The sequence below is a fragment of the Peromyscus californicus genome, unplaced genomic scaffold, assembly GCF_007827085.1.
Source record: "Peromyscus californicus insignis strain IS unplaced genomic scaffold, ASM782708v3 Scaffold_15__1_contigs__length_86483966, whole genome shotgun sequence".
In the NCBI taxonomy this organism is placed as follows: domain Eukaryota; kingdom Metazoa; phylum Chordata; class Mammalia; order Rodentia; family Cricetidae; genus Peromyscus; species Peromyscus californicus.
This window is the reverse complement of record NW_026294447.1, coordinates 82,138,469-82,260,364: the sequence shown is the minus strand read 5'-3', so window position 1 is coordinate 82,260,364 and position 121,896 is coordinate 82,138,469. Positions and strand designations below refer to the sequence as shown.

General features: G+C 43.7%; 2 protein-coding genes across 3 annotated transcripts; one reads left to right on the top strand and one right to left on the bottom strand.

Annotated features, from left to right (window-relative positions):
- Nucleotides 1–635: 635 nt before the first annotated feature.
- Trmt5 (tRNA methyltransferase 5) lies at nucleotides 636–9,055 on the bottom strand. The gene is made up of 5 exons (XM_052739597.1): nucleotides 8,802–9,055; nucleotides 6,761–7,413; nucleotides 4,560–4,684; nucleotides 2,399–3,050; nucleotides 636–2,023 (listed from the first exon to the last, which is right to left on the bottom strand). Exons 1-5 carry the CDS (start codon nucleotides 9,053–9,055, stop codon nucleotides 1,944–1,946), a joined length of 1,764 nt encoding a protein of 587 aa, XP_052595557.1. The 3' UTR covers nucleotides 636–1,943.
- Nucleotides 9,054–93,387, top strand: Slc38a6 (solute carrier family 38 member 6). 2 transcript variants are annotated; one of them, XM_052739598.1, is made up of 16 exons: nucleotides 9,054–9,161; nucleotides 10,617–10,747; nucleotides 15,314–15,387; nucleotides 36,948–37,000; nucleotides 41,166–41,205; nucleotides 52,273–52,351; nucleotides 59,725–59,807; nucleotides 60,211–60,269; nucleotides 64,932–64,997; nucleotides 65,227–65,280; nucleotides 67,320–67,399; nucleotides 67,701–67,801; nucleotides 73,048–73,172; nucleotides 74,298–74,442; nucleotides 74,612–74,703; nucleotides 91,503–93,387. In XM_052739598.1, exons 1-16 carry the CDS (start codon nucleotides 9,054–9,056, stop codon nucleotides 91,611–91,613), a joined length of 1,401 nt encoding a protein of 466 aa, XP_052595558.1. In that variant the 3' UTR covers nucleotides 91,614–93,387. The 2 variants fall into 2 exon arrangements, with proteins under 2 accessions (XP_052595558.1, XP_052595559.1); XM_052739599.1 differs by lacking the exon at nucleotides 91,503–93,387 and adding an exon at nucleotides 74,998–76,390.
- Nucleotides 93,388–121,896: the final 28,509 nt, after the last annotated feature.

The window sequence follows — 121,896 nt, the reverse complement described above, 5'->3', positions numbered from 1 at the left end:
CACACGAGAGACTACAACCTTTTCAAAAGGTACTTGCTAAATAACACAGTGAACAGGTATAAGCTTTAAACTGCTAACATTTTCACAAGCTTTATAAACGGGTCCAACTAAGCCCTCCGCTCCACATGCTTTCTAAAAAGTCATTGATGAGAGACTTAGCAAATTCTACTTTGGTTGTACATTATAGTGTTTTCAAAGCTCCTTTTTCATTCATAGTTCCACGTAGAGAGCAGTCACCGAGGCTAATCTTTAGTTATTTCAAGCCTGGTCACAAAGCTTCAAAGAACTGAGCAGTATTAGCAACATCTGTCAGCCCCTTAAAAGCCAGGGCAGAATCCTTTACCTTCTCAGCTGCCTACTGACACTGGTCCCACTGTTCTTAACCGACAACTGTTCTTGCCAAAGGCCAATCCTCTTACACATGTTTATTTTCTCTGGATACAGTTCTTCAGTTGCTACATTCAAACACAATTAACTCAGCAACAGTAAATGGCTTTTTTAATTGGCTAAAAGTCATTTGGGGACTTAGAAGTTATAACCTAATTTTTGTTTTATTTGCTATCCTGGCTTTTGAACTTTTCTGAATTATTTAAAAGCTGAGACAAGTACTTGGTGCAGTAATATAATGCATACTGTTATTTCTTTTTCTTTTTTTTTTTTTTGGACAAGGGTATACATGCTTTGTCATCTGATATAAAAATAATCCACACCCCACTGAAACTTCAAAGCATAATATATCCAAGGTCCATTTCTCCTGATATAATGGGTAGGCACTACTCACAAAAGAATGAAATTTGTGAAGCTGGGCATGGTGACTCACCTGTCATCCTAGCATCTAGGAGGCTGAGGCAGGAGGGTTGCTGTAAGTTCAAGCCCAACCTGGGCTGCATAGTAAATTCTGGGTCAGAGTGAGCTAGAGTGTGAGACTCTTGTCCCCAAACAACAATGTGTATTGTGGTTATGTGCACAGCATTCAAAATGCTGTCTCCTGAGTTCTAACCATGTCCGCGGGATGTGTAGCACGCCAAGCTGCAGTATGGCCATGAGGGTCACCTCGAGGTCTGTGCTGTAATTGCTCCACTCTGCTGTCTATCGTGGCAGCAGCTGTAGACAGTATGAAAACTGACAGGTGCCAATCAAAGTTCATGCACACCAAAACCCCAAAACTCAAATTCATGTAAGTTCCATGTCACAAAATGTTATTATTTTTCAATAAAGCAAATCCTCCTGTCATAGGCCATTATGCCAGATGTGGCCTGGAAGGTGTGGGTTTCCTATTCCTCATCTAAATAATTTAACTTTGTGTTACTTTTATACTGCTAATTGGTAGTAGAGAAGTTACATAAAATAATCACGTTTTTCCACTAATAACTACAATGTAGTTAAATGCTTTCCTAGTTAAGCAGAATATAGTCGCTCAGTTTTTAAAAACTGTCTCTCTGAGGGACAGACACTATTAAAAAACCATTTATCTAATAAAAATAACTTGATTGTAAAATGGTTATATAATTTAGATTTTTAATTTATTAATTTGTTCATTTATTTTGCACCTGTGTATGCATGAGTGCCTTGGTGCACACATGAGGTGAGAAGAAAACTTCCAGGAGTGTCTCCTTTGACCATGTTGGTCCCAGGGATCAAACTCAGGTCCTCAGGCTTGGCAGCAAGCACCTCTACTCACTGAGCCTTCTTACTGGCCCATCCCAATTCTACTTTAAAACTGTGCTGGATAATGGTGGTTCATGCCTGAAATTCCAACAATAAAACTGTCTACAATACAAGTTCAGCTTATTTCAGTTAAATTTTACTTTGGTAATGTTCCATTTATAGGAGCAAAATATAAGGGCTCAATTACAAATACCTGATAGTCAAAGTTTATCAAATCATACAAATTGTACTTCTTTACAAAAAATTTACTGGAGAGATGGAGAAAGCATTTCCAACTAAGAATCTGATGTAATTTGTGGTTCTGAGACAGAATCATCTGTCCTCTGCCGTTTAAGAGATGGCTCTTCGGGATTCTCTGTAACAAATTAAGAAAACTCATTTTAGAGGATTTTTAACAGTTGAATACAACTTTTTTTAAAGAAGATATTCTTAAGATTTTTTTCATTCAGTCACCTTAAAGAACATTGCTGTAGATTTATTATTTTAACAAGCCGATTAGACTAAACCACATACCATGCTAAAACTTGAAGAAACATTCTAAGCTAAGTGGCAAGGTATCACAAACAAAATGACTGGAACTAGTTTAATTTCCCCACTTCCAAACCTTAACACACAACACACACACACACACACACACACACACACACACACACACACACACACACACACACACACACGAGCTATGTTAATGGTATGATACTTCCCACTCCAGTCTCAAGAACTTGCTCACCTACACTGAGGGCCTGGGTCTTGTAGAGTGTAGCAGCAGGAATCTGGAAGGTGATACACAGCATTTCCTTGTTAGGGGCCACGTTTCTCACCAGGTGAACTGAACTACTTGCCTCCAAGGGAACGCCTAACACATCTCCAGCTCGCTGACAGACATCCTGAGCAGGATTGGCGTCTTTGGAGAAACAGTAGCAGTGCACTGTGGGAAGGAGCTCACTGCTGCTCGGCTGCCCGTCTAGGAGTGACCTGAAAACACCGAGAAACTCTATGGCCTTTGCTGGCAAGTTCATGACAATGTGGACAGAGGGTTTTGCTTCGGTTGACAGTCCTAGCTGCCGCATTAACTCTTCTCTGACCGGTCCTTGGAGGAAGTCTCTTCCATCCATGTTGAAGACTTTCACTTTTTGGTCAACTTTATTCAGCTTACAATTGTGCAACAGCCATTTATGGGACTCCGGATTGAGATCATTGGCAAATACTGTGCAGTTTTTCCTTGCTGCGGGTATGGCAAAAGGCCCAACCCCAGCAAAAACATCAAACAAGACATCTCCAGGGCGGAGAAGCTCAGTGATCCGGCCGTGTTCTGTAGAGAGACGAGGATTCCAATAGACTTTGGAGAAATCAAACTCATATGTGTAATTATTTTCTCGAACCTGAAAAGGAAGGGTATCAGGTTTTTAGTTAATCTCATTGGATTTAAAGTCTGCCCACTGAAACTGGATAGGTTGTGTATGTACACATGAGAACATACATGTACATGTTACTGCCATAGGAGCAAATAACTTCACTTAAAAACATTTTCTGGCCGGGCGGTGGTGGCGCACGCCTTTAATCCCAGCACTCGGGAGGCAGAGCCTGGCGGATCTCTGTGAGTTCGAGGCCAGCCTGGTCTAAAGAGCCAGATCCAGGAATGGCACAAAGCTACACAGAGATACCCTGTCTCGAAAAACAAAAACAAAAACATTTTCTGGTTAGACTCCTGGTGTTTATACCATTTCTGTGGCCAGTTAATATCTTGCATTCACCTTTTTCATGTGAAAAGTCAGTTCTCCAAAGCCAAATAGTTGTTCCCATCCTAAAGGGTCATAAAGTTGATTCCAATTCACACAAGGAATGCTGCGCGGAGAGGCCGACTAACTGGCTTATGTTCCCAGATGAAGAAAGAAAACAACAGAATCATCTGAAGCCTTCCTCTTCTAGAACACTTCCACACAGCAAGCAAGCGGCTCTCTATAGCACTCAGGTTGCAAAGGGACATGTTAGAATTTGGGGTATCTCTATGTTTGTGGTGGTATTTTAATTGTGCTGAAATGTGATTTTATTTGTATGTTAATAAATAAAGTTTGCCTGGAGGTCAGAGGTCAGTGAGCCATAAACAGAAGTCAGGCGGTGGTAGCCCACGCCCTTAATCCGATCACATGGCAGGCAGAGTCTGTGTGTGGTCAAGGACACAGCCAAGCATGGTGACACAAGCCTTTAATCCCAGCACCAACCATAGAGACCTGGAGGTCTGTATAGACAGGCAGTGACGAGGAAGTCATGTGGCTAGGCTTAGAGCCAATGAGAAGGCAGAACAGGAAGGTAATAAAAGCGCAGTTTAGACAGGAAGAAGCTCTCTCTGGGCAAGCTACTTCGTGGTGGTAAGCTAAGGCTAGTCATGGCTATTCGCTATTTCTCTGATCTCTTCAGCTATTACCCTGTATTTGGTTCTATGTTTCTTATTTAATAAGACTGTTTAGAAATTCATCTCATATGTTTTTAGACAACAATTACTAAAATTTTACAAATTTCATATCTATAAATTAGACATTTTAAGCTCCTCATTTTATGAACAAAGAATCAAAGACCAGAAAGTCCCTAACTTAGACAAATATGCTATATCTTTCTTCTGTTTCCTGGGGCCCTAATTTCATATTGGTATATTACCTTCCCTCTTGGACCAAACCAAACACTTCTGGCCAGAGCTGGGGGCATTTAAGTGTCTGCCCCCTGAGAGTGCCCAGGAATAACCTGGCAGATGGATGTTTCAAGAACTACTTTTCACACACTGTTCCTCAGCTTGCTCTGTCCCTTAACTGTCCAGAGGCATATTGTGAACATGCTGTCTTGATTCCAAGCATCAGTCTTTCTGTTCACTTTGGGTTGGTATTACAGTGCAGTACCTTGGTTAGCATTTTCTCCTCTCCAGACAGTACCTCCATTTGGAAATTTCGGTATGTATTATCAATATTGCTGGTTTTATTTACTGCCGAGGTGAGTCCTGGGTTTTTGTCAATCATAACTTGGCCTAAAAGGTGAAAATTCATTATAAATACTGCTTGTTGTTTGTGAAATTATAATTAAAATACTTAACAGAAATGAACTACATTTTCTTTTGGTTTACAAATAAAAGCTGTACTTAGTGTGTGTAATTCTACCTACAATTCTAAAAAAAAAAAATCAAAGAGATAAGCTAATGACTTACAGCCTATATAGAATTTATGGGTACCTTAAAAAGTTTTTTTGGGGGGACTTGTGGTCTATCGTTTTCCACATTTTTGCTAAACACAGTCAAATAAACGCAAATATGAAACTGGCAAAGGATGGAACAAGAGGCTGTGAAGACCCTGAACAACAAATGGTCCCTGAAATGCCAGCAAAGACGTGCTCGTTTTTGCTGGCCTCACACCAAAGGTTTCTTTTACTCTGGGTTTGAAACAAATGCCTCCGGTTTGGAAATGTATTTCAGCCAGCAATGTTTACAACCAAGGAGACTGGGGTTCCTCAGAGTCGGACAGAAACTAAAAGTGTTCTTTTACTCGAATATTTATCATAGCTGAGAAGCTACAAAGACAAAAATATACATCAAAAATGACTTACTGTTGCTCTTTAATTAAGTCTGTATCTTTTTGCCAGCATTAAAATTTTATAAAGATCTATATGCTCTCATTTCATAAGGAAAGAACTTCATCTGTGAGTTAGTAAAATGTACTGAATATAAATTAGCTGAAATGCAATGAAATGCAATTTCAGAATTCAGAATACAATAAAAATAATGCATCAATGGCTCACTTACTGTGTTCTGCTTCAAATATCTGAACTCAATTAAAAAATTTTTTTTGAGAATTTCTGCAATGAGTTTGAGGCTGTTAACTCCCTTCCCCAACTCCTCCCGGATCCATCCCATCCCCCCTCCCTACCCACCCAATTTTGTGTCTTTTTTTCCCCACCAATCAAGTCCGGTTTGTGTGGCCCACATATTCAGAGCTGTATTGCCTTCCACCAATTTTCAAGATATAAAAGTTAATTTTAAATGAAATGTTAAGACATTAAAAGCAATTCTACAACTCCATAGCAAAAACTTAGAGCTTTGCACTTGTTTGGTAAGTCCACTGAGCGGTATCGCCAGCCAGAAGTGTTTTATTTTTAACCCTTGAGCATTTTATGAAAAATTAAAAACCAAGCATGACCAAGGGATGTTTTGAGTTAGGGTAGGCAGGCACTGACATGTGGGTAGGTAGCCCACATCTGACATTGCACCTAATCCCCACTCTCAGGGTCACTACTGTGCAGGATCAGTGTCTTTGTTAATAAAAACAGAGAAGCGGAGGGGTTGGGGATTTAGCTCAGTAGTAGAGCACGTGCCTAGCAAGCGCAAGGCCCTGGGTTCGGTCCTCAGCTCTAAAAAACAAAACAAAACAAAACAAAACAGAGAAGCAGAATGGCATTATCAAGTCCCAGCCGTGCAAAACACTGACTACTGCATCTTAAAGCTGTGAGTAATTCCCACAAATTTTGAAAATTATTGTATTAAAAAAGGCAGTAATCCACAGACTGCATGGATGCCGAGTATTTATATAAAATGATTTTGACTGGTCTTCCATCTAAAGAGTAAAGGCCTTGGGTCTCCGTGGAGCTACAATAGTGGGGTGTTCATTACAGTTTCTAAACAGCTAGGAACACTTAAAATGTCTTAAAGTGCTTAACTTAAAGAAGAGGCATAATTAGCTAAATCAATAAATGAACAGCATTGTATATCTGACTTTAATTAAAACACTGCCATTTTTGAAACTTAGTACTAAACATTGTCCCAGAGGCCTAATGGTTTTTTGGACTGAAAGAATTATGTTCAATATAGAGCACAGCTTTTGTGTGTGTGTGTGTGTTGGGAGACCCAAAGTCTATGCCAATCCTGTGACTAGAGAGAAGATATTCCAAAAGGCTCGTCATAAACAGGGATGGTGCTTATGATTTGGCTTCAGATTAAAACTAAACTACCCTGCTTCTCTAAGTTAGAATTTTAAAGTAAAAATTGAAGCACTAACATTAGAATCAGTCTTTTTTTTTTTTTTCTAGAACATGAATCTGACTATAATACACCTACCAATTAAATGCTTGAACGGCAGCTGATGGTCTCGGAGATTCAGGTGTGCGATGTGCCCAACCCTGCTGAACCCTGAGGTCACGTCTTGACCTTCCGGAAGCACAGCTCTCAAAATTTCTTCTGACTTAAAGTTTTCATAAGTTAGTTCCAAATTGTATTCGGATAACTGTGGACTGACATCGAGTTCTTCTAAAGCACCAAGTTCTGCCTTCTCAAAGGACTCAACGGAAAGCATTTTGAAGGGATCCAACATGATGAGTCTACTGTCCTCATCTTCGGGATCTTCAACGACACGCTTTATGCCCGGGCGCTGCAGGGCTACTCTCTTGAGGGCACGCATCAATCTGTTGACGACGTCTTTCCTCGCTTTGAGCACTGGGATGGACACTGTCTTTTTAAAAGCTGTCCTATCCAGTTCTGTCATTCCTCGAACACCAGAGGGTGGTGAAAATAACTCAGGATCTCTCATACTTGCTTCTGTTTCTGGCATGGTTGGGAATCCTTGTCTCTGACCCAACCAAAAAACACTAGGTGCTTTCCTAAGCCTTGGTACCAATGTCCTTGTGATTGTGGACAAAGATACAGATTCACTGGGGCGACACCATTCTACTTGCAGAAGTCTTCTTGAGAATCCCAATGGCTTCCATAAGATTCTAGGAAAAAGATTCAAAAACACCATCAAACTACATAGGAGTCCATTCACAACGGCTTGAGAATGAAAACAAACTCTTTTAAATCACCTGCTAAGTGCTGACTGAAAGTCTGAAAGGCATAGAGGGACAGTAGTCTCTCTTGCAGGACAGTACAATTTTTGTCACTGGTTAAACAATAAATTTGCGTCTTCAGTCTGCTTGCCCTTCTAACAGAAGGATTAACAGTCCAGCTGCCTCCCCATATTCAATGACCTCTGCTCACAATTTTCTACAGAACACACAGAGAATTGGAAGTGTGAAATCTGAGTTAAGGGGGATCTCTAAATGAAATGGTTACTATATTGGATGCCACCAATGGACATATTTCCTAGGATATTCTTACAGGCGTTTGTATCAGAAGCTTTATTATGAACTTTGTAAGCTAAGGAGTAAGTTAATCACCCAAAGTTGTGTGGCTGGTAAGTGGTTCAGCAAGGCCTAAAAGGTAGCTCGTCTAGCATGCATGAAGCCTTGGGGGTCTATCCCCAGCATCACTTATACCAGCCACAGTGGTGCCTGTCTGTAATCTCAGCAATAGGGAGACAGGAGGGTTAAAAGTTCAAGGCCAGCCTGGGACGCATTTGAGACCAATCTCAGAAGACAAAAACCTTGGTTAAGAATGACCTTAAGGGCTGGAGATATAGCTCAGCCGGAAGAGTGCTTTGCCTGGCATGCACGCACAAATCCATGGGCTTTCAGCACTGCATAATGGGTACAGCGGTGCAGGTCTCTGAGTCCAACACTCCACTCAGAAGAGCAGGCAAGGCAGGAGAATCAGAAATTCATCCTCCAGGCCAGCCTAGGTAAACGAGATCCTCTCCCCTCCCACGTGGCCTTAGTATATTGCTAGGATGCCATTCACACTGTAGTGTCATGGGCCTTGCCTGAAGTGCCTTGGCTTCGGTATTTTGATGGACAAGGCTTGACTGTGTGTTTGAAGCACAGTATTAGCTGTTCATTCCATCTTTTAAAACACGAAGTAAGTGGTAAAGGGTCCTGTCAGAGGCCACTATACTATAAAGCAATGAAGTTTAGAGTTATACTAGTATTTAATGAACCATACTGAAACTCAGTAATTCTAGGTGTCCATTTATTATTTGTAAAATGTGGATTAAAAACCATGAAAAGATTTTCGTGGTACTGGCAATCTAATCCTGGGCAATACTCATGCTCGGCAATCGTTCAAGCCACCGAGCTACATACACCCCAACCCTCCCCAGGCGTTTAACTGGAGCACGGCTGCTGCCGCCGGACCGTCAGATCTCTCTCATCACCCGGGACCCTTGCAACCCCTTCACCAGGCGCCCCTTCCCAAGTCCCGGAGGGCGGGCGAAGACCAGAACCCTCACCTCATGCTCTGGTGCAGCTCGGCAATGTCTCTTCTGCGGGTGGGCGTGGCCTCGGCGACGTCATCACTGTTGGCCGCAGAGGGAGCGTAGAGAGTCAGCTCTGGCGGACTCGCTCCGCTCTTCCTGGCCGCGGGAAGGTACGGGAACCCGGAAGGGCCAGGCCCGTAACTCCGCCCCTGACGCGGCTCCACAGGGCGCGTGGGGCCGGACCAGAGGCTCGCCGATGGACTTGGTAGTCGGCCGCGGAGCAGCATGCAGGCGTCGCAGGGCAGCAACCAAGCCGAGCCGGGCTGGTACGTCTCTGCCCAGCAGCCGGAGGAGGCGGCGGCTGCGGAAGAGTGGAGCCCGTTGCTAAGCAACGTAAGTGGGCTCCGCTAACAGCGCGGGGCTGCTGCCCTGCAGCATCCTCCAAGCGCTTGCTAGAAGAGTTCTGGACGTGAGGGGACGGACCCCGGGGTGGGACTCGAACCACTGACCCCAGCCGGGTTTGGAATGTGGCAGTCGCTTGGCGCGCTCAGTCCAGAGTGGGGCTTGGGACACCGGCCCGGCGGGATGAGCCAGGGTTTTGTGACTCACAGTTGTTTTGTATCTTTGTCGCCTTTCAATTTCCTCTAGTCTTGTGAGGTCTTTGCAAGAATCATGAGATGATTTTTTTTTTGGACTTAATCGTGGGGCGAAGGGAAAGGTGAGCTCTAGGCACTTTAATTCAGATGTCCCTGTAAGTGAGGACGAGGAGAGGGATCTGTACGCACACAGCTTGTCCTTAACCTAAAGCCGGGGTAGTAGGCTGTGTGAGCCCCAGGACCCCCGCCCCCTCTTCGGTGCCGAAGATCCGGCCCAGGACCTTGGGCATGCTAGACAAGCGCCCTAACCCAGTACTGCTTTCCAGTCCTGGGACTCCACTTTAACTGAAATCCATATACGGTTAACAGTGGATAGTTTTGCTTCTGTTGTCCCTGTAAGATATTCCTGATCGTCCTTGCTGGGCAGACTTAATTCATTAGGTATATAAATAAAAGGTTAGTTTTGCAGCCCTAGTACTTGGGGAGGAACAGTTATGGACAGCAGTTCCATGCTGACACAGGGATTCATCAGGAATCACGTGAGCTGAGGCCTCTTCCTTCTCTCAGTCTCCACCCTTTGTTTACCTTATCTTGATCCCTTGAAGTCACAAGAAAGGCCATGGCTCCTCCTGAGGCCAGCCTGGGCCCTGTACTGGAGGAGGTCTTTTTCTGAAAGACCAGGTTCCTCGAACTGCACCAAGAGGTCAAAAGGAAAGGAACAAGTGCTGTGTCCGAATTTGCTTTCTGGTGCTGTGATAAAGCCTATGACAAGAAGCAACTTGGGGAGGAAAGGGTTTATTTTATCTTACAGCTATAGTCCATCATGAAGAGAAGTCAGGGCAGGAACCTGGAAGCAGAAACGGAAGCAGAGGCCATGGAGGAACACTGCTTTTTGGCTTGCCCCTTCTGGCTTGCTCAGCTTGCTTTCTTTCAGGCGGGCCTGCCCAGGGATGGCACCACCCAAAGTGGGCTGTGCCCTTCCATGTCAGTCAGGAAAATGCCCACCCCCCCCCACAGGCTTGCCTGCAGGCTAGTCTGATGAGGGTATTCTCTCAGCTGAGGTTTCCTCTTCTCAGATGACTCTAGCTTGTATTATATGGACAGAAGACCTAACCCTGTCCTGGTTATGTAGTTAGTGTTGCACACAAATTCTCAGGTTTGTAGATCGCCTGCCTAATTTGACAGTGATGTTTGGACAGATTTTTAAATTCCTCATTCGGACGTTTAAAGTGGCTAAACCGTGTGTTTACAGGAACCTCACAGACAGCGATCTCCGGGTGTTTCATTTGGTTTCTCAGTCTTTAATGTGATGAACGCCATCATGGGAAGCGGCATCCTTGGATTAGCTTATGTGATGGCTAATACCGGTATCCTTGGATTTAGGTGAGGCCTGTTTTCGTATTTTATCATCACTTTTTCATTTTGATAAAGAATTCCGGTTCCAGAAGTTACTGGTCTACAATTTCTAGGTGGGTGATTGCTGAGGTTTTGGCATTGTTTTGTCACGCTTATGCCTCACTAATCTGTGGTTTGGAGGAATGCTGCATACCACCATCAGGCACTGCTTGAGGGATGTGTGCTCTTGTAAGAACATCAAGACGGAAATCAGTGACTCTTCAGACAGCATGGGCTTTAGTTGGAAAAGGACCTGCAGAGGGGGGACCTCTGGTGTAAGAACCTGAGCCTGTTGCCTTACAGGCTGGGGTAGTTAGTTACAGGGCACAAAAAGGGAAGGAGGAAGGCCACTGTAATGTTTCCCTTTTTGGCAGGTGGTTGCTAGAGGTAGCTAGGGGAGTGAGGTGAGTGGTGAGGATGTTACGTGATAGGTAAGCATCTTTTCCTGGTCACTCATTACTAGGGTCCATAGGGCACAGAGGGTGAGAATCTAGAAAAACAAGTTACTTTAGTCACTAAGGCCCGAATGACTTTAGTTTGGGAATTGTCATTGCTAAACCAAATGGAGCAGCCATGGCTAACGGTTCTGAAGCGCAGCGCTAGCCTGATTCATTGTTGGGTGATCCGTATAGAGTGTACTCAAATGTAGGTGGCGAGGCTGCTCACACATCTACGCTATATGGTGCAGCCTGTTGCTCCTAGGCTAAAGATCATGTAGTATAATGCATTCTGTTGTTAGTGCAGTAAAGCCATTGTAGCATAATGGTCTTTGTGCATCTAAACATGCAAGAGATTTAGTGAAAGAAAAGTGATGTTCCTGACTAGGACATGACTGGGAGCAGAGGTTCGAGGAGGGTCTGTCTGTTTGTTTTGTTTTTCTTTGTTTTTTGAGACAGGGTTTCTCTGTGTAGCCCAGCTGTCCTGGAACTTACTTTGCAGACCAGGCTGGCCTCGAACCACAAAGATCTGCCTCCTTCTGCCTCCCAAGTGCTGGGATTAAAGGAGTACACCACCACTGCCTGGCTAGAGGACTAGTTTTACGGGTCTTTTGTTTTGTTTTTAACTTTTTGATTCTTGCTATAACAGCTTAAAGTACAAACATGTCATTTACCATCTAAAACCTTCCTTTATGTCCTAATTCTATAAGGTTTTTAAAAGTTTAATCTGCTTTTATTTTAGTATTTTACTTTTTAAATTTTTTTCTTTAAAACTAAGACACAAACACACTCCCTACCTGAGAGCCAGGATCACCAACATCAGTCTCCATCCTCTTCCCCTGGGAGGTCTTCAGGGCAACACACAGCTGAAGCTATGGTCCAACAGGCCTTTTCTGAAGCTCCTGGAGGATTGGTCAGAGACTGCATTACAGTTAACATCCTCCATAACAAGAAGGAACCTGCTTCACACCTGAAGGATTGGTCAGAGACTGCATTACAGTTAACATCCCTCCATAACAAGAAGGAACCTGCTTCACACCTATAATCCCGGTAGTTGGGAGGTAGAGACAAGAAGATCAGGAATTCAGGGTTTTCTTCAGCCAATAAGTTCAAGACTAGCCTAAGCTACATGAAACCCTGCCTCAAAAAACCAACCAACCAACCAACCAACCAACCAACCAACAGAAATGACAATAAAAGTGTACTCTAAAGTCATGATTTAAAAAACACAGTATATTCTGGGCAGCCCCACGGCCATCACGCCACAGCTTCCCAGCGGGGCCATCCACGGTCTTCTGGGTGGCAGTGATGGCGTGGACTGTGGTCATGAGTCCTTCCACAATGCCAAAGTTGTCATGGATGACCTTGGCCAGGGGGGCTAAGCAGTTGGTGGTGCAGGAAGCATTGCTGATAATCTTGAGTGAGTTGTCGTACTTCTCATGGTTGACACCCATCACAAACATGGGGGCGTCAGCAGAAGGGGCGGAGATGATGACCCTTTTGGCTCCGCCCTTCAAGTGGGCCCCAGCCTTCTCCATGGTGGTGAAGACACCAGTGGACTCCACAACGTACTCGGCACCAGCCTCCACCGGTGCCACCAAGGCTGTGGGCAAGGTCATCCCAGAGCTGAATGGGAAGCTCACGGGCATGGCCTTCCGTGTTCCCACCCCCAATGTGTCCGTTGTGGATCTGACATGCCGCCTGCAGAAACCTGCCAAGTATGACGACATCAAGAAGGTGGTGAAGCAGGCGTCGGAGGGCCCACTAAAGGGCATCCTGGGCTACACTGAGGACCAGGTTGTCTCCTGTGACTTCAACAGTGACCCCCACTCTTCCACCTTCGATGCTGGGGCTGGCATTGCTCTCAATGACAACTTTGTGAAGCTCATCTCCTGGTACGACAATGAATTTGGCTACAGCAACAGGGTGGTGGACCTCATGGCCTACATGGCCTCCAAGGAGTAAGAAGCCCACCCTGGACCACCCACCCCAGCAAGGACAGCAAGAGAGACCCTCAGCTGCTGAGCAGTTCCTGTCCCATCTCAGTCCCCGATACTGAGCATCTCCCTCAGTTTCCATCCCAGACCCCCAGAACAACAGGAGGGGCTTAGGGAGCCCTACTCTCTTGAACACCATCAATAAAGTTCACTGCACCCCAAAAAAAAAAAAAAAAAAAACACAGTATAGTAATATAATAAATACATAAACCAATGATTTGATTATTTATTCTTCGTGAATAATCTATACCAGATGTAAAAGCATGTACTACACTTTGTGTGATTGGCAGTATAGTAGTGTGTTTTCCCCAGCTTCAACATGACCGTGAGTAATATGTTGCGCTATGACACGAAAACAGCCATAGTATCACTAAGACCTCATTGGTAACCCAGACATCATTATACAGTACAAGACTGGTGTTGATTTTTACTAATCTAAAAATGTGGCTAAGATTGTTGTTTTTGTTTTTTTTTTAAAAACTTGATTTACACTCATTTATAATTTTTTTAAAAGCCTCTTATTCAAGTTAATGTATGTCAGGTTGTCCAGTGTGAATCAAAACTTGTCAGTCATGCAAGTTAATATCAGTTCTGTGGCTATTTTCAAGAGTTGATTATGGGCCTGTGTCTTCATACTGTTCTATTGCTGTGACCAGACACTGTGCCCAAGGCAGCTTATAAAAGAAAGCAGTTACTGGGGGCTTGCTCAAAGTGTCCGACGGTTAATCCACCATCACCATGCTGGGGAGTGTGGCTGGCCGCAGGCAGGCAGGCAGGCATGGCACTGGAGCAGTAGCTGAGAGCTTTCACCCTGATCCACAGGCCAGAGGCACGGGACAAGACACACCTCCCAATCCTTCCCGATTTGGTCACCAACTGCTGAGCAAGCACCCAGTGCTGGCCAGGAGCCTCTGGGGGCCATTCTCTTGCCAACCGCCCCAGCCAGTTAGCCCCATGGTTTCTGGCTGTTGGTCACGTAGTGCTTTGTTTAGTCAGATTTTCATTGTCACCTGCTGGTTTGGGTTCTCTGAGTTCATGTCGGCTCTGAGCTGTGCAATCTTCCAGAACCAGACCTCGTACCGAGCACCCAGCACCGGGTTCCTTTGGCTCATTTGTCAGTAGAAACCAACGTCTCATTTCACTTTCCTCCCTTCTCCCCGCCTTTCTTGATAAGCAAAACAGCTTTTAAGTAGCCCGCTTTGGTTTTGTTGTGGGATGCGTTCACACGCGTTGACAATTCCAAAAACTGCATGGGACATGTCAGGCAACCCAGAATCGGAGAGCCTCTTCTTTTAAAGCTCTCTGAGAACTTCCTGTTTTATATCAAGAGTCTTAGATGCAGGTGGACAGCGCTGACAGTGGTCTCACTGTCAAATCAGAGGTCCCTTTGGTGGTTGTCAGATGTTAATTTGTGAGGTCTCCGATGCCAGTTCAGTGACCGCTTGCTGTTTACTAATAAGTATTACATGAGTCACAGAGAGGATTTCTCTTAAGTTCTGTGTGGTACACTGGGGACAGCAGCCTAGCTAGAAGCCTGCCCTGCTGGGATCTTCCTGAGAAGGAGAGGAATCATTTATGCTGTTTATTTCCACAGCGTTGGCACAGGTTTTTAAATTATGTCATTAAAAAGGTGTTAATTGCATTGTTTGGGTTTGAGCTGGTAAGAGGTGTATGTTCCACAGAGCCTAAGAATTGCTGTCGTGTTACTCCAGGTAAAGCTGTGGTTGGTTAATGGGTCCACATCACTGGAAGGGGAGGGAGTTGGGGAGATAGGGCACAAAGAAAACAGTGAGACTTGGACCAGGGAAAATGCGTCATTAAAGGGAACGTGTAGATAGATCACTGAAAGCTGAGCTGGCAGTCAGCAGACAGAGCAAAATGAGGAATTTGTGTTTCAAGTAACGCTTGTTCCTTTTGATTTCTCTTTTAATTTTCAAAGCACTGTATTTTCATTTAACTGCACCTCGGTAAATACAGAGCGGTCGTTTCTTTAATATCTGTAGTTCTACTACTCAGAGCTATTCCCTATGACCGTTTGACTGTGAAGAAATCTGTAATGAGATGTCATGAAAAAGAGCAAGCTTGGGGAAACCTTAACTGTGTGATCTTCTATATTTCAGTTTCCTGCTGCTGTTAGTTGCGTTCCTGGCCTCCTACTCAGTCCACCTCCTGCTGAGCATGTGCATTCAGACAGGTGAGTAACACACCGCGCTCTCACTCCACCCCGTCTCTTGAGTTTGTATGTGCAGAAGAAGTGAGTGTCTCGGATCTGAAGTCTGAGGGCGAAGGTGCAGTGTAGCTGGAGTTTTCCTGCCTGGCCCACAGTCAGGACAAATCTCTCTCACCTGCCAGTCCCACAGCCACTCAGACCCGACCAAGTAAACACAGAGACTTATATTGCTTACAAACTGTATGGCCATGGCAGGCTTCTTGCTAACTGTTCTTACAGCTTAAATTAATCCATTTCTATAAATCTATACCTTGCCACGTGGCTCGTGGCTTACCGGCATCTTCACATGCTTTTTGTCATTGTGGCGGCTGGCAGTGTCTCTCTGACTCAGCCTTCCACTTCCCAGCTTTATTCTCCTACTTGTCCCGCCTACACTTCCTGCCTAGCCAATGGCCAATCAGTGTTTTATTTATTGACTAATTAGCAACACATTTGCCATACAGAACATCCCACAGCAGTGCAGCTCAGTGGTAGCATCTATATTTAGCAAGCACAAACAAGACCCCATTTGGAACTCCAGCATGACACACAACTCGAAGAGTCTAATTTCCAGTGAGCACATGTCATTAAGGTGTGGTGATCGGTTTTGATGTCTTGAGCTGAGGATGAAAGCTGGGGTTTGTATCACCTCTCTCTCTTATCTTTGGATTAGATTCGTGTTGAAGTTCGACACAAGCTTTATCTCTCTCTGCATGGGCAAGCTCGATTTGCTCTCACTGGTCTTGTGGCTTTCAGACTTACAGAAGCAACTACATGTACAAAATAGAGTTTTTAAGTGGAATTATTCTAGGCTCAAACAAATGAGAACCCTAAAGGGAATTTTTGAGAATTTTAAGACTCTTGAACAAAGTTCTAAACCACCATTCTATTTTATTTCCCTTGTTTATACATCAGAAATTCCTATCTTTTTTTTTTTTTTTTTTTTTTGGTTTTTCGAGACAGGGTTTCTCTGTAGCTTTGCGCCTTTCCTGGAACTCACTTTGTAGACCAGGCTGGCCTCGAACTCACAGAGATCCGCCTGGCTCTGCCTCCCGAGTGCTGGGATTAAAGGCGTGCGCCACCACCGCCCGGCCCTATCTTTTTTTTTTAATGAACAGATTTTGTAACATATCAACTAGGTGATTCTTATGCAAAACCACTTAGTATTCACAGCTCAGAGCTGTAACTCTGTACCAGTGGTTGGATGGCTTTGACCATCAGGCTTCCCGATGCATGCCTCTGCCCTCAGGGTGAATGTACAGGCAGATTAAAAAACAACAACAAAAGACGGTGTAAGGTAGCAAGCTGTGATAGCAGCATCCTGAATTCAGGAATAATACCTTCAAGTAGCATTTGTAAATCCTGCCAGGAATATCAATTGCAGCTTTTTTGCATGAAAACAGTTCTTTAAATTAGGATAGTTCTTGTAACATTGTAATACATTCTTTTGATAAGTGCTATTAAAGGATTAAGACTTTAGTCAACTGTGTGTGGCAGTCAGTTTTATTTTAGTTATTTGGGAATAGTATTTAAATTTGTGGAATTTTAAAAAGTGGTATTAATTTTATCCTTTGGACCGTTTAATCTTACATTTCTGACACTTGTTCTTTACCTCTGGGGCACACAGTGAAAATGTCTGTTTCTCTCTCCCTTTCCTTCCCTTTTCCTTTTGTAGCTGGCTTGGGTCCGGGAACTAACCTCTCATGGCTCTCCACTCACGTGCTGCCCCTGTCTCCGCTGATTGATTCCTCAGTCTCTGTAAAGCTCTCAGTCCAGGTAGGCTCCTGCACAATGTACTCACGTAGACTGGAGAGGAACGTGTGCTAATCGCCTCTTAGTTGACTGTCGTAAAGGGTGCTGTGTTCAAGTTGGAGTCACTGGTCAGAAAAGAGTTATTTTAAGTCTTTATAAAAGGTAATGTCTTCCTTTTCTTGTCTAGAGTTGAAAGACAAAGAGGAAATTTTATGTTTATAAAAGGAACGGGTCTTTTCACATGAAACACTCTTACTTGAAATTTTAATCAGGGTTGTGGTCTGTCAGGATTCTCTTGGGACCTGAGGAGACATGTCAAGGTGCCATATGCCCCCAGCCTTAGTGTGTTGACTGTGAAATGGTCTTGGCAACACTTCCTTCCTAGAATAAAACAAAGTCATGAATGTAAGAATGTCAGATCCGTGGTGAATGCTGAGTTCTCACTGGGATGGAATCCCAAAGGACTGTGAGGTCTTACAGATGATGTAATCTCAGAAGCAGGTGGCTGCTGGTCATCCTTTGAAAACATGGTTTATGCTCTGGGGTTAGAACAGTCCCTGTCCCGTCGCCCCAACCCCCAACCCCCCACCCCACCCCGGCCTCCACATCACTATCAGGAGGGAGTGAGTGTTCTGGAGAACTGTACTGCTTCTGGCTCCTCATCCCCACTGTGCACTACATTATCACCATGGTGTGCATTCAGACTCATTGGTTTAATGGTATTATAATACTCATCTCAATGATGTCAGTTATTTCAGGAGTCTCATTTATCTTTCGTTCCCCAGACCCCGTGTGTTCACTGTCTATTTTCTGACCTTGTCTTTTACTGTTCCCCAACTCCAAAAACCCAGATCATCATGGTGGGAAACATGGCAGCAGGAGGCAGGCAGGCGTGGTGCTGGAGCAGTAGCTGATCTGCGGGCAACAGGCAGAAAAAAAGCTAGAATGCGCCTGGTGTGGGCTTTGGTCACCCCTAGTGACCCCCAGTGACACACCTCCTCCAACAAGGCCACACCTCCTAATCTTTTCCAAACAGTTTCACCGACTGGAGACCAAACATTCAAATATATGAGCCTATGGGGACATCATTCTCATTCAGAGCACCCCAGTAACCCTGGCTGGCCTGTAACTTCCTTTTCTTTTTAAGATTAATTTCATTTGTGTAGAAAAGTATGTATATCGGTGCTTTGTTGTGTATGTTGCACACAAGAGGGCATTTGGTCGTGAGCTACCATGCAGTTGATGGGAATTGAACTCAGGACCTCTGGAAGAGCAGCCAGTGCTCCGAAGGGCTGAGCCTTCTCTCCAGACTGGCCTGGAACTTCCTGTGTAGACCAGGCTGACCTTGAATTGACAGAGTTCCACATGCCTCTCCCTCCTAAGTGTTGGCATTCACGGCATGCACCACCATGCCCAGTTCCCTTTACTTTCTTACCTGCCGTGAAAACTCAGGCCTCTTTAAGAACAGCATTTGTTATATTGACTGTGCTCAGCAGTGTCGGAAGAGATTTACATGTGTAATCTTCTGACAACTGCATGAGGTAGATTTTGTCATATGTGCCAAAGACTGGCAAAATGAGACCACAAGAGATGACGTGTTTCCCCAGGGATGTACAGCCAATTGGTTGGTTAGAAGAACTGATCTTGCACTGCACAGTCTGCTGCCATTTCCCACCATGCAAACCTTGAGGCTTGTTTTCTGGAGGAAGTAAAAGAGAATCCTGCACTTGACCCTGAGTCATCTTTCTGAAGGCAGAATGTAAGTGAAAGTCGGCAAGCCAAGGACGAGTCCCGCTCACAGTTCTAGAATGCTGGCGCGGGCATCTGCTCTCATCAGGGATTAGAGGAGTACTTCATACAGAATTTCTTCTTCCCCAAATAAAATGCCTCGAGCTGCAAATAACGGGGGCACCTTTCAAGAAAGGCATGGCTTCTTCCTGTGGGACTGTTGTGTGATTATGCCGGTCGCTCAGTAAGCCAGAGCTTCCGTTTACCCTCTCAGTACCTTACAGTGTGTCAAGGGACAGCCAGGTAGTGCAAGACAGTTCAGAGAAAGATTCAGGCTAAAAACAACCACAGAAAGAACACAGAAACAGCAGTGAGATGCCTTCGAAAAGCTACTCAGGTGACAGATCCCGAGCAGTGTCACGACAGATGCTGAGAGGAACAAGAACTGCCTTCCCAGCCACCCTGGAATGCAGCTGCGCAGCTTTGTTGTTGTTGTTATCTGTTCTTACAAAGCTATACTTGTACTACAGGGTCTGCCAGGTTTACCCCTCTTGGCATTTACCCACAGACTTTTGTGTCTACACAAAACTTACATATAGATGTTTATAGCAATTTTATTTATAATTGCCAGGGAGTGACCACAATGCCCTTCAGTTGATGAATGACTAAGCAGACTGTGACATTGAAACAACAGAAAATTATTTTGTACTAATAAAGAGTGAGCTGCCAGGCCCTGAAGTAGCATGGAAAATTCATAAAAGCATGTTATCGGGTGAAAGAAACCATATGCTCCAGAGTTCTGCTTGAGGTATGTGTACATAGAAAATGAAGCCCATACTTTGTGGGGATAACCTATGCTACTTGTTCACTGCAGCATTATTCACAGTCCTGAAATATAGAAATACCCTGTGTGTATAGTTGGAAGTTTTCCTGTGTCCTGCCCAGTCCCGCAGCCACTCCAGCCGAAGTAAACACACAGAGGCTTATATTATTTACAAACTGTATGGCCTATGGCTTTAGCTTCTTGCTAGCTAGCTTTTTCATCTTAAATTAACCCATTCCTATTAATCTATATGTTGCCACATGGCCATGGCATTGTCTGCTGGCATCTTGTTGCTCCTTTGATGCGGGCTGGTGTCTCCTTGACTCTACCCTTTCTCGTCTCCTCTTAGTTTGAATGTACCACCTAACCTTTTCCTGCCCTGCCATAGACCATTGCAGCTTTATTTATTATCCAGTGGGAGCCACACATATCCACAGCATACAGAAAGACATCCCACAGCTTGTGTGTCTTTAGGTAGATGGATAAGCAGTAATCTATATGTGTATTGGAATATCATCCAACCTTTAGAAGCAGGCTCAAAAGGGGAGTCTAGCCAGTGCTGGGAGCATGGGGGAGCCTGGAAGACATTATGATAATGATAAGTGAAATAAGCCAAGCAGAAAGAAAAACTGCATGTTCTCACTTACATGTGGACACTAAAACGGCTTAGTTTCAAAAACAGAATAAAACTGTTTGCCAGGGTCACTGGGGAAGGGAGGGGAAGATGATGAGTTCTTGGTTAAGGGACACAAAGTTAAGCAGGATAAAGAGTCTAGACACCTGATGTACAGGTTGTTGTTAATATCAAGTTTATTGGAAATTTGCCAAGAGACTAGATTTTTAGTTCCTCTTAACCAAGAGGGAGGGAGCAGGGGAGGGATGGTTGAATGGATAGGATTGTTTCCTTGAATATCATAATTTCATGTGTATATCAAAGCATCATGTTGAATACCTTAAATATATACAACTAAGAGAAAAAAACTAACCAGAAAGGATTGTGTATGATTTGGTTCCAGCTATCTGACATGGTGGAAAAGGCAAAACTATGAAGAGTAAAGAAGTCAGTGGTCACCAGGGGTCAGGAGGGAAGGATGAATGAATGGGAAGAGCATAGAGAATATTTAGGACAGAGGAAAGGAGCCGTGTGATAGCATAATGGTGGATATACATTCATCAAGCTCCATAGACTGTCCAGTACCAAAAGGGAACCTTCATGTCTGCTGTGGATTTGTATGATATTGACAGGGCAGAGTTCCATGGTAATAACAGAAATACTGCTCTGTGACAGGAAGGTAGCATTATGTGTCGAGCAGGAGGTATATATTTTCTTAATTTTGCTGAGGCCCTAAAAATATAATCTGTTAAAGAAAAGTAAATGGAGAGTGAGAACAATACAGGAATGAGATGAAAAGTAAAAAATTAATAATAATGCATCCATAAAAGCTCACAAGGCCTCAACCCTACATGAAGAAGAACAGGTAACTAGGGGAGAGAGAGAGAGGGAGAAATGGTCTTCTCCAGGGAAGAACAAACCAATTGATTATTCTATGCCAAATGGTCAGCCCTGAAAACATACATACAAATAACATACAGACTGAGCAGATTATATTTATGTCTTTAAGAATGTAGATGTATATACATATATGGATATAACAACAATTAATGGAAAAAGAGGCTATGAGTTTGAAAGAGGAAGGAGGGATATGTCAGAGGGTTTAGAGGGAGGAAAGGGAAGAGGGAAATGATGTAAAAAAAATACTTTTTCAAAGGATCAGCAAATGAGGATCTCTTCTAGTCTAGAATGAAAACATGGATTCTGAGATTTGAAAAAAAATAATGCATCCTTAAAGAAGAACAAGAAAGTATTAAAAGTGTTCAGAAACCACAAGTGCCATAGGAGAGAGAAACAGAGACAGAGAAGGAAGGAAGGAAGGAAGGAAGGAAGGAAGGAAGGAAGGAAGGAAGGAAGGAAGGAAGGAAGGAAAGAGAAAGTAAAATAAAATTGTTTTTCTAGTTGGATTGGAACACTTAAAGAAATTTCCAAGGATTGTCATAGAAAGGAAAAGGAGCTTGAAAATGGGAGAAAAGTCTACCACTGTAACACCTTGAATGTGCCCAGTCTCGCCTAAAAATGAAAGAGAAAACGTAAGAAAGTTAGAGCAGTCCGGGAAACCAGCATGCAAACCAGAGAACTTCCACAGAAGGAGATAAACGGAATGACAAAGTTATCAACAGAGGAGCTGGTGGAACCAAAGAAAACACGTTTCCATAATAAGGTGTTCCTTCTGTAATAACCATTGTGAAATAATTCACACTGAGTGCATTGTAAATATAGGGAAGCCAGTTTAGAAGGATGGTATCTTAAACGTCTACATAGAAGAAACAAACAAACAAACACTCAGGAGCTCTGGGGAGATAACTTGGTTAGAAGTGCCTGTTATGAAAGCTTGGACATAGCATCCATGTGACAAGCCGGGTGTCCTGCAATGGCTGTGACTGCCACCCTGTCCAAAAAGCCCGAGCTCCGGGTTCAGCAAGAGACTGCCTTCTACATACAGTGTGTGCACCCACATACCAGTGTGAGTATACTACATATACACACCTCATACACGTAACAAGGAGACAAAAACTAAGACCCAGATTAGCTAAAGTCTTCACAGAGCTGAAAAGTGGATTACAGAACAGTCTTTTTGCGATTCTTGGGGTGCAGGGAAATGATTCTAAAACAGAATTCCCTACCCAGACAAACTCGTGGGAATAGGAAGTTTCAGTAATGACACTTCATACGTGCAAGGTCTGAGAAGCAATCCCTCAAGTACACTTCTGGAATAAGCAGTGGAGGGTATGCTGCCAGACTCGGGAGTAACAGGAACGGGGAATCCAGGAGAGAAGGAAAGGAAACTCCCAGGACAGCAGCTGCACAGCAGATCGCCACTGTCACTGTCGCTGTCGCTGTGACTGTTCCTTTCACCAAGGCCCAGCACGGCTGCCAGGCCTTTACTGCACCCAGGATCGTTTGCAGGCTGGCTCGCACTAATTTCCAGGATCAGAACTTGTGGAGATGAGAGGTTAGGTCGGTACAGACGTCTTAAGAATAAATAGGGATGGAATCCAGGCCGCAGGCAGGGGATAAAGAGAAGAGATGGGCTAAACAGAGTCAAAACAGGAGTGTTGTCGGAGTGACAGTGACGAGTGAAGGGAAAGGCTGCTTTGGACCACTTGGTTAGTAGCAAGGTCATTAATGGAGGTGCTAACACAGAAGGCAGAGGTGGCTCAAATTTAAAATAAGTTCATTTGTGATGATGTAGACTTTGAAGTGTGTGTGAGTAGATGGTTCTTAGACTTGAAACCAGATAGAGGTTTGCTCCTTCAGTGTTCTTTTCTCTGTTTGGAAGACAGAAATAATCAGTTCCTTGCCTGAAAAACTCAGTCTAGCATAGTGGTTCTCAGCCTGGGGGTCGTGACCCTTTGGGGATCACATATCAGATCTCCTGCATTGTAGTTGTTTTCTTCTGCTCTTTGGCTTTTTGAGGGGCCCACCATCCAGCTCCCAAATAAGCCTAGCCTTAGCTTGGCTTATTTCTAGCCAGCTTTTCTTAAATTGTTCCATCTGTCTTTTGCCTCTGGGCTTTTACCTTCCTCTGTTTCTGTGTACCTTTCTTTATTTCTTTCTCCATGGCTTGCTGTAGCTGGATGGCTGGTCCCTGGAGTCCTCCTTTTCTTTTCACTCCTTGCTCTCTTTTCCTCCCAGATTTCTTCTCCTGTTTATTCTCTCAGCCTGCCAGCCCCACCTATCCTTTCTCCTGCTTCGCTATTGGCCATCCAGCTTTTTATTAGACCAATCAGGTGTTTTAGACAGGCAAAGTGACACACTTCACAGAGTTAAACAAACACAACATAAAAGAATGCAACCCGCCGGGCGGTGGTGGCGCACGCCTTTAATCCCAGCACTTGGGAGGCAGAGCCAGGCGGATCTCTGTGAGTTCGAGGCCAGCCTGGGCTACCAAGTGAGTTCCAGGAGAGGCGCAAAGCTACACAGAGAAACCCTGTCTCGAAAAACCAAAAAAAAAAAAAAAAAAAAAAAAAAAAAAGAATGCAACCCATCTTTGCATCATTAAACAAATGTTTCACACCATAAACAAATGCAACACATCTTAAAATAATATTCCACAATACTGCATATCAGATATTTACATTATGACTTATAATGGTAGCAAAATTAAAGTTATGAAGTAGCAAGGCAAATAATTTTATCAACGTGAGGAACTGTCTTAAAGGATCTCAGCATTGGGAAGGTTGAGAACTATTGCCCTAGAAGGAGAAAGAAGTACAGGACCAAATGATATCTACTATAGTGTGCTAAGTACAAGGACTCGGTGTGAAGTCTGGGAGAAGTGAGGAGGGAAGAGTGTGCACTGTCTGTTGAGGGGGGATGAGAGTTGGAATATTCTAGAAGACTGAGCTGAAAAGGATTTTAACTAACATGTTCTGTACATTGTGCACAATGTACCCAAAATAGCTTACTACCAGTAGTGAATAATATACAAAGGAGAAAATTCGATGGTAGACGGGTCTCAGATCCTGGAGAATATGAGGATTTTGCCCAAGGAACGAGAGGCCCACTGGCATGGTTGAAAACGTAAAGGTAGATACCAAAATCTACTGCTTGTTCTGTCCAAAGAGAATTTTGGTCCTTCCTAGAGCCCATGACATAGCCTGTAACTCCAGTGAAGACCAAATAGTCCATTCTTCTTCTTCTTTACTGTGAAGTGGTGATGTTTCTGGTTTGTTTCTGGTTTTTTTTTTTTTTTTTATGCCATCAAGTTTGTAGTGATTGGTAACACAGCCATGGTGCACTGAGCTGCTCAGGATAACAAAATGCCACAGCTAGAAAATAACAAAGAAACAAAAACAAAGGACATGTTGCCGGTGTGACTTTTCCTTTAGAAACAAGTTTTTGATAAAGTTCCAGATGCTCTGATAAGAGTGTGTCCTGCGTTTGTGTGGTAATTGTGTTCCTGGAAGGAGAATTTATAACCAAACCACATAGCATCTACCATGCCTGTGACATGAGGACATTCATGAAAGCTGGAGCTAGCTGGTGAGTGGAAGTGTTAGAACTATGGAGACATTGCGTTTCCCTGGTTCAAAAATTAACATGCATGCGCATGCCTGTAATCCCAGACTCAGAAGGCTGAGTCAGGGGGATCCAGAGTTCAAAGTCAGCCTGGTCTACAGACCAAGATCCTGAATGACAACTAAATGACAGATAGTCAAAATGACCTTTGAACTTACCTTATGTGGTTTATGACAGAATATATCTATATGTTAAGCATCCACCCCTGGGATTTTTTTGGTTTCATTCTGCCCAGCATTGGTCTGGGTATCCTGGGAAGATTTTGAATCACTTTCAGGTCATAATAAGTTCCATTTGGGACTATGAGAGACTCAGAACTGAAACTGATGGAGAGGACAACAGGCATAATTCCCAGAGGATAGCTCTCTGCGACCAGTTGTTTATTAGGAAAGGTAGTCAGGTATCCAAACTATTTTTCTCTATTTCTTTTTTGGATTAGTGAGCATAGGTTAATGCACTCAGAATCGATGGAGTGAATCAGTTCACTGGGCCAGCTTCAGTGGATTAGTGTCCTTCTTTTTATTACTGATTCTCGACTGATCTGGCATTGGCGGCAGACATTTCTGGTTATCATGCCCAGGGGTGGGGAGGGTGGGTACAGTGCTATTGGCATCCAATGTGGTTAGGACAGGGATCCTGTTGAACATCCCACAGAACACAGACAGCTCTATCTGACGGAGAACTATGTGCGCCAAATGTGGCCAGGCTGAGCAGCCGTGGGCTAGATTGTGTGTATGTTGTGTGTGCTCCACTTGCCATTTTACCTGATGTTAGGGTTAGGAGTTCCTTGCCAGAAGCTAAACTTTCTGCCTTTGGTTAGGGAAGAATGGGTGCGAGTTCCTGCAACATTCATTTTTATTGTCAGTGTGGATGCATATGTGTGTGTTGAGTGTAGACATGTGTACCACGGTACATGTGTAGAGGTAGGAGACGACTTCATGGAGATGGTTTTCTGCTCCCACCTTTTCATGGATCCCAGGGATGAAATGCTCACTGAACCATCTCACTGGTCCTCATTGTTATCTTCATTAGAAACTACAGACTTGGGATTGGAGAGAGAACTCGGGTTAAGAGCACTGGCTGCTCTTCTAAAGGACCTGGGTTCAATTCCCAGCACACACAGGGTGGCTCACAACAGTCTGCAACTTCAGTCCCAGGGGAATTTGATGCCCTATTCTGTCCTCTGCAGTCACCAGGCACAATCACAGCTCACTGATATACATGCAGGAAAACTCTCTCACACACACAGAGTAAAATTTTGTTGTTTTGAGACAGGGTCTCTCTACATATCCCTGGCTGTCCTGGAACTCACTGTGTAGACCAGCCTAGTCTCTAATTCACAGAAATCCACCTGTCTCTGCCTTCCAAGTGCTGGGATTAAAGATGTGTACCACCACACTCAGCTAAAATAAATTTTTTGCTGACCCAATAATATGTGCTTATAAATGTGGGACAGTGCAGACTTATGAGGTACTTGGAGCATTTCCTGCCTCATTCTTTCCTTACTTCTTTTGGCCATTGCCTTTCCATGTTTAAATTATGATCTCCTGTTTGTTGAGATTTTTGTCAGTCCTTCATTGAGACAGTGAGAACTTAGCTCGGTTGTGCCGTGTACTCCCTCCCCACTACTGAGTTCCACTGCTACTCGGTAGTCCATCACTCAGCATCCTTAAGTCAGTGTTCTCAACCTTCCTGATGCTGTGACCTTTAATACGGTTGTGCTGACCCCCAACCATAATATTACCTTTGTTGCCACTTCACGACTGCAATGTTGCCACTGTTAGGAATCATAATGTAAATATCTTTGAAGATAGAGGTTTAAAGGGTTGAGAACTACTATTTTACATTGTCAGGGTAAATAGCATGTATTTTATGTTTTGTAATGAGTTTTAAACTAGCCATATTATCTATAGATTGAGTTTAATAGTTGAAAACCATGCATCTATTAATAGCCTATGACTATGTAAATTATTTACTGCACAGCTAACTAGTAAATTGGGAATCCAGAACATTTGTACATGTGTAGTATTACAGACTCTGTTGCCAGCTGAAAGAATGCCACTAGTATTCTATCATTCTCTTTTAATGCATAGAAAGGTTGTTAATCATGCCATATTCAGATGGCACAGTGGCATTGAAATGTGTATTAAGAAAGATCAGAAGTCTTAAAATTAGTGAATATTCAAGGACAGAATGCCCTCCATGTACTGTTAGGAAAAAAAAAAGCAAAAAGAAAATGATGGAAAACACAAGAAAGAAAGAATTTCAGAATAGTAAGAGTACTTTCCAAATGGCCAACTTTCTGAGAGTTGAACTGTGTTTGGATAACTTGTGTCCCTCAATCCAAATCCAAAGATAATATTGCTTCTGCTGAAACCTAGACTCGTACTGTAACCAGAGTTTATTAATTGTCCTATTTCATTGAGGAAAAAATGCAAAGCAGACAGAACACTGGAGTAGCTAGCTGGAAATGCTCCACTATTTCATGGGAAGCAGTTTTCCAATGGTTCCTATGGAGGACGGGAGTCTTGGGCCTAATGCTCATTAAGGAAAAACTCCTCATTTACTGATTGATTAAGACTTACAGCCTCTCCATTCTTTCAAAGTGCAGCATTGATTTCTTTTTTTTTTTCCTGTTTTCACTTTTTTAAATTTATTTTTCTATTATCAGCTTGTTACAGTATAAATTCTTATCCTAATGTTTCATTGAGGCTTGCCTAGTAATTGAGTAAAACCAAAACTTACTATAAGCCACAGTCATCCTACGGTTCCCTCTGCTATATAGCCTTCCTGGTTCTGTGGGTTGCAGTCTGATTGTTCTTTGCTTTATATCTAGAATCCACTTATGAATGAGTACATACGTGTTTGTCCTTCTGGGTTTGGGTTACCTCACTCAGGATGATTTTTTCAATTTCCATCCATTTGCCTGCAAATTTTATGCTGTCATTGTTTTTCTCTGCTGAGTAGTACTCCATTGTGTATATGTACCACATTTTCTTAATCCATTCTTCAGTTGACGGGCATCTAGGTTGTTTCCAGGTTCAGGCCATTACAAATAATGCTGCTATGAACATAGTTGAGCATGTTTCTTTGTGGTATGATTGAGCATTCCTTGGGTATATGCCCAAGAGTGGTATGGCTGGGTCTTGAAGTAGATCGATTCCCAATTTTCTGAGAAACCGCCATACTGATTTCCACAGTGGTTGTACAATTTTGCACTCCCACCAACAGTGGAGGAGTGTTCCCTTTGCTCTGCATCCTCTCCAACATTGACTGTTATTGGTGTTTTTGATTCATAGCCATTCTGACAGGTGTAAGGTGGTATCTCAGAGTCATTTTGATTTGTATTTCTCTGATGATTAAGGATGTTGAGCATTTCTTTAAATGTCTTTCAGCCATTTGTGATTCTTTTGAGAATTCTCTGTTTAGCTCTTTAGCCCATTTTTTTAATTGGATTATTCAGTATTTTGACATCTAGTTTCTTGAGTTCTTTATATACTTTGGAGATCAGTCCTCTGTCAGATGTGGGGTTGGTAAAGGTCTTTTCCCATTCTGTATGCTGTCTTTTTGTCTTATTGACCGTGTCTTTTGCCCTACAAAAGCTTCTCAGTTTCAAGAGGTCCCATTTATTAATTGTTGTTCTCAGTGTCTGTGCTACTGGTGTTATATTTAGGAAGTGGTCTCCTGTGCCAATGCGTTCAAGAGTACTTCCTACTTTCTCTTCTATTAAGTTTAGTGTAACTGGATTTATGTTGAGGTTTTTGATTCACTTGGATTTGAGTTTTGTGCATGGTGACAGATATGGATCTATTTGTAATCTTTTACATATTGACATCCAGTTATGCCAGCACCATTTGTTGAAGATGCTTTCTTTTTTCCATTGTATAGTTTTGGCTTCTTTGTCAAAAATCAGGTGTTCATTTGTGTGTGGATTATTGTCAGGGTCTTCAATTCGATTCCATTGGTCCTTATGTCGGTTTTTATACCAGTACCAAGCTGTTTTTATTACTATAGCTCTGTAGTAGAGCTTGATGTCAGGGATGGTGATGACTCCAGAGGTTGCTTTTTTATACAGGATTCTTTTAGCTATCCTGGGTCTTTTGTTTTTCCATATGAAGTTGAGTATTTTTCTTTCCAAGTCTATGAAGAATTGTGTTGGGATTTTGATGGGGATTGCATTGAATCTGTAGATTGCTTTTGGTAAGATTGCCATTTTTACTATGTTAATCCTACCTGTCCATGAACATGGGAGATCCTTCCATTTTCTGATATCTTCTTCAATTTCTTTCTTTAGAGATTTAAAGTTCTTATCAAAAAGGTCCTTCACTTGTTTAGTTAGTGTTATCCCAAGGTATTTGATATTACTTGTGGCTATTGTAAAGGGTGATGTTTCTCTGACTTCTTTCTCAGCCCTTTTATCATCTGTGTATAGGAGAGCTACTGATTTTTTTGAGTTGATCTTGTATCCTGCCACTTTACTGAAGGAGTTTATCAGCTGTAGGAGTTCCCTGGTAGAATTTTTGGGGTCACTTATGTATACTATCATATCATCTGCAAATAGTGAAAGTTTGACTTCTTCCATTCCAATTTGTATCCCTTTGATCTCCTTTTGTTGTCTTATTGCTCTAGCTAGAACTTCAAGTACTATATTGAATAAATATGGGGAGAGTGGACAGCCTTGTCTTGTTCCTGATTTTAGTGGAATCGCTTTGAGTTTCTCTCCGTTTAATTTGATGTTGGCTGTTGGTTTGCTGTAAATTGCCTTTATTGTGTTTAGGAATGTTTCTTGTATTCCTGATCTCTCTAAGATCTTTATCATGAAGGGGTGTTGTATTTTGTCAAAGGCTTTTTCAGCATCTAATGAGATGATCATGTGATTTTTTTTCTTTCTGTTTGTTTATATGGTGTATTACATTGACATATTTTCATATGCTGAACCATCCTTGCATCCCTGGGATGAAACCTACTTGGTCATGGTGGTAACTTTTTTGATGTGTTCTTGGATTCGGTTTGCCAATATTTTGTTGAGTATTTTTGCATCAATGTTCATGAGGGAGATTGGTCTGTAATTCTTTCTTTGTTGCATCTTTGTGTGGTTTGGGTATCAGGGTAATTGTAGCCTCATAAAAAGAGTTTGGTAATGTTCCTTCTGTTTCTATTGTGTGGAACAATTTGAAGAGTATTGGAATTAGTTCTTCTTTGAAAATTAGAATTCTGCACTGAAACCATCTGGTCCTGGGCTTTTTTTTTTTTTTTTTTGGTTGGGAGATTTTTGATGACTGTTTCTATTTCTTTAGGAGTTATTTGTCTATTTAAATAGTTTATCTGGTCTTGATTTAACTTTGGTATGTGGTATTTATCCAGCAAATTATCCATTTCTTCCAGATTTTCCAATTTTGTGGAGTACAGGTTTTCGAAGTATGACCTGATGATTCTCTGGATTTCCTTGTTGTCTGTTGTTATTTCTCCCTTTTCATTTCTGATTTTGTCAATTTGGGTGCTCTCTCTTTGCCTTTTGGTTAATTTGGCTAGGGGTTTGTCTATCTTGTTGATTTTTTCAAAGAACTAACTCTTTGTCTCATTGATTTTTTTTGTATTGTTCTCTTGGTTTCTATTTCATTGATTACAGCCCTCAATTTGATTATTTCCTGGCATCTATTTCTCCTGGGTGAGTTTGTTTCTTTTTGTTCTAGAGCTTTCAGTTGTGCTGTTAAGTCATTGGTATGAGATTTCTCCATCTTCTTTATGTGTGCATTTAGAGCTATAAATTTTCCTCTTAGCACTGCTTTCATATTGTCCCATAAGTTTGGGTATGTTGTACTTTCATTTTCATTGAATTCTAGGAAATCTTTAATTTCTTTCTTTATTTCTTCCTTGACCCATTGGTGTTTCAGGTGGGCATTATTCAGTTTCCATGAGATTGTAGGCTTTCTATAATTCTATAATATCCAAAAATTATTTCTGAAATACATTGCTAGTGATTGCTTCAGCTACTAAAGAGGTTTGCTCCTAGGGCTGCTTGTGGAGGACCGCGTTAGTTACGGAATTCATTCCCTTTCTGTTCAGTAGGAATATGCCACTCCTGTAATTGTTTATCGCCATCTTGTTTTTGTGTCTCTGAAACATCCTTTAAATGTTTATATTGTTGTAATATATAAGAAGGAGCCAAAAAAGAAAGAAAGAAAGAAAAAAGAAAAAATGGAAGAAAGAAAAAGAAAAAGAAAGAAAAGGAAAAAATCCCTTGCTGGTAAATCAAGCAGCAAATTACTTAGCACTAGAAAAAAGTAAAATTTCAGTTTAACTGCAAGCTCTCTGGTTTATAGAAGTGGAGCTATTGAAGTATTGTTTGGTTTTGGGTTTTGAGGCAGCCTGGGGGGTCTTGCTGTGTTGCTCAGCTGCTTTCAAATTCTTGGGCTCAAGTGATCCTCCTGCCTCAGCTTCACAAGCAGCTGGGATTACAGACCTGTGCCAATACACTTGGCAATGTAGTTCTTAAAAATAAAGTTCCGCCTTTGTTGTTCAATCATTGGAACACATTTGAATTCCTCTCCTCAGAAGTACAGAAAGCTGAAGAAGAGTGACTGAAGACTTACTCACCACTTACGTTTTACTCTGTACATTCTATTTGAATCCTGGTTTTTGTTTCACTTAAAATATTGGCATTTTTTTGTTATTATAAATGGGCTTTCGTGGTTGTAGTATTCCATAATGTATGCCTACCATGATTTGTTTAACCACCTTATAGCATTGAGGCCAGCCCTGTTTTTCCAGGGTAAATCATGGCATGATTAAATATCTACTGAGTTCCTAGTTATATTCTTATCTCCTAAGATAAAAGCTCACAGGTTCAAATGTTAAATATTTTAAAGGCTCATTGTTCAGACTGCATTCCAACCATCAATCCAGTTTATAAATTTCAGCATTTGAAGAAACTGCCCAAGCGACAGAAGAGAACTTGAAAACTGTTTCACAAGACTGCCTTGGTTCATATGCCGAGATGTGGAGGAAAGCGCTTGGCTGGCCGTGTCCACGTTTCATCTTAGCAAAGCCAGAAGCCATTATTCATATTCATGATGTCTCAGGCTGGGGAAAGTGCTTCTAATTTTTGCAACATAAAAGAGGTCTGATGACAGTGACAGAGCTGAGCAGGGACCCAGACATGCTGACGGGAAAGCCAGAATTAGGCCGGAGCACTGGACTCGGCTCCATTTAAAAGCCTAATGCTTTGCCTCTCTCAGTGTGGGACTTTGTGGTATGCAGGGAGATTTTTACGAGGCTGAAGAAACAGTGGAACCAGAGGGCAAGTTGGAAATTGCAAAATTGTCAGAAGTTGCAGCTAAAACTGTCTTCATTAAACTGTTAAGTTTGCTGTGTTTTCTGACATAAGCAAGGGTTGAATTTTAACTTTTAAAATTTAGAGTAAATGCTTAGTGTTTAAATTAAAATTGAAATGCCTATTCCCTTTAGAAATTTTTCAATTTTTTTTTCCCGCTAATAGGTATTTGCTTTTCCTGTTTACTAGATATACACTCAATACATTTGTCCACCTATTTAAATATAAAACAAGACTGGACTGTAGCTCAGTGCTAGAGCATGTGTCTAGCATGAGAAGCGCTTGGATCCAATACCCAACACAAAAATGAAGCAAACAACAAAAATTAAAAGTCTAACTTTTTGGTGACTGCCATCTTTGCTTATGTACTGAAAAAAAGATACAAAATAGTAATATGAAAAGCCATATTTCATGTAGTCTCTCTCATGTGTAACACTGGAAACCTCATTGCTTTAAATTCTTGGAAGAAATGCTTTTCTTTCTTAACACCACCTAAATTATAAATTATAATTATTTTCATTTTAAAACATGGTCTGATGTAATTTTCAGTTGCCATATTATATCTGTTCATATTAACGAGTGTATATGTCCTTGACATATAATCTTTGATATTATAAGGGAATTAATGAGATGTTAAACTATTTTATTTATGAGAAGAGAAGAATTTTGGTTCCAAAAGAACTTAGCCCAAGGGAAAGATTAATTATAGCCTAGAAATATGAAAGGAAATTTACATAGAAATATTTTAAAGTAGAGAAAACTTTGAAATAACATACTTCAAATGTGCTTATTATCACGAGACTGCCACAGAGTCATAAAAATGAGCTAGAGTATGAACTATACTACCCATATCACCCTAGTCCCTACCCTGTCAATTGTACTCTTTCTGTCTTTATAAATTTATTTCATTGTATGCATCTCTGTAATTATTCTGATAATTATATTTAATTCAGCTTAAATTTACATAAATGGTAGTGTATGCATATTTCTGGAATGTTGATGAATTAGTGGAATATGGCAGTTTAAACTAACAAGCTATGTCTAATAGAGACATAAATGTGGAAATCACTGAGAATGACAATAAACATGAATGGCATTGCTTATGAGTTACTATTACCTCTGAATAGAAAGTAATTAAAGGAAAAAAGTCCGGGAGAGTTGGGGGAAGATATTTATTATTGGAAAATCAGGAATTTAATTTTCAAATAGTAAGGCATTTAGGTCAGGTAATTTTTATAAAGTGACAGAAAAACCTGACAACATAGAAATGTTTTTCTTAAGCAATAATGGAAGTCTCAAGTAATGGCCCATGCATTCCTGTAATCCTGCCAGCCCAGGGGCTGTCACCCTCAATTTAGTAATGTTTTAGGGACCACACCTCAGGTAAAACTGCATCCTTGACCTCTCCACAGAAAAGAGTTTCTGTACAAGCCAGTATGAATCAGAGTTAGAGATTGTTAAATGGCATTTTTTTTGTTCTGAACAACATTAAACTTCATTAAATAAAAATTGTATAAACACTGTACAATAATGAACAGAAAAGTTAAATATAATTTATCACATGTAAAATGGATTATTATATAATTAGCAATATCAACCCTAAATTCCCACTTCCACAATGGGAATGGGATACAGCAATATTGATCTAATGGATTAAGTAAAAAACATAACTTTAAATTGAATAAAACTTTTCAAATAATTCAATATAGCCCTAGCAAAGCTGAGGTTTGGATTCAATGAGACCTGGGATAAAAATGAATATTTACCATTATAGTTACTTCTAATCAACTTCCAAAAACTAAGGCAAATCTCCTTAATTCTGGGAAAGAATGAGTCTCTAAGTAACCATGATGCTTTTCTTAACAGTCCTGGACAGGCAGTCAGTAGCGTGGCCACAGTTCTGCATCCTATGCAAGTCCAGTAGAGTGTGATGGGTCAGAAAAGCATCAGTCTGTGCAATTCATTGTCCTTTCTTGTACTATTTTCAAGCTTTAGAAAATACATTAAAAACAACAACAACAACAGAAACCTCCTCCATGTACAACTCCGGCATTAGAGATGCTAGTCAACACTTCCTGCCTCCACTTGCTGATGTCCGTCCTGATCTTCAGAAGGGGATGACATTAGCATTCCTTTCAGGAATAAACAGTTCACCCAAGGAATAGAGTTGGTAATTACAGAATATTGGAAAATGACAACATTGAAAACGGAAATACCAGGACAAAGGTGGGACAGAGATCGAGTCTGAAGCTTTGGGACAAGGTAAAAAAAATGAAATGCCTGGATGAGGGTGGAATGGATTTGGAGTTTGAAGAGCCCAGCAAAACTCGGAAGAGGATAGATACCTCAGGAACAGCAAGACCTAGATCTTCAAAGTCAACAGCCAGGCAGGAATCAGCTACGGAAAGTCTAAAACAACCAAAGCCCCTAGAGTGGCCACAGGTCCCCAGGAGCAGGCTGTAACTGGGAGAGAGTCTGCTGATGGTAGCAGGGGTCACGTTGTCAGTAGGATTCGTTGAGAAAAAGACACATCACGACCTTGGTGACAGTCCTGGCACTAACACAAGCCCTGAACTTGCCCCTAGAAAACAGTAGAAGAATTAAGTTGGAGCTGGGGTCACAGATGTGTGGTTTTTCAGTGGGTGCAGGAATCTGAATGCAGTCGCCATATTATACAACGAACACTTTACTGATTATCTCCGGCCCCTGGAGCAGCTCTTCATCTACTTTCAAAAGTACAGAGATACTTTACAAAAGTGTGAGCAAAGTAAATGGCATTTTTACTATAGAGTTTGAACACAAGGGTTGAGAGAAAGGCTCTCATGAAACAAGACATAGCTGAGCATGAGTGTGGGCTTCTGTGAGCCCATGTGACCTTCATATATGGTCTACCCGTAATAATGTCTTCCAAATCCAATACTGAATTGTACATGTGTGCTATGTTTAGCAGAATGTGAATGCATTTTTAAACATAAATATATCACTCAAAAAAAGTATCCAGGTCCCTTGGTGAACTTTGATAATAGATTAAAATGAAGATTTTGTTAATTATTAATACCTTTTTATTATTCAGTATCCCACTGTTTTCTTCCTGGTTCCATAATTACTGTGTGCAAAACTACCTATGATTTTTAAAAAGCTTATTTTTATGTATCTAAATGCCCTTTATTATGAAAATACAAAAAATGATTTTTTTTTTGTTCTCAAATGGCAGTTGAAAGAAAGCCCAAATATGTCTTAAAAGATGTATTAAAACTGGCTTTAAATAATGAGCCACGTCTGTAACGAGCAGAAACCATTGCTGTCCCAAGCCTCGGTGTCTCCCAGCCTGCCTCTCTTCAGTGTCAGTGCTGTGGGCATGTGCACTTCTCAGACTGTAGAGCCTCATAAACAGCAACATCGCTTGCGAAAACGCAAAGCTGTATGGGCTGAGAACATACTGTGGCTCTTTTACAAGCCTTTTAATTTTCATGTGTTCTTAATAACCATACTTCTTGAACATAATAAAATGAGAATGTAATTTAACATTTTTATGATGAAAAAAGAAAGTATGTGCCCCTCCTAATTATAGGATGAAGGTACTCTTTCCATTGTGAACACATTACCGTCACTTTAAGCACTTGGAAAGGCGAATAGTACAGCTATCATACCTCATCTTACTATGTGTCCAATGTTTAGAAAGTCTTGCCAGTGAAAATTTCTGTTTGGATAGTGTGTATGCAAGTACACAAGTCCTGTCCAAGGATGAACAGGGTGTTCTCGAGAAATCAGGCTATTGAATTAACATGGGCTGCATAGCCTGGATTAGCTAATGTCTGTCTATTGTAGGTAGACTCTAGCTTTACAAAGCATGTATCTCTAAAGGTTTCTCCCAAAGCTAGTACTTCTGCTTTAAGTGTAGTCATCTGTCAATGATTGTAAGGTGGGTAGACCAGCTACTAGATCCCAACTGATATTAGATGGTTTGTTGTTGGTTTTGTTTTGCTGCCTTTGGTATTTCAGAATATTTAAGAGAAACACAGATCTATTCTTGATGGCCTCCACAGATAAGAGCTGTCAGATTGGTAGATAAATGTCTGTTAGCTGGTTACCATTTTTAATGTGCTGATATTGGTTATCTTACAGTAATTAGAAACCTAATAAAAATGGAAAATAACCATTAATATGTACATTTGAAAAACAAAATCAAAACATGAGATATACTAGAGGAGCATAATAAAAGGAGTCCCTGGCGAATTTTTTGATCTTTAAAAAAAAGCAACAACTTTATGTGCATGAGTGTTTTGCCTACCTGTGTGTCTGGGCACCCTGTGCCCTCGGAGGCCAGAAGAGGGCATCAGATCCACTGAACCTGGAGTTATAGATAGTTGTGAGCTACCATGTGGGTGCTGGAAATCCAACTTGTGCTTTTAACTACTGAGCCATCTCCACAGCCCCCTTGGTGATTTTTTTTTTAAAGAAAGGAAAAACCCATCACTACTTGCTAAAGAGGCACATTCTACAAAACATCTAAATCTTAAGTGTTGGGTTACATTTGGAGGGGGATTGAGATTTCAGAGAGAAAACTCTCAAAGGTCTTCTGGGAACCACCCAAGTGAGTGCTGCCTCCTTTCCTACCTTTACCTCCATCCCAGGGTGTCAAAAGGGGCTCCATGCCACAGCTGGTCCTGACTGGCTGAAGCTGAGGATGGCACTGTGCCTAGCTTGTGAGAGTAAAATCACCTTCATGAATAGCTTTGTGTAGAAGTAACAATTGTACTTTCTCCTAACAGCGGTGACGTCTTACGAAGATCTTGGACTCTTTGCATTTGGATTAGCTGGAAAGGTAATTTCATTGTCTCGTCCTGGGGCATTTCTCTTCTCCTTCAAGTTAAAAAAGCTGTATAAGTGAGAAAGACCTTAAGAGATGGAGAGGATACAAAAGTAAGAAGAGACGGGACAATGGGATGGGAAAATAAAGAAAAATGTGCGCTCTTCCAAGGCACATCTGTAAGCCAGTTTGGTTTCTAAGTCTTGTCACTGATTCGATGAGCTGCAGGAGTAATGGGACCCTTAGTTTTCCTCATTAGTTTTGATCAGATCCTCTGAGTAAATCTTTAAAGGGAAGAAAACAATATAGAATTAAAATTATAACCTGGCTATTTTCAAAAGCAGTAATTACACAGGCAGTATTATTTAAGAGCTGAACAGTGTTGAAAGATTGCCTGGCTGTCTCCTTGTTTACAGTGTGAAAAAATGAAGGTCCAAAGCTGTTAAAGGACCTCTTCTCAACTGTTACCCAACACCAGTTCCACAGCTGAGGACTGTAGACACTCCATCTGCTGGGTTTCCTTCTTAGAATAATGAAAAATAGAGCAAACTGTTATTGGCACTGAGTTTCGGTGGTTTTCTAACTTTACACTTGTAGATAAACGTTTTTCAAGCAGAGTACCAGGGCTTCAGCAGTGCTTTTAGTGTTACAGTTAAGTTGCTTTTCTGTTTCAGTGTCTGAAGAGCTACCTGTATTTTTGGTTCTAAACAAGAATTCTTCTGATTGTAAATCTTGGTACTTTCTGTTTGCATTTGTTTTAAATTAACAAACAAGTAAGTCATATACATATATGTCATGTACTTGGTACTTTGAAACAGGTACGCATTGTAGAATGGCTAACTGAGCTAATTAACTTATGAGTTGCCTCACACATTTATTCTGTTTTTAATCTAAGTGGATGCCATGCTGTAAATGGCTAAACTGATTTCTAAGGGGTGAGTCTTGGAGGAAGATGCAGCTCTGCCGCAGGAAGAGAAGCTGTATCTGCTTCCAGTTACCTTTACTCTTGAAATGTTGAGGGGGTATGTAAACCTCAGTAACACCAGGGCTTATAGCCTCATCAGGGCTTATAGCCTCATCTTTTAAACCTCAAGCAAATAGACAGCGTGGTGCTTGAGGGTATGGGTTTTGTTAATCGTCCCCAGGAACATTTTCTTCCTGGAGAGCAGAGTGTTTAGTATGTCTGGTTCATTCCCTCCATGTAGTTTAACCAAAGAAGAAATGTATATGACAGAGCCCCAGATAGGGCTAAAAAAAAGCACGTGCTGTGCAAGCATCAGGACCAGAGTTCAGATTCCAGCACCTGTATAAACCAGGGCACGGCAATATATTCCAGTGACCTCGGTGCTGAGGGAGGGGTGCAGAAGCAGGAGGATTCCAGGTTGTGGGGGAAGGGGGCAGAGGAGTTGCTGGCCTGTCAGCCTCACCCAAACAGCCAACTCCAAGTTCACGGAGAAGCTGTGTCTCAAAAAGTGAGGTAGAGACTGGGACAGGGGAGGATTCCTGCAGTCAGCTTTGGCCTTCACCTGCGCACTTCCTAACATACAGGGAACAGCCTATCTAATGCATGGGTGTATGCATATGCATACAGCAGGTAGGTCCACAGCAACCAAAGAAGACAGGAAAGAGGACTCCCTGGTGATTTACTGTGACTGTGGGTGAGAATCCATGCTCATCACTGACACTACCTTCAGCTCGCAGTAGTAGTATCATCCCTGCAGAGCAGCACAGTCTCAAAGAGCGTGGACTGTGGAGTCTCTTTCCTGAATGTGAGCGGCTTCATCTTCAGTGACGTCATTAACATGCACTGGGCAGAATGTATCCAGAGTGAGGGCTTTTTAGATTCTGCTTGTATTTCTTCCCCATCTCTATAACTGGCCTGAAATCTTCCCATTGTCTTGATGTGTGGTTGGATGATATTATTCTGTGAATCAAAGAAATATTTTTGAAAATTTTAAGGAATATTTTATATTATCTTTAAATGTGTATATTTATCAGATAAGCATGTATTGAGCAGTGCTATGGCCATACACTATAGTAGGCATAGAAGATGGACAGACATTCATTCTGGCTTTCTAAACATTAAATACCTAAATTTAGCCAAGGAATGGAAAGGGGGTTAGTGCTTAAATACTGTATTTGCAGTATATTTGTAGAAAATAGAGGTATTTCATGTGTGTGGCCAGGGGCTTTCATTTGCACTGTGGGTGATATACACAAAGTCAGAACAGTCTTCCCACAAATGACTGGATTTCAGGAACTTATATCTAAGCTTACATGCTGTGGGAGTCCAGCTCCAACCTGTTCCCACCTTTCCAAGGGTTCTTGGGTAGAAGAGAGAGGAATTAGGAAATATTAGGTAGAAAGATAGAACTAGACGATGAGGAGAAAGACAGAGACACAGGATAGCATCGGGAGGACCTGGGTCAATACCCCACAGCCCAGCTTTATTCAAAAGGGCTGTTTATAATATGCCAAGGGGAGAGGCAAAAGACCTCCCCCTTATAAGATCAAAGCACACCGTACAGCCAAGTGTAGACCCTTCTAAACACCTGATAAACACTCCCATGGCCACATCATCTCCTATGTAGCCCTGCTGGGGAAAGCAAGCTCAGATTCTCCGACCTGAGTAATTCTGGCCCCCTACAAGATGCAAACTGCCTTCTAGAAAACACCAGAATGGCCATGACCACTGTCTTAGTTACTATTGCTGTGATGAAACACCACAAAAAGGCAAGCTGGGAAGGAAAGGGTTTATGTGACTTACACTTCCAGAGAACAGTCCATCACTGTTGGGGGAAGTCAGTGGGGGAACTCAAACAGGGCAAGACCATGGAAGCAAGAGTTGATGCAGCAGCCGTGGAGAGGTGCTAGTTACTGGCTTGCTCCTCATGGCTTTCTTAGCCAGTTTTCTTATAGAACTCAGGACTGCAGGCCTGGGGATGGCACCACCCACAATGGCTGGGCCCTCCCACATCAATCACTACTTAAGAAAATGCCCTGCAGGCTTGCCTATGGTCCAGTCTTATGGAGGCATTTTCCCAATTGAAGCTCCCTCCTCTCAGATGACTCCATCTTGTATCACGTTGACATAAAACTGTCCAGCACACCTGAATCTCTAGAGACCTTGCCAGATTTCCAGACCATTAGGCTTCCCCTGCATCTGCAAGGACTCCAGGTCCCGATGCTCTGACCAGGAGGAAATCCCCATAGAGGTGAGCCTGCAGTATGACCTGTCCTCAGTCCACAGAGGCCTGAATGATACAGGTAGTTAGTCAGCTCCAAATGTCTGCTGGTGCTTACAGCCCAGGGGTTTGGTGGTCAGGAGGCCTGAGAGAGAATATATATTTAAACATTTCCTTCAAATTCCCCACGAGTCTCATCCCAGACCAGAAACAGACTGAGCATAGTCGTTGGGCATTTTTTGTTTAGTTCAGACCTTTTTATTTTTAGCCAGTTGCCAACTTTTATACTCTTAGGAGTGTGAAATTCAATTTCTGACTTACTAAATACTAGATGATCTGGCTCTATTGGCCCCACTTCCTCACATGCCGTCAACCAGCCAGACTGAGGAGAAAGAGTCTCAGCTTCCTGTTGCCCTCGCCACCACCTGCTCTTTTACACTTAGCTTACTTCACATTTTTAGTTTGAAATACATGGCCTAAATTCTCCAGATCCGGTCATTGTGCAGTAGAGTTTTCTGCTGTAGGCTGTTGAATCTTTGAGACTAGGATGTCCAAATATGGGGGTCTGTGCCAGGCTGCTGGCAGAAGATCATCCATTCCGTCTAGGTAAAGTGGTTGACACAGTCTGTTTTGGGATACCTACTAAAGCAATGTGCTAAAGCCAGGAAGAAAGGGATCAGGACTTCCCAGATTCAATGCCAGTTTATTAATCATTGGTAATCACAGCTTACTAGCTTTATTACCTTTTTTAGGTATTCAAACATGACTGCTAAGAAATATCTTTATAGTAGCTATGGAGGTATTAAGGAAAGACTTTTTATGATATTTATTAATTTTACATAGTACAGAGAGCTGAGAGAATTTATTCTTACCAGTATCTCTTCAGTCATGAGTCATGTATCTGTCTTTGTTGTATTGGTTATTAATTTTAATAAAACCCTCTCCTTTTCTACTGTTTCTCCTTTTATCTTCTGAATGCATGTGTTCTTTTTTAGGTGGTGGTGGCGGGCACCATAATAATTCAGAATATTGGAGGTAAGCATTGAGAATGGATTATATATGCATATAGTAATGGAACTGGTTGTTCCCTGGCCCCTTGCCTTCCTACAGGTCTAGTAGGGACACTAAATCTCTGTAGATGTAGCCATCTTCAGAAGTCCCCTTTTCTTGTCTTCTGATCTTTCTTGGATCTTTTTAGTAGCACTGGTAAATATGCTTCTAACTTCAGCTTTAGCCAAATCTTGATCGCAGTCTTCTTAGGCCTCCATGGCTGTGATGGTGAGAGGGTGCAGTTTAGAAATGCTCCCAAAGTGATTTCTGAACAATTTTCCCTCTGCTTTCACCCCCTTAATCATTCCCACTGACAAAAACTTCTTTAGAGGGAATAGTGCCCCAAGGACTGTGTGAACAGTCAGCTATGCCCAATGTCCCCTTGGAGCTAAGAAATTAAAAATGACCAAGTAGTTTATAATATGTCTAAGGACAAGAGGCATCTTCAAGTTTATCTTTCCCTGGTTCCTACTAAAAATTGATCATACAACCAGAGGTGGAAGTTTTTCTCCTGCCTGCCTGTTCTCCAATACCCAGCAGCTGTTTCCCAAATAATTGACTCGGAGGTTTAATATTACTTATAAACGCTCAGCCAGTAACTCAGGCTTATTACTAGCTAGCTCTTACATTTAAATCAAACCATAATTTTTATCTATGTTTAGCCATGAGGCTCGGTACCTTTTCTCAAAATGGCATTCTCATCTTGCTTCCTCTGCATCTGGCTGGCAACTCCTGACTCTGCCCTTCCTCTTCCCAGCATTCTTACTTTGGTTGCCCCACCTACACTTCCTGCCTGGCTACTGGCCAATCAGTGTCTTATTAAACCAATTCAAGTGACAAATCTTTACAGTGTACAAGAGAATTATGCCACAGCATACAACTGATCCTAATTATGAGAACTATGTAGAAATAAAAATCACTGTTAATTATAGACAGTTGACTGAGTGTATTAAACATTTAACTCCAAAGTATGAGAATTGTATGTACATGTTGTAAAGAGATTGCAGAGAGCTGAGCTGTGTGTTCATTTCTTTTTATCACCAGCTGGAATGCTAAGTAAATACTGTCAGAGTCGTAGAAAACCCATGAGGAAGTGATGTGCACTTTGGATCTTACACAAGATTGTATGCTCACAAGAAATTTTAATCATTCTTTTACATCTAATAATTTAAATAACTGAGAGATGATAAGTTAAGATCTGAGCTATTTCACTCTAAGTATTAATCAACTAAACTGTATCTTTAGTGAGTATTTTGGTGGTGGGGGTTCCAGTCAGTGAGTCTTTTTGGAATCCTGAATGTCCACATTTTAATGCTTTGAATTTTTATGAAACGGTGACTTCATACTTCACTCATGAAACCAGGAACACTAACCTCATCCCTTGGGAATTTTTGCTGTGCAATTGATTTCAAGATTTGTTGCGAAATACTTTTAATTAGCAAACATGTATTGCTTAACTGCTTAGTGATGATTCTTCTGTAGGCCCTCATTAAGACCTATCAGACTTTGTTCAGATGGGATTGAACCATTGTTTAATAATTTATTTTGAATTTTTAGTTTGGGGATTCAAATCCAAGCTTTTTACCTGGCATGATGCCCCCTGTTGTGTTTCCTGTAGTTTCCACCCTGGAAGCTCCTTTTCTCTCTTCTGCGCTCTAAGTTTTTCCACAGCTTATGTCCATTCCTCTTTGTACTCCTAGTCACCAACACAATGTCTGGAACCTTGTTGGATTGAGAGGCACTTAAGTGATTAGTACTCTTATCTAAGTATTTGGGAGCTGGAGAGATGGCTCAGCGCTTAAGAGCACTGGCTGCTCTTTTAGAGGACCTGGGTTCACTTCTCAGCATCTACATGGCAGCTCACAATTGTCTGGAACTCAAGTTCCAGAGGGATTTCATGCCCTCTTCTCGCCTCCAAAAGCACTACATGCACATGGTACACAAACATACATGTCAGCAAAACACCATACAGATTTTTTTTAAGTGAAAATAAGTGGGAAACAGTGGGGCTGGGAAGATAACTCAGTTGGCAAGGTACTTGCTTCACAAACAAGAGGCCCTGAGTGCAGATTCCCAGCACTCATGAGCAGCCGGTGTGAGGATACACACCCTCACCCCAGTGCAGAAGCAGAGTGAAGGAAGATCTCTGGGGCTCTTTGGCCAACAAGTATAGCTGAATCCATGAGCTCCAGGTTCAGTTAGGTACCCTGCCTTAGAAAACTAAGGTAGAGAGCAGTTGAGAAAGTTACCCTCTGTTGACCTGTGGTATGCACACAGACACAGAATGTAGGTCCATCACTAATGTCAAAGCTGACCATGAAAGATAAAGAAACTGGGCTAATCCAGTGTTTTCTTGAGAGAAAAATTGGTTCTGATGTATACAAATTCACAGAAAAGCTAATGTAATTTCTTCATCTAGAATACTCTTGTTTTGTGTTCTGTAGCAAAATATCATTGACTGGGGGATTTGTAATAAAGTTATTATCTTTTGGAGGCTGGAAGTCCGAGATCAAGGAAACCACATCCTGTGAGGGCTTTCTTACCTGATCACATGGCAGAAAGCTGTCACATGGTAACATAGAGCATGCAGTCAAACTCTTAGCCTTGAGCCCTTACAATGGGCTAAACCCACATGTAAAGGTGGATTCTCATGACCTAAATCTTTCCCATCAGATGCACCTCAAACCCTTCTGCATGTTAGGACTGTGTTTCCTATACACATGGTTTGGGGCACACTGTCAGACTTAGCAAATAACCTTGACAATAAGCTGTGTGCTTGAAGTGGAGATCACCCTCACTTCTTAAAAAGTGGTCTTTGTCCCTGAAAGCATTCAAATGAAACTGTTTGGCCAGTTGTCTGGCTTATCTGGAAAAGATCCTTGGATTTGGTGTCACATAAATCATCAAGTCTGCATTCTTAAGGTTGTTGCTTGGCTTGCTTGTTTGAGAACTTTAAAAAAGCAACTCAGATGCTGTCACAGCATTTTAAATGTCCCTTAAGTTCAGTAATGCTTATTTTAGAATGATGTCCTCATTATTTTATTCACATTACTTGAGAGTTTATTTATTGAGAGCCTGTGAGTAATAAGTGAAAGCATATTTGCAAGATTTTCTTTTCTCAGCTAAACATGCATAAAGACCTCCTTCATTGCAGTAGAATGTGAAGCTTACCCTTGAGCAGGGCCCTGCTCCATGGCAGGTGCCTTGTACCGTGACTCTAGTCTTTGGTCAAGCAGGCATGCGCTTCCAGGGACCCTCTCTCCGGTTCTCTTGGCTTTAGTTCTCTTTGTGGAAGAATCCAGTGGGAAATAGAAAGCTCAGGGTCTCCTCTCATCTAGAAATGTGGATTCTGATGTGGCCCTTGGGGAAGGTGTGTTAATCCTCTCGGGCACTCATGAGGCAGAGTCTGTATTTTCAGTTAGGTGCCGTGTCTTAATGCTCTTTAACTCTCTCACTCTTTTTTTTATGGGTGTGACGGGCTCTTACCGTGTCGTCTAGGTGAGCCTGTAACCCTTGGTCCTTCTGCCTTGGCCTCCTGAGCACTGGGATCACAGGTGTGCACCACCACACTCCTGGATTAGCGACTTTTCTTGCTGCTGCAACTAAACACCTGAGGAGGAAGGGTGTGCTCTGGCTTTCCGCCCCAGGGAAAGTGATCACGTGGGAAGGTGCAGCTACAGTACCCCAGGCTGCCGTCAGATTGTGCCCACAGGTGCGAATTCAGTCCAGGACTCCCTCCTATGGAGTTGGTGCCGTCCACAGTTGAGGTGATTCTTCCCACCAGAGTGAAGCTAAGCTAGCTAATACCTCAGAGGCTTGTCTCCTAGGAAGTTCTAGATTCTGTCAAGTTGACAAACGTTGTTAGCCATTACACCCAACTTCTTTCTCTCTCTTTCTTTTTTTTTTAGTTAAAAATTTTTCATATGGGCTGGAGAGATGGCTCAGAGGTTAAGAGCACTGGCTGTTCTTCCAGAGGTCCCGAATTCAATTCCCAGGACCCATATGGTGGCTCGCAACCATCTGTAGTGAGATCTGATACCCTCCTCTAAATAAATAAATAATCTTTTTTTGTGTTTTGTTTGTTTGTTTTTTGAGACAGGGTTTCTCTGTGTAGCTTTGCGCCTTTCCTGGAACTCACTCTGTAGACCAGGCTGGCCTCGAACTCACAGAGATCCGCCTGGCTCTGCCTCCCAAATTCTGGGATTAAAGGCGTGCGCCACCACCACTCGGCATAAATAACCTTAAAAAAGAAAGAAAGAAAGAAAAAACAACAAAACAGGTTTTTTTAAAAAAAAATTTGTTTTCATACAATATATTTCCTCTATATTTTCTCGTAACCCCAGCTTCAGCTCTGCTCTGTGTGATGTTTATACATCTCAGCCTTCTTGTTTCAATCCCCGACACTAAAAGGAAAAACAAGAGACGAAATGATCATAAATTCATAAATTGCTCTTTACTACTTATTCTGTGGGTCTTTTGGTGAAGGCCTGGTTTATTCCCTTACCATAGTCTGTTAACAAAAGTGGGACACTAGTGCTAACCACAGGCACCAGTGTGATCTACCAAAATGATTGCGGTGCAGGCTGTCTTCAAATAACCCCTAAAAGTGCTGCTTACTATAGTTAGGACATTTTGGTTTTGGTTTTTCGAGACAGGGTTTCTCTGTGTAGCTTTGCGCCTTTCCTGGAGCTCGCTCTGTAGCCCAGGCTGGCCTCGAACTCACAGAGATCCGCCTGGCTCTGCCTCCCGAGTGCTGGGATTAAGGGCGTGCGCCACCATCGCCCGGCCAGTTAGGACTCTTGAGGTTTTACAGTTATTGGCCTTTAAAAAGTGGAGAGCCGTACAGAAAATATTACTTGTGACTCCTGCTCTCTCAGCAGTAATGATCAGGAGCCTAAAAGAGGCCATTGCCAGGTGTAGCCCCCTGTGTCCCCCGCCTCAAGGCAGAGCTAGTGCTGGGACAGAGGGAGAAAGGAGACATCTCAGAACTTTAATGTCGAGTGCTGTCGTCGCAGACAAAAGAGTGCTTGCGCAGGCTGTGAACTCAGTCACCTGCCTTCTGCGAGGACTAAGAAGCGTGCTGGGAGGGCTAGCTCATCTCAACTCCTCTATTGCACTGGTCCCACGGGCTGAAAAGTGGCTTGTTTTCTGTTACATTGAACTGTGGCAGACTGCTCTGTAGGCTACACTGTCACTAGGAATCAAACAGCAAACCCCAGCTCATCTTAGTTAAGCCAAGGAAAGTCCTTACCCACTCTTGGAAGTCCACGATTAAAGCAAAGGCCGTTAGGTTCCTAATTCATGTCTTGCTCAACTCAAACCATGGGAAGGCAAGTGGTTCCGAGCAATGTGCCGATTTACTCTGCTTTTATAACATGTGAGTCATCATTACAGATAGCATACTTGTTCTTTCCCTAACTCGCCAGGTCCTCACAGAAGATTAACGATTTAATCACTACACATTGTCAGGAGAGCCCTAGTTTCACTGAAACCTCCTAAAATGGCTAGAGTGACCCAGGCTTTCCTGTCTGGTATCCACAGACGTTAACAGCCTTGATTAACGCCTCAGTTGGGGCTGTGAGGAGTGAGAGAACCTAGCAGCCGTGAACTAGATGATGCAGGGTCTGCGTCTTATAGACGGGAAGATTCAGTGACTACAGAAATCTCAGACTCCCATTATTGGACAAATCCACAATGTGATGTTAGAGAATGTAAATTGTTTTCCTGAAGCAGAGTCTGGATGCAGCGGTCTGTCTTGCCCTTGGGGAAGCTGGGGTTGGGAGTGCTGTTACACCACCGTCTGCTGGTGAGAATAACTGCAGCTTAAAAAAGAAAAAGAAAAACCTCGAATAGTATTATCCCCAAATTCTAGAAAACACTGTAGAAGTATAAGAAATCTGAGAAGCATCTTTTTCCCCAAGCATTTGCCTTGACAAAATTTAGTAGTAACATGTCATTTTAAAGAGTTTGAAAACAATGTATTAGCAAAGATTTCCACTGAAATTTGATAATGAGAGTTTAAAAATAGTGGATATTTTGAGTGTGTGTGTGTGTGAGAGAGAGAGAGAGAGAGAGAGAGAGAGAGAGAGAGAGAGAGAGAGAGAGAGGATTGAACACATGCATGCTAAGCAAGCTCTCCACCACAGTGTTTTCCCCCTAGCTGACCCCCTCCCCGGGTCTCACTAGGCTGTCCAGGCAGGCCTTTTACCCCCATCCTCCCATGTCAGTCCCTTGAGTAGCTCTGTTCAGACCCTGGCTCCTAGGCCTGGCTCTCTGGTCCCTCTTTAGGTTTAGAGTCTTAACAGCTATAAAAGAAAGGCTCTTTTAGGAGAGTGAAGGAACAGTTTCCACCATGGTTTGTTTTTGTTTTTTCCAGTTTTGCAGTTTAGGGAAATTACATTGTTTTACAGAGATTTTGAAAAAAAGATTCTTTTAAAAAAGAGATTGTATACTATTTGAGTGGGGATAGAATTTCTGTGGCATTTAGACATTTAGTGGAAACACCAGGTTAATGAGACATCTTGAATAAACTAGTTATTATCCATGACTAAAGACAAGTTTGAAATAAAACTGAATCTCTTCAATGGAAAGGCAAACCATAGCGCCTCTGTTTGTTTAGGCCACTGACTAATCCTTTGAGAAGTTGCTGGGCTTTCCCCAAGTGCTGAAAACCCAGTTCTATTTTTAAGATTGCTGACGGCCATCCTGTCTTCATGCATGTCCTCTTAAGTGTTTAGCAGTGTAGGGAATTGTCTTTTAGACTAATGATTGTTTAGACCCAAACTCGACTGAGTCTTTTCTTCCTTAAAGTTGTATGGTTGACTAATGACAAACTGAGAAACATTTCTGGATATTGGGGAACACTGTTTCCTAAAGCGTAGAGATCTGGAGGGAGATGGTTGATTTTTCTTATTTTTTTAGGTTTCAGTGATATGTTAAATCTTTGATGTATGTGACTAAGAGACTTCCTCTTTGGAGCTTTGCCTCCACTGACATTCAACTGAATCATGGCAGCAAATACTATGAAGTCCTGGCATGAAGCTATGTGAATTTTGAGCCAATTACTCCAACAACAATTACAATGCCAAGAGAACTCCATGAACAACAATACAATGTGTCCCCAGCTGAAATGGTTAAAACTTTGATCTTCATTTTAGAGATTCTTCTTTTCTTTGAGCCCAGTTGTTAAACTCAGTAGACAAAAGCAATTTGTTGCTTAAGTGCTAATAGAAATAAATAAAAGACTTCATTCTAGAGAGGCCCCTTGGATAGACTTTCTTATTTTTCTTGGCTTTGGTTGGTTGCTTCTCCACCTGCCCAGAGCAGCCTAGCATTTAATAGAGTGAGCTCCTCCAGAGAGACTGACTCTTTCCACCAGCACCCACATAGCAAATCAGTACACAGGGCTCCCATCCCTACGGGTGAAATCATGTCTGCCTGGCAGGTTGGTACGGAAATTAGATGCCCCCAAAACTTCCTATCACTTAGAATATAGCCAAGCATGTAACAGGCATGCCGTGCCCAGAGTGAGCAGCTGTTCTAACTTCCTAGCCTTTCTCCTCTCTGCCTGTTCCCTCTCTGCTTCTGTTCCAGCTCATGTCTACCCATGACCATCAGTCAGTAGTTAATACTTATGTCTCCCCACGACCATCAGTCAGTAGTTAGTACTTATGTCTCCCCACGACCCGTCAGGTAGTACTCATCTCTCCTTGACTGTCAGGCAGTAGTACTCTTGTCCCCCGTGACCATCAGTAGTTAGTACTCTTGTCTCCCATGACCATCAGTACTTAGTACTCTTGTCTCCCATGACCATCAGTAGTTAGTACTCTTGTCTCCCATGACCATCAGTAGTTAGTACTCTTGTCCCCCATGACCATCAGTAGTTAGTACTCTTGTCCCCCATGACCATCAGTAGTTAGTACTCTTGTCTCCCATGACCATCAGTAGTTAGTACTCTTGTCTCCCATGACTATCAGTAGTTAGTACTCATCTCTCCTGTGACCATCAGGCAGTAGTGATTCTTGACTACCTATTGTTGCCTGATCGGATTTCCCTGTTTCAATGCTTTCCTGATTTCCTATTGCTTTTCCACATGGTTTTTAAAGGGTACTTTCTATTTCTATGTCTCGACTAGGTTGACAGATTTTTTTATTTTCTTCCCACGGTAGTTTCATTTAAAATGAAGGGAAAGCATACCTATTCGACTAATATGGTGAAACGAAATGACTTGGAAGGGCTGATAACTGTCATCAAGGTGTACCTTGTAGCACAGATCTTGGCTTTGGTGTTACGGAGGCCCAAACGGTTCAGCTGTAATCATGGGTCTTATGGATGATGCTGGTGCAGCTGTTAATTTAGAAGCATGGTGTGTCTTGTATTTGGATTCTATGCCATGGATAGATACCAGTAAAAATCATTTACAAATTCTTGCTTATGACCTGTCTCTAAAATAAGTCTCAAGTATTTCCTTATGTCATCAATGGAAGACATTGGACAGAAGGTGTGGCAACCAGCTATTCAACCTAGTGACCTTTTGGTTAAAAACAGTAGCTATATGAGCTTTCCTGCTGATAGTATTTTTTTAAAACCTTTCGCAGCTTACTTTATTGACTTGATCTTTTGATGTGGCTGTAAGATGTATTTCTTCGCTTGGTGTAGATCTAGTACTCTTTTGTTCTCGGTATTATGTACTGTATGTTAAGGTGGTAGCACTTACATGGAAATTTATTTGTGGTTAAGAAAAAGTAATTTTAACAGTGGGATTTCTTTGTTTCACTTGCTCAACCAGTGGGATTTTCCCTATGGTAGGCTCTGTGGTTTTGTAGCTCTTAAAACATGCCAGAGTTCTCCAAGGAAGAAGCAGTGTTTTACATGTTTTATGATACTCGTGTATACTGAGAGGCCTTTTTTTAAAACAGAGAAACATATGTTTAGTGAGTTCGTTTTTCTTTAAGTACACATGGCTCTTCAGACTGGAATCTATTGAAACAGGACTCCCATTTGAAAACCAAAGAGCCAAGGCTACAGCACAAAAGTGATCTAGTGATTAGCCAGAGGCTAATAGAAATTCTGGAAAGAATGACAGATTGTATATGAAAAAGAAATATAATCTCCCAGTCATTGTAGCTTTTTTACAATTAAAGATCAAAAAAATAGAAAATTACTGGAAGAGATGAATGTCTGAAACTTTAGAAATGCGTACAGTGTCGGATTATCCCAGCAAAGGGGCCGATGAGCAGATAATAAACGTTCTGAGTCGGAAGTCTGCACTCTTTGTTTTGAATGTGCTCTCATCTTTTTCCCCTCCTCCTCTCAAGATACTACAGTTAAGTAGTTTCTAAGCTGGTTTCAGAAAACTGGAATCTATTTCTTCTGCATCTTATCATGTACATACAGTTCTTTGGGAAACAAAATGATGTGACAGCTCCAGATATTTGAGTGGAAGAGGTTAGCACTGACCCCCCCTCCCTCCTGTGCCCAGCTGCCGGTGTTTTCCCTCTGAGAGAACAGAGCAAGGCAGAAGACGTTTCCACATCCAGTTGCTTGTAGTAGCTGCAGCTAAGGGCTTGTAGGCATGTCTTGGTGGCTCCTGGTGAGCAGCCATGTTTCTTCTGGAGAAAAAGAAATAGTCTGAAATTACAAAATATGGGTACATGTTTTCATTGCAGAAAAGTGATTGTTACTTACCTGTTCTAAATTTAACTTTACCATGGGTACATGTTATTTTACCAAAAAAAAAAAAAATTGACTGTGTTTGTGCATGTGGTAATCGCTCCTTCTGCAAACTAACATGTCTCATTCTTCTCCAAAGTTAAATCATCACAGTGTTTTAACTGCAGAGTTCAGCGGCTTTCCAACAGCTTGACTGAGAAATGCACACTGTTCTTAAACTGTGCGCCTTTTCATCCAACTTCCTCCAGATTCTCATTGTTCAGACCTGGCATTCAGTGGTGTTCTTAGTTTTTATAAGTCCAAGGAGAAAGTGGAATGTTTCCTGAAAGATAAATAAGTAATAAAAGCAGTGTGCACATAGAATACACACTTCATTCTTCAAGGTTCCCCCCCATTGGCTCTCAGAGAGAGAGAGAGAGAGAGAGAGAAAGAGAGAGAGAGAGAGAGAGAATGTGTGTTCTGTCCATCTCTGGGGAAAATACTGTTACACTGAAGATCTGACTCCAAATCAGCTGGGTTTCCGTAGAGCTGAGTATTTGAGCTTCCCCTTCTGTATTTACCTAAATGAGTTCTATATTCCACAACCATATTTACGATGGAAGGCTGGTGGATTATTTGTGTTCGTGTGAGCACAGGGAGGTACCTGTGGAGGACAGGGAGGGGATCAGATCCCCTAGAGCTGGATTTAGGGGCACTTGTGAGCTGCCCAGCAGTGGAGCCAAGCACTGAGCATCTCTCCAGCCCCAGAATGTGCTTTAATAACACGTGAAGAATGGTGTCATTGTTATTACGTGGTACAAAAGCTGGCTATTTCTCATATGCCAGCAGGTGAAATCTGGGCGGCAGTGCTGGCTTTGGTTTCTCTTTTATTGTTGTTTTTTGTTTTGTTTTGTTTTTTTTGTTTTTTTCCAAAACATGGTTTCTCTGTCCTGGAACTCACTTTGTAGACCAGGCTGGCCTCGAACTCACAGAGATCCACCTGCCTCTGCCTCCCGAGTGCTGGGATTAAAGGATTGCGCCAACACTGCCTGGCCCTTAAGTTTTTATGTTTATTACTAAATTAACATTTTGTGCACTGAACAGATGAGACAATGTGAAAGAGTTTTTGCAAAACTTGAAACCAATTTTATAAATAGCCTATTACAAAATCCCTTTTTTCTTTTATACTTGGATTTGCAATATAAACAAAGGTTATGTGATAAACTTACAGTTCTCTGCAGAGTCACTTACCTCCATTTCTGCCATGTGCGTGTTGGAGTTAATTCATTATGGGTTATCTTCTACATGGTGCTCTCGATCCAGCGGACGTCTGTGTTTCTGAACAGATGACTCTTTGAATGGTTAAAGCTCTAACAGGAATTCTTTTTGTTCCTTTTGCAGCTATGTCTTCTTATCTTTTAATTATTAAAACAGAGCTTCCTGCTGCTATTTCAGAATTTTTGCCTGGAGACCACAGTGGGTAAGAAGAAATGTTCCAATCTATCCATTCATCCATCCACCCATTCAGTCATTCATGTATTCATTGTTTTTATTAAACCTTAGTGACAAGGGAAACAAATGTAGTCACGTACAGGTTTTGTGGGTGGAGCAGCAGTGGATCAAACACTGTGTACACGTCCCACGTCCACTGGCAATCGGCTCGGCCAGAGCTCTGGGCTGCCAACCACCGGAGCTCCAGGCCCTTGTGCTCCTGAAAGTAAAGGCAAGGCAAGTCCAGATTAGCTCTCAGAGAAAAGTGAAGAAGCGTCTAAGGACAGGAAAGTGGGGAATGGTGGGGAAGGAAGCCTCTGGATATCTAAATTGAGGGGACAGGGAGTCATCTTTGCTGTCACTTCTCAGCAAGTTGTTGTGACAAATGTTGGTTGCAGCCGCTGTGTGAGACTCGTGTTAGGCAGCTCGAAGAATTATGGACGAGAACCTGTTTCCCTTCGCCTTTTTAATATTATGAATAATACCAGACCACAGCATACTTCCTCTCTCATTTAAAAACACAGGCTCCTACAGAATATATTGACTTAGCTCTTATTATGGAGAAGGGACCCAAGTTAATTATGCTTTTCTTTTTGATATGTAGAGCAAGGAGCCAGACTCCCTTTTTCTCTCTTTTCTCAGAAAAATAAACTTGAAAATAAGAATAAACTTGGGTTAAGCTTCTTAATTCCAGTTACTCTACCCAGCTTTCAAACCACAGCACAGGACTGCCCCGTCTGGGACTGGAGTATTTGGTTGCTTTTCCCCAGTAACCAGACTTCCCTGGAATGCAGAAGAAAACTTGAGAATTTAGTCTTAGCTTAGAGAAGTCGACTTCTCTCAGAGCAGTGGACAGGTGCAGCTGCATGTGTGTAAGGAGCGCGCGGTTACTCTCCATCTCGATAGGAACTGTGAAGGAATGATTAAAGCAAGGGTCGTGAAGTCCGTCACGATCTTCATCCCCAGAAGACGGCCCTCTCACGGCCCGTCATAGCTCATTGGGGGCCCATAGCGTGCTCACCACTGCCTCAACCTCCTGTCAGCTCTACCTGGTTGCATTTTGATTATGTTCTGCCTGAGAGCAAACTACGCTAAGAAGTAGCTGTGTACACTAAAAATACACTTTTTTGTCTTTGCTGTAAAAATAGTAAGAACCACTTTTGCTACTTGAATTCTAAGTGAGGAATTCGCACATGGAGCTAAGAACTCAAGGCAGTTTGATGGAGACTAGAAAGAAAACATGTTCTATTCATTTCATGCTAGTTAGTCTCAAGTATCGAACTCTTGACCTTCTAACTTGTCATGGGCTGTAGGTTTCTTTACCTGGTGCTGTGAGGGTACCAATGAGGGCTGGGAATGTGGCTCCCAGACACAGTGCTCACCTAGCATGCCCAAAGCCCTGGGTTCAATTCTCAGTACCAGAAAAAAGCAAAAACAGACAAGCGTTCTGAAAGGGCTGGAGAGATGGCTCAGTGGTTAAGAGCACTGACTGCTCTTCCAGAGGACCCGGGTCCAATTCCCAGCACCTGCATGGCAGCTCACAACTGTCTGTAACTCCAGTTCCAGAGGAAATACTACCCTCCCATAGACAGACAAAGGCAAAGCAACAATGCATATAAAATAATAAATTAATAAATCATTAAAAAAAGAAAGGAGGGTTCCGGGTGGAGGTAGCTTGCCCCTTTTAATCACTCAGGAGGAAGAGGCAGGCAGATCTCTGTGGGCTGGAAGCCAGCCTGGTCTACAAAGCTGTTACACAGAGAAACCCTGTCTCAAAAAAACAAAACAAAGCAGATGGCACCAATGACTTTCCCTCTGTTTAGGTGCTTCCTTAACAGAGTTAGGATGACCAAATGAGATGGCACACATGTATATGCTTATAAGTAGCTAGTACAGTGTAAATGTGGAGAACAGGAAATTCCAAGAGCAACGATTTTATTAAAGGTAAACTTTCCTTTTTTATGCAGACTGCCAGGAAGCTCGGAGTCAAACACAAATGGACTCTGATAATCCTAATGCTTGTCGTATGTCACCTGAGTTTGTCTTTGTTTTGTCTGTTTATCTTTTGTTTGGTCCCGAATTTGGTGACTTCTAGTAACAGGCTTTCAGTCACTTTAGAAATAGTTACCATGTAGCAGAACGCTAGTAAAACGGAGGTGTTTTGTCTGCTAAAGCATTGCTCACTTAAATCAAGTGCCACGTCTCTTGTTTTAAACAACTGAAATGAACTCCTATTTCAACTGTCTTAGTAAACCTTGTATATAATGTTCTGTTTCTATCACAAATGCATGCTTTAATGCATTCACCAATTTTTTACCCACAATGTGCTACAGTCGCACATTTTTGATAACTCATATTGTTTTACATGTAGTATATTCATTTTTGAAGAGACTATATTAATTGGCTACAGAGCATTAGTCTTTAAAGTCTAACTTTGTAAAGTCAGAAACAAATGTTATAGTGATGAATGTTGCTTTGGGACAGTTTATTTCTCAATGGTGTTGGGTGGCAGTATTTCTTTACTGAGATCACGTGGTGTTGATGTTTTTTTTAGGGTTTAGTTTGCCATAAGTTTCAGTTAAGATTTTGTTTTGTTTTGTTTTGTTTTGTTTTTCGAGACATGGTTTCCTCTGTGTAGTTTTGCGCCTTTCCTGGATCTCGCTCTGTAGACCAGGCTGGCCTCGAACTCACAGAGATATGCATGCCTGCCTCTGCCTCCCGAGTGCTGGGATTAAAGGCATGCACCACCACCGCCCAGCATTCAGTTAAGATCTTTCAAGTGTCTTTGTTTTCTGGGTTATCTGTTAGAATAAGATATCTTTATGAACTATAACCCTTTATGAAGATGCTGTCAAATCACTTTGTGTTCATTATATTCTAATTTCCAAAGTTACTATTAGAAAATGTAGATCAGTAATACTTATACCAAACTCTTATGATACATGTATATTTTTCCTAGACTAACTTACATACTTTTTAAATCTATAGCTGTTAAAAGTTGGGAGCTCTCTGTTAACATTTAATGGTCTTGTCAGGGGACTATGATTGACACAATTAAGTTGTCTTGCATTTGAGTTACATAATTGATATGGGATGTGAGCAAGATCCTAATTGAGAACATACGATACTCTTGTTCCATTCTATTCGAGAATGAAATTAAAGCAACTTATAAATAAATCTGGTTTTCATTTAAAAATGGAAAAAACATCTGCGTGCCAAGCATTTGCAATACAGCTAAGGATTTATACTCTGTGTTTCTTAGTTGGAGCATTTTTATCATATAGGATTAAATCCACAGATCAAACAAGTTTTCTAGGAAGTATAAAACTTTTTACTCTAATTCTTTTGGCTTAAAGAGAATGTATATTTAGGTCACAGTAGGAAAACAGGAGTTTGGTTAGATAATTCTTTTTCCCCTCTTAGAAAAAAATTGAAGTGCAGTAAATTTTCCCAAAATCTTGGTTTATAAAATGATTGTATTTACTGCATACTTTCAGACTGCTTATTGCTGGCTTGTAGTCTCTGGGCTTGGGTTTCATCGCATCTGCTCTTTGGACTATCTCCATTGCCAAACCCGATGCAATTGTCTGGGACATGCATGTGCAGTTCACTCACTCCACTGGGAGTAGCTATTGATAATGAATGATAAAGAAACCGCTGTCTTAACGATTGGTTTTATTAACAGCAGTCAATAAATAGAAACGATTCATAACCAGTCTCCAGACCTAGTGAAACTCGGTTTTCAAACACAGTCCTTTACATATTAAGATTTTAAGTTCAGTCCTAAGGAGAAAATGAAGTGTGACCTTGAAATAGATGAAGGACGTCTGAAAAATGCTGTAAGCTCTGAGTAGTAGCTGGCTCGGAGTGTTTGCATTGCTACTGTCATGAGCCCATGGTCCTTTACGGCTTCTGCAGACACATGAAATGAAGATGGTGAACAGGCTGATCTTTGAGCCCCCTCCAGCCCAAGCATTCCCTAGCTCTGCGAGTCTGATGCCTCACACCCTACAGTCAGGGCTGTGTCGGTCACGCCACTCTAAGATGGGCGCCAATTCCATCTTCAGGTCACACGGAGCAGCCCTACCTCAGGATTTTAGTGTTTCTTTAGTCCTATACAAGGGGCAAGTTGTGGTGCTGTGGCTTAACACACACCCTTTTATACAACTCCACCCTCGTAGTGTTTTGTTTTTCCTCTTTAAAAGTCAGTTTGGGCCAGATGGTGGTGGCACACGCCTTTATTCCCAGCACTTGGGAGGCAGATGTAGGTGGATCTCCAAGTTAGAGGCCAGCCTGGTCTACAGAACAAGTTCCAGGACAGCCAGGGCTACACAGAGAAACCTCATCTCAAAAAAAAAAAAAAAAAAAAAAAAGACAGACAGAAAGAAAGAAAGAAAGAAAGAAAGAAAGAAAGAAAGAAAGAAAGAAAGAAAGAAAGAAAGAAAAAGAAAAAGGAAAAAAAGGAAAGTCAGGTTGGCTTGTGACCATTTTTACTTTATGTTTTCATGATTAGAACACTGATCCTGATCTGTACCCTCTTAACAGATATTCAGTATACAATGCAGCCTTGTTATCCAGCAGGAACAGCAGTGCTAACAGATGAAATCTGCTGGGCTCTTCCCTCGGGGCCTTTTTTCTCCTGGCACTGCAACTGTCTGGGTCTGATACCGGGTCCCAGAAGAGAAAACATTGCAGACAGAGCCCCAGGCTGGCTGCCAGGTTCAGAATTCAGTTGCCAGGTGTTTCTTACGAGGGCTATTTTGAAGTGCCTATTTGGTTTTGTTATTCAAGAGTGACTAGAAGATGAGCATGTTGAGTATCAGTTTGTGTTTGTTACACGGTTGTTTTTGTATCACTTCCTGCACAGCAGCCTCTGAGGGGCTCGTGCAAGTGTGGATAGAGAGCACAGCAGCATCAGACCCTGCAGAGCAGAAATATTTGTGCATTGCTTGTAGCTTCTGACAGCGCATGCACAAAGGGCGGGAGTTTGAGCAAGACCAGGGAAAGTGTGATGGGGTGCTGTTTCTGCTGCTGCTGCTCATCTTGCCCTCCTAAGGAGGATGTTGTCACTGCCCAGCAGGAATGATTGAAGGTGTGTCAGAAAGGATGTCCTCCCAAGCCAGGGTGTAATATGCGCTGAACAGTAAAGGCCAGGCATGCTAGAAGCCAGCTCTTAAACCCAGGCAAAGACACACTCTCTTAATTTGCCAGGGCAGTGGGACGCTGACCACTGTCGAGAGCGAAAGAGGATGGATTATCACAGAGGGAGATTTTGAAATCATCTACCAAACCCGTAATAAAGGAATCCCTATTGACCTTTGAGGTTTCCCAATCCCGTTCTATCCTGGATTTTATTTTCTTAATGTGGTACAACTGTGTTTCTATGTTTTTCTGATTCTCTTAGTTAATAGCCACTGCACTTTCATTGCGTGGTTACATATTGCCATTCTTTTTCCAGAGAGTTCTAATTGGACAATATAGTAATACATATGGGCCAATTACATCACATCCTTGACTGTTTTACTAATTTGATTTCAATAATCTCAGGATACATACACTTAATTAGCAACTGTGATTAGATTTTTTTCTTTCTATATTTTTGCTAGTTATATTTCTTTTATTAATTGTCTTCCACATGTGCATGTATTAAGGTTTTGGAGAATTAACTTTAATATTTAAATTTGTCTATGGATGTATTAAGAAATTAAATCATATATGTGTACCCATGTATTGCTACCGTATAGAAATAGCCATTTTTTGTATTCTAGGTATATCCTTCTGACTTTTTAAATCTATATCTTCAGCGTGTTATTTTTTTCCCTCTCTGTACTGAAATTTGTCTTTCATTCTTCCTATCTGTCTATGAATGAGTATGCGCACACGTATGAATGTGTATGCACACGTATGAAAGTGTATGCACACGTGTGTGGAGGTCAGAGAACAACCTTGAGTGTTGTTTCTTAGGTGCTGTTCACTTCTTTTCTTTTTCTTTTGAAGTAAGACATGGTCTTTCCTTGTCCTTAAACTTGCTTACAAGGCTGATCTGCCTGGCCAGCAAGCCTGCCTCCATACCCCAGCATGCACTGGTGTTGTGCCAAGTGCCCAGCTTTTTTTTTTTTTTTTTTTTTTTTAAGCTGGTTCTATGATTCAAATGCAAGCCCTCGTGCCTTCAAGGCAGACACTTTACAGACCGGCTTCCAGCCTCGTGTTTCTTTTTTATTAACAAACACATGATCATTCTGTTAACTAACCATTCTCATTCAGTATTTTACTATCTTTTAAAGAAAAGTTTAGTGTTTTAAGCTGATAATTCATAACTCCTTCTGAAACTCTGGAGAAATGTAGAAAAGTATGAAGAGAAAGAAAAATGACTATCACCCAGAAACAATGAAGTTCCTGTCCATTTTTAATAATATCTGTATTTTTTCTCAAAATGATGTCAGACTACACACACATATTCATTATATTCATTTTTTTCAAAGTTGTAGTATTAGATATTTGTTTGCCTCAAGTTTTCACTATTTTTTTAGTTTTCATTATTTTAAATGTTCTCAATAAATATTATTTGATAAAAATCTTTGTAACTATTGCTGGTGTTTCTTTGTTTTTAATAGTATTTTGTAAGTGTTCTAGGACATAATTACATGAAGACTCTTAGCATCTTTTGCCAAATTGCTTTTCATGAGGTAATTAATACAGTTTATCTTTTAGCAGTGTTTGGCATACCTCAGTACTTCTCATCAACATGGATTATTATCTCATTTTTAAGTACTTGTTAATTTTGGTAATTGAAAAATAGCATCTCATTGGACATTTTTGTATTTGTCTTGGTTCAGGTGTTATTTTGAGACAAGTTCTCACTATATAGTCCAGACCAGCCTCACACTGTTCATCTTGCCTTTGCCTCCCAAGTCCCGAGATTATTATTTTAATATATTTCCTACATGCATATTCATGATTAACAATAAAAGGTTTTCTTGTGGCGGGGGCTGGGGGTGGGGGGTAGAGAGATGGCTCAGGAGTTAAAGCACTGACTGCTCTTCCAGAGGACCCAGGTTCAATTCCCAGCACCCACATGGCAGCTCACCACTGCTGGTAACTTTACCTCTCGGGGATCTGATACGCTCACACAGGCAAAACACAAATGGACATAAAATTTTAAATAAATAAACAATGAAAGGTTTTCCTAAGAACATTTAACAAAAAAGTGGGTTTTTCCTAATGGATGATTGTATGCCCTTGTGATGCGCTCTCTCTCTCTCTCTCTCTCTCTCTCTCTCTCTCTCTCTCTGTATGTATGTTAGGATAGACATGAATGGGTCCCATGTCCTGTGTCTGACACAGAAAGTTTTTTCCTAATAGGTCTTGGTATCTCGATGGACAGACGCTCCTGCTCATCATCTGTGTTGGCATTGTGTTCCCTCTTTCACTGCTTCCCAAAATAGGTAAGTCCCTGAAGACACACGGGGTGTGTTGGGGAGGGGGAGGCAAGGGAGGAGTGAGCAGAGAGTAAGAGGCTTTTAAGCTTAAGCTTGGCCTGTTTTCAGCTGCTCAGCCCTCAACCCTGCCTAGCTAACTTATTACTTGGCTTGTGGTGGCATTTTGGCTGCCCCACTAAAATGAAGTCGTTACAACAGAACATTAAGGAGCAGCCTGCCCTGCAGTCGGCTGCTAGTGGCAAGCCAGTTCCCGTTCTGCTGTGCAGAGCTGCATAATGACCTGTGACAGACGGGCCCTCGGCCCAGATACCAAGCTGCAATGGAAAACATGCCCAAGATGCATGGCTCTGGTTGTGAGTCAGGATCACTTGCCTTATAAATTGCTTTTTATTTTATTGGTATTTTACAGGCTTTCTTGGCTACACAAGCAGTTTATCATTTTTCTTTATGGTGTTCTTTGCCCTTGTGGTAAGTTTAAAATATAATACATGGCTTATTTCATCACAAAAATGCAACTGTGTTAATGACATCTTTTAACTGTTTTGTGCTGGGCACAGTAGCCCATTTTATATTATTATATTGTTGTTGTTTTTGTTGTTGTTGTTTTGCAAACAATTAATTTCAGTCACAGGATTATTCATTTTGTCCATTTTAAAGAAGCTTAAAACAGCATTTCAAATTTAGTATCTTGTGGTTAGCAGAGAGGTATACACAGTTCTTCTGTTAAGACTCTAAGTGGAATAGACCCCTGGACAGCATAGCACTCTGGAGAAGCAGTAGGGCTGTGCTCTGTACAATCAGTTCAACACAAAACTTCCTGGAGCTTTATTCCATTACTGAAACTACAGGTTCTGAGACTTGATTGAAACGGTCTCAGGAGAACTGGGGTGTGAATGTAATCCTATCCCGTCTGCTTACTCAGCATAAAATGTTCTCAGAAAGATAGTGTTGGGAATAAATATTCTTTTCATATGCAGAAAATGTATTTTTAATTAACTTTTTTTATTATGTATTATATCAGATGACAGTTTAACTTGTTTTATATTTATAAAATAATTTAACATAAGGATAAAAGAGAATTTTAATTTATGGCCTTTTAATTCTTCTTCTTTTTTTTTTTTTTTTGGTTTTCCAAGACAGGGTTTCTCTATGACGCTTTGTGCCTTTCCTAGAACTCGCTTTGTAGCCCAGGCTCGAACTCACAGAGATCCGCCTGCCTTTGCCTCCCAAGTACTGGGATTAAAGGCGTGCACCACCACCATCCGGCAACCTTTTAATTCTTCTAAGACAGATATGTCCTTGTATATAATTTCATAAAAAAAAATTTTCTTTGCAGTTCAGTTTATCCTATAGTAAGGATCTAAATGTCAAACCTTACATAGGATTAAACATTTTTAATTTGCCAAGAATATTTATATTCCAAGTAACCTTTTTCTAAGTGTTTAAGCTTTCCCTTAATTACTGATAATGAATCAAGGGGAAATGTCACCCCTAAGCAGGTTATAGAGCCAAATTCCCGAGCTGTCAAAACAGTCCTCAGACTGGGGAGATAGTTCAGCTGATCGTGTCTGCCCTGCAAGTCTGAGGGCGGGCTTCCAGTTGTTCCCAGAGCCCATGTGAACAATCGGGCATGTAGGTACATGCTTGTAATCCCAGTGCTGGGGGAGACAGAGGTGAGTGGACTTCTGGGCCTCATTGGCCAGCCAACTCAACCTTCTCCTACTCAGCACACTCCAGGCCAATGAGAGATTGTCTCAAAAACCAAGATGAATGGTTCCTGAAGAATGACATCCACCGTTGACTTCTGGCTTCCACATGTGCACACACACATGTGCACACACAGCCACACCATATGCAACCACCAACCACTACACACATGTGCACACAAAGCTACATACAAATACAACCACATGCACACCACATATGCATGCACACACTGCCACACAAACATGCAACCACATACCCACTGTGTATATACACACCAGCCCTGTTTGCATTACATTTATCTTTGGCTAAATCATCTGAGACACAGGATAAAACAACTAAAATACGTGCAAGTAACTCTGATTTCACTGTTCATCATCATTTATGTTATAAGGAATGTTTGTAAGGCTGAACATACTTAACAGTTCTTGATCACTTGTTGAATTTACCTGCATTAAAATTGTCCCTCCACCCACCCCAGTGCCATTCAGATAATGAATTGAGCATGCATTTTTTTAGGTTCCATACTTTAGAGAGAAACAGTAAGTATTTTCATTGTAAGGTAATTGTTGGAAAGCATCTGCATGGTTAGAAGGTAGCCTACATATACATAGGAATGTATGGTTCTTAAATGAGTGTAGATAGCACACTGAATTTTCTCCTCACAGTTAATCAACAAGGCAAGCATTTCATAGGTAGAAGTAATTCAGTTTTCACAGTCAATAGCTTAGCACAGGTGAAATGTATTGATACAATATGTCTATCATAGTTTTGGTTTCTGTCATAGTAGGTACTCTTTAATTCAATGCAGATTTCTGCTCCAGTAGTCATATGGAAATGATTCTCCTATATTTATCGTGATGTTCTACAAATCATCTGCTTGGATTTCTACCTGTGAGAAAAATTGAAATTTGGCCTACAATGAGACTATGAAGATTATGTTTTGTTTTGTTTTGTTTTTTAATGCTGTCTTTTGTTGCCATATGTATTACAGATTCTGTTTCTAATTTTTGTTTGTTGAGGGGTGGGTGGGTGGGTTGGTTGGTTGGTTGGTTGGTTGGTTGGTTGGTTTTGGTGAGACAGGGTTTTGCTATATAACTCTAGCTGGCCATGAACTCACTATCTAGACCAGGCTGGCGTACCGTTCACAGAAATCCATCTGCCCAGGCCTCTGCCTCCTGAGGGCTAGAATTCAGGTGTGCTCCACCATGCTCAACTAACTGACTTTGTAAAAACGTGTGCCAGTGTGTTCACTGATTATTTTTAGAACATGTGTGTATAAGTCTATTACATTTATATTGTTTTATGCAATCAATCTAGAAAACATTTTCTTGGCCGGGCGGTGGTGGCGCACGCCTTTAATCCCAGCACTCGGGAGGCAGAGCCAGGCGGATCTCTGTGAGTTCGAGGCCAGCCTGGGCTACCAAGTGAGTTCCAGGACAGGCACAAAGCTACACAGAGAAACCCTGTCTCGAAAAACCAAAAAAAAAAAGAAAACATTTTCTTAATTATACTCTTCAAGCTTGTAGCTAAAGTAGCTCTACTAGCTGCTCTCCCAGATCCTGATTTTCATTTAGAAATTTAGCATAAATTTTCCCTTGAGCATCTAAATTCAAAAATAAATTTCAATTTTTATCAATGGCTCAAAGTGACATAACAGATGTTTTTATCCTTTTTTTTTTTTTAACTTACCTTTTTGGTCACTTTGAAGCAAGTCGCTGGAGTTGAGGGGAGGGAGGGGTTGCTGCAAGCTCTGTAAAGGGATTTGAAAGACTTAAAGTGAGAGCTGACCTGCGGAGATGGGAGGGCTTGAGAAGGACGGAGGAGGAAGGGCCTTTTGTGCATTAAGTAGTTTTAGTGCTTCAGGTCATTTTTCTTGTCTGTCCATCCCCCAGAATTGCCTTCTAACCTGTAACTCTCTCCTCTCTTGTTGATGGGTCTCGGCCCCCTCCTCACCTCTCTGCATCTCCAGCCACCCCATCCCACCATGCCGGTCTGAGGCTGGGATGGCCGTTTGCACAGGAATTTCCTGTAATAAGGGAATTTATGTTAGCGTCAAAGCCAGTTGCTAATAATTCTTTCTAGTAAGTGAAATAGGTTCTATTGTATCTTGGAGAATTTTTGCAAGGATTTTGACTTGAAGGCTTCTAAAGTCACAGGGGACCAAGCAAGGAAGAGAGGGAGGAGCGCTCACATGACGGTGGCGCTCATGTGGCGGTGACGCTGAAGGCCTGGCGCTGAGCAGTGCTCAGGAGGTGCTGTTGCTGTCCAAGGCCCCAGGAGGACACTGTGTTTGGAGTGTCATCAGCAGGGCACAAGAGAGACCAGCTGCTTTCCCTTCACCCACACACTATCTCTTAAAAAAAAAAGATAGTGAGATTCTTGGTTCTGGTTTTGTTCTTTTCTGTCGATGGTTAAGCTTGGTTTTATATGAAAACTTAACCTGGAAATGCCCAGTTTGTCCTTAGACGCCCCACCCCACCCCCCTTTGGGTGAGATTTTAAATTAAGAGTGACTTGGGTTCACTCATTAACTTAATCCTAAAAGTGTGTGTTTTCTTTAGATTTATCACTGTATAAAATTTTGATTGAATTTGTTAAAACCCCAAACTAGATAAGTTCCAAACAGGAATAGTATTCACTTACTGGTCTCCTGCAAAGACAAATACTTTCTTTCTTCTGTCTGCCCCTTTGTGTGCTGGGATTTAGCCTGAAGCAAATATTTACAGAGTAATTATGTGCCTGCAACAAGGGCTACAAGGGCAGTGTTGACATGGCCGCAACCGTGGCTCTAGGACCAGGATGGCCACAATTAAGAGTCAGTCCTGAAACCTGTTCATTCTGGGAAACACCGTCCCTCTGGCTTTCTTTTGAGGGTTTTTTTTTTTTTTTTTTAAATTTATTTTTGCCAGCTGGAGTTCTCTAGCTCCGTGTTCATATTCTAGCCAGCTCTCTCCACACTGACTAAAATACCACAAACCTGAAAAAGTGAAGAGGCCAGGGTAGGTGTGCATCAGGTCATGTCTGCTGGCTAGTCTAGGCCTGACTGCTGCTGACAGACATCGTCATAGTCTGTGCCACTGTCATTGAAAACATGCTTCCGTTTTGAGTTGCACTTTTAAAACAAACAAACAAACAACAAAAACCAGGGTACTGTTGGATTTTGGAAAATTGACCCAAGAGAGCACACTGAGTCTTTCATGAACAAGATTCCCCGCTGATCAGATGTAAGGCATCCTATGCCTCCCTCTCCACCCAGTGACCATGTTAAAGCGTGACCCCATTCTAGCTGGGGAAAATCGGAGCAGCAAGGATTCATCTGTTAGCCTCCTGTTTGGCATTTTTTAAAATGTTGTCCTGGTTGAGATCAACTTGTGATGAATTTTACTACAGATCATCTGAGTGTCAGTTGTATTTACTTTTACAGATAGTAATTAAAAAATGGTCCGTCCCTTGTCCTCTGACCTTAAATTACATCGATGGAGTGTTCCAGGTGAGAATTTTTAAGTTCTTTTGTTTTAACTTTTCAACTAAAAAAAACAATGGAAGATAAATGATTATTCTAATTAATGAAAAAGTATTGGTTACATTGCATTTTAGAACTTTTCTTTGAAGTGATTTGATGGGAAAGTGTAGTAGTAATAAATTCATCGTATTTGTTGATGTATTCTGACTTTTAATAGCTGTTGGTTTCTCTTTTTCCCCTCAATACTCTTAAACAGATTTCAAATGCTGCAGATGACTGTAAACCAAAGCTCTTTCATTTCTCCAAAGAGGTGTGTAACTTATTAACAGATACTTTCGGTTGATTTTTCACATTTCAAGTTTTAAGAGATTTGTGTAACAGGGTCTCTCAGGTCTTTATACCTGTAACTAATTAATTTTCATGAAAGTGCTAAGTATAGGATTGCCTACCAGAAGAATAATATTATTTAACACAGGGTGGCCCATTATGAAACAGCCACCTTTTTCTTTTCTTTCTTTTGGCATGCCTTTAAATGGAGCCTGTTTTAAATGGGCCTTTGCCTAAAAGAACAGATTTACCAAATGTCTGGTCTGGCCAGTCAGGTCCTCTGTGGATACGGTTTTCCTGTTGAGCTCTGGACTTGTAAAGCTAAATCGCCAATTACATCAAAAAACTCCTCCCCTGTGAGTAGGACTTTGGTCTCTAGCTAAACAGCCTCATCATTGGACCAGCAGTTGAGTACTGCCAATCCTCCTTGTGAACAGCATTCCAAGGGGAAATTTATGATGCTCAGAGCAGAGACCTGAAGACCAAGTCCCTTGCCTGCTCTAAGAGAGCTGTAGGGTCCTGAGAATCCCTGAGAATTTGGAAGAGTCCCTAAGCATGAGCAGAGAAACAGGAACTGCCATCTGCATGGTCCCTGCTTTGTTCGAGTGGGAAAGCCAAGTCTTCCTGTTTCTGGGAGTCTCTTCCTTCTCCTCTTTGTATTTCTGCTGAAATGTTGTTTTATAGGTCCCAGGCACCAGGTCCCTCCACTCACTGCACTCTATTAGTGTAGAATGGTAACGTGGTTAGTCCTCTGTGCAGAACCTTCCTTTGTTTTTAACTAAGAAATGTCTCTCAAGCCTCACAAGGGACATTTTTCACATGGTAAAGACCTCCACGGGCCAGAAAGATCGAGGTAGGGTAATTGACGCTAGGAAATTGAACAATATAAACCAGAGAATCTGTGACATAAGCTCTGGTTCCCCTAATGCAGCTTCAGAGGACACAACTTCCTAGGTGCTATATCCCACAGTAGTTCTTCATCTGGAAGTTCTCTTGGTGAAGAGCCTAATGCTAGCTGAGGAGAAATATTTTTAGACCCGAAAAGAGAAGTCCTTACCATCCATTTGTTAATTTAGAGGGTAACTTTCTGGCTTGCTAGTTTTCTCTGGCTTTTGTTAAGTATTCTAGTAATAATTTTTAAAGAGACTATAGGTATTACATGGGATCCCAAGGAGTTCTTCAGGTCTAGAATTAATGATCTTTGTGTTCATTAAAAAAGATCTTGGTTGAAGATTCTGGCAGTACAAAGATGTGGTTTCTATTTTTAGTACTTACTGGGATTGAGTAAGTAAAAGCAGATTTAAAAGCATTGCCATTATTGCTGCTTGAGGTAATGAGATGTTTTTAAATTGTGCATACCTTAAGAATGACTGGAAATTATAATAAAATATCTTTAAATGTAGCTGTTTATATCTTATCTAAATTGTTTTTATCTTACCCAAATAATATAGAAAGTGGTAATTGCAATAAAGCAACATGATACGAGAGGCCAGCCAGAAACTGTTCAGGTCAGACTAAGCAAGCCACCTAAGCCACCGTAAGCGACAGTGTTTGCTGGCGACTGTAGACCCCCCCCCCACACCCCCCCACACACACCTCTCAAAAGTCTTATAAAGAGATCATTCATAAAGGATGAAATAAATTTGACCAAGTTTTTTTTTTTTTAAAGAACTTTATTGTTGGGCTGGCAAGGTGGCTCGGTTGTCTTGTTGGGCGCCTGGCAAGGTGGCTCGGTTGTCTTGTTGGGCGCCTGGCAAGGTGGCTCGGTTGTCTTGTTGGGCGCCTGCCCCCAAGCTTGTTGACCTGACCCTGCTCACCAGAACTCACATGGTGGAAGGAAGATACTGACTCCCACAAGTTGTCCTCTGACCTCAGCACGTGCTTAGTGGAATGGGGGTGTGGGCACACACACGCACAAGGTTTTTTTTAAAGTGTAATTAAAACAAAAAAAAGAACCAAGTGGGTTACCAAATAAAAATGGAGTAGCATTTAATAATTTTTTTCCTCTAAAATTTTTTTCAGAGTGTTTATGCCATACCAACCATGGCTTTTTCATTTCTCTGCCATACCTCAATATTGCCCATATACTGTGAGCTTCAAAGGTACTGTAGAACGCTGGGAATGTGCACTTCTCTCTGGGGCTTTCGCATTGAATAGCATTCTCATTTATGAATCCTTCTCTGTTGTCCTGAATTCTAAGTGTTAGTTAAAAAACAAGGCAGTCACCAGCTCATTCTGTCCTCGTTGGTAATGTTGCCAGTGACGCCATCTTTGTCTGTGAGTGTCCACTTGTGAATTCTAATGTGTAGTCATTGATGAACTCATGGTTGTCTGAAGAGTCCTGATTGGCCTGCGAGAGGCTTGTTTCTTCAGATATCAATTCCTACCGTGTTTGTGTTTCAGCCCCTCAAAGGAAAGGATGCAGAACGTAAGCAATACAGCCATCGCTCTAAGCTTCCTGGTTTACTTTGTATCTGCACTCTTTGGATACCTCACTTTTTATGGTGAGTATATTCTTAACCAGCGGGAATGAGGGAAGCGCAGATGACCTCACACCCGCCTGTGGTCTTTCTTCCTACCTCTCCCTTGTCAGTTTATCTGGTAGGTCACATGTCAGCACTGTGGTGGCTTTGTGAGCTCCTTTCTCTGACAGAGGTGAGTCAGGCTTGAGAGTAATGACCTCATGGAAAAGTTTTCCCTCGTTTTAGATGTGTGTGTGTATGTGTGTCCGAGTGTGAGTTTGTGCGTGTGAATGGAATACCTGTGGAGGCCAGAAGAGGGCATCAGGTCCCCAGAAGGTGGAATTACCTCGGAAGCAAGTGACTGTGACCCACCCAACTTGAGTGTCAAACTCCTGTTCTCTGTGAGAGTACTATGTGTTCTTAACGGCTAAGCCATCTCTCTAGCCCTTAAAGTTTTTCTTATATTTTTATGTAAATTTTCAAGTATATTGATGTCTCTATAAAATAATGATTTGGGTCTTTTAAATTTGTGTATTCAGAGCCAGGCATGGTGATACACACATTTAATCTCGGCACTCAGGAGACAGAAGCAGGTGGATCTCTATGAGTTCGAGGACAGCCAGGTCTACATAGTGAGTTTGAGGACAGCCAGAGCTACATAGTCTTGAAAAAAGCGAGGGGAAATTACATATTCAGTATGTTAGGCTCCAGATGATAAACTTAGAGGTTAGGAAAGTAAACCATCTCAATAGTTACACAAAGCAGCTCCAGAAAGCGAAAGCTAGTACAGTGCACTCAGCTGTTGGGCGGCCCTGCCTTCCGACTTCGCCTATACAGCATGCGCTTAAGTGCATTCCTGCCCCTGCTGCCCCAGGGCCTGTCTCTTTAAGTTTCTTAAAGACACTTGTAAAATTATAAAGCGTAAGCAAAATTCTCTTTTATTTATTTTGGAAACGTTTCCTGCATAGTTTGTTGGGGTTCTTTTTCTTCTTTGAACAAGCATGTCAAGAACAAAATCAAAGTCTAGAGCAAGAAAGAATGAGCAAAATTCACAAACAATCACATCCTAGCACATGCCACTCAAGCCCAATTTTGAATGTATTCTTCAGCTTAGAAATGTTTTTTATAGTAACTACAAGTGAATGGCTGTTACTACTTGGGGGTGCTTAGCGGTTGGTGACCTGCTTGATGGCTTTGTGCACCTTTTCAAGGTTGAGACTTCTTCGGTCACCAGCTATGGACCTTTATTTATACTTATCTCCCCGTTTCCCCAAGCACCAAGTCTTTAGACAACGTTTTCTTATACCACTATCTTTCCTAGGCCCTTTGAGAAGAATACTGGTTTTGAAATCCAACTAGCTGTCATTCCCTAACTAGCTCTGTGACCTTGAGGGGAGCCTCTACTGTGGAGCATCTTCAGTTCCTAATCTATAGTATGAGTATAACTGCAGAGGGCTATGGTGAGGCAGAAGTGAGTTCTATCTAAAACCCTGCTGTAGTGTTTGGCACATAGTAGTCCTTCTCAACCGAGGGCTGTTTATAGCTGTGTACACTGTGTATACTGTCATCCTGACTGGTGTAATTGTCTCCGTTTTAGGGGTCCTCTTTCAGCATTATGCTTCTAATTACTCTTATGCACCTGTTGTGTGTGTGCACAGGTCCCTGTGTGTGCACAGGTGAGAGCGGCCAGCCGTTAGAGGACAGCCTCAGGTGTCATTCATCAGGAGCCTTCCACCTTGTCATTTTGAGACAGGGTCTGACACTTGGCTGGGAATTTACAAGTAGGCTTTTGGGCTGGCTGGTCAGCAAGCTGCAGGGAGGGACTCCACCTGTCGCTGCCTCCCCAGCACTGGGATCAGCAGCACATGCCACCACACCCAGATGATTTTTTTTTTAAAGATGGATTCTAAGGATTGAACTCAGATCCTCGTAGCAGCAGGGCAACCATTTCTACAGCCGAGCCCTCTCCCCAGCCCCTCTTCTGTGTGACGGCTTTTCAGTGGGTGCTCCCTCGCCTCGGTGTTCCCAGTGTGTGTCCTAGACAGGGATTTGCATAGTCCAACTGTGGGTGTGCCTCTGCCTGGGAGCCCAGATGCTGTGTACTGCAGCTTCGAAGGCACAGCTGATAGGATCCCGCGGTGGTAGGCTGTCCACAGATGGGGGGTAACGCCCTCCCAAAGGTAGAGGACAGGCAGAATAGTCTGTTCCTTGCAGTAGTTCTTCTTTTTCACTGTTAATCAGAATCAAGAAATGCCTTCTGCTGTGGCTTTCAAGTGGTCTAGTCGGAGCTGTCTAATAACAAGAAATTGTTAGTTTGGTAGGCCTAGCCCAAAGTTCAAGCTTATAGTTCATCTTTCCAGGTTAGAAGTTCATCCTAGAGAGGTCAAGTGGACTGCCATGGAATTAAGGCAGCTTTCTGCCTGCAAGTCAGTATTCTTGGTGCTACCTAATGAAAATCTTCCTCGGTGTCTTAAGCAGGCAGCCATGTGATGCCAGCGGTACAAAAAATGACCATCAGGTTCTTTCTGGAATTTGTGAAGCTTCCTCTGAGTCCAAATAAGTGTGTTATAATTGTTCCTTATACATGTTAAGGCTCAATTAAGAGTATGAGGGGTGTGTGTGTGGGGGGGGTGTTGTCTCAGAAGGCTTTCCCCCTAGGAAAGTAGGATTTCTAGTAAATTTAGTTCTTAATACTTGTGGAGCCGATTGGAATCTTTATCCAGGACTCTCAAAGCTTAGTCAATATCGAACTTGTATCAGATTAAAGGGGTCTATAAGTATCAACCTACATGAATAATATTGGTTCTAATCACAGATGTTACAGAGGAAAAGTGTCCCTCTGGTGAGCCAGGCCAGTGCCCAAACACTGGGTAGCCAGCCATTTTAATGTCTGTGAGGTCGTTAAACAAGGAGTGTTAACAGTTCATTTTATGATTCAGAAAATGGAAATAAAATAGTTTGCCATATTTCTCCAAAGACTCCCAAGTATCTCACAGATTTGGAAATAGAATCCAGATTTCTTGGCCCTTCCCAGTCCTCATACCTAGTCCCATCTCTTCATTCTGTAATTTTCATCTGTAGCACTATAGACGATTTTATTTCTCTGCTGTGCCCATGACTAGCCTAGCTCGGAGCCTCATTACTTTAGTGATTATAACAGTGGCTTTCTGTTTCTTTGTTTCTGGTATTTTCCTTCCGCTCTGCACTTGTGTGTAGTTCGAGTCACAGTACACTCCTCTTTCTGTCTTCGTGTCATTCCTCACTGCTGCACCCAACACCTAAGGTCCAAAGCAGCCTGAGGGAGGGACGGTCTGTTGTGGCTCCCAGGTCATCATGGCCGGGAAGGCACAGTGGCGGAAGAATCAGGAGTAGTGAAGTCTTGTCCAGCTTACTTTCTCCTTTTATATAGTCCAGGATCCTGGCCCATGGGATGGTGCCATCCACTACTGAGTCTTCCCACCTCAACTAACCTAATCAGGATAACCACACACACACACACACACACACACACACACACACACACACACACACACACACACACACCAGAGGCACGCCAGAGGTCTGTCTCCTGGGCGATTCTAGATCTCATCAAATTGACAATTGAAATTAGCCAATTCCTAGATGTTTGTACTTTTGGCTTGTCAGATTTCATCTAAACCCGGTGCAGGGCTGTCTTGCTGAGTCTTCGGGTCCTCTCCAGCTCACTCACTCACTCGCTGTCCTCTTGTCCTCTTGCTCAGGATGCCTCCACTGTGGTGCTGACTGGAGCATTCACTTCCTCAAGCACAAGTGCCCTTTGCTACCGCAGGCTTCTGCTGGTTCTGCTTCTCCGTTCTAGAAAGTCTGTTCCACGTCTTTGAATGTCAGCACACATAGCGGCTTATTCCGTGAATTCAGTAACTGTTGAGGTCCATAAATTACTATCATCTGAAGACAGGAAGTTACAGTAGGTAGTGGGATTTGAATGCGCATTGTCGTCTCAGTTTAGAATTACTGTAGCTCTTTGTTTAAGCCTCCTTCTGCCACTTAGATTTGTTCACCTTGTATAAACTTTCCGGTGCATTTTTATGGGGTCCTCTTATCTCTTGAGACCCAGAAAAACAGGCATATTTGCTTTTTGTATTTCCTCTAATTTTTGTACTTCTAAAATTTGATTTTTATATTTAAGTTCAAACTGGTCTTTGTCCATGGTTCCTGAGGTGTGGTGTGAACACCCTTGTTCTTCCTCAGGTGACCTGGGTGAGGGAAACTACCAGGCGGAAAGCAGGGTCGGCATCTCTCAGTCGTCTCTCTCTGTCCTGACTAAACAAGCCATTTTCTTAACGCTTCATTTTCTTTTATGCAAGATGAAAATGGACAAAGCTGATAACATGCACACTATGCAGACTATAGAATTGACCCTGAAAGTATAGTCTTACACAGAGCGCTGTGAAATTTGAGAAAACGCTGGTATAGCGGGAGAGCTAGCACGAAAGTGTGGGGTGCCCTGCTCTGCCCCCCGATACGTGTTCTTAGGCAAACTGACTGGTATTTGTGAGCCTACCTATCTCATATTGCCATGGTGACCAAATTCAGCAGTACACATGCGAGCATTTTACAAACACTTTCCTTAAAATTATGGAAACTTCTAAGGAGTTTTGCTTTCGTTTGTGTTTTGTTTTATTTTGTTGTTTTTATGACTGGGCCTCACTGGCTTGGAACTTGCTAGGTAGACCAGGCTAGCCTCAGACTCACCGAGATCCATCTGCCTCTGCCTCCCCATTGTTTTGATAAAAGCCTTGCGCCACCACACATGGTTAGGGAGATACTTTTAAGTACATTTTTTTTGTCTAAATTGTGGAGATTCTGTGTGTCCTGGTTTAAAGTTTCTTAAAGAACACAAGAGTGGACATGGACTGACAAGATGTCCCAGCAGGTAGAAGCACCTGCCACCAAGCCCAATGACCTAAGTGTGAGTCTCAGGACTCACATGGTAAAAGGAGAGAGCCAACCCCTGCAAGCTGTCCTCTGAACTCCACATATGTGCAACGGTATTGGCATGTCCAAATAAGTCAGTAAGTGTAATATGTTCTAGAAAGAAGTGTACGTCTCAAGAAAATATTAAATATCTTGGTATTTCAGAGCAGAGAGAAAAGGGCCAGAAATGAATTTCAGAATGGGATCCAAGCCTAGTATGATCCAATAAACCAACAGAACATATTTTGCTATTATTGATATAGTGGCACATCGTTTCTAATGCGACCCTGATTGCTGCTGCTGCTGCTGTTGTTGTTTTAATTTATTTACAGACAAAGTGGAGTCAGAATTGCTACAAGGTTATAGTAAATACTTGCCACATGATGTTGTTGTCATGGCTGTGAAGTTATGCATACTGTTCGCTGTGCTTTTGACAGTTCCTCTAATCCACTTCCCTGTAAGTATGCCTAAAGGTTCTGTTGCTCAGTGTCATGACTCCCTAATATGGCAACGCTAATGCTTTGCAGACCAGACCCTTTGAATCACATCTAGTCTTGTGTATCTTATTCATTTGTCAAGTAATTGATCCAAGACCTCATACTAGCATATGGTCCCATGAAAGCACAAAAATAACAGTGAACCTCGAAACTAATTTGTGCTTTCTGAGATTTGGTTTAGCTTTACCTCTCCCTTGGTTTTGTTTCTAATTTAGAGACTATGGTTTTAAGGGGCTTTTTTTTTCTTTTTGAGGGGGGAGGTGTCATTCTGTATTCTGTTTTCAAAAGAATGTGCACAAAGAAGAGACAGTCGAGTCAGCAGGAAGGAGCCCTTCCTGGTCTGTTACAGGTTGCTTCCCCTGGGGAGTTCATGCTTAAGCTTTGAACTTGCTCTAGGATTCAAGAGGCGGATAGATTGCCATCTGTATCCAGTCGCTACACATAAGAATCCTAAAAATTTCTGTGAAAATGAAAACAAGGGCAGTGGGTGGAAATGCTTCTGCCTGGATGTCTTGAACTCATGTGAGTTCCTAAAATCCAGGACCTTCCAGAATGCTTGCCCCTCCCTGTGAGACTGCAGGACCAGAGGTCCAACCAAGGCCAGATAAACTTGTGCGCTGTGGTCACCAGTGGCCTGCCCAAGCAATGGGAGATATGGGAACTGTTTTTTTGTATTTACATGCCATGGAACAGATAACAGAAATAAAACAGAAAATGGCATTTCTTTTCCATACCATGGTTTATTTTTTTCCGCCTGAAAGTTTGTTTGTCTGTTGAATTTAATGAAAATTGTTCTTTGTGATTTCATAACACAGTGTTATTGCTTGTAATTTTTTAAATTACAGAACCTTAAAAAAATGGCCTGTGAAACTTTTGTGTGGAATTTAAGCAAAATCATTTTTATGAAGCTCGCCCAGAAAGGTTTATGTGTATAAAAACACTGCATAATGATAGTTTATGCTGCGTCTGGGGAATAGAAATGATTTGGGGTAAAAATATTCTGGTTACTATACATGTGTTTCTCTAAGCAGACGCCATGCCTTTGATCCTTCCCCTTGCCTGACTCTCTCTTCTCTGCTCTACAGGCCAGAAAAGCTTTAATGATGCTACTTTTCTCAAATTTTCCATTTTCATGGATCCGGCATTCTCTGACCACGTTAGCGCTCAACATCATCATTGTTTTACTTGCAATATATGTTCCTGACATTAGGAATGTGTTTGGTGTAGTTGGTAAGTTTCCATTAAAAAAGAAATCATGCCCTAAAAGGAGCTGGGGAGGGCGCCGCAGTGGTCGAGCTCTTGGATTTGATTTCCAGCTCCGCGGAGAGAAAAGGGGTAATGAACTCGTTGCTCTCACAGCGGAATCCAGTGATGTTTTATTTTCTCCTCTACCTTGTAGGTGCCAGCACATCAACGTGCTTGATTTTTGTGTTCCCAGGGCTGTTTTATCTGAAACTTAGCAGAGAGGATTTTCTTTGGAAAAAGCTTGGGGTAAGTTGTTCCCAACTGTTTCCTTTAAGCCTTCCATCTTAAGAAATAGCTTGTCATTTTATTACTATGTTTATGTCTAAGTCAATATGTATCTTCATATATGAAGTACATTTTGGAGTCGGGTGTGATGCTCATGCCTGTAGTCCCAGCTCTTAGGGGGCTGAGGCAGGAGGATTGCTGAGTGTTTGAGGCTAGCCTGAGCTACAGAGTGAGACCCTGTATTCTGATACTGCGTGAAAGTACACCTCAGAGAAGGACAGAGGCTCACACTCACGGTCTGCTTTGTCTCCACAGGCCTTGCTCCTGCTCGTTACTGGTGCCTTGGTTGGGAGCTTCAGTTTAGCACTCATCATTTTTGACTGGGTCAACAATGAAAAAAAATTTTTTCTATTATAAAGAATAACTTACCTCTGTAAGCAAGAAGGAATCATTCTGGAAGGCATTGGATATGAAAATCACACTCAGGAAAATTATTACCAGAAAAGCAAGACAGAGCAGCAGGAATTTAGTCAATTTATTTTTAACCAAAAATTAGAAATATTCAAAATGTTGTTCTTAAATATGTTGAGTCACTCTTTTTTGTGGGAATTTTATTTTATTTTGTTTTTGAGACAGGATCTCACTGTATTGACGAGGCTGGCCTTGAACTCATAGCATCTGCCTGCTGCCACTTTACAAGTGCTGGCCTTAAAGGTGTGCACCAGCATCCTGGCACATGCCAACCATCACCCTGGCACATACCTGCCATTTGTGACTTTTTTAAAAAAAAATAGCTTTTATTTTTTTAGAGTAGTTTTATGTTTCCAGATATATTGAGTAAATGAACTAAGGGATTCCATATGACTCCCAACAAGGGTAGTCTAACCTCAAGCTTTCCCTGATATGAATGCCTTGTGTCAGTATAGCACGTTATACCCAGGAATGATAAAGGTCCGAGTGAGGGTTTGTTCTTGGCCACCACTGATCTCTTTACCAGAATGCCGTGATTGGGATCATGTAGGACTGTAGCACGAATCTTAAATGGTCTTATTAATAAAATCAAACTTGGAGCCAGGTATTGGGGTGAATGCTGGAAGGTCAGAGAAACAGAACAGGCCACAGCTAACCTCACCTCGCCAGTTCCTCAGCTGATCCTGTTTCCTCAGACTGGAAGCCTCTGTGTCCTCATATCCAAATGGATCTCAGCTGAACTGCTGCTCAAAAGCCTAAAAGCTTAACCAGCTAGTTCCTGGTTTTCACACCTTATATACCTTTCTGCTTTCTGCCATCACTTCCTGGGATTAAAGGCTCACTTCGTGGGATTAAAGGCGTGAATCACCATACCTGGCTGTTTCCAGTGTGACTTTAAACTCACAGAGATCCAGATGGATCTCTGCCTCCAGAAGCCTAGGATTAAAGGCATGTGTGCCACCATTTTCTGGCCTCTATGTCTGTCTAGTGGCTGTTCTGTTCTCTGACCCCAGATAAATTTATTAGGGTGCATGATATGTTTTGGGGAACACAATACCACCACATAGGACCCTGTGGCATTTCCAGACTGACTTTCATGTAATAGCTCATTTCCTTTTAATACTGAATAATATCCCATTGTAGGGATGTATCAAGTTTGTTGATCCACTCACCTCATGGAAGACCTTCCTACTGCTTCCAAGTTTTGCCAACTATCAATAAAGGTGCTAAAAATGTTTGTGTGCAGTTTTTACATGGTCATGTGTTCATTTGGGGAGGGAGGGGGTTTAAATACCAAGGAGCACATGCTGCCTTGTAAACGTATGTTTAGTTTTATAAGAAACTGCCGAGCTCTTCCCAAGCTGCTGTAACATTTTGTATTATTGCCAGCAATGAGTGAGCGTTCTATAATCCCATATCCTCCCCAGCATTTGGTGTTAGTAGTGTGGTGTGCTGAGTTCTCAACAACTGAGTGTGATGTAGTGGCATCTCTGTTCTGAGATTCCCTAATGGAATGATATGGGCATCGCACATGCTTCTGTGACCAGCCGCTGCCTATTTTCTTAGATGAGTGGCTGATTCTTTTGCCCATTTTTAAGTTGGGTTGTACACATAAAACATTACTACACACACACACACACACACACACACACACACACACACACACTGACCCGAAGCAGCAGAAATAAGGGCCCCAAACAGCGAGGTGTTGAGAGTAAGGACCAGGGATGAGAAATAAGTAAGTGAGACAAAAGCAATAGCAGAGACCAAAAGGTCTTGCCTAAGCTAATGGCTTTACGCCAAGCCAAGCTAGTTGATTCAGTAGTACAGCATTGTATATACTGTTTACCAGGGAACTAGGGGAGCAAAGAACTAAGTCAGACATGTTGTCAAAGAGGACATGGAATTCCTCAGACACAGCTGCCTAAGGATGGGTAACCACAGCCCAAGGGGAAGAGCCAGGTCCCAGAACTGTAACCTTGACTCCTGAGACATGGGCTTCAGCCCTGGACAGGCCCTGCCAAGTCCACCCCTGGACAAGGTCACAGGCCTAAAGTTCCCTTTGTCCATTCAGTAGGGCCTCTAAGAAAGTCTTGAGTTGGTGTGCCTCCCTACAATATATAAGGAATCAATTTTGTTTTATTAAGAAGTCAGTGTATTACATTTTTATACAAAATTGATTCTTAGTGTGGAGGTTAACTTTAGTGTCGGTCAGAAACTGAGATTTCTCTACTGGGTATGGCCCTGCCTCCCAGTCTTACCTGGGGTTTTCCTGTTGCTTTGATGAGTTTGAAAGTTCCCCAAACCTTGTCAGGTTGTCACTATAATAGGTAACATTATTCCTGGAAAACAGGCACCTAGTGATGGTCTGTCTCATACGTTGTCTAGAAATTGTAAAACATTGCTTTTGGACCATTGACATGGTTCCCCGTTGGAAACTTGAAGCTGGGACTCCTCTGCCATGAGGGTTCCATGTAAAGGGTGCTGTGTTTGGCGGCCGGCTGCAGGTGACTTGTAAAGTAGGGAGGTTCATGCAAAGCCATAATTTGCATACATGGAAATACACACTTTCGCAGGTGTCCTCTTGCCTCCCACTTAGGAAAGAGGCTGAAAGTGTGGCAACAGAGCTTCTCTTTTGGAAAGATCAAAGAGAGCGCTGGCAACCTGAGAGCGCTGGGTATAACAGGGAAAGGCCAAGCTGTGGGTTCGGAAGAGCAGGATTCAGATCTTAATGAAAGCCATACCACTCTTAACCTCTGAGCCTCTACTTCCAATTCCATGCAAGGGAATTAATACCCATTTTCGTGACTGTTGGGAGGATTAAATGGCCTTTAATAAATTAGATGCAGACCAGCTAGGCTTTCTTACTTGCTGTTTGCCCCTTTGTCTGATCCCTTATCTGGAGCAGTAAAATGAAATGGTTTTTACCCCAGGGCACAGAATGAAGTCTTGGATTTTTCATCTTCTATCTTGCATAACTTTGACCTGAGTCTCTTTGGCCTTCACCCCCCCCCCCCCCCAGGAGCTGGCCCCGGAAGCAGGGGTTAGTGCTTTCCCACAGTTCCACACCAGCTGTGTGCTTCTCCTGCCACGCCGAAGCTGAGCACTTCGCATGCCCCAGCACGGGCAAGCATGGCCTCTCCTTCGGCTTCAGGTCAGAGCTCGTCGACTGAGCTACTCATACCCTATTGTTCTGTTTATGAAATAATGCTCATAGGTGTTCAGCTGCTTAAATAAATCTTAACTCTGGTAATACCAAAATAACCCTAAATCTACAACAGATGCAAGGATGCCCCCAGGGGCAAATGTTAAGTGTGGTGACAGCTGGCCATCAATTAATACGTTTGTCACCTGTTCTGGAGCTGGTGCCCTGGGAGGTTTGGCAGGAGACAAATATCTTTTGTAACACTGCACAAAATGGAGTTACTATCAAGAAAAATAGTTGGTGGAGGTGGTCGCTTTTACTTCAGCATTTTGCCTTGCCTGGTTGCCTGTCTGAGGTCACATTTTCTGTGACTTTGGAGGAAGCCAATGAGAAAGGCTAGCAAGAGCCATGGCCCCTTCATAACCTTGGGCTAGTACCCCCAGCACTTTTTCTGGGAAATTTGGGCCTTCTCCTTATGGGCTTAATGGTCATAATTTATTAGGTAATAACTATTTAAAAATAAAACGAAGAAACGCACAAAATACACACTTTCCTAACATTCGGAGAGTTATTTGCTAAATTAAAAGACAAAATGCCAAGACCGTAAATTACTTTCATATGTTCAGAGTGAATGTTTTAAGTTGTACCTTTTTTTTTCCCTTAACAATGTTTACTCATGAGCTTAGCATTTAAATGGTTAAAACAAGCCTTTGAAGTTAACACTCCATTAAGATGAATGGGGGTAATTCACACCTCTGCTGGGGCTGTATTATTTCAGTCTGGCTGCGGAGAAAACAGGACAGCAGCGGGCTGATTTACTGTGCGAAGGTCCTTTAAACACCCATCGGCTGGAAAGCTTTGTTCCTGGGGTGGTTTCTTCGTCTGTTTGTGTCTGTTTGTTCGTTTTCCTTTTCTACCTAGAAACAGGATCGTGAAGTCGCATCCCGCTTAGGTGTGGAACTGGAGTCTTGAGAGGTGGTAAATTGTCTCCTCTCCAGTGACTGCGTGACATTGAGTGGGTAGTGGGGTACCAGGCCAACGAAAGCCCCGCTGGCTCTGTTCAGTTCTGCCCTGTAATGTAGTCTGTAAAGTCCAGCTTAGTCCCCTGGAAAATTCACCCATGGCGAAGCAGGCGGGTCCATTTTCAGGTTAACTTCGCATATGACTTCAGTGGGTTAAGAATTCATTGGTTTTTCTTGTACGCTTAAAAACTTTGTTTTGGCGAAGTTTTATGTTCTTATTTGCCTGTATCTAAAGATCTACCTCTAAAAAGCCAGGCATGATGGCGCACGCCTTTAATCCCAACAGGCTGAAGCAGGTAGATCTCTGTGAGTTCAAGGCTAGCCTGATCTACATAAAGAGTTCCAGGACAACCAGAGCTACATAATAGAGAGACCTTGTCTCAAAAAGACCAAAAAAAAAAAAAAAAAAAAAAAAATCAACCTTAAGAACTTTTGTATGGCCCTAAAAATGACTCAGGGTTAAGGCCCTTGCCAGGAAAGCCTGTAGTCCAACTCCACAAAGTTGTCCTCTGACAGCCACATACTGTGATACTCACATTCCACACCTCTCTCTCCCTCTCTCTCCCTCCCCCTCCCTCCCTCCCTTCCTCCCTTCCTCCCTCCCTCCACACACACACAAATAATAAATAATAAATAAAACAAAGGCTTTTTTGAAAGAAACGTTTCCATAGTCTTGCGATAGTGAGGTGAGCAGACATCAGCGAGGAAAGAATCCTTTCTCAAAGCATCCTTTGTAGTGAGCAACCCAGTCATTGGAAGTGCTAAAGCCATTTAACCTGAAAGGATTCATTCTAGAGCCTAGGAATAAAGTATTCTTAACACACATAAAATGGCTAACATTGTGTGAAAGGTAGTGAATTTGAAGGACCTCTTTTTAATGTGGGCAGATTTTTCTGCCTCCACCCTCTGCTCTGCATGTTTGCGAGATCGGGTTACTGGGTACCCTGTGGGGAGCTGGATGTGGAGGTTCCTCCTAGCTGTCTGCAATGCTGGTGTTGCCAATGGGATGTGGAGAGACAGAGGAGATAGGAGGAACAAAGGGACCCACCCGAGCTGCTGATTTACCCTGTGACCAGCGCTCTGCAGCTGCATCGGAACGACTCCCGGCTACACATGCAGGTTCTGACGTCACGATGTCTGACCTCAGGGTATCTCCCCATCTTTTACAATACTGAGAAGTTTGTTCTCTAGTTTAAATGAGTGGTTTCTTCACTCCTCTACCTGTACTCACGCAGTCTTTCCACGGTGGGGTAGAGAAATGGAAGAGGAACTTGGGTGGAGGCTGAGCAGATCCTCAGGCATAGTTTCTGCCTGGAGTGAAAGTTCTTTGTCTCCTCTCTCTCGGTGAGCTGTTGTTGTTGTCCGACTCACCACCCTGCCCGTCAAGAACAACTCGGAAGAGCAGGAGACTCATCTTGGCTGTCAGCCAAGTGGACAGGTGGGCGTGAGAGCTCTGTTTACCTGTGGGACACAGTAGATGGGGAGAACGGGAAATTGAGTTGCCTGGGCGGGGGACAGATGGTTGAAAGACATTGTAACGTGGGATACTGTTTTTCGAAGTGACCTTTAGAAAAACGTCTCTCACTTGTTTCAAGGTGTATATGTTTATCTAATGTCCTCAGTGGACTGAGGTGCAAAGCAAAGGCTAGGCGTATAGTCGCCTGATAGAATTGGGAGTTCCGGGGTGTGCCAGTCCTGAAGGAGGAAAGCAAGGAGCTGGTGTCCATCTTGCCTGAGAAGAAGACTTCAGCTACAACTTGAACTTCCCTGGCAACCGTTCAGATTGGTTGGATAATTGAAGCTGCTTAAAAGGAGATTTGTGGCTGGGTATGGTGGTGAACAACTTTAGTCCCAGCACTTGGGAGGCAGAGACAGGCGGATCTCTGTGAGTTCGAGGACAGAGCAGGGCTGTCTTGAAAAACAAAAAAGAGCGAGAGATTTGTGTATACATTTTCATATGCATGTGTGTGTTTGTGGAGGATGTGAGTATGAAACTGAACCCGTGTTCAACTCTTTCTACTTTTGAACAAGTTAGTTTTCTGGTGGTGGTGGTGGTGGTGGTGGTGGGGTGCTGGCCCTGGTTCTGGTGGGATGGTGGTGGTAGTGGTGGTGGTGGTGGAGGTGGTGATGGTGGAGATGGTGTGTATGTGGGGGGAGGGGGGAGGGTGTGTGTGCAGAGTCCAGAAGAGTATTATATCTATCACTCTCTACCTTTGAGGCAGAGTCTCTCTACCACACCTAGCTTGTTACATGGAAGCTGGGATGCAAACTCAGGTCCTCCTGATTGCCCAGCATGCACATGGCTCTTAACCATTGAGCCATCTTTCCAGCCCAGTGAGATGGTCTCACTGTCATAGGCCAGGCTGACCTGGAACTCACTGTGTAGCCAGGCTGGCCTGGAACTCAATGTGTAGCCAGGATGACCTCAAACTCCCGGTTATCCTCCTGCATCAGACTCCTAAGTCTTGGGTGCTGGCATGAGCCACCACACCAACCATGCCTGCCTCTTAACACCAAAGATTTGTGATTCTTGAAAACTGGTTTTCTCTCAACCAGGAGAAATATACTCATTTCTTCAAGTTATGTAGTAGTTGGGGGAAGCCAGAGGAAGCTATTATGACTGACTATATGGACACTTTTATTACTGACTGTTCATCAGATTGTATGGCTCCTAGCCAAGTGTCTCCGTATCCCTTTCCCTGAGTCAGCCACTCAGGCAGCAGAGGATAATGTTTGCCTTTGTTCTCGCCCCTCAAGTCTTCTCCCCCTGAAAAGGCATTTTTATTATATTAACATTGCGATTTCAATAGCATCACACTTTTGGAACATACAGCATGTGGCTAACAAAAGATGTGGGCCTTTTTCAGGTGAATTGCTCTACACCGGAGACCCTTATTTAAACTGTAGATTTCAAGTATTTAAGTATAAAGGAACGTGCATACTGCTAGAGATGAGTGTTAAGTGTCCTCAGCTTGGGGGTGGCAGGAGTTTTAAGAGCAGGGCACACGGGAAGTCCCTCAGTCATCAGACACAGGCCACTGAAGTGGGGGACCCTAGCCCTTCTGTTTTCACTTCCTGGATGCTGTAAAGTGATCAGTTTCCTTCACTGTATCCCATCCCTCTGTGCATTAAAGCAGCGAGACCAAAGGACCCTGGGCTGAAAGCTCTAAAACTGGACCAGAACAAACCTTGACTCTTTCTTCAGTTGATTACCTCGAGTGTTTCCTCTGTGTGTGTTTGTGTGTGTGAGAGAGAGAGATTGGATATGAACCTGTTACATTATGTGTTAGATTTCATCTAGTTACTTTCAGCTAACATTCCAGCAATTGACACCTTTTTAAAATCATGATTCTAGTGCACCGGTCACAGCTCCTGCTTTTTGGACATGTTTTATTATCCTCCGATTCTTCATCTCACTCACAGGTAAAAAGGCTAAGTGACACAGCTGGGTACCACTGCTAGAAACAGCTCTTTTACATCATCACTACGTCATTCCTCTGGTGCTGTGTTGATAGCCTATCGTGTCACCCAGCCTTCAATTTCTCGGCCCCACCTCTTGTTAGGAAGGCACTTTATACACTTGCCTATTTTCTGCATCTCAGGTTGCTCCGAGATCACCTGCTTGATGTCTCACGATCGCCTAGAACTCACCCTGAGTCTGTTCCTCTACATGGCTTGTCTCTGCTCACAGACCACTGTTCTCATCCAACTTCCCAGCTGCTGTCTTGCTCCAGCCCCTGCCACCTGCAACCCCTTGGAACAGCACAGCTAGAGTTGTTGAAAAATGTGTGATGACTTACACCCCTGTTTACCTTCCTCCAGGCCTCCCATCTTACTTAGAACAGAATCTGCGTTGTGGTCAGCAGGGCTCGATTGTGTCCGTGCTCTTAGCAGACCTCTGTGTGTAGTGCCGTATCATATGCACCCAGTGCAGCAGATACCTAGAACTTTCTCAGCTGGCATGACTGAAATTGTATGCCACTGAACAGTTTCTATATCTTCAGCCCTGCAGCCCTGGGCAACTTCTTCGTTTCTGTGAGTGGGAGCCCTCTGTCCCCTCCTGGAGTGGACCATGTAGGGACAGTGTGTAAACCATCACATGGAGAGAAACCTTGTGATGCCTGCCCCTTGGGACCTGATTTGTTTGGCTTAGCATATTCTCCAGTTTCATCCAGACACACACACACGGGATTCTCTTTCTAAAGGCGGGACAGCACTCCACTGTCTGTACACGCCAGGATCTCTTCGTTCATTGACCAAACGGTGGACGTGTAGGCCATTTCCACCTCTTGGCTATTACAGATAATGCTGTGACGAACATGAGAATGTTCAGACCTTTTGTAATGCTGTCTTCCAATTATTTGGGGTGAGTATCTAGAAATGGGTTACAGGCTCATAGGGTAGTTGTACGTTTAATCTGAGTTGTTCTTTAGCTGAAGTACTGCCTTACCCTCTCCCCAACACTGGCTCTGCTCCCCCACACCCTTGGCAGCATTTGCTGTCTGTCTTTTTGCTCACAGCCATTCTTAACGAGTGAGCTGCTGTCTCGGTGAGGTTTTGTTAACTTCAGGTAATTATTCGTGATGTTAAGTATCTTTCCATAGAACTTAGCAATTTGCGTGTCTTCTCTGAAGAAATATATAACCTAGCCTTTTTGTTTTGTTTTAAAATCAAATTATTTGGGGGTTTCTTACCACTTCTGAATTACAATTCCATATATATTACATTAATTTCTTACCAAGTTTATAGCTTATAAATATTTTCTGACAGTCTGAGGCTGCCTTCTTGTTCTGTTGTTTTGATGCGTGTTGGGCCAGTGCTCTAAAGCCCGATGATTAGTTCTTAGAATTGGTTCTCAGGAACTACTTAAGAGCTCTTACCGCATGGTGTATTTAGAGAGCTTTCTTGTGGCTTTTATGAGTGCTCTGTGAGAATTTCCATTTTGTCTGTGTGCTGTTCCCATGAGATAAGGTGTGATTCGTAGGAAAGACGCTGTGTTAGCCTGCTTGCCACAGGCTTGGCCATTTATAACGAACACAAACACGTAGGTCGCAGGGAAGTTCAGTATCTCGATAGCCTTGGACATGGTGTCTGTTGAAGACCTGCCTGGTCTCCTATCCCAAGAGGACACCTGGAACACCACACCCTGTGGAGGGGAGCACTGTTCAGATGAGGAAAAAGCATGAGCCACAAGAGAAATGCATTTCCCTCATTAAGGCATTACCCACCCATGAGGGTGGAGCCTGAAAGGCCCCGTCACCTCCGCAAGGCCCTGCCTTCCCAAACCATTCCCCTGGAGAGTGCATCTCAGAGTGAGCAGTGCAGAGGACAGACAGGCAACCCCAGCAGGCCAGCTGTTATTACTGCTCTTCCTGGATCCCGGGTCATCACTGACTTGGAGGCAGAACAGTGCTTGGGTCTATTGTCAGGTTGTTTAGTGTGAATCATTCGGTCTTAAGGGTTACAGCTGACACCAAACACATCCAATACTCCTCGGATCTGTAACTCAGGAGATAATGCAGGTTTTGCTCTTTACTATAAGTTAAACAGAAAAGTTACCTCATTAGTGTGCTCTGCCTTTTTATTATAAAAAAAACTTCAAACACGAGTGTGAATTGAACTAACCTGCCTACATAGGCCCCATTGAAATTTAACATTTGTTCAAATTTGCTTGTTACCCACATCTGAATAAAATTTATTTTATCATTTACTTATCTGTCTCTGTGTGTCTCTGTGTGTTCCTCTGTGCAGGTGCCCTTGGAAGCCAGAATAACTTGCTGGATGCCCTGGAGCTAGTTACAGGCAGGTGTAAGCTGTCTGGTGCGGGTACTGGGGAACCTCTGAAAGAGCAGCAAGCACTCTTAACTAAGCCGTCTCTCCAGCCCCATACAGTAAATTTCTCTGGAAATATATGTGCAGAATGGTTTTCAAGAAAATGTCCGACAGCTTACTGAGCAGTAAATTTAAAACTCTATTTTGATCATTTCACCAGCTATGATATAATATATAATATAATATAATATAATATAATATAATATAATATAATATAATATAATATAATATAATACAATACAATATAGTACAATACAATACAATACAATATAATATAATATATAGCATAGCTCAGGATGCTATAATACCATAATATAGCATAATATATAGGGAGGGAGCTATGAAAGGACTGCATCGCAAAGAGAAGAAAGGCATGAGGAAGGACAGAGAGGAGCAGCGACAGGGACTGGGGTGGAGGAAAGCGACATCAGGGCAGTGAAGAACGCAAATATCTAACGCTCCATTTAACTTGCCTGCCAACATCCTTCTGGAGCCAGTAAGGTTGGTACTATGTGAAATTGCTTTGTGTGAAGAGAACCCCATGTATAAACTCACAAGGAAACTCAGCTCAGGCAGGTAGAAGCCACCCACAGGCCAGCCTGGGTCTTCAAGACCTGGGTTGGCTGGAGATCTTCACAGGCCTGCCTGGCACCTTGTGGCACTGGGCAGTAGGGTGCCACTATGATGAGCAAATGTGTGGTGGGGAGGTGGAATGGTCCCCGTGCTGTGAACACAGGGAGAATGGAGGAAGTGAAGGCAGTTAAGAGCAGGATGATCTGGGTGGCTTGCTTGCCACCCAAGGCCATGGTGACAGGAAGGGCCAGTGAAGGGCAGGGCCAGCTCAGCCGGGCCCTCATATTTCATCATGCATGGTTCTTATGGCCCCCTGTGGTAACATAGGCTGCAGACATCAACACAGACCCCAGCTGCAGCAGGACCATGGACCTAGACATGGCCCTCAGCAGCAACTCTGGCCCTCAGCAGCTTCACAGACAGGGGCTGCTGCCTAGGGTCATGTCTGGGTCCGTGGTCCTACTGTAGCCAGAGTCCATGGCCCATGTTGCCACCAAGGGCCTCATGGATACCTAGGGGCTGGCCCACCACCTGTGGCCTTGTTGGTGTCTGAGGGCCATGCTGCCACGGGAGCCACGCTGACCTGAATGGCCATGGTGTCATCCAGGCTCAAGCTGCTGCCGAAGTCTATGTCGGGATCTGTGTCCAGACCTGTGTCCAGGGTCTGAGCTGACATCTGTAGTTCCTGTTACCACCAAGGGCTGTGAAAATGCCTGGGGTCTGGTCAGCCACCTGAGACCATGTTGGTATTCAAGAGCCAGGCTACCACTGGAGCCATGCTGGTCTGGGTGACCTGAGCTGCCACAGGAGCCGTGGTGATGTCCAGCCCAAGCTGCTGGTGAGGGCCATGTCTGGGTCTGTGGTCCTGCTGCAGCTGGGGTCTGTGTTGATGTCTGAGGCCTGTGTTACCACAGGGGGCCATAAGAATCATGCATGATGAAATATGAGAGCCAGGCTGACCTGGCCCTGCCCTTCACTGACCCTGCCCCTTGCTGGACACTTCAGCAAGAGAGCTGACCCCAATGTCCTGGGCACAGGAGAGCTGGCCCCCTGCACTCAGAGGAGATGGCCCCACCCCTCACCATGGGCGTGGGAGAGCTGGTCTTGTTGGTATGGGTGTAGGAGAGCTGGCTCTGCACCTTGCCTTAGGGGGCTGGCTCCAGTGACCAGATCTAACCAGCTTAACTACCACCCTGGCCCATATCAGGGCCTTGGGTTGACCCACCCTAACACCTATCCCATTTATGACCTACTGGAGCATGTGAAAGGACTGGTCCTGCAGAACAATACCCACAGGATCTCCGTGACTCCGGGTGGCCTCTATCGGAGAGGAGTTTCGGTGAGGGTCCATTGATGATGGTGTACCAGAAACCAGAGGCCTTGAACCAGACCAATGACTCATTGCAATGAACATTTGCAAGGAAAGCTAATAGGACAAAAGGGTCTACTGTGTGACACACTGAGGCTCCCAATGCCACTAAGATTAATGAAGAGGTGTTGGAGACTCGAGAAAGATGGAGGAGCAAAGTGGTTTGGGTTTTATTTGTTTGTTTGTTTTTGTCTGGTTGGTTGGTTGGTTGGTTTTAATTTTTTTTTAAATTTCTTTTGGGGAGGATGTTGCAAGGGTGAAGGATGGATATGGAGGGACTGGGAAATGAGTGGAATTGGGATGCATGATGTGAAATTCCCAAAGAATCAATAAATTATGTAAAAAATAAAATAAACCCACATGGACACAGCCACATGCTGGCCATGTGATCCAGAAACCCAAGCAATGGCAGGATTCAACACTAGGGATGACCAGGAAACAAAAGAGCGACACACCTGCTTCCTCCGTGGTCATTAGGAAGATCGTGGGACTATTCCTGAGACAGGTGTGTGATTGAACCAACCAGCCCGACTCAGAGTGTAGCAATCGGACACCGTAACGATACAGTGTTACTTCATTGACCTGAGAGTTCCTTCTTTGTTAGTCTTCAAATTGTACTTGTAGAGAAATACCTCTTGCTAGAAAAAGACCAGACTTTTACAGAGGGGCACCTGGGTTAGGGCAGTGCTACACCCCCTCACATCTGTCTCCCTTCAGTAGCAACCCAGCAGGCAGCTCAGGGGCTCCGCTTCCAGGACTTGCCTTATAGCGACTTGGAGTTGGTGTGTGTTTGGGATCCGAATGTCTAGCTCAGCTTCTAGGTAGATGGTAATGGTAGACAGCAAAGAATGGGGTCCCTGGGGGTGGCCCTCCCATAGGAAAAAGAGGATGGATGGCCTAGTCTCCTTGTTCTGGTAGCCAGGCCTCCACTCCATTCAAAGATAGGAAACTTTGGCATTCTCAATAATGGAGGGCCATCAGTCTCGTGAAGCCGTGTGGCAGTAGTGAGCTGTGTGTCTGTGTGGAGACAAGCGCTGTGCCCAGTGCATGACATCATATAACTAGAGGTAGGAATTGTAACCACCCCTTTTAATAGATTAGAAATGAAAGTTTATAGCAATTGTAAGTGATTGGCCTGTCCAAAGTCAGACATCTCAAACATAATCTTAAGTTGAACTGCTGTGTTAACTATCATAGTAATTAGTTAATTAGATCCAACTGTAGTGGTTTTATTTATTATCTTTATAAAAATGTTCTGATCATAGGGGATACACAGTCAATCCCGTGTTGAAAGATGCTCTATTAGTTTCTAATGTGGCATCTAAGTCTGTTCTGTCACATGCTCCAGCGAATACTTGAGCCTGCTATATCCTCTGAATAATGGTTTATTGCCAGAGCACTAACAAAGGAAAGACATATGATACAGGCTTGTACGTAGAACAAGAAAATTCCAAAAGTGGAGTCCCTTGAAAAACAATGTTAGCAGTTCATGTCTATGGCTTTACAAATAGAAATTATTTGTCTAAAAGTTAAAAGAAAGTTTTTTTTATTTATTTTATGTGTTTGTTGTTGTGGAATATTACTTTAAGATGTATTACATTTGTTTATGCTGTGGAACATTTGTTTTAATGATGCAAAGATGTTTTACATTATTTCATGTTGCATTTGTTTAACTCTGTGAAGCTGTGTTACTTTGCCTGTCTAAAACACAGGTCTAATAAAGATTGATTGGTCTAATAAAGAGCTGAACGGCTAATAGTGAGTCAGGAGAAAGGATAGGAGGGGCTGGCAGGCAGAGAGAATAAATAGAAGGAGAAAAAGAGGGATCGGGAGGTAAGAGAGATCAAGGAGCGAGAAAACAAGGGACCAGCCACCCAGCCACACAGCCAGCCAGAGAGTAAGAGTGAAAGTAAGATTACAGAAGTAAGAAAGGAAAAAAGCCCAGAGGCAAACGGTAGATGGGGTAATTTAAATTAAGAAAAACTGGCTAGAAATAAGCCAAGCTAAGGCCGGGAGTTTATAAGTAATAATAAATCTCCATGTGTGATTTATTTGGGAGCTGGATGGTGGGCCCCCAAAGACTTAAAGAGCCAAAGAGTTTATTAAAAAAAAAAAACCCCAAAACTACAGTTTGTATTTTGCCTGCATGTATGTATGTATACCACATGCATGCCTGGTGCCCACCGAAGTCAGAAGAGGACGTTGTACCCCCTGAACCCCTGTAAATGTAGTTACAGGTGGTGGCAAGCTACCATGTGGATTCTGAAAACCGAGCCCTGGTCCTCTGCAAGAGCAACAAATGCTCTTAACCACTGAGCCATCTCACCAGCCCAAATAAAAATTGTTAAGTACATAATAGGCAATCCCAATCCAATTCAGTGTTGTCTACACTTGGTATTGCCTTTGGCTCTTTAGAACCTTCAGAACATATTTGGGGCATTTGTAATGCTGTCAACCTTTTACTTTGTAAGTTGACTGAGGATATTTCCTTCCCATTCAATATGGAAAACCAAAGTAGGGTCCTGTGAAGGAAGCTCTTGGGTTCAACAGGTCTGGATCTGTGGAAAACATGCTATGTAGTCTGATTTTCTCCTCAAGGGCCAATTAAAACCTTACAGAGCAGCATTGGAAAACCAGCAGTTTAAATGACCAGAGTCTAGATTCAGAAATTCAGTTATCATTTCCCCGTGTCTCATACTCAGTGACTTCAGTTATGTTTAGAGGGAATTTATTTATGTTTAAAACAGATCTTGATTATAAAAATGACTTAGTTGGCTTTCTCGCCAATAATTTATGAACCTTGGAAGGGAAAACTATTTAATCAATCCTTGATTTATGAATTTCCAGAATTTTGCCAACATTTCAAATGAATTGGGGGGCAAGCATTGACGGAGCATTCTTACTTTAAAATGTCATCAGCTTATCAAATACATCTCCAGTCAATCAGGAATGATTAAACCAGGATAATGTTTACATTTCATAGAGAAACAAAATTCTTGGAGCTTCTCCACATCTCTGTCTAAAGATTTGTCATTCATTTGCATTCGGATAAATTCTTAGTTTTCAATCATCCAGAATAATTCTCAAGTTATTGATGAGCCAGACTAAATAGTTAGTTGCATTCATGCATCATAATATCAATGTAAAAAAAGGCTTTCCTAATTTTATTTTCAATAAAATCCCCCAAACGATGTCTAATGACTCCCAGGTTCAGTTACTAAACTTTCTACCATGTCACTTCCAGAAGGAGAAATAAACTTGCTTACATCTTGGCCATTTCCTAGAAACCTAGAACTATGCTCTGATCTACCTCTATGGAGCTTTATGAATGAATGACCTTATCTGTCATGGAGGTACATGACTATGCATTGCTAAGTATAGGATTTGTATCTTATTTGGCTGTAATCCAGTGAAGGCAACCTGTATGCAACACTAGGTTAGTTACTATATCCTAAAGGGCAGAGTTTGTCCATTGGATGACCCAGGTAAACGCTAGGTCACTCATGGGTGCTTGTTGAAAAAAAATGAAATAGTTTGGTAGGAAGAACATTCAAAGTTCCACTAGGAAGGTCCACAGGGGTGGGGGCTCCCTGCCTTCTGGCTGAGGAATGAAGATTTTGTGGAGCTGGTAACAGCTGGTAGAAAATTGAAAGATAACCGAAGTGAAACTGGGCTTGAAAGGAAGGGGGTTAGCTTGCAAAGTGAATACTCACAATGCAAAGGAAAATATGGGGTATCGTTTAGAGTGAGAAAAACATTGCTAGGAACAGAGATGTCCAGCAGCCTGAGAAGCAGCACTGGTGGGTGGGAGCCTGCTGTTAGCTGAGTGCTGGAAGCTAGGCTTAGCCTGAACTTCCCATCAAGCAGAAGGCAGGTCTCCTTGAAGACTGTAGAACAGCACATGATAAACATAATGGCAGAGGGGCTGGAGAGATGGCTCAGCAGTTAAGAGCACTGACTGCTCTTCCAGAGGACCTGGGTTCAATTCCCAGCACCCACATGGCAGCTCACAACTGTCTTTAACTCCAGTTCCAGGGGATCTGACACCCTCACAGAAACATACATGCAGACAAAACACCAATGCACGTAAAATAAAAATAAATAATTTTTTTTAAAAAAATAGTGGCAGAAAGCGACAAGCTGCCTCTGTGTTAAACACCACTACCATCTTCCAAAAGCTAAAAAGAAACACTGTTAACCTTCAAGAGCTGGCCATCTAAAAACCCACACTTCACTTTTTTCTCAGGTCTTAGGGCTAGTGGACATGAGGATCGTCTCTGGAGTTTTAGGCAGTCTGCGATGGTCTGAGGTCCTGTTGCGACCTTCGCCTTCCAAAGGGGTTTCCTGTGAATTTTGCCTCCACACTTGCAGGAGTCCTTCATGCTGCCTTTGTCTTTTCTCTTTACAGCTCTTCCTGTCCATCAAACTCAACACTCGCCTCCTCTGGAAGAATCTCCAAGACCGTGACTTACATAGCTGCTTGCTCCGTTACTCTGAAAACCTATCCTGGATGTCTTGATGGCTACAGTTAATTTCTTTATAGAATAGAACGCGTCCTTCAGGAAGGACACGGCATCTGCCCCTCTTTGTCTCCACTGAGGACCTGCTACCCACCCCACTTCATCCGTCACCTAGAGACATCATAGGGCAGCACTATGCCTTCAGGAGAGCTGTCCCTTTAAGCAAGGAGGGATTCTTTGGAGTTGAAATCCTGCAGGATTCATAGGGTGCAGAGTTTCATCGTTCTTTGCCTCCAGCTTTTCATCAGGGTGTACAGAGCCTCTACAGGGTCCCCACCAAGAAAGAATTACTTTGTATCCTGGTTCCTCTCCTTACTGTTCCTGGCTTCTGTGGGCTTGTTAGTGATATCAGGACTCAAGCTGTTAATAGTCTGGGATTGGGCACCATGGACAGGAAACGCTAGGAAAGAAAAAAAAAAACTGCAAAAACCATTTCACATGTTTCAGGCTTACTTTTTAAGAACTGTTTCTCTCCAGCACACTTCCCCCCCTCCCTTCTCCTAGCAATGGCTAACAGTGGTGGGGACATTGCACCCATTTTGCACACCTAATTCAATTCTTCCAGATGTTATTTAATGCTCAGAGCCTTTGAGACACGTGTGTTGTGGGGAGAGGCCCCATCAAGGGAATCTGTGATGCCAGGTGAACAAAGGCACCTTTATCTCCAGGTCCCAACCTGGTAAACACCATGGCATCTGGGGTCTCAGAGCTGACTCCTGTTTGAAAGCAAATTGGGTCTTCCAAAAATATATCCGGAGCTGTGCATACCTGTGAGTGATAGTCTTCCAGGCTCAGAACTAACTGCTGCTTTGGGCTGTGCTTTGGTGAGCCAAGTCCTGCCCTCGGGGATGCAAATGGAACCAGAGCTTGAAGCAAGTCCAGTGGTTTGATTTGCATGGGAAACTTTTGCCTCTAAGTGAAGGCAGCCAAATTCCCCGGGCGCCCCAGCCCTCCGGAAATATGCCTTACAGGGGCTGGGGGCCCTAGGCCCAACCGGGTGGGTGTGATTTGAATGTTCATTGCCACAGCTGCTAGGCTCAGCCCTGGTCATTGCCATTGGTCCCGCTCCATTTTACTGCCTCAGAATCCCCTTGTGCATGTTAGTGGTTAATACAGCAGCCAGGAGACGCCAGACAGCTCTCAGCACCTGGTTCAAATTTAAGGCTCATTTACACATGATGTCACACACGCATTGTCAGCGCGAGGGAGGTCAGGATGGTTCATTTTGGGAAGGTTTGCATTGTTGAGCCTTTACAACACTCACTGCTATTAATGCCTTAACCATCTGACTTGGATTTCGGTTTTCTGGCATGAGGTAATCCCAGGCACTAGATTTATATGCTGAATGGGAAGCCAGCAAGGGTGGCTAATCATGCTGGTTTGCAGATCTGCACCTCTGGAACCTTGGGATGGAATTAGAAGGCCACATGGCATGCAACAAATCATAGGGCTTCAGAGAGGAGGGAAAGAGCCAGCCCTGGAGTCAGGGTGTGGACCCTGGAGTCAGGGTGTGGACGGTTGCTACCTCAGCCAGGATGCTTGGTGGAAGAGTAGAAACCCAAGTACTTGGACAGGGGTCTAGACCAGCCATTCTAGTGGTTGGGGTCATTATGAAACCCATCTTTCTGCTCATTACCCAAAGAAATCCCAAACCATCTTCCCAGGCTCATCCAAGTCTCATGTTCCATGGAGCCCTCCCTGGCCGCCTAGTCCATGGTGATTGCTCTTCTGAATCGCCAAATGCTTCTGCCAATAAAATAAGCAGGGCAACCATTACTGAGTGTATTCTGTTATCAGTTCACTGTCCTCTCACAACAATATAACATGGAAAACATTATTCTTTACAGTTTTTAAGGTAATAGAACAGATTCAGAGAGTTCAAGTCAAGTGTCCAATGTCAGAGCACTGATTCTCAGGGCTGGGTTCTGGACCATCAGGTAGGCTGGGTACTACACGGGTTCCACATCTTCAGTGGTACATGGCAACACAGCAGGACCAGTCTGTGTCCCCAAGGAAATGGCACAAAGGAGTTTATAATAATGCTGCCTGGTGCTTCCTGTCGGTGTGACCATCCCCTCTGCCCTTCCGGTCCCCCTGCCCTTCCTGTTCCCTCTGCTAGCTAGCGTGCATCTAGATCTAGCTAGCAGCGCAGTCTCCTCGGGGTATGCTTAGATGGGAGAATGGAGATCAGCCCCCTTCACCATCGCCAAAGCCAGTTTCCTATGTAAGACGTTGAAGTGTTTGCAATCTTTGGATAACCACCCTGTCACCTGTCACCTGTCATCACTGTACTCGTCATGTGGTAGTTGTGAGAACACCTTGAAGGGCGTCTGAGCAGGTGTGTGGAAGGTTTCTGAGAGGGTAAGCAAGCGTGGGTCAGTGGAAAGGAGAGTGGTGGACACTGCAGATAGAGAAGGCAGCATGGACCTAAAGGTGTGATTGCCCGCATCCGGGAACATTCTTAGACATAGTAAGGCAAAAATGACCTGAGGAGAAGGGTAGAGTCCAGGTCATACCAGACACTTCTCTGTTGTCCCTTTGAGCCGTATGGCAGACTCTCCTGAGTCCAGCCTTTGGAAGAAATTGCTAGTCCATCAGGAGATGTCTCCTCAGCATAAAACTGCAATCTGTGTGTCCTCTCACCTTGGAACATAGTCACAAATCCTTGAAAAACAGGCAATTAGGTGCCCCTCTCATAAAGCATAGTTCATCAGAGCAGAATACAGCGTTCAATTGGGGAATCACGCTCGGCACTTGGCACTGCCCCCACCCCATCCTCCTGCTCTGAGTCTGAGAGACGGACCTAAGTAGACTGTGTCAGTGGATTGGTTTACCTCTGACCCTCCATTGGCTTCCACCAGAGAAGCATTAGTGACAGCTCAGAGTAGAAGAAAAGTAGGGTCGCCTGCTTGTCAGCCTGTGTATTGCCCTGACCCTCACACAGCCCAGTCACTGTTGGCTCAGTGTCCTGCTCAACAGTGCACCGTTTCCACCCGGTAGCTTGCTCTGCCCAGCCATCCTCATCAGGTCTGGCTTCTGGTAAGTCCATGTCTTCTTGCCCTTTGAATCATAGGATGCAATCGGTCCCCACATTGTTATTAACTGTTACAAACAGGCCAGTGTTCCACTTCTCAACTTTAATGTTTTTATTGTTGTTGTTCTTGCTTTTTTTTTTTTTTTTTTAATTTGGAACAGGGTTTTGCTGGGTAGCTCAGGCTGACCTTGAACTCATGGCAATCCTCCTGCCTCAAGCTTCAGGATACTGGGATTATGGGTATTCACCATTATGCCTTCCTCATATGTGTATGTTGAAACCCTGACCCCCATACCTCAGAGCACAGCATGCTTATATGAGACTTTTAGAGAGATCATAAAGTTACAAACAAAAGCCTGTAGCAAGCCTTAATCTAGTGTGGCTGTTGTCCTTATGAGCCGAGGAGACAGGAGGTAGGCACAGAGGAAAGACCATACAAGGGCATGGTGAGATGGTAGCTCTCTGGTGTTCTGTTTATGAACACCCATCTCTACCTCCTAAATGCCCCCACTGTCTCCCAGTAGCATCACAGGCTGCCACCACATAACACATGGGACTTTAGGCATCCAGATTCAGAGGGAAGCAGGTGTTGTCTGTTTCTTATTGGGTCCCAGTGAACAACGAATCTCAAGAAAAACTTCAAACACTACTCTCTTGATCCATCAGAGAGTTGGGTTTACAGGGCAGCCAAGCCCTAAAAATCTTTTAATGGGAGCCTGTGAGGAAGCATGGACAGGTGCTTTCCTGGAACAGGTATGGCCAGTAAAAATTAAAGGGAAATAAGAATAAAAAATAGTGGAAAATCTGTGTGGGTAGTGAGAGAGTCTGGCTCCTAAGGACCACATCTATGGGGGAGGGGGAAGTGTCTCCGTGGGCTGTAGCAGGCACTCACAGGAAGACAAGCCAAGGTCTGCGGCAGTAACTCAACCATAGACTGACTGATCGCCGAGCATGCAGCCCCCAGACCCAGTCCCCAGCACTGGTAGAAAAGAGAAAAAAAAAGATTGGCCAAGTCCTCAAGCAGAGCTCCTTCATCCACATGGCAAGCCAGGAAGAAGCCACTGCAGAGAGATGTGAAGCCACCTGCTGTGGGATGTCTTTCTGTACGCTGTGAATATGTGTTGCTCTGATTGGTTGATAAATAAAGCTGCATTGGCCAGTGGCAGGGCAGGATGGAGCCAGGCGGGAAAATCCAAGAGAGACAGTGAAAGGAGAAAGGAGAGTAAGGGAGATGCCAAGCCACCATCCAGGGAGCAACATGTAATGGGACGCAAGTAAAGCCACGGAACATGTGGCGATACTTAGATTAATAGCTATGGGTTAATTTAATGAAAGAGCTAGCTAGCAAGAAGCCTGAGCCAAGAGGCCATAGAATTTGCAGCTAATATTAAGCCTCTGAGTGATTATTTTATAAGCGGCTGCAGGACTGCTTGGTCAGGTGGGACCAGAGAAACTTCCGGCTACAGCCACCCAGACCCCTCTCCCCATCTCACTTCCGGAACAAACCCCTATCTAAAGAAGAGAGGACAAAACACCTCTCCCCTTGGACTGCAGTGGAGACCTACAGAAAGAGGGGGGCAGGGAAGGGGGCAGAAGGAGCAGCCATGCAGAGACAGAGCCTGGCGAGTCAGTCAGTCGACACGCTACTCCAAGAACCTTCCTTACAGAATTCCTTCAAGCAGATAGAAATGAGACTCTACACAGATAGACAGGGGAAGTAAGATACGGCTGAGATGTATAAGTTATTCTAAAAGACAAGTGACTGTTGAGAGGGAGAGTCAGTATGTGTTTTGTGCATAGGGCACGTGAAATGGAGTATGCCACAGGACAGTCCAAAGCTGTGGGAGAAGAAAGACGGTAGCATCCTTACAAGGCAGCAATGCATAACATGAAAGGAGGTTTTGACCAATGAAAGGCATGTGTGCTAAACCCAGGACATCCACTAAAAAGAATTCAGAGAGATACATGTCAAATAGTGGTGATGAAAGTTAATCATAAAAAAAGTTACATTAGCCCAAGAGAAAGCAGAAATGTAGACAGGCCAGCAGCAACAACAGTCACCATGAGGAAGACGGCACTTTTGTTTGAGGTGTGAGATTTAAACCCGGGGCCTCATTCTAGACAGGCTCCATCCTACTGAGCTGCATTCCAGCTCAATAGAACAGACTTTAATTGAAACATATTAGTAAGCACATTAAATGTGAAGGCTTTAAACACATCTGTTGGAGATTGTCAGGCTGTGTAAATAAAGCAAACCTACTTCCTTTTTCCTTTTTTTTCTTTTCTTTTCTTTTCTTTTTTCTTTTTCTTTTTTTTTTTTTTTTTTGGTTTTTCGAGACAGGGTTTCTCTGTGTAGCTTTGTGCCTTTCCTGGAACTCGCTTTGGAGACCAGGCTGGCCTCAAACTCACAGAGATCCACCTGACTCTGCCTCCCAAGTGCTGGGGATTAAAGGCGTGCGCCACCGCCGCCCGGCACAAACCTACTTTCAATACAAAGGCATGAAATGGCTTTAAAAAATGAACAGAAAATATTCCAGGAAAATAATAGCCCAATGTAAGCTGGGGTGTCCATATTAATATCATTCAAAGTAAACCTCATGATAAGAAATGTTCCAAGGAAAGATACACAATTCAAATGATGTTCGTTCTGTAAGACAATATAACTACCTAGATGGTATATACCTAGCAAGGTTTCAAAATATAATAGCATACCTACTGTTCTCATTGGAGAAATAGTTCTCTCTACAGGAGTGGTAGAATAGACAGACAGAAAATCAACAATGAAACCCCAACTCAAGCTACCAAATTGACACTGTTTATAACTCTGGGCAGCAATAACAAACTATGTATTTTTTGCAATGCATTTGCAATATTCCTCAAGATGGAACATATTTTGAGCCATAAAACAAACTTCAGTAATTTTTAAAAAATTAAAAATTACACAAATATGATATTGGACCACAGTGAGATTTAAGCAGAAATTGTTAATGGAAATATTCCTAGAAAACTTCTAAATTTTTCAATATTAATCAACATGCTTCTAAATAATCCAGGAATCCAGAAAAATGTAAAAAAAAAAAAAAAAGAATCATTTAAGTGTCTTATTGCAGGGGACAAATACAAACAAAAAACCTAGCAAAAGAGAACAAATTAAACTCAATACAAAGGAAATAATAAAAATAAGTAGAAACCAATAATATTGAAGACAGAAAAAAAAAGACAGTGACAGCGAAACCTGGTTCTTTGAAAAGCCCAATAAAATGGCTAAGTCTTTAGCCATATGGACCAACAAAGCAAGAGATGTAGTGATCAACTCCAGGCATGAAGGAGGGGATCACTACGGATCCCACAGACGACAGAAGGATGAAAGATCTCTCTCTCCCTGGCTGTGTACTTGACAACACAGGTGTTGTGTATTGTCTCGGGTGGTAAAACAAACTGGTTCCTTGAAAGACTCAAATTGCCCAAACACTTAACACTTGTCATATACGCATTGATGAAAAATGAATTCTAGTCATAAATCTGAGATAGTTAATAAAAAGCCCACACAATATGACCTTTTATGTTTCTCCTAAAGCTTTGATTGGATGCAAGAACACTCAATGTATAGATCAAAGAAGGTAAATAGGATTTGTTCCTGATAAGGCCCTGCCTCGGGCGCCATTTTGAGTCCACTGAGGCAAGATTCCCACTGGTTCGGTTTCGTTGCTGCTGTGGCACTTGGTACGCTACTGGATTTTGCTTCCATCGCTTTGTGTGAATGGCATGAGTCGAGTGCCAAGGAGTTAGGTTTTTGTTATCAAGGTTCCCTGCACCCTTAAGTTTATACTTCACTGTGTGTCTATGCTGCAAAAGGGTCTTTTCCCATGCTACTGCCTTCCAATTCTGAGGTAAAGTGCTATTATTTATAACGTGGGAATATGGAGTATGCTTGGTCCTAGTTCAGTCTCAGGCAGGCCTGAGTATATATTTGAGTGTCTTAGTTAGGGTTTCTATTGCTCTGCTGTAATGCCATGACCAAAAGCAACCTGGGGTAGAAAGGGTTTATTTCATTTACACTTCCATATCATAGTTCATCATCAGAGGCAGTCAGGGCAGGAACCTGAAGGTAAGAATTGATGTAGAGGTCACACAGGAGTGCTTCTCACTGGCTTGCTCTTCGTGGCTGGCTTAACCTGCTTTCTTATATTATCCAGGATCCCCAGCACAGGGGTGACACTACCCACAGTGGCCAGTGCCCTCTTACATCAATCATCAATCAAGAAAATGCCCTACAGGCTTGCCTACAGGCCAATCTGATGGGGGTCATTCTCCCAATAGAATTTCCCTCTTGCAAAATACCTCTAGCTTGTGTCAAGTTGACATAAAACCAGCTAGCCCTCCGTGTCTCAGGGGTGGACTTTTCTTAGGATTCTTGCACTCTACCTGCCACAGCCAAACTGTACCTTATGTCATCAACAGAAGAAAAATGTTCTGGCTCGGCCTGAAAATCAAGAGCTGTATCTTTTACTGCAGCCTGGCTGCAGTGAGTCTACACCTGACCTTGATCTCACCCAACCCTGATTGCAGCAGCCGCTAAGGCCCTCCCCCAGAATTAAAGGAGAAGGAGGGGGAGCTTTGTGCCTCTAACCCTGGTGCTATCCTTCCTCCAGTCTGAAGGAAGGTGGTCAGTTTTGGCCACAACTGTGCTTTCAATCCTTAGGCAGTGGGTGGAGAAGAGCCAGCAGGGAGAGGGAGGCCTGTGCTCTTGCATTTGAACTCCCAGGTGTCCAATCCTCCCACGGGAGCCACTTTAGGCCTTTGGTAATTTGCTAATTTTTTTGTCATCGTTGTCTAGTCCCTTTTATTTTTCATATGTTCCCTTAGGCTCTCTTCTGTCCCTACTCAACTATCAGCCCTTATTCATATTTGATCTCTGTTGGCTTTCTTTGCTTGGATTCCGGGATTTGGGATTCCCCGTGATATTGGTTTTCTTATGAATCCGAGGAAATACATGGTGATAGAGTTCCCTGGGGAAAGCACAGCATGCTGCGCATTAGGGAAGAGTGTAACTCACCCACCCTCATATCTAATCAAGCCTGCACCTCTCTCTTCGCTTTCCTTTTCAAATGTTTCTTGGCTAGTCTTACGTATCTGTTTCCTTGAAAGCACTTTGTTAGACTCCTCATGTCCCAAATGCTTTAAAACAAAAAACAAAAATCCTTTTAGATTGAAATGGTGTTGAAACATGTAGACTCATTTGGGTCTCAGACATTGAAACCCCATCCCCCAGATCTGAATGTGGCAGCTGGGGCAGGCAGGTGTAAAGGGAAGAGCACCCCAAAGGTCAGCCTGCCTCTAAATCCTACCCACTTGGCTCTGGCGCTTTGAAATTCTAGCAGTTGTGTGAAGAGAGACATTTGTAGGATGTAAGTGGCTGAAGCTGTATGAGGGGCTGGAGAGATGCTCACTGCTATTCCAGAGGACCCAGGTTCGGTTCCCATCACCCATGTCAGGCAGCTCACAGCCACCTGGAACTCAGGCTCCAGGGGATCTAATGCCCTCTTCTGGCCTCAAGCACTTGCAACGTGTAGCATACACTCATACAGACATACCCATTCATATAAATAAAACTAAATACTTTAAACGGATGCTGGCTGGGAGGTTAGCTCAGTGGTATAATACTTGTGTTGCCTGCATGGGTCCCTAAGTTCAGCCCTTGGGACTGTGAAACGAAGGAATGAATCCATGGATGACTAAGAGGAATGTCATTTGCATTGGCATTATGAGCACACACAGCCATCACTCCACTTACAAATTAAGGCCATAGAACTTGATAATTTGGTGGGACTTGAGTGTGTTAAAGCAGAGAGGGAGTTGGTGAAGCACAGAGCTGGGACAGGTATCACTGGCATGGAATTGAGAGCCGTGGGTCGTGGAGAATGAAGACTCAGAATCTCCTGGGGGAGGTCAGGAGAGGAAGGGAAGACCCATAATCCTTCACCCAGAGGAAAGGCGAGCCAGGCCCCAGATAGCTTCTCAGAACTGGGAGTCATCAGGTGGGATCTGGAGTCTTCTTGTCCATTGCTTCTGCAGCTCTGAATTAGATGCGACAGCCACCAGCACGTTCAGAAAGGAGTTCCCAAGAGCAGAAAGAAAACAAAGAAGAGCAAAATAAAAAGGAAAGAAAGGTCCAAACAGCAGCGTGGGAGAACTTGGTATTTTTCATAGACAGATCTAGAAAGAGAAAGAGTGATGGAATTCATTAAAAACTGACGGTCCTCAGTTGACCTGGGACATTTTGCAGGCCAGAGACTGAGGAAGCACAGACACACACTTGCAGACCTGAGTTTTGATTTTTTTTTCTAATGCAGCATTTTTTGTAAATTAATATTTAATTTTCAACCAACTCCAGCACCTCGTTAAGGAGGGGCCTGTTCTTTGCCAAACTCTTCCAGGGAAACCTGCTTGGCTTGAGTGGAGGTGTCGGCAAACATTTCCCAGTGTGTTCTAATGGGGACATATTTATTTTGTAACCCAGAATACAATTAGGTGACATGTTTTTATATGGCCAAGGGGAACTGGGCCGAGATTGTGTATCCATACTGCACCCTAACATTGAGAAACATGCTTTAGGTGTGTTTTCACTTTGGCGTGGTCAGGATGCTTCGTCCAGAAGGGTGGTGCTTCATGGGAAATTCTCTTTTGCCCTGAGGGGGAAAAATAGTTTGGAAACACGTCAGTGTGTGTTTGGTTTGGGAGCTTGAATACTGGACAGTCTTTGAAGGAAGCAAATAGGTATGAGAAATAATCACTTTCCCCTGCGAGTTCATTTCATACTGGCCTACAAAAACACCCAGGCTCCCCTCCAGCCTCTCCACAACTAGTTTTCTAAAACAAGAAAGGTGGTTTTTTTCCACAAGGTCATTTTCTGCTTTTTGTGGGATAACAGTTAGAGCAAGATAGAAAGGCCCTTTGACAGAATAATTAGATTTAAGGCCAAAATCTCAAACACTTTACTTGTAACTGATGATCCCAGTACTGCCCAGGATCTGTGGACACACACCACACACGTTCAGAAATCATGGGAAAACCAGCTGCTCCACCAACCATTTTGGCAGCATTAATCCAAATCACATGTTCTGCAGGGGAAAATGTGATTATCTGCTAAGAAAAGCCTCTTGTCAGGAGAACTATGAGGAATGGGACCATATCGAACAGAACTCAGGAAGAGCCCCCAACCCTTCCTGTCACCTCTCTCCATGCGTTTAGAACATGTCCCTGGGAACACCTCTCTGGCTTCGTAGTAAGGACTCAGTGTCTCCAGCTCAAGGCTAAAACAGAGAGTTTAAGAGCAGAGGGGTCATTTCTGTGGCTGTAGTGTCTGGAATATGTGGCAGTTTGGAAGCACCAGAGGGAGGTCTGTAGGGACCAAGGCAGAAATTGTGTTAATGTTACTATAAGAGGTTGACCAGAAAACCTGTTAACTAGTGTCCTGCTGTTTGATGGGACAATTACCAACTTAAGAAGGCCTTTTAGTAGAAGACAGTTGTGTTTGTATAATAATGATGCCATGAAACTTCTTTTGAAGAAGACAGATAATTTATGTATATAAATGAAAATCCAATTCTGACTTGTGAACTCAACAGGAAATATAGAAATGCACAGTTAAGTAAGGGTTTCTCTATCAATTTATGATCCATTCAGCACGACATGTCCTCTGAGGCATGACTGGTGGAGGCCACAATGTCAGCATCTTCAGCTAGGAAGCTACTTCCTGCCTCCCACATCCTGGTTTTCGTGAATAATTTATTATGACCCCTTCATCCACCCATCCATCCCTAAGCCAGTCGTTAGCGGCCAGTCCCCACGTGAAAGAAAGAAGTACTGAGTTCTGCCTTTTATCTTCCAGCAGCTAAAGGGCAGGGCTCCCTTTTTCTGGCTGACTTTGCCTTGCTCTCCAAAACAGAAAGGAAAAGAAATTCTGTTACCTTGAAACCTGGAACAGACTTTCTGTTTATCTCCCTTACATCTTTCAAAAATTTTATAACTCTATAGTTTATCACTCATATTTCCAGGAGAAAAAAAGGATCCATTTTTTTTTTCTTGGCTGTACAGAAGCCACTCCATTTTCTGGGCCATATTATTATTATTGTTGCGTTTCTCTGGCCTTTCTCCAGCTCCATTTTCCTTTCCCAGCAAAGGCGTGTTTTTAAAAGAAGTTATTTTGGAGAGTAACCTCACATGGTTTATTATTTTTCCTGCTTCATCAACCTCTGGTTTGCCATGTTAACAACTGTTGGTAAAGCCAAAAGTGAGTCGTGAGTAGTTTCATTTCTAATGGACGTGTTGACACAGACTTGGTGTACTAATTTGCTAACCCTTCTGGGATATGTGCACACATATAAATAATTTAGTGCACACCCACACAACTACAGAACATCCAAGGTGGTGATGATTACACGCCCACCCACAGCAGCCACGGAGTGATCAACAAGTTGTAAACTATGAGCACACTGACACAGATTTATATACATTCCTGTAGTGAATATGGCGTGTGTGGGTCAATGTTAAAGAACCAGAAGAGTCCCCAGACATGTAAGCCAACTCCACATCCCTGGATTTGGTGACACCCCCCCCCCTCCATGAGCTAGACAAGTCAAGCTGTTGTCTTTCTTGTAAACTCAGTACATCAGCCGCACTCAGTATGACATCAGTGAGCCCTGGCTCCAGGTATGGAAGGAAGGAGAGCCTGGCGTTGCTCCGGAAGACTTTGCCTTCTGGGGGCATTAACAAGATCATTTCCCTGAGCTGCTTAGAAGAGAGCTGACTGCACATGGAGTGGAGTGTCACGTGTGTCTGTTCTGATGCAAACTTTCTGCCTTTTAACTTCCATGTTTTCTTGAACAGAAGAAAACGGCATTTTCATAAACGCCCAATGAGCCACTAGGGCCACCGTGGAAATGGGGATGAGGCTCTGAAGGCAGAAGGACTGGGAGACAAGCATCAGAGAGAACTTTCATTTGGGCCCCAAACAAGGGGGAGGCGGGGAAACAGCACTGACTACACTCGTTTTGAAGCAATTGCCTCTTGTTTGGGCTTTAGAGAGAGAGGGATTCTGACAGGAGATGACTGATAATAACTCTCTTTTTTGAAGGCTGCTAAATCACCCATAATAAATGTTCCTTCCAGACTGTAATCTGCCCAGTTCCTCCTCTTGTCCTTGGGGCACGTGTGTCCATCTGGTTTTGTTCTTTGGAGAAGAGGCAGACTGGAGGAGCTGTGGCAAGATGGGCAGGTCAACACGTTTTCCTGGGACTCCATCCTAGTTTAGGATGTTCCTGCAGGATTCCAGTGCAGCTCATCCTCACTGCACACTGCCCTGGATTCGACATGCATGCCTGCATTGCAAAACACAAAACACAAGCTTCCTTAGAGGATCAGTTAGGGTTTGGGTGGTGTGGTGGTGGTGGGGTTTGTTTGTTTGTTCGTTTGTTTGTTTGTTTTTTATTTGTATTACACAAGGTCTTCCCATGCATTGCAATCTTCCTGCCCCTGCTTTCTCATTGCAGGGATTTTAGGCACGAGCCACCACACTCTGCTGAGAGTGCCGTTTCAACACAGAAGGTTTTCTGACCAGTAAAATTTCCAAGAATTTTGGTTAAAGAAAAAAATCATCAAAATTTAAGTTTGACAGTAGTCCAAACCTAGTCAAAGTGCTTTTATTTTGCTAAGTGCGAACATTAAAAAGAAAATTCCCAACTAATGACATCAATTCTCCGTAAATGAAAGCACATTTTAGGGCTGGAGATGGGGTTCAGTTGGTAGAGTTCTGGTCTAATGTGCAGGGAACTCTGGGTTCCGTGCCCAGTACCACATAAACCAAACGTGGCAGTGCACACCCATCACTCCCCCAGTCAGGAGCTAGCAGGAAGGTCAAGAGCTCAAGTTCATCCTCTACCTCAAAGCAAGTTCAAGGACAGCTTTGGATCCATGAGACCCGGTGTCAAAAGAAGGAGGGGCAGGGGAGAGAAAACACATTTCAACAACAGCGAAATAGAGGAAGGGAGGAATTTCAGATGAATGGTGGTCCTTGAAATGGAAGATAACTGCTTTATGAGAAGCTTCCTGCCTTAATCTTGCTGTTGACCCGTGACAGCCATTGGATAAGTACTGCATTAACTCGGAGGGATGCTAATCTAATGGCGGCCAACTGAGTACCTGCAGGGGCCCAGGAGGAACAGATTGTAGAGAAGGAAATACACTGGTTTGGTTGGCTTCACTACTTCTGCCTCGATTAGACTCTCCTAGCTTGCCTCTCTGAGCCCTTAGCACTTACTTGACTGATAGAGTGTTGGCCTCTGCATGGGCTGCCCACACCGTCAGGTCAGCAACTGACCTAGATGAACTGGTCATTGTTTAAAGCCATATCATATCTCCTGAGTTCTCAAACATCAAGACAAAACCTTCCTTTGGTGATCAGAGTTGTAATTCAGTTGGTAGAGTGCACAAGGCACTGTGTAAATTGAGCGTACATGGTGGTGGGTGCCTGTAATCTTAGCTCTTGGGAGGTAGAGGCAGGAGGATTAGAGGTTCAAGGTCATATACAGCTACATAGCAAAGTTGGAGGCCGTCTTGGGCTATATGCTGCCCTGTCTCACATGGGGGTGAAATTAAGTACCGGGTGAGGACAATGCGTTTAAAACATTAAAGTCTCAGCAAATGCTTCTCTGAAGGTAGCTCACCTTTGACATGGAAGATACCAAACGTTAACACATTTTGACTAATCGCAGCAGTCATCCCAGCCCACTGTGGAAAGGGTCAAAGTGCTCGGTTAGGGGATGAAATATGCAAAACCCGAATTTCTACTTTTGGTCACGCTCTACAGTGTGGTTCCTAGAATAAATTGCCGCAGCCCAGCAGGACTCAAGGAAGCCATGCTGATGGACTCCCAGCCTCGCTCTTCCTGGATTGTGATGCATGCTGATGACTAACGTCTCCAGTGGCGAGTGGAAAATGGATTCCAGGCAGGACTTCGACTCCTCACAGCTTTCCGGGTCCCGTCCAACCCCCTTTCCCACACACTCTGAATAGATTCTTCTTGAAATTGAGTGAGTCGGAATTACCGATAAGGGAGACATTAAGCCGTTTCCATGTAGGCAGAGGAGAAAGCCTTTGTCTTCGGACTCTTGTACTGCGTGCATCCTGCCCGGCATCCACTTGATCAGTTCATGAAAGTGTGTATTACAGGAGGGAATAGAATTTTTTCTTCTAAAAAAAAATGTTTTCTTTTGGCATCCTGCTGGGACAAGGACAGGTGGCATCCCGTGGTAACTTAAGAAAGTAATCTTCTTTTTCTGACTTCTCATTGACTTTCCAAAGCCCAGGGCCCTCCCCTGGTCCTCATCTATAAGGCTTGCACTGTTCACTGGAGTTGTTATTCTGGGACAACCTGGGGTGCTTTGTGTGTTTGCCTGGCTAGGCACAGCACACGTGTCACGTGGCTAGCCTTGGCAGCCAGGTTAGCACGGAGAAAGCAGGCCCCTCCTGTGAGCGCCTCGCGGCTTCCATGCTACTGGGGTTGAAAGAAGGGATGGGGGCACAGCTGTCACTGCTCCCTCAGCACGGCTCAAGCACAAGGATATCACACTAATCTGCTCGTGTTTAGGAAGCTTCCCTCTGCTGACACTATTACATTTTTTGTTTTGTTTTGTTTTGGTTTTCCAAGACAGGTTTTCTCTAGGTAGCCCTGGCTGTCCTGGAACTCATTTGTAGACCAGGCTGGCCTCGAACTCACAGGGATCCGCCCACCTCTGCCTCCTGAGTGCTGGGATTAAAGGCGTGGGCCACCACCACCTACCTGGCTCAGTATTACGTTTTATAAACATTTGGTGCCCCATAAATGCTAGCGGGCAGATGGCCAGGCTGATGCCAGTCAGCTGCCTTGAAAGGACTGAATGTCCAACCCAAACCCCGGGCTGACAGGGAGGTGAGGTTCTGAGACTCTGACGTGGTGTGCGGCACCAGCCCCTTGGCTACACCTCAAACCCCCTACTTAGCACCTGCCAATCTCCTGCCCTTTCCGAAAGAGTCTGTTTTTCTCCCTGCTGGGCCCCCCCACTTCGGGGGCTTCCTCCACGCTGTCTGTCCAAGTCTTTCTGCTGCTAGAAGTGTTTTCTCAGGCCCAGAAACACCGGGAGTGGAAAAACCAGGCCGCTCCAACTCCAGCCACAAACTCGCCCCTCCCAACAGCCCAGGCCCTTCCTTTTAGCTGGACCACTAGGGCCCGAAGCTCTGCCAACTTGGTTCCTGCTCTTCATCTGCTGGACATAACCCCCCTCGATGGTGGTGTCCCCACCCCAGGGCAGACACCCCTGTGATCCCAAGAGGCCAGAGAGAGCAGGAATGGAATGGGGAGGTAGGCAGAAGCACAAAGGTCCCTGGAGCTCAGTCCAGTGTGCCCTGTGCCCGGCCTGAATAAGGACACTAAGTCCACATGGTGGTGTTTGTCACACACTCAGTTGCAGCAGCTGTGGCGCACGCACGCATCCGATGGCACTGTTTTCACTTCTGTGCATTGAAAACGAGTTTAACTGCTTTTCAGTATGGCCTTTCCGGACTGTCTCCGCTTTCCTTCCCGGTGAAGTGTAGGGTGAGTCATGGCTGGAGAATCTTGCTCCCCCCTCCCCCCCCCCACACCCCCACTGCCCATGAGTCTCCAGCAGCAGAGAGGTTGGCTTCCTGGGGTTTCTCTTCCTGGCAGTAAACCTCATCCTTCCCAGGACTCTTATAACTGGACCGGATTGAACATCAGGGGTTCTCCTTGAAGCCCGGCTCCCATCAGGAGGGAGGACCAGTGTCTGCTCCAAATGTCCTAGAGTGGACGCGAGGCCGGCCGGAGAACAATGAGACCAGACAGATGGACAGGGCTGTCCTGTGAGTCCTCAGGCCTCGAGGCCTCTCTTCTAAACTCACAGCCGTGTGTTCCCAGGTCCTATAGTGAGCTATTAACAAGAAGGGCAAAAACTCAGCCCTAAGTTACTCCGCCAGGGCTGCTCTAAAACACTTGTGGCCAAACAATGGGAAATCATTGTCTCATGGTTCTAGAGGCTGGAAGGCCAAGATGAAGGTTCGGGCTAGCAGGACCAAGGAGAGATGGATCTGCTTCTGGTTTCTCTCCTTGGCTAGTGGAGGACCACCTCCTCCCCGGGTCTTCGCACGGTTTTCCCTCCATATATATATCAGTGTCTAATATTTCTCCTTTTAGAAGAGCATCCGTTAGACTGGATTAGGGCCTACCCTAGTGACTTTATTTGACTTATTTCTTTGTAGAACTCATCTCCAAATAGCAACATTCTGAGACATGGGGAGTTAGGACTCCAGCATATGAGATGCTGGGGGTGGGGGTGGGGGTGGTTAGGTGGGGTGGGAGCACAATTACACAGCAGCCTCCTAGAGTGAAAGCCTTCCTGAGGTGTCCTGCGGCCTGCAAGAGCTACGTTAGGCAACGTGCTCTCTCTCCCGCACCCATCCCTTCTACCCCCTTCTTTCTCCCTACTCCTTTTCTCTCCCTGTTCTCTTCCTCTTCCTCCTTCTCCCTCTCATTCCCTTGGGATGAGGTGAGTTCTAGTGTGGATACTCCTGACCTCCTCTGTCTCCTTAGAAAACGCACCACCACTGTGACTATCCTTGGGTTGCTTAGCTGACTGATGTCCATCTCCCTTAGACTGGAAACACAGGACAGGAGGGTGAGTGACTGTCCTGCTCTCTCTGCATCCCCCAACCTGACATACACACGAAAGGCTCTTGACTCACAGTGTTGGGCTGAAAATCTCTCATGCTTGACCTTTCTGCCCTCATCGATTCTCACTCTTTACTAGGTGTAAAAACTGACTACATGACCGCTCCATGGTATGGTTGAGGAGAAGAAGGTTTTCATTGTAGATCTGAGGGAGAGTACAGTCAGAGGCATCTGGAAGAGTCCAGAGCAGAGAGAGAGAGTAGTAGACTAGACATGGCCAGCAGACTGGTTCTGGACATTAAGAGAAACAGGAGCAGAATAGAGAGCGGGACAGGGAGGGAGATGAGAGATGAAGACAGAGAGGGCAAAAGAGAGAGACAGAGCACAGCTGAAATAGCAGGGCCATCAGGAGAGACGAGAGGCTGAGGAGAGGGAAGCCCATGAGCCGGAGAAGTTTAGGGGAGGGGAGGAGGTGAGAAGGGTGAGGAGGAGAAGATGGCGGCCTGGACTCTGAAATGTGTAGCAGGTACTTGTGATATTGAGGGAGCCAGGAGGCCAGCATGGGCTTTGGTATGCTGACAGGCAACACAGAGATGTCCCTTCTTCCAGTGATAAGGGAAATGGCTCCTTTGGTAAAGGGGAACGGCCTTACAAGTTCCTGAGGAATCCTGGCTTTTGTCTAACTGCCAGAATAAGGGGAAATGGAGTTTCCTTTGGACCTGACACTAGGCAGTTCCAAGTAACCTCTGTCCCATGTGCCCACTTTTCAGAGAGTCACATATCATACACTATACTTCACTTCGTATCACTTGCACTATAGGAATGAAACACTTTGTTTTCTCACCCATTGCCATGTTTATGACAAGAGATCCTTACCAAACAAGACAAGTCAACAGAGAAAAGCATATGCCTCTACTCAGTATAGGTTTAATGTAAGATGGGTGCTTTCAGAAATGAAGATCGCAAAGAAACAGAGAACCCATGCAGTATTTTTATTCAATATTCTCCTTTAAAAACCATCTCTCGCCGGGCGGTGGTGGCGCACGCCTTTAATCCCAGCACTCGGGAGGCAGAGCCAGGCGGATCTCTGTGAGTTCGAGGCCAGCCTGGGCTGCCAAGTGAGTTCCAGGAAAGGCGCAAAGCTACACAGAGAAACCCTGTCTCGAAAAACCAAAAAAAAAAAAAAAAAAAAAAAAAAAAAAAAAAAAAAAAAAAAGTAAAAAACCATCTCTCAGCCGGGTGGTGGTGGTGGTGGCGGCGGCGGCGGCGGCGGCGGCGGCGGCGGACGGTGGGGACGGCAGCGCATGCCTTTAATCCCAGCACTCAGGAGACAGAACCAGGCGGATCTCTGTGAGTTCAAGGCCAGGTTGGTCTACAGAGTGAGATTTAGGACAGGCACCAAAACTACACAGAGAAATCCTGTCTCAAAAAAAAAAAAAATGAAAAAACAAAAACAAAGACAAACAAACAAAAAACATCTCTCCAAGGCTGCTCTTACAGAGGACCAGAGTTCAGTTCATAGTGACAACCACCTGTAACTCCAGCTCCAGGGGCTCTGACGCCCTCTTCTGGCCTCTTAGGGCACCTGTATGCATATGCACAGACACACACACACATACATACACACACACACACACACACACACACACACACACACACACACACACACAGAAAAATAAATCTAGCCTGGAGGTAGTGGCACATGCCTTTAATCTCAGCACTTGGGAGGCAGAAACAGGTGGATCTCTGTGAGTTTGAGGCCAGTCTTAATCTACAGAGTGAGTTCAAGGACAGCCAGGGCTACACAGAGAAACCCTGTCTTGAAAAATCAAGAAAGAAAGAAAGAAAGAAAGGAGAAATCTTAAAAATATAATCTTAAAACTCATTCACATTTTTCCTTAAATGAGCAAATGGTAGAAGGGACTATTTCACAGGCTTGGTGCTCCATTTATTTTACACTTTTTAAAACCGACAACTGCTTTAAAAAGTCACAAACGTTGAAACAGATTCACAACTATTAAATGTTTTATCAAAAATACATTGTATGAAATTATCAAAGAGTTAATAGAAATATTATATTAAAATACCAATGTTTATGTAATAGTTGAAGCTCTCTACCAAGCTGCTGTGGACTACCTTTCCTGAGCAGATCCCTGTAGGGACAGGGTCTACCTGACTTAGGAAATCGTCTTCGCTGCTACATCAAGCAGTGTTCTTGGAGCCTCGGTGACATGAGCATCGTTAGTCACAAAAGGGGACTATCCGGGTCACGAGGTTTGAGGGCTGGTTGTTTTCAGGGCTGAGATTCTTTCCGCCCCTCTGGTTTATGCTCCCTAGCCCTTGTTCCATCTTTTGGTAGTAAGATGGCAGCCATAGTAGACATCACGTGGAGACACCTCATTTAAAGACAGAAGAGGTTCTGTCATCCTCTTTTCCTAGAAGTTCTATCAGACTTATTTCCATTGGCCAGAATGGAATCAAACACACACTCCTAAATTCAAAAGGGGGATGAAATGGCCATGAAGGTCCATAACAGAAAGAATGTTAGAATGGCGATTGCACTATCCAGCACACATCAAGGCTTAGACTGTGGGCAAGTGCCCACTTTTGGTCCATTCAGCCGTTTTAGCCTAAGTCAATGGCAAATAGTCTCTACCAGAGACTCAATACGGCAGGTGTCACAACAGACACATCTGTAACGTCCCTTAGGTGACTATGACTGTGATCCTCTAGCGATGTCTGGTCTCGGACAGAACCATCAGTCTCTTCAAGATGCTGCCTCCTCTCTGCATTCCAAATGCTCTGGCTCCCAGGGGACCTGTGCAAGCCGGGCCAGCACCCTCCCACCTTGGCCCTTGCATCTGGGATGAGAGGCTCTGCCAGTGTCTGCTTTTGATGGTGCCGGGCCAGACCCGCAGGACTCATTTTCTCTGTCTCCAGCTCAATTCCCTGGCCGCTCCTCAGCTGTCAGGCTGCCAAGCCCCCAGTGTCTCCTGGCTCCACGCACAGCAGGAAATGGGCCTGACAATGGTTCTTCCAGAGTTGGCGATTTTTCAATAAGTATTTGCGCGGATCCCACCCACACTTCTCTGAAACCCCAGGCTGTATTCAGCTCTGATTCGTTAAGCACATACTACCAGCAAAGCTCTGTTCTCGGTACGGAGGGGATCTAGGCACCGGGAGATTACTGACCAGCAAACTCAGGTCACTCATTCGTCCATCTTTGTTGTTGTGACAGCCATAGCTCCAGCCACACACTGATAAGGAGGATCATCAGCCAAGATGGCTCTCAGTGGCCACAGGTCACAGAAGTGGTCCAGATTGGATTCAGCAGCAGCTGGGTTCAGAAAGAGTTGAGCTAGAGGTGGTGTACATTGGTTATTTTGCTTGTCCCATATTCACCTTGGTCTGCGTGCTCTTTGCTGAGTCCCCACAGGACTGGTGTCCGTGGAAGGAGACAGCAGGACAGAAGAGAAACGAAGCGGGACTTCTACCGCGGTTTCTTTCCTAGTGCTGGGATAACACACCACGGCCAAGGTAGCTCAGAGAAGGAAGCGGTCTATTGGGCTTCGGGTTGCAGAGGGATGAGAACAGTCAAGTGTAGCAGCAGGCAGGCCTGGTGACTGAGGCTGGAAGCGGAGAGCTGAGGACCGTCATCTTGAACCACAACAGGAAGCAGAGAAAGTGAACTTGAAGTGCCTTTCGAAACCCCAAAGCCCAGTGATAAACTTCTTCCAGCAAGGCCACACCTCATGAGCCTACCCCAAACAGCCAACAACTGAGGACCAAGTATTTAAATGCCTGGATTATGGAAGACATCTTGTTCAAACCACATTCCCCTTCCCCCTTCTCCTGTCTTGCCATGATTTTGATTTTGGCCTGCTCCTCTACAGCATGGGACAGCTCCTGTAGGAAACTGGTGGCCATAGCTTCTTCCTTGACTCCTGGGCCCTCCCCACTTCTCTGGCAACAAGCTCTGTATTCTTTAGCGGTCTCTTGAGTGTGTTGGGACACTGACTGTGAACCATGCCCAAGAAATACTCCCCAGAGGGACAAAGGCAGACCTGGATTCCTGAGGAGTTGAAGTTGAATAAGCAGAGGAGAGGAAGGAAAGGCCCTCCCTGTGGGGAGCACACTCCCAGCTAAGAAGCCAAGAAGAGATGGAGTGAGTGTGGCCGTGTGGTCTGGAATGGAGACAGAGGGCTGGGACACAAGGTGAAGGTACACTGGGGGACAAGGGGTCTTTACTGGCAGCTTAAAGGGTTTGGCCTTTATATCATGGGTGACACAGAGCTACTAGAAGATTCTGAGCTAGCTGGAGAAAGCTATTTTCTTTGCTGTTAATAACTTTGATTTTTGTTTCTACTTCTCCTTGTTACTGATGTTATCATTAACCACAGCTCATATTTATTAACTACTATTATAGGTTGAATGCTGGCCGTCTCCAAGCTCAAAGGCTGAAATCTCTAATACCTCAGACGATGACGTTATTTGGAGCCAGAACATTCCCTGAGGTAATTAGGTTAAATGAAGTGTTTTGAATGGCTCTTATCCAGTATGATTGGTGTCCTTATATATATACAAGGTCCTGAGTTCAGATCCACAGCACTTGTGTAAAAAACTGGGTGTAGGAGTGCCCATCTGTAACTCCAGTGCTAGGGTGGGGGGTAGCATACTGTCAGCAGAGTAGGAGGCTATCTCCAAAAATAGGGTGGGTCAGTGGTGGAGAAAATCCAACATTGACCTCTAGCCTTTGCACATGCATGGACAAGCTTACAAGGGTGCACACATAATACACACACACACACACACACACACACACACACACACAGGCACACACACACACATAAAAAGAAGAGGTTATGGGAGGAGATTGCCCTCTACAAATTGACAGAGGTTCTTATAAACTCAGAAGGAATCCTCCGGCAGACATCTTGATCATGTCCTTCCAGCCTCTCGACTTTGTGACAATTCCTTCCTGTGGTTTAAGCTACTCCATCTGTGTCACTTTGCTTGGGCAGTGGAACTAGAACTTCAACCACACAACAGTGCTGTTGTGGCTTAGATTTGAGATGTCCCTCGTGGGCTCAGGTGCTTGTACACTCGCTCCCTGGCTGATGGCACTGTTCTGGGAAGCTGTGGGACATGACTGGTAGCGCTCCATAACTGGGGTGGTCCCTGGAGGGTTATGATCTAGCCCCATTTTCTGCCCCATTTGCTTTGGTTCCCTGGCTTCCTGGTCCTTTGAGCAGAGCTGCGGGGGGGGGCCCCCCACCCCCACCCCATGCCTTCCCCACTGTGAAGGACCTTATCCTCTGAACCGCAGGTCAAAATGAATCCTTCCTTTTGTAACCCACTCCTCCCAGACATTGAATCACAGCCATGTGAACAGAAACCAGAAAGTGGGCTGCCGAGGTCCTCGCTCAGAGCAGCTCTGCTGTACAGGTAGAGCCCCTGGCCTCCATCTCAGCACACTTCATTCCATGCCCTAACACTTAGCACGCAGACACTTCCTTTTTAAAGTACGTTCCTCTATTGAGCACCTTTTCAAGCGATGGAAAGTCCAAATAGACAAAAATCCTTGCCATCCTAGAGATGACATTCCCTGTTTTGAGTCCGTTTCCTCTATCTCTATCAAAAAAGTCCCTCCCCAAGGGTGGGGACAGTATTTGTCCCGTTCACACACGGCCGATTGGGAATACATGATGAGGAAACCCGGATTTGAATCCTGGTGTCTCTTGCCTGTTTTCAGTCACTTCTAAATACTCAGTGAGCTTGAAAGAGGAGGCCTGGGCCAGCCTGGGAGGGTGGCAGCCTCTGAGGGTAAGGGTGGTTACCGTTCTAAGGAGGGTTGACCCAGGGTCTCCGACCTTTGAGTGGCGGGATGGGTTGGGATGGTCAAAGCAGGGGTCGCCAGCTGTTAACACTGCAGAGTTGGGTACTGAAACATGCAGGAGGGAAAGAGCTTTTTGGAGGCCCAAAGTGTGGGACCTAGGAAGCAAGTTCTGGAATCTAGACACAAAATCAAGCCAACAAACAACGCTCCCGCCCCCTTTTCTGGGACTCACACCAATGTTTTTTCTCCCACGTTGTTTGCTCTTGTGTTGGTCTTTTCCAGCTCCTTCCCAAGGCCCCACCCCCACCTCCAGGATCTCTTGTTTCCCAGGCTGGCCTTGGATGTACTGTGTGGATGAGAGTGGCCCTGAACTTCTGACCCTCTTGCTTCTACCTTCCTAGTGTAGGATTACAGGCATGTACTACCATGCCCAGTTTTTATGGGCTGGGACTGAAGCCAGAATTTTGTGCATGCTAGGCAAGTACCAACTGAATTTCACCTACAGGCCCTCGTGTGTGTGTGTGTGTGTGTGTGTGTGTGTGTGTGTGTGTGTGTGTGTGTGCACGCGCGCGCACACGCTCAAGGTGCACGAGTGCGTACATGTACGTTCCTGTATGCATGCAACTCTGTGCACAGGCATGTGAAAGTCCATCCTCTGATGTAATTTCTCAGGTGTCATCCACCTTGTTTTTAAGAAAAGGTCTCTCACTGACTTGACAATAAGTAGGCAAGACTGGCCTGCCAATGAGCCCCAGACCTGTCTGCCTGTCTCCGTCTCCCCAGCATCAGGTTTACAAGCACACACCATCACACCTGCCATTTTTATGTGGATTTTGGGGATCAAACTCGGGTCTTCATGTTCGTGTGACACGAACTTTATCGACTGAGCTAGCCCCCCATCTCCTGACCCCAACCTTTTGAGAACCTCATTATATAGCTCTAGATAGCCTGAAACTTGCTCTGCGCCGGCCAGCGGGGTCCTCAACGGGGGTCCTAAAGGGAGGGCCGGTGAATGAGAGGGACAAGACACACAAAGAATGAGAGCAAGACAGGATGTCTGATCAAGCTCCAAAATTTTATTTTTTCTCTTAAGGCATATATAGGTAGGCAAAGGGGGTTGCAAGCAGGAAGGAACTTAATTATGGGGGTTGCAAGCAGGAAGGGACTTAGTAATGGGGGTTGCAAGCAGGAAGGGACTTAACTATGGGCTGTTCGGCCAGCAGAGAATGTTGCTCTGGGGGTTATTTATCTACCCTTGTCTAACTGCCTAATTGCTTAACTGCAGCTCATTCACCTGATTTCTGAGAAGAGGTTCTGGTATCTGTGAGAAGAGGTTCTGGTGCTGTGGAGACTTAAGCAAGGCCTAGATCTAAGAAAAGAGGAGAGAAGCCCAAATATGGCGGCATGTGTGTCAAGGGTCGCTTAGGCTTATGGTCCCCGTCATCGCTCTGTAGACCAGGCTGGCCTAGAACTTCCAGTGAGTCTCCTGTCTCTGCTCCCAGAGAATCGGGATTGTGGCACCGGCACCATACTCTCCTCTCCCTCCCTGTATTGTGGGTTAGACACAAGCATCCCAGCAGACAAACAAATATCTCATCACGAAGCAGTGTCCCCAGTACAACCCCAACACTGCCTTTTGGTGTGAGACAGGATCTTGCTGAATGGTCCAGGCTGGCCTTGAACTTAGGACACTGTGCCTCAACTTCAGGAGTAACCAGAATGACCCCCCACAGACCTCATCCATGTTCTCGCGTATTCATGCCATGCTGTGCATCTCTCTTGACTGGGTCTCATGCTTTGTTTAGATCCTTTTTTTTTTTTTTTTTTTTTTGGAGACACTGTCTTGTTATGCAGCTATGTTGGACTCAAACTGTCAATCCTCCTGTCTCCGTCAGTCTAAGGCACCATCATATCCAGCACAGCACAGCAGTCTTGAAAATGCAATTCTACATCGGTTACCCCAAACTCCACCAGATATGGAATTTTCTGGTCTACATCAATCAAAGGTGAGGAAAGCTGCTCCTGTAAATTAGTGGGCGACACCAGCCTCTGAAAGCCTGTGGATGCGGCCTGAATAATAACAGCACATCATCCATCTGTCTCCTTTTCCTCCCTGCCACACATATACACCTAAGACCCTGAGAGCCGGGCAGTCATTCTGTGTTCAGGGATCAAACAGAAACCCTCAGGAAGTTCTATGCTGGTTCCCAGTGTCTGTCTGTCTGTCTGTCTGTCTCTCTCTCTCTCTCTGTTCTTGCTTTTCAAGACAAGTTTTCTCTGGGTAGCCCTGGCTGTCCTGAAACTCACTCTGTAGACCAGGCTGCCCTCAAACTCAGAGATCTGCCTGCCTCTGCCTTGTGGGATCAATGGTGTATGCCACCAACCACCTGGTTCCAGGTTTCTTTCTTATCATGAGCCCACCAAGACTACACAGGGATAGCAGTTATCTACCTCACAGCAAAGAATCAAAATCAGTGAGTGATTCTTACACCAATTGAAAAGGAAACGAGACTTGATTCTAGATCACCCCATAATAGTGTCCCCCGATCACTTTTATTCCAATTTGCTTTCATGAATGGGAGACAAAGTGTTGGAAAGCAGCCAGGATGTTGGGACTGTGCAAGTGAGTGTCAGTCGGTGGGCATGTGCTACCCACGGAGACGTCAGCCTGTGTCTTGTGGCAAAGGCTGGGAACCAAATCTTCCCTTCAGGTTGTTGAGAGATGGACTTCTGGAAGATCCATTAGCACAATGCTTTGGAACTTGACTTGGAAAATTTGACATGTCAGTTTCGTCTGCTGAGAAACTTACAAACATCCTCACAACGACTCTGTCCAGCTTGTCCCCTTCAGTGCTAGCAGGCCATCTGAGATTTTAATGCAGAGCCAGGGTAGGATGGCTCAGGGTTCTGGGAGGTTGTCCAGGGAAGATGGGAAGCTTGGGATAGGAATCATCAGTCCTCAGGAAGCTCTTTTAAAATATATATAAAGTTTATTTTATGTGCATTGGTGTGGAAGTGTCAGATCCCCTGGAATTTGAGTTACAGACAGTTGTGAGCAGCCATGTGGGTGCTGGGAATTGAACCTGGGTCCTCTGGATGAGCAGCCAGTGCTCCCAACCTCCGAGCCATCTCTCCAGCCCCCTTCAGGAAGCTCTTCATTTTGCTTATTGTGCATCCAAGGCAAGCACCGAGTGAGCTACATCCACAGACCCTTTTGTGTGTCCGTGTGTGTGTGTGTGTGTGTGTGTGTGTGTGTGTGTGTGTGTGTGTGTGTGTTTGTGCAGGTGTCCGTGCTGTGTGTGCAGGTACGTGCACCCTACCTATTCTTCCCATGGCAACTAATCCCCGGGACACCCTGGTCTCCAACCAGCATCAGTTGCAGGAGCCTTTCTAATAAGTGGGTGGTGTGGGAGACTGCGAGGCTTCTTGACTGGTGGGGCCGTGACCTTTCCCTGGGAATGTAAAGGAGGAGCACAGGCCACTTTGTAGGAATGGAATCTGCCCTAGGGACCAGAGAGCTGACTCTTTTCCCAATGGCTTAGGATGTGCGCCGTAGCGGTCAAAACCCCACACCAAGGCTCCTTCTATCTTCCAGGGTGTCGCCCACTGACCTTGGTGCAGTATCTCAGAGTAAAACCTTAGGTCAACTCAGCGCTCCACACAGCAGGAGCTCTCTGGGGAAATGCTCAAGGATCCCTTTACCCAGTTTCCAGCTGTGTGAGCCCCCTCCAGCTGTGCAGGGCTCCAGTTTGCACCAGGAGCCAGGTAGCCCTGGAGTTCACTGTCTCTCCTTTTATTTGCGTCTCCAGCTGTCTGTCATGTGAGAGGCCTTATGAATGCCCAGGGCTCCCCAGGGGTTGGAGAGGGCAGAGCTGAAGGATGACCTAAGGTGGGAAAGAGAGGCAGATCTGTAAATAAACAAGGGCAGAGTTGGGTGACCCGGGGCCTCTGCGGCTTCTGCTGAGGGGAGCTCCTGAGGCCCCTCCGAAGCAGCCAGGGGGAGGCGGTTATTGTTTTTGGATTTCGCTGAGATGAACTCCAGATGATTTTCCAAGGGCTGATTTCACAGCACATTTGCTCCATCTGAGCAATCGCTCTCTGCAACAGTTGGGTTTCCATTCGGCATTTACCTCTTGTGCCCGGGAATCAGGACTGTCTGCCTCCTTGGGGTCGAACCCTTTTATTTTCTTTGGGGCTCGGCCAGCGCCTTTCTGTCAGCCCTGGTTTCATCTAGCCCTTTCCATTTGTGTACAGGAAAGACGAGGCCAGGTTCACAGAGTGTTCCAGAGCTAGTGACTACTCCACTCCTTGTTGAATGTAATCGGTATGGACAGCAGGGACACCAAACTCTTAAAGACATTTCAGAGAGACAGATAACTCAGCTACATACAAGGGAACAGAACAAAAGCCACAGTGATCCCTAATTTGAGAAACACTGTTTGATTGTTTCTGTCTGTTATAGCAAGGAAGAACTCCCGAGATGTGGGAGGAGTAGAGAGTTGTGGGGAATGGAAATGGGGTGCTACGTGAATGCAGTTGAGCTGTTTTGGAGACAAGAGTGTTTATGACAAAGAATCAGTAGAGCTTGCATTGAGAAGTCTTATCATTGTCAAAGGAGTAATGCGGCTCTCCTCACGGTGTTTATTGTATAGAGTTCCTACTATGGATACAGCTTGTGGTGGTTTGAATAAGAATGGCCCCCATGGGCTCATATATCTGAATGCTTAGTCATCTGGAAGTGTGGCCCTGTTGGAAGAAGCGTGTCACTAGTGATGGGCTTTGAGGTTTCACAAAGCCCATTCCAAGCCCAGGGTCTCTCTTTGTGCTGCCTGCCAATCCGGATATGGAACTCACTCCCAGCTTCTCCTCCAGCACCATGTCTGCCTGCAAGCTGCCATGCTTCCCACCATGACGATAATGGACTAAATTGCCCGGGTATTGGTGGCGCATGCCTTTAATCCCAGTACTGGGGAGGCAGAAGCAGGCTGAGTTCTGAGTTTGAAGCCAGTCTGGTCTACAGAGCGAGTTCCAGGACAGCCAGGCCTACAAAGAGAAACCGTCTTGAAAAAAACCAAAAGGAAAAAGAAAATGGACTAAATCTTTAAGCTGCAATTAGATGCTTTCTTTAATAAGAACTGCCTTGGTCAAGGTGTCTCTTCACAACCATGACACATCCATAGAACAAACCCAACTGGATGTTGCCCTGAGGGCTATTTTCTGACTTGGGGAAAGAAGCTTGGCTCTTGTGCAAGTCACATGTAAACTCCTGCCTGATGACCACCATCAGCAGCAACAGCAGCCCATCTTCAGGAAAACGGACTCAGCATCCCTCAGTCATCACTGTTCTCAAGTGCTCCAGCCCCAGGAAGTGTGGGCTTCCCCAGGTGAGCCCAACCGTTGCTCAGGCGGCATGTGCCCCGCCCCCACCTCCAGCCAGACTTCTGCTTCTGCTTTCTCTACCCACCTTGTCCTCTCTCTCACTCACCTTCCTATGTGGACAGGGCTGAGTGGCCTCTGGCTCCCTGGTGACCCCTCACCCCTTGGCACAGGGACAGGGTTGTGGAGGGTGAATGTCATTTCCGAGCTGACTGAGCACACGACTTTGTGGTTGCTCCTGGCAGCCTCATTCCCACCATTTCCTCCAGACACCGCTCCTCCCCCCCTACATCTACCTATGCCACCTCCTTTCCCTTCTCCAATGATACTGGATGTTGCTACCCAAGTTGCCCATCCTCCCTTGAGAAAGATGACTCTAGACTCTGGAACCAGGCCTGGCTCTGCGCATCTCATCTGTGCATCCTCAAGCATGCTTTTAATTTCCCTGGGCCTTGGCATCCCAGCTGTGAAAATATAGAGGCCTGGCGCTTTGACTCTAAAATTGCATATGAAAAAGAAAACAGCAAACAAACGAAGCAGGTGTTTTGATCAGTCCTGGCATTTGAACACAGAAGGCAGGGAGGAGTCTTTCTCCAGGAGGCTTGTTGGTTTTGCAGTTAATAAAGACTGAGGACCTTCACCAAAACTTTTCTTAGTGGTGCAGGCTTTTTGTTTTTTTTTTTTAAAGCACATATGCTGTGGAATAATGCTTTTGTACACTGTAGCTAGAGTTTTCCTGCCTGGCCCACCGTCAGGACAAATCTCTCTCACCCGCCAGTCCCAAGCCGCTCAAACCTGACCAAGTAAACACAGAGACTTATTTTGGTTACAAATTGTATGGCCGTGGCAGGCTTCTTGCTAACTGTTCTTACAGCTTAAATTAATCCATTTCCATTAATCTATACCTTGCCACATGGCTCGTGGCTTACCGGCATCTTTACATCCTGTTTCTCATCATAGCGGCTGGCAGTGTCTCTCTGACTCAGCCTTCCACTTCCCAGCTCTATTCTCCTCCTTGTCCTGCCTATACTTCCTGCCAGGCCAATGGCCAATCAGTGATTTATTTATTGACTAATCAGCAACACATTTGCCATACAGACCATCCCACAGCACTTCCCCTTTTTTTTTTCTTAAAAAGGAAGGTTTTAACCTTTACACATCTCCAAAGTCAGTTTGGTATATTTGGGAATTTGGGCGTAGCTTCTCTTACTACTTCCTGCTGGAGGGGAACGCTGTATCTTATGGGGACACAAAGAAAATTTTAGGATCATGGAGTAGTCCGTGAGGCTGTATCGTCTGAGCCAGTTGCCTTGAAACCATTTTGGATGTTGGATCATCTGGGCCTTGGTGTCACCTTTCAGGGGGTCTTGGCTGGTCAAACCTGATGTATCTTAATCTGGAACAAATCCATAGCCTCTGGCTTTCTGTGGGAACAAAAGCAGAATCTCCTTTTTAAAGCAACATATCCTTATATCCAAATTTTGAAGTCAAGGTACCTTTAAAATATACATTTTGGCATAACTGAACAGCTTTTACAATCAAATGTCTTTTTGTAGTTAAAAATCTCAAAGACAACACAATCCAGATTCTCTGTGTAATATTCATCTTTACATGGCTTATTTTTTATATTAATTTTACTGTCTCTTTAAAGACTTTATTTTTTAAAACTATGTATTTGTTTTTATACTGTATATATTACCTTTTTTGTCTCTTTCAAGCCTACGTATATTTTACACACATTTTAAACTATTACATCTGAATCTGTCTTATTGTGAATCTATCGCTTTAAGCTGCAGCAGCTGTGGCTGCTGGCTCCACCCACCTCAGCTTCCCAACATGGCGTGGTATTTTACCACCAGCTCTGGGAGCTATAGTGGGTCTATGCTTTTATCCAAGCAGCGTGTAGCCCCAAAACCTCTTTTTTTGTTTTGTACTAGCAAAGGCTAAATCCACAATGCAACTTAATGTGCCACTTGCAGAGGCCTCATTCCCGCCATACTGCAGGTCGAGCGCACACGCTAGGAACCCACCAGTAGCTCAAACCGGCAGCTGCCGCTCATTTGAGAGAGACAATTAGGAACTGTTTTTAGCTCTGTTTTAGACTCTTTTCTCAGTTTTTAGGTGGAAACTTTTGCCACCACGATGGACACCAGTACACTGATTTAACAAGATGCTGACTGGCCAGTAGCCAGGCAGGAAGTATAGGCGGGATAAACAGACAAGGAGAATTCTGGGAAGAGGAAGGCTGAGTCAGGAGACGACAGCCTGCCATCTAGGGAGCAGCATGTAATGACACACAGGTAAAGCCACGGAAAA

What these genes read in the sequence shown, in the direction of transcription:
- Trmt5 (XM_052739597.1), bottom strand. Translation starts at nt 9,055, where the DNA reads ATGCTGCTCCGCGGCCGACTACCAAGTCCATCGGCGAGCCTCTGGTCC. An exon ending in GAGCTGCACCAGAGCATGAG is followed by an intron (nt 7,414 to 8,801) that starts GTGAGGGTTCTG and finishes TCTTTTTCCTAG; the next exon opens with AATCTTATGGAAGCCATTGG. An exon ending in GACCCAGGCCCTCAGTGTAG is followed by an intron (nt 2,024 to 2,398) that starts GTGAGCAAGTTC and finishes AATTTGTTACAG; the next exon opens with AGAATCCCGAAGAGCCATCT.
- Slc38a6 (XM_052739598.1), top strand. Translation starts at nt 9,054, where the DNA reads ATGCAGGCGTCGCAGGGCAGCAACCAAGCCGAGCCGGGCTGGTACGTC. An exon ending in TTGCCTGGAGACCACAGTGG is followed by an intron (nt 52,352 to 59,724) that starts GTAAGAAGAAAT and finishes TTTTCCTAATAG; the next exon opens with GTCTTGGTATCTCGATGGAC. An exon ending in TGGTGTTCTTTGCCCTTGTG is followed by an intron (nt 60,270 to 64,931) that starts GTAAGTTTAAAA and finishes TTACTTTTACAG; the next exon opens with ATAGTAATTAAAAAATGGTC.